The 112,275-nt window shown below is 49.8% G+C and overlaps 2 protein-coding genes and 4 long non-coding RNA genes across 12 annotated transcripts in view; 5 read left to right on the forward strand and 1 right to left on the reverse strand.

Moving 5' to 3' along the window:
• The window catches only part of Gm35920, a 12,548-nt gene extending 10,534 nt beyond the window's left edge, over positions 1-2,014 (forward strand). Inside the window, exon 3 of the long non-coding RNA XR_871849.2 lies at positions 1,987-2,014. This is a non-coding gene — a long non-coding RNA (predicted gene, 35920). The remainder of the gene's footprint in view (positions 1-1,986) is intronic.
• A 38-nt stretch (positions 2,015-2,052) lies between these two features.
• Gm35983 lies at positions 2,053-3,922 on the forward strand. Its single transcript, XR_380590.1, has 4 exons — positions 2,053-2,081; positions 2,994-3,215; positions 3,317-3,479; positions 3,659-3,922. It is a non-coding gene; the product is annotated as a predicted gene, 35983 (long non-coding RNA).
• Positions 3,923-18,112: 14,190 nt separating this feature from the next.
• On the reverse strand, positions 18,113-48,382 carry Fam207a (family with sequence similarity 207, member A). Of its 2 annotated transcripts, none has more exons than NM_133998.3 (6): positions 47,061-47,271; positions 45,764-45,872; positions 35,304-35,372; positions 28,821-28,971; positions 21,456-21,524; positions 18,113-19,931 (listed from the first exon to the last, which is right to left on the reverse strand). In NM_133998.3, exons 1-6 carry the CDS (start codon positions 47,196-47,198, stop codon positions 19,808-19,810), a joined length of 660 nt encoding a protein of 219 aa, NP_598759.1. In that variant the 5' UTR covers positions 47,199-47,271; the 3' UTR covers positions 18,113-19,807. The 2 variants fall into 2 exon arrangements, with proteins under 2 accessions (NP_598759.1, XP_030100663.1); XM_030244803.1 differs by having other exon boundaries at positions 18,119-19,931; positions 21,456-21,521; positions 47,061-48,382.
• On the forward strand, positions 47,356-48,399 carry 2810425M01Rik (RIKEN cDNA 2810425M01 gene). The gene has a single exon (NR_163865.1). It is a non-coding gene; the product is annotated as an RIKEN cDNA 2810425M01 gene (long non-coding RNA).
• A 4,447-nt stretch (positions 48,400-52,846) lies between these two features.
• Positions 52,847-53,970, forward strand: Gm36040. Its single transcript, XR_380591.3, has 3 exons — positions 52,847-53,297; positions 53,573-53,657; positions 53,858-53,970. It is a non-coding gene; the product is annotated as a predicted gene, 36040 (long non-coding RNA).
• Positions 53,971-61,786: 7,816 nt separating this feature from the next.
• Positions 61,787-97,166, forward strand: Itgb2 (integrin beta 2). Of its 6 annotated transcripts, none has more exons than XM_006513272.3 (16): positions 61,787-61,917; positions 73,424-73,484; positions 73,856-74,004; positions 77,471-77,651; positions 78,584-78,754; positions 80,004-80,245; positions 81,404-81,559; positions 82,431-82,526; positions 87,546-87,635; positions 88,848-88,988; positions 89,410-89,597; positions 90,937-91,181; positions 91,608-91,830; positions 92,471-92,673; positions 96,096-96,262; positions 96,636-97,139. In XM_006513272.3, exons 4-16 carry the CDS (start codon positions 77,558-77,560, stop codon positions 96,696-96,698), a joined length of 2,079 nt encoding a protein of 692 aa, XP_006513335.1. In that variant the 5' UTR covers positions 61,787-61,917; positions 73,424-73,484; positions 73,856-74,004; positions 77,471-77,557; the 3' UTR covers positions 96,699-97,139. The 6 variants fall into 6 exon arrangements, 4 of the variants coding, with proteins under 4 accessions (XP_006513335.1, XP_006513334.1, XP_017169303.1 ...); NM_008404.5 differs by having other exon boundaries at positions 61,828-61,917; positions 73,856-73,944; positions 96,636-97,166; XM_006513271.3 differs by lacking the exon at positions 73,856-74,004.
• Positions 97,167-112,275: the final 15,109 nt, after the last annotated feature.

A 112,275-nucleotide genomic window follows, 5' to 3' on the forward strand; every position in this document is an offset into this window, starting at 1 on the left:
ACTACAGACTCTCCATGGGGACACCCTTCCACAGAGCAAACAGGACTGGAACCTCAATTTCTGCTTCCCATCATCCCTTGCCTGCCAAGGGTTGCAAGCCTCAGCCGATATATAGATCAGGGACCAGAAACAGCTTTTTGGGTCAGCGGGTCATGGGCAAAGTGGAGGAGGGGGAAAAAAATCTAACTCACAAGCACTGTGCATGGTGGGTTCCTCAAGTCTCTCCAGTCACCTTGGAGTTCACAAGACAATCAACTTTTCTGAAGGAAATCCTGAGAACCCTTCTGTGTGTCTGAGCTATTATTACCCTTCTCTGACGTCTACCAACATACTCCCAGGAAGCTGGGCCAGGGAGGAGGCCAAGGGTCTAGGGAAAGACCCCACCCCCATCAGGGCCTGGCTTGAAAGAACAATAGAGACAGGTTTCCTGTGACTGCCTGTTTCTGGGGCAGGACCCGTGGTTCCAATGCATGGCCCAGGCCTCTACTGGGACTTATCGCCCTAATGGTATTCTTCAAGACATTGGTAAATGCTCAGGCTGAAGCAATAACTAAGGGTTAACCATTCCTGGGGTCATAACAGACCCCTGTTTGTCCTCTTCTCTGGGCCTTGGAGAGCAACCTGGCTTCCAGGCCCTACCCTATGTGAGCATAGCAAGGCCCGAGGCCTCTGTGTGCAGACAGCAGTCAGTGTGTAGGATGCTGTTCCTGAGGCCTCTGCATGCAGAGCTGGATGCCCAGCCAGTTCCCTCACGCAGCCAGGTCCCAAGTCTGACCCTGACAACATTTTGTTCTTCTCTTCTGTGAGATGGGCTGCTCACACTGGGTGTACTCCAGAAAATGCATCGTGATTTAGCTTCTAGAACTATGCTTGCCCCACCCTTGCTCCCCCAGGCCTGGTTCTGCTGTGCCAACCGGAGTCCCAGAGAGCCATGTCACTGAGCAGGAAACAGGGCTTCTCCAGCCCCACACCCAGGCGAGAATCTGGAAAATGCTCTCACAGGGCAGATCACTGCAACGCTTCAGTGGGCTTTGGCTAGCTGCGGAACCTTAGGCTTCCTGGAACCAAATAAACATGTGGCCCAGGATATCAAGTTTATAAGGAGACAGGCAAGCCAGGTATGATGGTGCACACCTGTAATCCCAGCACTTGGGAGGCTGAGGCAGGAGGGTGAGCTGGAACATCTATAGTGAAAACCTTGTCTCAAAGAACGAGCCCACTTTATACACACTCAGAGGTAAATCACACACCCACCCACTTACCAGACACCCCCACAGTGTCTCTCATGCATGCATCCAAGGGCAGGCCCCCATCTCAGCACCATAGCACATTTATAGAAACACAGAAATGTCATTTTTTTCATATAAGCCCACACAGCCTTCTTGTTGCTGATGCTCTCATGTATGACAACAGTCCACAAACATCTTTTCTCCCACTGTACTCTCCTCATGCCTCGCAGTCCAAGGCCACCAGAGAGCTGGGACTGGTGACAAACAGGCAGGGTGGGCAGGAGGCAGGGTTATTATATACAAATGAATAAGGAGGTAGGTTTAACTGGTCTCAGGAGCAGGCTCTACGGGAGAGCATTCTTTAAACTATACATATCTGGGGGGAGAAGGCGACGGGGGACATTTTCTGCACACAGACCAGAGGAAAGCTTCACCATGCCTCTGAGCGGCGTTCACTCCCTGAAGGCTTTGCTGCTCCCGTGGGTGTGAGGCATAGGGGTGTGGGGTGTGGTCCCCATAGGCTCATATTTGTGAATGTTTGGCTCCCAGTTGGTGGCCTGTTTGGGAAGGATTAGGTATAGCCTTGCTGGAGGAAGTGTGTCACTGGAGGTGGACCACAAGATTGCAAAAGCCCACACAAGGCTCAGTGTCTGTCTCTGTCTCTGTCTCTGTATGTGTCTAGCTCTCTCTGTGTCTCTCTGCTTCTCTGTCTCTGTCTGTTCATCTGTCTCTGCCTCTCTCTGCCTTTTGTTTGCAGATCAGATGCAAGCTCTCAGCTACTGTTCCAACGCCATGCCTGCCAACAGCCATGCTCCCTGCCATGACGCTCCTGAGCTCACACCCTCTGAAACTGTAAGCTAGTCCCCAGCTAAATGCTATTACATGTTGCCTTGGTCATGGTGTCTCTTCTCAGCAATGGAGTAGCAACCAATCCCTGACATGGCCTCGATCCTGTCAAAACCATACACTCATCTGGGACTCCATCCCCTCCCTCCAGCCTGGCACCAACTAGAACCATGGCACTTTATTTACCATGTACTGCCCCAATCAGATATCCATCCAAACAGTGAGTGAACTGTTCCACGACTTCTAAGGTCCATGTGTTCAGCTCAGGTGTCTTGTCAAGCTGAGAACCCAATGGGTTGGCAGGCTGCATGCAGGATGGCTCCCTCCCAAGGCTGGCAGGAGGCCTCACCCTACCACCTGTCCCCAGTGCTACCCTAGACTGCAGCCTGGAGTTTCACAACCTTGCCTTGAAAGTGGCAGTTGCTTGTGCCTGTCACACACATTTGGCAAATGAGGGCCACTTAAGTGTTAACATGGGGACAGGTGCCAACGGCGTGAAGAGCCATCCTGGAGGACAGCTGCATCCAGCTTGGCCACCTCTGGGGTCCTAAGGTCTTGTTCCAGTGAACCAAAGAATGAAGTCTCAGCCTCCTTTCTCAGCCATTCAGAGATCATGATCCCTCAGGAATGAGGCTGAGGAGGCACCTGTGTCCTCTTCACGGGTCACTCTTTTGTCCCTTAGGAAGGAGGGATGGAGAAAAATACCTGTATCCTCGCGACAAAGCTTCTCACCAAGGAAGAACTTGTGTCAGGAGCCTTGGTGGCCTCCAGCAGGGGTGGGGTGCACAACGCCCTACAGGGTCAGAGAGGAGTGAGGTGACCAGCTGCATGCCAGCTATGCCCATGTGACCCCATGGCTTTGAGCAGGTAGAAAGAGTGACCTTTTAGTGCCTCAGTTTCCCCATTTTCTCAAAGCAGGCAACATGGGCACCTGGCAGAGGTACTTGGGGAAGAGGAAGACTATGAGTTCAGCCTGGCCACCTGCAAGAGTGCTGGGCTGAGCCTGTGGTGACTTCTCAGCCCTGGTCTTGTTGGTGTGAACTGCACAGCCCACTGTGGACTTCCTGCCTTTCAGCACTGGCTCGGGACATGGAGGCGCGCTACCATCGCAAGCCAAGAATGACGTGCACATTTTTCTAGGTGTGTATAGTGGAAACAAAACCAAAATATTAGCACAAGGCTAAGTTTGTTTTACAGCAGCAGTGATCTATAGCGGTACTTGTTTGAATTTGTCTAAACAGCTTTCCCGATGCTCACAGACACTGCCAGCTTCCTGCCCACTGTCCCCTGGGGCTCCAAGGATAATCTCTTCAGCTGACACCCAGAAGACAGACACCCTTCAACAAAAGATCACCCTAACAATGTCCAGGATCCCCAAGCCCTGCTACCTCCTTGCATGGCTGGGTATGAAAAAAATCCAGGCTGGGTCTGTCCCACTTAGGGTTGCAATAGAGCCCAAGGGTACCCTGGCCTCTGAATGCTTGATAGTTACGGTCCCCTCTACTGGGTAGAGGAAGAGGCAGGGGCTCGATAGCATATCCCCATTCTTTCTGAACACTGACAACAGTGACTTTTATCCACAGGTCCCATGGCACCAACTCAGCCCCTCAGACACTTGAGTTCTGGGTTGCAAACTTCTTCTTAAACCCACGAGAAACCACCCAGCCAGGAGAAGCTGCTCTAGGGATGGCTACAGAGATGCTCTACAGCACCGTCACCCTCCCAGGAACTCAGCCTAGAAAGAGATGAGAAGCAGGCAGCCATCTGTGTGTGGGAGCTGAGCTCACGGGCTAGTGACTGACAGGTGTTGACAGAGACCCAGAGCCACAAACAACTTTAAGCCTGTTTCCCAAGCTCTCGTCATCACTGGTCCCGCCTTGAGAGAAGCACTCATCACCACAGTAGAGACAGCAAAGTGTCACATGGCTCAGAGAGAGCAAAGAACTCCTGGAGGAGGGTGGGAGAGCCAGTGGAGACTTTGGGAGAGACTTGGCCGGCGAGTGTGCAGTGCTCACTGGACAGCTAAGACTAGCATGTTATACTCGGTGAACGAATGTTATACTACACTGTCCTCCACTATGAGGACAGCTCAAACCCCTGTTACACTCACACTCGGTGGGACTCTCATAAGGCTCCCCACGCCATGTGCTCTGCTGACAGCTGCTGACAGTGACTGTCCTAGCATCTATTGCTGGCCTAAGGTTTGTTCCTCAGTGTCTTTCCCTGATATTTGAGGCTCAACAATTAAGCCAGGCCGTATGACCAGTGAACCCCAGAGATCAGCTTGCCTCTGCTTCCCCAGTGTAGAGATTACAAATGTATACCCAATTCTTAATTTTTTAACATACATTAATTAATTAACTAATTAATTAATTTTATGTGAGTCCACTGTTGCTGTTTTCAGACACACCAGAAGAAGGCATCCGATCTCATTACAGATGGTTGTGAGCCACCATGTGGTTGCTGGGATTTGAACTCAGGACCTCTGGAACCGCTGAGCCATCTCACCAGCCACAATTTTTTTAAATGTATTTTTGCCTCATATATTACATCCTGATCACAGTTTCCCCTCCCTCCTCTCCGCCCAGTCCCTGCCCCCACCTCCCCTTACCTTCATCCACTCCTCCTTCGTTTCCCTTCAGTAAAGGGCAGGCATATCAAGTTGCAGTAAGATTAGGCACCTCCCCTCACATTAAGGCTAGACAAGGCAACCCAGTAGGAGGAAAAGGGTCCCCAAACCAGGCAAAAATCAGAGACAGCTCCTGTTCCCACTGTTAGGAGTCCCACAAGAAGACTGGTCATAACATATATGCAGAGGGCCCAGGTCAGGCCCATGCAGGCTCTCTGGTTGTCTGTCCAGTGTCTGTGAGCCCCTGTGAGCACAGGTTAGTTGATTCTGTCGGTTTTCTTGTGGTATCCTTGACCCCTCTGGCTCTTACAATCCTTCCTCCCCTGCACACCTGGTTCTTTAAGTGGGTTCTGGGGATCAAACTCAGGTCCTTGTGCATGTGTGACAAGCGCTTCCGTGACTGAGCGCTGTCCAGCCCAGAGTCCCTGTTTTCTTGAATGTGGTGACCGCAGACACCACAGCAGTAAGTTAGCATAGCTAGTGTCTTAGGGTTTCTACTGCTGCGATAAAACTCAATGACCAAAGGCAACATGGGGAGGAAAGGGTTTACTTTAGCTCCAGTTCCACATCATAGTCCATCACCGAGGGAAGTCAGGGCAGGAACCTGAAGGCAGGAGCTGAGACAGAGGCCGTGGATGAGAATTGCCTACTGGCTTGCTCCTCGTGGCTTTCTCAGCCTGCTTTCTTATAGAACCCAGGACCACCAGCCTCAGGGTGGCACTGTAACTTGAATTTTTTTTCAAAACTTTTTTTTTTGTTTTGTTTTTGTTTTTTTGAGACAGGATTTCTCTGTATAGCCCTGGCTATCCTGGAACTCACTCTATAGACCAGGCTGGCCTAGGAACTCAGAAATTCACCTGCCTCTGCCTCCCAAGTGCTGGGATTAAAGGCATGCACCACCACGTCCGGCCTCAAAACCTATTTTTAATGATGGTTCTTAAACACTTTAACTTTCCTTTTAGCCAGCCATCTACAAGAGGTAGTGGAAAAGAAAGGATATGGGGGAAGTGGACCTGTTTAGAAATGATTTCTTGAAGCAACTCCTGTCTGTGTTGAATGGAAATCTGCAGTTCAGTTCATAGATCAGCAGCGGCAACTCGATCCACTTGTAAACACTTCACAGATACACCAGCTGTCCAGTTAGGTAGAGTCAGGATAGCAAACAGGAGTCAGCAGCAGTTGCACTACCTAGCAGAGACAGCCAGGCCTCAGCCTCCACACAAGTCAGCAGGAAGGACCAACAGGAGCACCAGGAGAAGTTCTTGGCTGAGCCTCTCTCAGGAAGCAAAGATGGTGGAAGATCCACAAGCATTACACAGCTAGGTCTATGCCTAGCTCAGCCTCAGTCACTGTCAGTTGAGTCCTATTTATACCTCCAAATATCCTGTGTCCTCCACATGTCTTGCCTCGGCAAGGGTTTGTCTCAGCTGACATCACTCTGCAGATCAGCTCAAGTCTGCAGAAGCGGCACACCACCAGAAGTTCTTTGGTGCGTTTCTCTCTATGGAGTCCTGACAGACGTAGCTTAAACTACGCAATGTAAGATGGCCCAATACATGCACATTGTTAGCAAAGAATCCTTCATCACCTGTCCTTTCACGTGCTTGCTTTAGCAGAACATCCTCTCTCCTGTATCTGTTTCAGCGAAACATTCCTTCACAAGTCTTGCCTGAGCCTTTCACCTGTGTCCATTTCAGCTAAACATTCCTTCATGTGTTTGCCCCAACAAAACACCATCCAACTGACTTTCCAAAGAACCCTTAAGGTTCCACTTCATGGCAATGTCTACAGTGTGCTGTGCCCCTCCCCCTCATCAATCATTAGTCAAGAGAATGTACCTCAGGCTTGCCCACAAGTCAATCTTACAGAGACATTTTCTCAACTGAGGCTCCCTTATCTCAGATGACTCTAGCATGTATCAAGGTGACATAAAACTAGCCAGCACATCTGCGTAGGTGTCTCTTGTGTGTGCTGACCATTCCTTTAAGTATATACCCAGAAGTGGCAGAGCTGGACCTTATGGCTCTACTTTTATCTAAGGATGCTTTGTTTTGTTTAAGGAATTTACAGCTGACTTCCATTGGGGCTAGACATCTCTGCCAGCATGCATATTTGTTTGCAGTGACACTCGAACCCAGGGCCTCAGGCATGCTGGGTTAGTACTATGCCGCTGACCTATGTCCCAGGCAGCATTTTCTCTCTCCTATCTGCTGTGATAGTCAGAGGGAGCCCTGCTTACTAGGGATGACAACAGGCTTTGTGTATTTATTTATCTATCACTGGCGCCACTTCTGAAGACTCTCATTGGTTTATTCCCCATTCACTGGTTACAACACTAAGTTGATACTTTCAGTTATATACCCTGGGTCTGAATCCTCTGAGGGATGGATACATTTCCTCCTTTGGGGCCGCTCTTCACTCTGGTGACTGCTTTCTCTGCAGTGCGAGCTTCTGGGTTTCATGTGTTCCCACCTGTGGGCTCTCACTGTTATTCCTGGGTTAGCACAGCCCTCCTCTGAGCTGTTTCCTGTCTGCTACCCTGAAGGGTTTGCTCTGCATTTCCTTTAGCAGTTCCACAGTTTGGGACCTTACATCACATATGGAATCACTTTGGTACAGGGCGTGAAGTGAGGATCTAGTCTCTGTCTTCTGTCTGTGGACATCAGCTTTCCTAACACTCTCTGCTGGAGAGGTTGTCTCTTCTCCAGTAAGTTTTTGGAATTTTCGTAGAGAATTAGGTGGTTGTAGCTATGGGCATTCAGTTAGTTGGTTTACATGTCTATATCTGTATCATACCATGTTATATTTGTGTTAAGACTCTGCAGTATGTATTATTCTTTTAGATTTTTAAAAAAGATTTATTTATTATTATATCTTAGTACACTGTAGCGGTTTCAGATGCACCAGAAAAGGGTGTCAGATCTCATTACAGGTGGTTGTGAGCCATCATGTGGTTGCTGGTGTTTGCTGGGATTTGAACTTAGGACCTTCGGAAGAGCAGTCAGTGCTCTTAACCGCTGAGCCATCTCTCCAGCCCCAAATTATCTGTATTTATTTAAAATGTGCTTTGGTGTTTTGCCTGCATGTGTATCTGTGTGACGATGTACACAGACCTGGAGGATAGCTGTGAGCTGTCATGTGGTGATAGGAATTGAACCCAGGTCCTCTGGAAAAACAGGCAGTGCTCTTACCTATTGAACCATCTCTCCAGCCCCTCATACTGCTCTTGTTGCTCAGGATTTCTTTCGCTGTCCGGGGCCTTTTGTGAAAAATGCCATTTTGAAAGGACTGCATTAAATCTATTGATTGATTTGAGTAATATAGCAATATTTACAATAAGAATTCTGCCAATCCAGAAGCATGGGAGATCTTTTCATCATCTAGTGGTTGTATCAGTTTTAAAGTGTCTCATGTTTAATATTTAATTAATATTTTAATTATTAATGGCTTTCACTCCTTTGTTTTCATGGATGGGTTTGGGTTTTTTTTTTTTAATTAAAAAAAAATCAATCATCCGTATGTATGTGTTAGGAGGTCTGTGTATTTATGGGTGCAGAGGTTCATGGAACCCAGTGGAAGGTATCAGGCCCCTTAGAGCTGGAGTTACAGGCAGCTGTGAGCTGCCCAGTGTGGGTGCTGGGAACTGAATCAGGTCCTCTGCAAGAGCAGTCTGTGCTTTTAACCACTGAGCCACCTCGGTGTATATATTATCATGGTGAAGAGGGCTATTTCTAGTCCTACTTCCTTCCCAGGTTTTACCATGAAAGGATGTCAGCCAACTTTCTGTTGTCTCTAAGAAACAAAAGATATCCATGGGCTGAGAGTCAAAGAATAGAAAACAATCTGCCAAGTGACCAGAAACTAAAGACAAGCTGGCTTAGCTGATAAAGTAGATTTCAGACCAAAATTAGTAAGAAGAGATAAAGAAGGCCACTGTGTTTTAATAAAGAAAACAACCTGTCGAGTATATAATGATTGTAAAAACATACGCACCAAATGCTGGGGCTCCCTATACCATAAAACAAACACTAATAAACTTAAAAGATAAAAATGGTCCAAATACAATACGCCACTGTCATCTCTAGATACGTTATCCGAACTAAAAACCAACGAAGGACCCTGGAAGTTAAACTATATCATAGATGTAGCAGAGTTAGCAGATGTCTGCAGAAGGCAATACCCAATAGAACGGTACACACTCTCGTCAGCAGCCCATGTAACCGGCTCTAAAGTAGACCACGCTCCAGGCCACGGAGTACTTTTTACCAAAAACAAAAGAATTTACACTATCGCTTGTGCTGAGTCAGCTCATAGTACAATAAAATAGAAACCAACAAAGCAAGAAACACAAAACGCAACACAAATACATCCTTGAGCAACTAATGGGTTGGGGGCAGTTAAAAGTCCCTAGAGTCGAACGAAAACAAAAGCAGATTTACCATAACTTCTGGAGTGCATTGAGGAGGTTCTGAGAGGAAGTTTCAAACTATGAGTGACTTATTCTTTTTTTTTTTTTTTAATTCAGAATGATCTCAAATAAATAACCCAATGGTGTATTTCAAGGTCCCAGAAAAACAAGAACAGTCTCAACCCAAAAACTGTCGACAGGAAGAAACAATAAATACCTACACAAAAACAAATGAAATGGGACTGGAGAGATGGCTCAGTGGTTAAGAACAATGGCTGTTCTTCCAGAGGTCCTGAGTTCAATTCCCAGCAACTATATAGTGGCTCACAACTGTCTGTAATGGGATCCAATGCCCTCTTCTGGTATATCTGGAGACAGCTACCATGCACTTACATACATAAAATAAATAAACAAACTATTTAAAAAAATTTTAAACTGGAGACAATTTTTACATAACCCACTTCAAAATCTCCATGACAACTCTCCCAGGACTAGCAAAGCAATTATACATTTCCTTTTCTATGGAAGCGAAAGAGGCTCTGCATGGGTCTAGCAAACCTTAACATACAGCAATCAAAGGTATCACAATAACTGATCTCAAACTATACAACAGCCCCATAGCAGTACACCCAGCACTGGTCTCGGTTTCTACTCCCGTTGTAGGAAAACACCCTGACAAAACCAAACTCAAGGGAGAATAGGTTTACTTTGGTTCACGTTTACAGGTTGTGGTCTATCATGGTGGTGTGTGGTCAAGGCTGCAGACACTTAAAATAGCTGGTCCCACAATCAAAAAGCAGGGTGTGGTGAATGCAGGCTGCTGTTCAGCTAGAGAGGAGAAATAGATATGAGGAAGAGAACAGGAGCGAATTAAAAAATGAATTAAAATTGAATATTAGATAGATGTAAGAAAAATAATAAAATATAAAATAGTTTTTGAAAGCATAATAAATTAAAAAAGACTAAGAGACAGTTAGTTCATCACACTTGTGTGAAATCCAGATCAGGATGGTGGCTGGGTATGGTGGTCCAGCACGAGATATGGAAGTCTGGCAGGTGCTCTTCTATTAGGCTAGTATTGCCTGTGCACGAGCTGGGCTCTGCAGAACCCAGGGGGCCTGGAATGGATGAAGTAGGTAGTTCACAGTGGGACTGGTTTTGATCCAGATGTGATCAGTTGGGACCGGGTTTGATGTTTCTGGGGTGAGAAGACAGGCCCTCAAGGCTCGTCCCAGGGCCTGGACTAAAGCAGAGTCCAACCTCAGAGAACCCCCAGCCTGGGGCTAGGCAGAGGCTGGAATATGGTATGCCTTCCCTGCTAGCAAGCCATGAGTTCATACATATCCCCTCTCCTCAGCCCTGACCGGACACAAACCCAGGAGGAGCACCTGCATCCTGGAAACGTCCCACAGGAACAAAAGGCCGCAGGTCACATCTGAGTGGGTTGGATCCTGAGGATGCTAGCGAAAGATGCGCGTGGAAGGGAATTCCCAGTGCTCGGCTGGAGACACTGGGAACTCAAGGCCCTGAAGCACAAGAAAAATTAATAACCTACTCACCCTGCCAACAGGAAAAATAATAATAGAACATATGGTTTTCTCAACAGGCCCCAGAGCAGAATTCAGTGGAAGTCCACATCTCTGCGTGATAAAAATGCTATGCAATTACGAATAACAGGTTTCATCGCTCTTCGGATGGAGGATGTGTTTGGAAGCAAATGCCTACAGGATACCTGGGAGTATGTGCGGGTTTGCCCTAAGAACATACATACTCATTTAAATGCTCATGCTGCACACACCACATGGCTCTCTGTTCCTGAGGATGTTGTAGTGTGGGCACACACACACACACACACACACACACACACCTTCATTTAGGTGGCTGCTGTTTGACAGGTATCGACCTGAGGATTCCAGGAAGCCTCAAGACTTCATGCTGGTGAGGCAGAAATGTCTGAAGGGGAAACGTAGAAAGATAATCAAGAAAGCCAGCCTGGCCATGGGTCAAGAACCCTCAGCTGGCGCACATGATCTTTGTGTGAGCAGCCAGCAGTGTCTTAGCTCAGCCTCCATGAAGAATGCTGGCTGGCTGTTTTTTCATAGCGAGCTCTAGACATAGTGATGCTGTTAGCAGTAGTCATAAATGAACAGTGACTCAAAGGAATTTGACAGACACAAGATCTCTTGGATACCCAGGTAGCATATGCCTCGAAGGTGGTCTGCCTAGACTTCATGCCCAGATAATCACAGACCAGGGACTGTGGGCCAAGTTTACTGCAAAAAGAGATATACCTACATAGAGAGCCCTTGTTCACACAGAAATGCAGGAAAAGGGGGTAGAGGCATAGGTCTTGAAAGATGTCTCTGTCCTCTGGGGTTCAGGGACACTCTTAGTTGACAGTCTTAGGGAGGGAGAATAAAATACCCACATACCCAGAAGGGGATGCAGAGATCTTCCACCAGGCAGCAGGAAAGGCTCCTTGGATAAGATGGCCTTGGAGGACTTCAGGAAGTTCAGGAAGCCAGATAGTGTCCCTGTAGTCAAAGGGATGACCTGACAGGCCCTCACAGGGACAGCAGGAAAATACAGGAAGGCCTGGAGTGGAGGAGACCTAGAGTTGGGCTGCAGACCTTTGAGGATTGCTGAGGGGGGGCCTAGGCCCAGGCTGCCTCATTGCAGACTCAGCCCTGCGAGGCTCCTCAGGAAAACAGACCTGGGCAGACACTGTCCTCTCAGAGCTGAGCTGCGTGTATCAGGGCTGAAAGCAGGGGACTCCCCACCCAAGTCACCCAACTGCTGGTCACATCACCCTATGTCCCTCCTGAATCAGTCTCTAAATCTGCATATTCGTCCCTGGTGAGAGTCTGCAGGATGGTGATCTGTGGCTCTCAGTTTGGGCAGATACAACCAATGGTCTGGCCCCTGAAGATACTATGGCTGGGTATCAGTCCTAGAGAGCTGGGAGACAGGCCTAGGATCGATGCTGGTGATTCTGGTGTCTGAGCACTCTAGAGGCAGACATTAGGGCCCTAGAGCCACACCAGGTCTCGAAGTGAGCCTAGCAGAGATCAATGGAACAGACTGGGCTTCCAGGGCCCCTCGAAGAAATGCCTTCTCCTGCAGCCCTAGGATGGCGTGTCACCCCTCCTCTAGGAGACCTGAGAGTCAGTATGTCCAGTGGTCTCTGGCTGAGCAGCAGGGCCAGCAAGCAGCTGAGTCCTTGCTAGAGGCTGGGGCATCGAAGTTGAACCAGCTAGAATTTAGCAGAGGGAGGAGACACTGGGGTCTCAAGGAGCCCATGGCATCTTCTACAGCACAGCTCATCCCAATCCAGCAATCCTAGCCACCTGTGCCCTGGCCAAGACAACCCCCCCCCAAACCAGGCCAGCCCTGGGTTCCAGGTTCAACCCTGAGTCAGAAACCCAAGATGGGAGAGAAACGGGACCTGCCCAAGACAAGGGCCAGGGCAAGGCTTCCTCTTTTCCACTTCAGGTGTATGGGAGCCTTGGAGTCACCTGACAGTCTTTGAGCACCTGAGAATGGAGACGGCACGAGAAAGGCGTCCCCTGCCTAAGAGTTCCAGAAGTCAGGCCTGGGTCAGCTCTGAGCCCCATGATGGACTACTTGTTCCTCCAAGCTGGTAGACATCTCTTTGGGGGGGGGGTGATCTGGAGCAGATCACTATGACACCCATCCCAGGGACAAGAGCCCCACAGCCCCAGGCCTCAAAGGCTCGGCAGGGTTAGATCACCTCCCCATTCACCTTCTAGTTGTGTGGCCTAGCCAAAAGCAACATGGGCCATACTCAGCTAGCATCTCTTGTTGCTAGAGCAACTTGCCTTTGGACTTCTACCCTTCAGTCTGGATCATGACGGGGACACAGTTATATTGATAGAGTGGCATTCTCCCCACAGCTTCTAAGACAACCCCGTGACAGCCACTGTTCCTGCTGGACACCTCCTGCCCACTTGCCCAGCCAGTCTGTGAGCTTCAGCAGATGTAAAACAAGTCTTGCCAGGGTCTGGCTCTCTCACTAGGGACAGTCAGACCAGGCACTGGGGCTTACAATCAGTGTAGTTTGAGACCAGCAGGTGTGGACAACTCCTGGGGAAGCCTCATACTTAGATGGGCTGTGACCACCAAGTGATATTCTTGGGGATCTGGTCTCTACAAGCTAGGGCTCTAGGGATTCCTTGAACCTCCTGACCACCAGGAGGGTTGGGAAATACAGGATGTAGGCCTGGCTAGTCAAAGCCAGGTACCCTGGGCCCCTAACTTCATGCCCTATTCAGAATCCTCTGAACTTTCCATTTCCTCCCAGCTGTGGTGTCTTCTTCCACCTGACTCTACCACACCTGAGGCATCTTTCCATCCTACCCCCTCATTTCCCATGATGTCAGCAGGCACCAGAGTGAGGTGGGAATGTCCCCCAAAGGCTGTTTAAAACCCCACAAGTCAGGAAATCAGGTTCCTATGTGTCTTAGTCAGGGTTTCTATTCCTGCACAAACATCATGACCAAGAAGCAAGTTGGGGAGGAAAGGGTTTATTCAGCTTACACTTCCACATTGTTGTTCATCGCCAAAGGAAGTCAGGACAGGAACTCGCACAGGGTAGGAATTTGGAGGCAGGAGCTGACGCAGAAGCCATGGAGGGGTGCTGCTTACTGACTTGCTCCCCCTGGCTTGCTCATCTTGCTTTCTTATAAAGTCCAGGACTAACAACCAAGGGATGGCACCACTCGAAATGGGTCCTCCCACCCTAATTGATCACTAATTGAGAAAATGCCTTACAGCTGGATCTCATGGAGGCATTTCCTCAAGGGAGGCTCCTTTCTCTGTGATAACTCCAGCTTGTGTCAAGTTGACACACAAAACCAGTCAGTACACTGTGATAGACATGGCCAGTGAGTGCCTCCTGTATCTTCTGGGCTTTGGGGTGGTGACAATTGGTGGTCTTGGCTCAAGTGAATAGTCCCTTCCTGGCATCTAGGATTGGACCTTTAGGAAGATTAGAATCCTTTGATAGGTCCAACTCCAGTCTCCTGGGTGTTTGTGGCCAAGGACAAATTATGAGAGGCTGGGTAGCTTCTCCCCAGAGTAGAGGACAGGATAGTCTCTGTGGATAGGACGTCCTTCCCCTCAGCTCTCCCAGTTACCCAACCTCCATTAATCTAGGAAGCATGTGTAACCCAGCCTTGGCTAGTGGGGAACAGGTGGACATTGTTGGTGAATCTCTGAGAAAGCCATCACAAGGGGACATCACAGCGTTTCCTGGCCCTCTGACCATTTCCCCTCTGCCCAGTTCATTCCTGCCTAGACTGCGTGAATATGAGCGTTGCGGCACTGGCAGATGCTCTAGTATGAGAAGAACAGGACAGGTATCCAGGCTGTGGGCAACAGTGGGCAGCTCTCCAGATTTCTCATTGACAGACCACGCTGCATTTTGGGCACCAGATGTATGTGTGGTGCATAAGCAGCTTGTAGATGGCCAATGGAATTGCTGGCTTCCTTGGAATTCCTGGGTGGACTGCATCTCATCACAGCCTGTTTGCCATGTGAATATCATGGACCAGTGTCCTGTCCCTAGGAGGCAGAAGAGTACAGGACCCAGGCTCTGGTCAACCACCTGCCCTCCTGACTGGAGTCTCAAGTGCAGCTGCTCAGCCTCCATATCTTACAGACTGCCCTGTGCTCTTTCTGCCCTTGGAGCTGGGCTTCGTTCACACCCAGAAAACCTGGGAAGAGCTGTCCATAGATGAAGCTGGGCAGAAAGTGGAATGCTTTGGACAGTTAGAGGTGAGTCCTCAAGGGAAGAACAGGCCCTGAGGACAGACAGAAGGACAGACAGAAAAGCTGGTGACTGAACTACAGGCCATGTGCAGAGACACTCCAAAGGGAATATGGACGCTGCTCCTTCCCACAGGCCCAGCCTATGCCCGTGTTCCTGAGAACACAGGGCAGAAGCTAAGATGGGGAACCTCAGTTTCCCCCTGTTGTGGCCTTCTCTTCCAGATGGCATGGACTGACTACACAGACATGGAGGCCACTCATACTCCAGAGGAATGACAGACACTGCCAGGCCTCTGGTTCTGGGGGCCAGTAAGAAACTCTAGAAGAGTATTCAGTGCTCTTGCCTGCTGAGCCATCTCTCCAGCCCCCTGTTGTGGCATTCTTAATCTTGAGGCAGATTAAATCCACACCTCAATGATCCTGTAACTACATTATCTTAACAGATTTGGAAGAAAAAACACATGAGCTGGGGCTCTATTTAAAATAAGGCAGGTGTTGGGGCTGGAGGGATGGCTCATTTGTGAAGTACACTGGCTGTTCTTGCAAAGGACCTGGGTTCAACTCCCAGCAACCACACTGTGGCTCAAAACCGTCAATAACCCTAGCTCCAGGGGATCTGTCACATTCTTCTGAACTCCACAGGCACCAAGCATCCACCTGATGCACAGATATGCATGCATGCAGGCAAAACACCCATCCACATAAAATAAAAATGTTTTTTAAATAAATAGAGTAGGTGGTCTCAGGGCCAGGGCTCAGCCCAGGCACCCACAAGTGACTTCAAAGAGAATTCAGAGGCCTGCCTGCTATCACCAGAGCCAGCCGGCTGCATAACATCCTGGAAGCACACGCTGATAGTGCTCTCTGGAAACGGGCCACGGGGGTGGCTGAGAACCAGAGGCTGGGGCCCCTCCCTGCCCATAGCTGCCAGGCCATGTTCGGGAGCCACATGTGGACCAGGCCTGGGCATCAGCCAGCACCTCCCAGGGTCTCATGGAGATGTTATCAATGTTCGAGGAACATTCCAGAAGAAACGCGCCTGGTGTTTATTTAACACTTGGCTTCTAAGCAGCACAGAAGCCTATGAGATGTCAGCCTGGGCTGCCGCACAGCCTGGGAGCCGTGCACATGCCTGTGTCTCACACACCCCAGCACCCGCCATCCAGGTCAAGCCTCCGGGAGGCTCGTTCTTCGCTTAGCCTGACCAAATGTCTCGGGCTGTAGTGCTTGGCCTGATGGCCCTGATGGGTACAGTTGTCTGCTGAGGGCAGCCAGTAGTTTACAATTCCAGCCTGTGGTGGGTGGGGTGGCTACTCTACAGTTTACCACAGTCAGGAACCCGAGGAATGTCAGCTGCAGCACGCGCCCATAGCCTGCTCCTTTCCTTCCCAGCTTATGTGCAGCCCCTCTTGCTGGAAAACCCCCAGTTCCCTCCAAAAGTAGGGTGCCCATGGCCCAGGCAGCAGGAAAGGGAAGTCCCTGAGCAGAGGGGGTCTGTGAGCCGTCTGAAAGGTAAAGCGCCCTCTATTAATTTATTCCATCATTCATTCATTCATGCCATCATTCATTCATCTGATGACAGGGCACTGCCCATGGCTTACAGACCGTGGGAAAATGAATAACTACTCTAGAATAAAGGGCACACTGCATAGATGTGTGTGCGACACGCAGCTGTACCCTCCAACTGCTGTGTCCTTCCCCCAGGCCCCTGGCTCTCCAGTATCACTGTCATCTCACCCAAGACCTCTCCTCTCAACCCAGTATGGTTCTAAGGACTGCCCACCTCAGAGAGAGAATTGCTAAAAACCCAGGTGCCGAGATGCTAAGACCAATTTCCCATTCTGAGAGACCTCACACTCTCAGAAGGGTCAAGAGTTTGGGCAAACTTGGAAATGGAGTCTTTGCAGATGTAGTTGAGAATACAGAGTCAGGTGGGACACTCATGCGATCCCAAGGGTTGATAAGCTGAGGCAGGAGGTTTGCCACAAGTTTGAGGCCAACCTGGGCTACATAGTAAGACCCTGTCTCAACAACAAGAAATATGTTCAGGTCAGAGGGCCCTAAGTCTAGCGTGACTGTTCTGAGCGCATGGATGCAAGCAAACACATTTTCCTCTCCCCTCCACACCCCTAAATCCTGGGATCAGAGCAGAGAGGAGCAGTGTGGGGCGGGGCTGTGAGCATCCAGTCTCCAGACCGGTTCATTATGTCACCTGGTTGGAAAGAGGCTCCCACCACCCCGCTGTTTGGTCACTCCAACGTGGTTCTAAACTCTCAGAGCAGTACCAAGCCCTGGGAGACTCCTATTCCTCCAAGTATCTAAGGCTGCTGGAGCAGAGGAAACCCGAGTGGGGAGCTCCATGCATTGATTTACTGTATTTTCATCTGAATCAAAGGCCAGCTTTAATTTATCCCAGTGAACAAGGATAAGCTGTGTGGTCTGCGCAGGCTCAGGGGGCTGTGTTTTAGCAGGCTGGCAGCTAGGAACACCAGAGTGGAGATGTAAGGGGGAGAGGAGACTGAGGTCATGTGACTGGCAGCTGAGAGGTCCCTTAAGAGTCCCAATCCCCAGGGCTCTGGATGGCCTCCCTCCCAACTACCACACACCCCAGTAAGAGTGGGGCTGACAGGCCCAGTTCTGCTTAGGACAGAAGAAACTCCATGCTCAGGTCTGGGCTCAATGGGGACAATCGCTTAGCTGAGAGTCCTATGCTCTGAGGCCACCAACTTTCCTTCCTGTCCTGAGCATGCTTTGTAGAAATACCTGGGGAGAGATCTGTCCCTGCTGGCGTGGCCCCATGGTGATGACATCACACCACAGAGCAATACTCAGTTCATGCGACTGAAAATCAGAGGACTCAAATGTCCCATACAAGGACAGGCTCCCAAAGACATAACCTCACTGGTCCCTTCCTCCCAACAGAGCCACTGTCTCCTGGGACAGGCAAGCTCCAGATCCAGTGGGTTCCCCACAGCTGCCCTTCCCCCCAGCTCAGCAAACAGCCTCAGGGCCATGGCAGAGCTGCCTCCTGTCCCTACTGTCTGCCTACCCTCATGCTTCCTTGGTGGCAGCCCAGTGCAGAGTGGGATGTGCCCTGAGAGGGTATTCAGAGAAGCCAAGATCCACCTTGTGAGGGAGGAACCAGGTACTGCTGTGCCCCGTGATCATTTCATTTGCTATCTAACTTTCAAGTCAGGAAAGCCAGGGGACTGCACGTTTCACAGAAACCATGTGACTCGTGTTTATTCTATAAAGATCAGGAGATACACAAATCCAGCAAACTCCCACCGACCAGCAGAGGACCACTTTCTTGGGATCTGCTTCCTGTGTCCGTCCACATGAGAACACACGCTTTGTCTCAGGTGAGAAGGGGCGAGCCCTGCCTGCCCAGTGTCTAGCCTCTGGCCAGCTGTGCAGCTCTGCCAAGCCTTAGACACATAACTTACGTCGGACCACATTTTGCACAGATTCTGAGGTAGTCCCAGTGATGTCTGCTTGGCTCCTCTCCTGCTCACTGCACGTTAGTGTCCTCGGTTGGTGTGACCCCCTGACCTGCTGTAACTGACCCGTACATGAAGCTGGCCTGTGGAATGCTCTCCCAAGTAGGACCCTGAAGGGTGGGCCTACGTTCCCCAGCAGAGGCATACTGAAAAGGTGCTCGCCATGGCCAGACCAGAGTTGCTTGAAGCCACATCATAGAAATCTTAATACACACAACACAAGGAAGGTGGAAACTTCCTAAGCTGTGCCAGGCACACTGGACGGCGCTTGCACCACAGGTAGGTTTAGGCTCTCTTAATGAGAGCCTGTCCTGCCCCCCAAGCAAGGTAGCTGCAGTGTCTCAGCAGTCTGCTGAAATGGCCTCTGACGAAGGGAACTTGAGTCTGTGTCCAGGCCAATTCACTATTTTAATTAATTAATTAAATTAATTAAAGACAAGGTTTCTCTGTGTAGCTCTGGCTGTCCTAGAACTCCATCTGTAGACCAGGCTGACCTTGTACTTGGAGATCTGCCTGCCTCTGTCTCACCCAGTTTAGGCCTATTCAGTCTTACCCACTTCCATTCACCAAGTGCCCTGGGTGTCCATACAGGCCTAGGGGGCTCACCTGTTCTGCCTGCTCTCCACTCACAGGGCCAAGGAGCCATGAGTATGTGGACCACCCTTGTAAAAGGCTTGGGAGCACTGTCAGAGGGTAAGGGGGTGGGAGGGTGAGTAGTGCCACAGGCACGCCCAGATATAAGGTGGAGCATGGGTCCATATGAGCTGTGGGGCCTGTGGGTGCTACTCTGAGAACTCACTAGTGTCTAACACAGGTCTTTCTTGCCACCCAACCAAGAGGCTCCTGGGCTGGGCTGTTCTGCCTCCAGGCGGGACCATCTGCTTCTCTGGTCACAGCAGGGCAGGGAAAGGCAGTGAGTAACCTGGGCTGAGAGAGGTCAGAGCCACAAGAAGCTGCGGCTTGGCTGAAGGCAAACAGTTCGAGAAACAAGGTGGCTGGCAGAGGGCCCTGCTGGGACCAGGATCCCAAACAGCTGGGAAGGAGTGCTGAGGCCAGAGGGACCGAGCGACTTAGCAGGCCTCTAGTTTCACACTGGTGCAGCCCTTGCAGATCCCCACAAGAGCAACCACCCCAACTCTGGCCCCTAGCTGGGGACCCTGGGCTTGTTCCAGGGTCAGCAGGGTGGCTGTCTTGAAGTGGGAAGTAAAGCCACAGATGGTCCTCAGGCTATGGAAGCCACAGTCCCTAAGTCATTTTATTTGTCCTCACCGGCAGCTCTAGCTCGCCTTCCCTAGGTCTCAAGGCTGGCTAGTTGGCCATGAAGGTACAGGATGGGATTCAAGAGCTGCCGGCACCTCCGGCCACGTGTGAGTCCTCTAGATCTCATGGCACACACTGTCCTTGGTCAGAGCTGTTTGCCACCTTCCAGCTGCATCTGGTGTGCCAGCTGCTGCCCGATGGCCAGCAGGGGACTGGCTCTGTAGGTTGGGCTGGCCAGCAGCTTCTGAAACCGGGTCCTTTCTTCTTCACTGAAAGTGAGGAAAGCAGAGGTCAGCATGGGGAGAACAGAAACCCCAGGATCCATCCACCTAACACTGGAGCAGACAGCAGAGGCCCAGAGCACCCACGAGTGCAGTACCAGGGCACACAGGCTGCCGAGCACACACCAACCACCCGTGGGGTCGCCCTACCAGTAGGTCTAAGAGGGATTTGCTAGGGGCTGCTGCCAAGGCACAAGCTGATGATCAGGGAGCAGTGGCAGTTGCTTTATGTAAGAGGTGCCTTTCTCCCAAATGAGCCCAAAATAGATGTGCACTAGAGCTGTGAGCAATGGGGCAGCTACGGACACAGGCAGCTTGGGGGCCTCTCAGATACATAAGAGCCTAGGCTGTCAGGTCCTCTTACCCTTTCTCTAACTCAGCATGGCTACTTCAGTAGAGCCTAAAGACACAATGAGAGTCAGCAGAGAAGGCAATGTCTCACAGGCTCCTAGATTTGAATTTTTGGTCCTCAGTTAGTGGAACTATTTGGGAAGGATTAGGAGGTGTGGCCTTGTTGGAATAGGTATGTCACTGGGGGTGGGTTTGAGGTTTCAAAACCCACACCCGGCTCATTCTCTTTTTCTCTACCTGCTGCCTGACTCAGTCAGAGAGAGTTCAAGACTAAACTGAGTAAGAACTACAAGACTAGATTTAGTAAGAACCTATCTCAAAAAAGCAAAATCAAGAGCCAGGTGGTAATGCACACCTTTAATCCCAGCACTCAGGAGGCAGAGGCAAGTGGATCTCTGTGAGTTTGAGGCCAGCCTGGTCTATAGAGCAAGTTCTAGGACAGTCATGGCTACACAAAGAAACCCTGTCTCAAAAAACAAAAATTAAAAACAAAAACCTAAAACCAAACAAACACAGGAGACAGGCTATACCTCAGCAGTAGAACCCAGAATGAATGGGGGTCTGGGTAGAATTCCCAGTACTGGGAAGACAGTTTAGGCTGTAAAATTCTATACTGATTTCCAAAATCAAAAGTAATCATTAAAAAGACCTTACTGAATCTATACACTATTGACACAGAACACAACACTAAAAACTAACAGAGGTTGTATACAAACAAAATAACCACCCTGCACAGGTGATATCCAGGCTGCCTCAGGCTCCCCCGAAGACAGCACAGCATTGAAGCTAAGTCGACAGAGGCTTAAGAGCAGAGGCAAGAATCTCATGCCCAGGCTCACATCTGAGAAGAGTGTCAGGCAGTCAACAGGGCAACACCGCTGATGGACGAGGGGCAGAGCTCCCAGCCACCACCCTGGAGACTGGGGAAAGGAAGTTCTCACACTAGATAGCATCACCTCTCCATGGAGGAACTTCAGATAGGCGCCCAAGGCCTAACTACAGGACAGCAAAGTTTTTGGTTCCCAAAAAATGTCTCCCACCTGTAGTCAGAAGCCAAGCTAAGAGAGAGGAGGTGTAGAAGTGGGAGGGGGCTGGAGGTCGGGGTGGGAGTGCAGATCAGGATATCAGGAAGAAGGCCCTGTGGGGCAGGGCTATACTCACAGAAGCTGCTGCCTCTGTACTGTGGTCATTCGGCTGAGCTCCACTGGCCGGGGCTTGCTGGTCACCCTGCTGTGGATACAGAGAGTCCAAGTGAGTCTGATACATTTCACCAGAGAATTTATTCTGTGGCCCCTAGTGTCTACAGCATCAGGAGTTCAAGAGTCCACACTGTACATTGGCTGTGGAGACTGAATCTAGATGAGCGGTGTCACCTGGCTACCAGATCTAGAGTTAATAACCACAGTATCCAGGATCTTGTCTCACTCCCTAAGGTTCCTGTGTGATATAGAAAGGTCTATCACCTCAGGAAAACACATCACTTTTGTACCCCGAGTCTGCCACCTGACCAAGCTGAGTGGAGAACAAGCCCTCTAGGCGGCAGCCTGCCCTAGACCCTCAACTCCACTGCCAGGGCAGAACCTTTTTCTAAAACCAGACAGCACTTCCTGACATCTGTCCTCTCACTTTTGACAAGAGAAGAGGAAGCTACACTACTAGCGGTATGTGGTACATACCATTCCAGTGCGACCCTAGGAGCCAGGCACCAACCCATGCTGCCTCCAGATGCCAACGTGCACCAAGGGACCTTCTAGGGCAAGAGTGTGGTGCCCGCTGACCACCAGAGGGGAGTGTCATGACAGATTCTCAGACCTTCCAAGCCACTACACTAGGTATGGCTGAGGGTGGGATGGGGGGCAGTTAGTCTGAGGGCCTAGGACTCAGTGCCAGGCAGCATCTCCTAAGGTCATTTCTGATGGCTGCAGGTCATGCCAAGAACATTCCTACAGGGCTGGTGAGATGGCTCAGTGGGTAAGAGCACCCGACTGCTCTTCCGAAGGTCCGAAGTTCAAATCCCAGCAACCACATGGTGGCTCACAACCATCCGGAATGAAATCTGACTCCCTCTTCTGGAGTGTCTGAAGACAGCTACAGTGTACTTACATGTAATAAAAATAAATAAATCTTTAAAAAAAAAAAAAAAAAAAGAACATTCCTACAACATCCTGGGGAGCCTGGACCAATATCTGAAAGGGAGAGGCAGCCCCAGCCAGCAGCACGGGACCTGGACAGAGAGGAAGAACCCAGAGCCCACCACCTGACAAGATGATTTCAGAGATGTCATGCTCAAAGAGAAGCCCAGAACGGGAGGCAGCCAGAGGAAGGGCCAAAAGCCCCCACTGTGTCCTGGGCCAACACCTAATTTAGACTCCAGATCTATTCATGTTCCTTTTCAAATATGAATGAGCCGTGCTTTTGTGTCTTCTCAGTGACTTCTCACACCCTGGCCTCAGGTCCCTGCCTAGGGAAGGACTGCCAGGTTTCGTGCCACCCTTTCCTGCCCCCAGGCTGTTAGGATAGTAATCTCAGGCCTGTTTGCTCTGCCCTTCCAGGGTTCCAGAATCCGCAGAGTAAAGAAGAAGCACCCACACGGTAGTAGCCAGGGCCTCCAGCCTGTTCCTCCTGCAGAGGCCCACTGCCTCAGGTGACCTAGCTAGTGAGCGCTCTCAGGTCCACTGGCTGTACGATGGGGAAAGTCTCTCTAAATGCAGTTCAGGGCTGCTGAGTATGGTGGCAGTAGCCCAGGTCTTATAGGACTCTACGCATGGGCACACAGAGATCCTGAACTCAGACACTGGAAGCAAGAACACAGCCTGACTCTGTGAAGTTCTTCCACAAGCAGACGGTGGGACTTCCTAGAGCACAAACCCCATGTGGTGTTTCATAACTGAAAAATTTAAAAACGGCAGATTTCCAAACATACAACAGCCAAAAATAAATCCAGAACCAAACGCAAAACCATTCAGGATGTCTTCAGAGCTCGTCTGAGCTGCATCATGTACTTTTACTGCAGTCCTGGTCCTGATTTTGCACAGCATGCCTGACACCTCAGCTCAGAGGTGAGAGAGTTACATGGAGGAATGGCAGCGTTCTCCCTGCACAAAGCTTCTGGCTCCCAGAGAAGCACAATGGTGTCACTGTGGAGACAAACGCTTGTGATGTGTTTTATCGTCCTTCATGCCAGGATCAAGGTGTCTTTGCACTGTGGGTTTTAGAATCCTTGATTTAAAAATTGCTGTTTGAGGGGCTGGAGAGATGGCTCAGCAGTTAAGTGTGGGAAGCCACATGTGCTGTTGCAGAGTGGCACTGACTACTGCTGGCCACCACGCATAAGTTTGGACAAACAACCAATGTGTACATATGCAGTAAAGTTTTTTGCAAAGACACTGCCTGGCCCAGGCATGATAATGAGGTTCTGTAAGGTACTGAGAGTATAACCAATCAGATGTGAGACATGCAAATGAGGTATGATAATGAGGTTCTGTAAGGTACTGAGAGTATAACCAATCAGATATGAGACATGCAAATGAGGTATGATAATGAGGTTCTGTAAGGTACTGAGAGAGAGTAGCCAATCAGATGAGGAACATGCAAATGAGGCTTAGTGCATAACCAATCCGGGTGTGAGACACGCCTCTCCTAGGCCTATAAAAGCAGCACCAGTTCTGGGCTCAGGGTCTTTTCGCCTCTACAATCAAGCTCTCCCAATAAACGTGTGCAGAAGGATCCTGTTGCAGCGTCGTTCTTCCTGGCCAGTCGAGCGCGCGCAAGAGTTAAGAGCACTGACTGCTCTTCCGAAGGCCCTGAGTTCAAACCCCAGCAGCCACATGATGGCTCAAAACCATTTGTAATGAGGTCAGATGCCCTGTCTGAAAACAGCTACGGTATACTTACATATAAATAAATCTTTTTTTTTAATTGCTATTTAATTTGCTGACTTCAGTTTATAAAAATGAATGAATGAATGAATGAATGAATGAAACTGTGTTTAGAATTAGAAATTAGTTTACAGCAGTTTCTGAAACAGCCCTACCCACACATTTTGCCCTCTATACTGTTTACCATGAGACCCGCCATTCTCAGCACTTACTATTGTAATATAAAAATGCAGATTAACTGAAAATAGTAAAGAAGCTTTACAGCCTTATTAACACAGCCAGGATTTACAATTTTCTTAAGACTTGTTTTTTATTTTCACTTATGTGTACATGTGTGTCTGTGACTGAATGCCATGGGTGCAGGTGCCCATACAGGCCAGAAGAGGGCATCCGATCCCTGGAGCTGGAGTTACAGGTAGGTTGTGAGCCACTCTGCTGGGAACTGAACCACGGACCTCTGCAAAAGCAGCAAGAACTCTTAATCACTGATCCATCTCTTCAGCTCAAGACTTGATTCTTTTATGTTAAACAAGCATGCTCATTTCATCAGTATGCAAATATGCTTTAATCTTTGATGAGGATAAAATTATCCCACAGGATTTTTAAAGTAAATGTATTTATGATTTATTCTGTCAGTGTTTGATTTGCTCAGCTACCTTGTAAACCTCTGTACTTGGGGTCACATAAAACCCCCTCAACAGCCAGGCACAGCATGCCTTTAATCCCAGCACTTGGGAACAGAGGCAGACATGCCTCTCTGTGAGTTTGAGACCAGCCTGGTCTACATAGTGAGTTCCAGGCTAACCAGGGCCAGTGAGACCCTGTCTTGAAAAAAACAAAACCAAAACAAACGAACAAAACAAACAAAAAAACCAAAAACCCCCTTCTCAGGTGCAAAGGGGCCATGAGTAGAAAGCACAAGCCCTGTCCTGGAGAATTTCTTTTTGGTTTTTTTTTTAAAAAGATTTATTTATTATTATACATAAGTGCTCTTCAGATGCACCAGAAGAGGGCGTCAGATCTCATTATGGATGGTTGTGAGCCACCATGTGGTTGCTGGGATTTGAACTCAGGACCTTCGGAAGAGCAGTCGGTGCTCTTAACCAATGAGCCATCTCTCCAGCCCTTGGTTTTGGTTTTGAAGACAGGGGTTCTCTGCGTAGCCCTGGATGTCCTAAAACTTGCTCTGTATACCAAGTTGGCTTCGAACTCATAGTTCTGCCTGTCTCTGCCTCCGAGTGCTGGAATCAAAGGCGTGTGTCACCACACCTGGCTTGTTGTAGAAAATTTTCTCTCTCATAAGTAAGTTAGATGGAGACAGACAACATGGTCTACCTCAGTCTATGTCAGGAATTCTGTAGAGCACGCCCCAGCCTAGCTCCTGTGAGTACTGTGAATGCCCTCGGGCCATGCGGTCATTCAGCAATGTTAGGCCACACCATGGACTTACAGCGGACCAGGTAATGAGAAAGGATCACAGGACTGTCCCATATCATGTCCCTCTAAGCTTAGGACATGAACAGGGATGGGCAAAAACTAGCTGAACCCTGTGCAGCCATCTGGATATAGCACCTTCCTTCCCACTTTGAAAAGCAGTGCCCAGGACAAGGCCAGTTTAAAACAGTAAAGAGATACCTGGGGCCTGAACCCCAAGGGCCAGAACAGCATTAGGTGGCCGAGAGGGTGGTAAAGTGAAGGTATGAAGAGACATCTGAAGGCAGTCCCCGGCATGAGGAACATCCCCACTGCAGCCCTCAGTTCTGGGTGAGCCTCCCATCCTGTCTCCAGCCTCCAAGACTCCCCATGCTCTGCTGTGGGTTTCCTTTCCTTTCCCATATAAACCATGACCATGATGTAACAGCTGTCTCTGAGACCACCGAATCCTAGGATCACCAGAGTAGAGTGAGCTGTCTCTGGTGCATGCACACAGATGGCAGAGTGTCTTCTAACTCCCAGTACGCACGCATGGGTCAGCACTTGGCCCAGAGCACCTGCTCTATTAGAAGTAAGACTCTGGAGTGCCCAACACTCCAGCCTCAGATCTTGCTGCCTGGCGTCATTCTCCAAGGCAAGGAGCCAGGTTCCTCAGAGAAACACCCGGTATCAGGACCAGGCAGAAGATGCCCAAGGTGAGCTTTCAGCATCTGCTGACATCAGAAAGTGAGAAAGTGCTCAGACACACCCACTCCACAGACGGGGCAGATCAGAGCCATCTGGAAGCTGCTAAAAGAAATGACAGTGGCCACTGCTGGAACAATTTCAGCAAAAAAGTATCACTGGATGAGAGCCCACTGCATAAAGTAGACGCTCACGGGCCACGGGAACCTAGCCCAAGGATGCTTTGTCACTGGATCACAGTGACAGAGGTGTTTCCCAGGATTCTCACTGTGAGAGGCTTCGTCCCCTTCCACTCTGTGCCTCTGGGAAGTGGTCAGTCCACGCCCAGGGTGAGGAGCTCCGCTCCCTCTCCTCAGAGGCAGGGTCTGCAGTTCTGGGGGTTCTGCTGAACAGGAGTTTTGACTCTTCCCCAGTTATTGACCTAGCCTATCTCAAACAAGACAAAAACAAAACAAAACAAAAAACCCCCACCCCACTCACCCCAAAAAATGCTTGTCTCAGTCTGAAAAGCTCACAGCCAGAAGGAGCCTGAGGAAACAGGAGAACCACACTTAAGTTTCTTCCTGTTAACTATTTCATTTTATGATGTGTGTTTATGCAGGTATGTTCTCATTCATATATATATATAAAATCAATCTATCTGTGTGTGCATGCACATAGGTGTATATGAAGGCCAGAGGTCAACCTCAGGGGTCTCCCTCAACCCATCTATCTACCTTATTTTACTTGGAGCTCATCAATTTGGCTAGGCCGGCTGGCCAATGAGCGCCAGGCATGTTGCTGCCTCCACCCACAAGGCTCTGGGTTACAGATACCATACCCAGCTTTTTACATGGGTGCTGAAGATCCAAACTCAGGTGAAGTGACACGCACAGAGGGAACTTCACAGCCTGAGATGTCTCCTCAGTCCCCTGGCCACTGCTTTAGATGCGAGACTACACACGGCTCGATCCTGGATCATTGCCAGGATCAAATGACAAACCACGATGCTAACTTAGATGTTAACTGTCTTTGCTACTCTTGTGCAAATCTAAACTGCTATTGGTATTGCTTCTTATTCTGAGTCAGGGTCTCGTGCTGTCTTGCAGGCTAGCCTCACGTCTGTAGCAATTTTCCTGCCCCAATTACTCAAGGGCTGAGATTCAAGGAACAGGCTGCCATGCTTAGCTTCAAAAGCTGTTCTGAAGCAGAGGGCAGCAAAGCACCCGGTCATGTGAGGAAGCAGCCAGGGCTGGGGCAGGATGGGAGCTTTCTCCCTTCACAGCCGAAGCAATCCTGGGAGGCTCACGGCCCTAGCACACCCCTCTCTGGGCTGGTAGAGCAGGCTGCTTGCGTGGCTCTCCCGGGTCTGGGAGCCCCAAGAGCATGTCTCAGAAGAGAAGCTGTAGGAGGAAGGGCTCCTTGGGATCCTTGACCAGGGTCACATTTTTTGCTTAAGAACAGGAATGGACTCTGCATTGCTGGCTCTGCTCAGCTGCTTAGTCTTGACCCTGTGTTGGGGCCCTGTCTGGCCTGAGCAGAATGGGTATCCCATCTTGGGAACTCAGCCCTTGGCCATCTGGTTCTATAGCAAGGCACCCACTTGCCCCATGACAAGGGCGAGGGCTCACAGACAAGTGCACGGAACCTTTGCTTTATCCTCAGATAAAAACTCACTGGGAGAAAGATTTTTTTCCTAAAGGCAAAATAAGAAGTAATAAGCCTTGGGTGGTGGCTTACACCTGCAATCCCAACACTTGGGAGGTTGAGGAGGACTGTATTAAGTTCAAGGTTAGTCTGAGGCACACAATTAATTACACGCCAGTGTGAATAGTGAGACTTTGTCAACCCTCACCACCACCACCCTCCAAAACCCAAACCCCAAACCAAAACAACAGAAAACAGAAACGACAAAGCCAAGAGTTTTGAGAGCAGAGTCCTAAAGCCCCTCCCTCCAGCTGCCCCCCACCCCACCCCCAGGGCAGCTCTGCACTGCTGAGCCTCGGGGCCTGCACCCACGCCTCATCCTTTCACTGAACAAGGACAGGTGTGTCTAGGGCTGTGTGGGCTCCAGCCCTCTCCCTGAGGTCTCCATGCAGTGGGCCCACATACAGAGGCTCACCATCAGTGGGATCAGGGGAGGGAGGAACCCAGGCAGATGTCGGTGAGGTTCCCTAAGAAAGGGATGTCAGAGCTGTCTGAAAGGGGAGCAGGAAGGTCAGGTGGATTCACAGCAAAGACCACGAGGCCTCATGCTGACCACGTGCATAGTATGGAAACAGGCCAGCCAGAGGGAGGAAGGCATGAGGGAGCACACACTGGTGGGCTAGGCAGGCTTCCCCCAGGGGCAGGCCCGGGGCTGCTTCCACAACACTACATTCAAGGGCTCAGGGCAAGGGAGAGGCTCTCTGAGCCACGTGTGGCTTGGGCATCAACTCCCTCACCTTTCGGGGATGGAAGACTTCAGAGACCACTGTCAACCCTTCTCTGAATCCAGGGCTATGGTGATCCAGGCCAGCTCTGTAAGAGACATCCGGTGCCCGACACTCACCGTCTGGCTTGCTGCCGCTGGCGGCCGGCCTCCAGTTCCTGCAGCTCAGGTAGGGCATCCCTCAGGGGGTGCAGGTCGCCTACCACCACCATGGCCTTGCGCTTTCGTTCCTCCCTGAGCTTCTGCTCTGCCAGCTTTATGGCTTCAATTTCTGAGGGGAGAGACGGAAGTATATGGCAATTCAACCCCATTCCCCGGCCCCCTCAGGGGCCACCAATGCCAAGGCACCCACTAAGCTGTGTGTACCCTGAGGTCTGCTCGCTCCCACAGAGCACACGTGTTCTTTGTTACCCTGCTGTCACCTGCTTTGTGCCCCTAAAGAGTTGGGGGGCGGGCCAGCTCTGAGTTATTTTTTCTCCTTAATCACAGAGGCACACTTTAATTACAGGGCTGACTATGAGCTTAGAGCTGCAGAAGAGAGAGGCCTGACACCTCTATAAGGGGTGCAGTATGGGGCCTGGGCACACAGACACATAGGGACAGTGGGTAGATGCAGGCCCTGGGCTTCACTGGTAACTTACTGAGAAGCCACGGTGTCCTTTATCCTGGGCAAAATAGAACCGTGCAGCACCTCCCTGAGACATCGATAGGGGGAGAGTGGTCCCATAGGGTAGAACTATCAGCCATTGGGGACGGCAGGGAGCAGGGTGGGTGGCCAGGTCGCATGCACAGCATGAATGTAAGAGAAAGTTCACTGTGGGGCACAGTCTTGGAATTTAATGTTCTTCAAAAGGTGGATTCAATTCCAAACTGCTAATGTAACAAGTACTTAACCTTGCTGTCTGCCTGAATGTGGCTGTGGGGTGTATGCAGTTCTGGGAGAAAACCCCACTCTCTCTGGGTACACAGCCACAGAAGGACCTTTATTCAGATACTTCAAACATGGGGTGACCATAGCAGAGGGGGTGAGGTAACCAGCAGCTTCCCCCTCAGCAAGACACAGCCAACTCTGCCACCCTCTACATCAGGGAAGATGCCTCACAGGACAGGTCAGAGAGGCCACCCTGACCATCCCAGGCAGGGCCAATACGTCAGGGTTCATCACTTCACACTGAGGCAGAGTCAGCCCTCCAAGGCCTCTGCCCAGTGCAGCCTAGCAGACTGTGATTTATAAGGTGACAATTTGGTGGGGGTTTTCAGTCTAGGTGAAACAGAGCAAACAATTCACTTAGCGCCTCATCAAGACCAGCCGCAGAGCGGAGAGGGGCAAACTTCCCTGGCAGAAAGAAGGGCTGAGGGGCCGCCCCCTCACACATACAGGCTGACAGACCCAAAGAAAGGACAGCGAGGCTGAGGGAGACATGCAGCCCAAACTCACACAAGCAAATCCAAATCAAAGATGCCCAAACAGGGTGATCCAGGGCGTGCAAGGATAGTTTGGGATCTGGAAGCTGTTGTAACCCACCATGACTGGGGGTAGCACTGGCTAAAAGGGGAAAACTTGGTCACTAGATGTGCCAGAAGAGATGTGGTAAAACTCACTATCTACCCATGATAAAGTTACAGTGAAACCATAAACAGATCCAAGATAATAAATAGCTCATTTCTACTGAGTTCAACAAGATAGCACTGACCGCATCCTGGCACTCCGGTCTGGCAGCTCACTGCTACCAGGGAGGCAAAGACAGCAAGCAGAAGCCAGCAGGGGAGTGGACAGGGTCAAGAGATGTGCCCAGCCCCAATCCCTAACCCACAATGCAACACAACTTTTAACCAAGCTGAGAAATCTAAATCCTTTCTTAAGCAAACAAACCAGACAAAACCAAAAACCCTCAAATATTATAGACAGGAGGATAACAATTCAAGGTCATCCAGACAGTCCAGGATCCTGAAGACCCTGCCTCAAAACCATAAAGATCTCAATGTGAACAAAACATTATTTCAACAGAATGAGCAAGAGAGCAAGTCTACTAATACTCGAACAACGGAGAGAGCCTGGGGCAGAGTACCAGACAGAGACGAGAGGTGGCCGCACTTGTGGTTGCCCCTCACTCCCTGCTCTGGAAGATGAACTACTTGAGTTAGACACTCTAAATAAGTAGAGAACCACAAAAAGCCAAAACAGTAAAGCCACACGACACCACTGGAATCCAGGAAAAGAAAACCACAGCCGTGAAATGCAACTTCTAAGTTGCCTCCATCAGTCGGGTACATCAAGCGTCAGAAAGCACTTTACGGGAGCTGAGCTATAGGTGCTGTAGAGCGAAGTCCTGGAGGACACCTGGTCCACGCAAACTCTCAAGGGCCTTCATGCTCAGAACACCATGTTCCAGGGACGGGGAGCACTTCGCTCCAGGGACGGGGAGCACTTTCCGAGGAATCTGACACTGGGGAGGCAAAGTGGAGCAAGATGGAGAGGGGTCAGGGAAAGGTATAGCTTGGGACAGTTCCTCACAGTGACAACAGGGAGAGTGTGGCAAACGATCAACAGCCACGGAAGAGACACACTGCTGATGGTACTAGAGAATCCAGTATGGCTACCAGACTTGAGATATATCCTGGGCCAGATCACAAGACATAGGCTGTTACTAAAAAAATAAGAAAATGACAATTACTGGTACTTTTAAAAACTTTTAGAAGCAAATTTGTCCAAAACACAAAATACCAACATACACACACACACACACACACACACACACACACACACATATATACACACACAGAGAGAGAGAGAGAGGGAGAGAGAGAGAGAGAGAGAGAGAGAAATTAAGATAACAGTTATTTAAAAAACCTGACCAATGATGAGAGGCCCTTGACGTGATTCAGTGTCGGCAGCCCACCCTCCTGAAGCTGGGCTACGGACTCGGTGCCGCCACAACCCTAATCCCTCTCACCCTCTCAGCTTCTGTTGTCGTCTTTAAGGAGAACGACATCAGTGAAATCGGATGATGTGCTGAGAACCAAGAAAGCCCAGAGCGAGCTGGGACGAAGGAGCAGAGGAGGCCTTCTGTGCCTGTCCCTTGCTGACACCAGAGCACAGGCATGGATGGAGGGAAGCCATGTGGCTTTCAAAAGGACACTCCAAAGAGGAAAACTATCTGCACCAGACTGTGGCAGGACCACCTCCCAACTCACAGCAGACAGGATGGACCACAGCCTAAGGACAAGCCAGGCTGTGACACTTTCAGAAGGAAACAGAAAAACATCTTCATGACTTGGGATTCTGTGTGCTCTGTCTGTCTGTCTGTCTGTCTGCCTGAGACCGCGTCTATTCGAGCCCTGGCTGTCTTGGAACTCACTATGTACATAGACCAGGCTGCCTCGGACTCAGAGATCAACCTAAGCACCATCTTCTTAAGACAAGACACACTGCAATCATATGGGGAAAATACGGGTAAGATTGTTAATCATTAAACTCCCGTCGCTTAAAAAAAGAAAGTTAAGAAAACGAATAGGCAAGACAGTCTGCAAGGAATACAGCACACACAGCTGAGCAGGGCCAGCAAGTCCCCAGCACACACACAGAGTCCCCAAGCTCAGTAATAAAAACGCAGAGCACCTGGAGAAGAATGACCCTCACTGAGGATGAGATGCAGATGCTCTTTCACAGATCACGGACCAGCAGCCCGTGAGAGACAGCAGCCCACGTCACCAGATACACGACTGAGGACGTACCATCACCGTATGCACGGCTGCGGGGCCACCACGACTCTCCTGATGCAGAAGGGGGACACGTGAACCTCGGCTTCAGAAGAATGCCTGGCAGTGCTTACAAAACTAAACATACACCTGCCCTATGACCCAGGATTCCATTCCTAAGTATTTACGTAAGAGGAATAAAAAACATGTCTGCAGAGACACTAGAGCAAATGCTGGCCAGCCTTACTGAGCACAGACAAGATGGAAGGGCAGACATCCATCAACAGGAGACAGGGCAGCAAGGATGACCGTGAACAAACATCGTGGCGCCTCTCAGCCATGGCACTGCTGCTGCTGCTGTGTGCAGGGCAGCCTGGCAGGGAGGCACTCTCAGGAGACAAAGTACCAATGCAACCACAGGCCCATCAGACATGGTACCTTCGCCATAGGCAGGTGGGTGGCACAAGCAGCTATCAGAAGTCACTGCTGATGCCAGGTAAACATCCTCTTCACAAGAGAACAGAGGGGGGGCTGGAGAGATGGCTCAGCGGTTAAGAGCACTGACTGTTCTTCCGGAGGTCCTGAGTTCAAATCCCAGCAACCACATGGTGGCTCACAAACATCTGTAATGAGATCTGATGCCCTCTTCTGGTGTGTCTGAAGACAGCGACAGTGTACTTACATATAATAAATAAATAAATCTTAAAAAGAGAGAGAGAGAGAGAGAGAGAGAACAGAGGGGATCACAGACAAGCTCAGCACTAGCCAGCCTATCTGCCAGCAGGCATACGAATGCCCGCAACTTGCCTCAAAATGCACTAAGAAAGTGCTGATGGGTGGGCAGGAATGAACCAAGGAATGGCTGTGACAGAGGAGTCAACTTAGCTCAAGACACAGCTAACGTTGTACTCAGAGGCTAACATGGACACAGTCTAACTACTTAACCAAATCTAAAAGAAAGCCAGGCCAGGTGGGAATCGGTGGAAGTTAATAATGCAGAGGAGAAGCAGGCAGAACTAGTGATTAGCATCCTGGGTTTGTGCACTAAATCAATGAAGCTTCTTAAGAAATCTAATCAGAAATGGTGGAACACAGAAATGACCACATGCTCAGCAGATAACAGTCCTTCCCAAGGACTAGGGGTCAGTTCTCAGCACCCACATGGTGGCTCATAACCGGTTATAACTCCAGTTTCAGGAGATCTGATGACTTCCTTTGACCTCTGCAGGCATGTGGGCCACTCATACACACACACAAAAGGGATAGAAATGAGAAAGCGGGGCTGGAAATGTAACTCAGTTGTAGAGCGATTGTCTAGCATACGAAAAGACCCTAGGTTCAATCCCCAGTATCAGAGGCAGGTGGGGGTGGGGGACAAAGGCAGGGAAGAGACAACACACAGCCTTTTGCTGATAAAGTCTGAGAGCTGATGAAATCAAACTATTTTAGAAGAAACCTTGAGGCATAAAAATCAACTCACATCATCCACCAGGAACAAAAACTTCCACACCAAAGCAGCACACCTCAGATGCGGCCAGGGCCACGCCAAAGCAGCACACCTCAGATGGGGCCAGGGCCACACCAAAGCCTCAGCACAGAGAGCACAATTCCTTTTGCTGGGAATTGTGGAAAGGTGACCAGAGCAGCCAGCCAACTTCTTAAAAAAAAAAAATCCAAAACGCAACAAAATGTAAAACTAGTAATTTTGAGGAAATTGACCAATTTCTAGAAATACTGCTTCCAAAACACCCCTTTATTTAAAGTTTTCAAGAAAAAAATTTCAAGAGAAATTACCTTATTTTCAAGAAAAAAAAAAAAAGGTAAACCACATTTAAACATGTAAGAACATATAGATGAAACTATTCCAAATTAACTCCCAGAGTTGGGCCTGGAGAGATGGCTTAGTGGTTAAGAGCACTGACTGCTCTTCCAAAGGTCCTGAGTTCAAATACCAGCAACCTTGTGGTGGCTCACAACCATCCATAATGATATCTGATGCCCTCTCCTGGTGTGTTTAAAGACAGCTACAGAGTACTTACATAAAAATAATAAATAAATATTTAAACAAAAAAAACAAAACTCCCAGAGTTGGCAGAAACACACTAAAAAGAAAGATAACGGCTAAGAGAAAAACTACAAAGCAATCTTTGTGATTTTCAAGTAAACACAGAAAATGCTTGGGGACGTCGCACATAATCAGCTTTGTGGAAAATGACTGCCTACTCCAGGAAGGGAGCGAGGGAGAGCTGCTCCATCTGCTCCAAACGCTCGGCTGGAGACCGAGACCAGACTCGACCCCAGCCACCCAGGGCGGGCGGGCGGGCGAGCTGCATTGCTCCTGCCATGCCACAGCTGCAGGACAGAGGCCCAAAGATCAGGAGCTCAAGGTCAGTCAGGCTTGGCTACCCACAGAGCTAGGCTGGCCTGGACCATATGAACTCTATCATCAAGTGACAGTTGCCAAGCTCACACAGACCTGGGAAGAACAGCAGACAGGCCTCACCTGTGCACGAGGCTCTGACCCCACAAATGTACAGGTTATCCCTGCAGTTAAAGCTTTCATCACGAAGCCCCAGTCAGACCACTTTTACCCCAAGGGACAGAGAACTTTCAGGATGGCTCTGTACGGAGGAGGAAGCAAGGGGGTTGCAGGAGGCTCACACTGGTCTACACCCACTCAGGGACAGATCGCCTCATGCTGCCCTGCTGCTGCCGACTCCCTCAAGCAGCCACTGATGCTGCTTCTAACACTTCCTAGTGAGCGCCTCCTGGATCCATCCCATCAGGGTCTGAGAGGACAAGCACATGAGCAATCTCCACGGGGTGCAAGTCCATCCAGGCGGCACAGGCATCGGAATGAGACGGGCAGATGCAGCTAACTCACAAGATAAGGATGTGACTTACTCTGTAACCATCGCTCACGGCGAAGCTTCAGCTTTTCCTTCTTAGGCAAAATGGCCTTTGGCTCTGCACCTGAGGAGAGAGCACAGGAGTAATGAGGTCAGTGTCTGTGCGGCCCGGGGTCTCCCCATCCCTGCAGAGGCTAAGGTCGATGACAAGCCTGTGAGTCCCCAGGTAACGAACGGCCTCAGGCTCATGCAGCAGTGGGTCCCTGTGCTGGTCCCAGTGTATTTGGGGAATGTGAGGATACCACAGCGCTACTAACACCAGGTCTTGGGCATGACAAACGGTCACCTTCCATGGCAGCATTAGAACCAAAGCATGAAAACAAAGTGCCTGTGACTCCTCCTGTCCTCAAGATAGCTCCCATCCCTGCAACGAAGCCTACAGCCCCGCATCTCCAATCTTCTGGTGGTAGCTTCCCCTGCCTGGTTCTGTCTTCTCTTCCTTGTGCTCCTTGGCCTCAAATAACCTGCTATGGTGTTCTGATTGGCACATCCCTACTGTAATGGCAGGCAGCCAGGCACGGAAGCTCACGCCTTTATAATCCTAGCACTCTGAAGCTGAGGGAGGAGAACAGCCTTAAGTTAGAGGCCAGCCTGGGCTACACAGTGAGTTTCAAAAGGAAAAGTAATATGACTATCTTTGGGGCTGGTGAGATGGCTCAGTGGGTTAGAGCACCCGACTGCTCTTCCGAAGGTCCAGAGTTCAAATCCCAGCAACCATATGGTGGCTCACAACCACCCGTAACGAGATCTGATGCCCTCTTCTGGTGTGTCTGAAGACAGCTATGGTGTACTTACATGTAATAAATAAATAAATCTTTAAAAAAAAATATGACTATCTTTGGAGACAGGGTTGAGTTCTGGTTGCTGACTTGGCATAATGGGTATGTTGGCTGATAAGGGACATTCTTAATTAGGTTGAGGTCGGAAGACCCACCCTGAATATGGGCAGCACCGTTGCAGGAGCTAAGCTCTGGACGGGAGGGATGCAGAGGGCAAGCTCAGCACTAGGATGCTGATGTTACTCCATCGCTCTCTGCTCTGACGGTGGAAATTATCTGACCAACTGCTTCAAGTTCCTGTGGCCTCTATGTCCCTGAACTGAAGGGACTGTAACCTGTGGCCTCTATGTCCCTGAACTGATGGGACTGTAACCTGGAACTGTGAGTCAAACAAACCCCTTCTCCCTTACGTTGCTTTTCTCCCTTACGTTGCTTTTCTCCCTTACGTTGCTTTTCTCCCTTACGTTGCTTGGCCAGGTTGTTTTAGCACAGACACAGGTCTTGGGGCCGAAGAGGTGGCTCAGTGGTTAAGAGCACTTGTTCTCACACAGAACCCGGGTTTAGTTCCCAGCTACTGCACAGCAGTTCACAACCATATATAACTTGTTTTAGGGGAACCGAGACCTTCCTCTGACTTCCATGGGCGCTGCACACACAGGGTGCACTTACATACTTGCAGACAAAATACTAATATAAATAGAATGAAAATGGAAAAATCAAAATTTTGAAGGCATGGGTCCCTATACAAAGGTGGTCTAAATACAGGGAGGTCCCCTTTACAGATGAAATGAGACCATCAAGGTGGCCCTGACTGACTTTTCCTTAGATGAAGACCAGGAGACAGGTGTATTCAAAGGGAAGGGGGGGGGAACCATGTGCTGGCCAAGGAGGACCAGGACATCCATTCCCTCTCTGTCACAACTGTGACACCGTTCTTCAAAACCACGGCAACAATACACACTGAAGCCACTGGGTCTGTAGTACTGCCATGTGAGTCAAGTCCACCTTCTTAGACACCGGCCAAGGAGAGGCCTTGTATAGACTGCCAGACTCTGCTGGTCACCACCGCAGGCAGAGGGCTTCTCAGCGTGCACAAGTGAGTGTGCACTTGTCTGGGGACATTGAAGAACACAAGTGGAGATATATCTGCACCAGGAGCCAGAGGACACGGTCCCACTTTTCAAAGGAGAAAACCAAGGCTGACCACTGCATACTCTGTGGTAACATCAGTTGGACCTGTCCCACTGACCAGAAGTTGACTGACTGGGGCATAGACAACTGGGCTATGTGAGCAGAAAGGATAGACAGCACTGATGGGCTGGCTCTGAGGGGCCTGGACAATGCTAGCTGGGCTTCCTCTCTCTAAGGATGGTCTCAGCCCAGTGTAAGGCAGCTGGAACCAGCTAGGGACACTGCCCAGCCAGAGCATCAGCCCTGCCCATGATGAATAAGAAGGACTAAGTGTGGAACTGAGAACTGTGAGGCAGAAGGAGGAGCTCCTACTAGTTACTGGGCCTCGGGCACCTGGGTTGTAGCATTTTGGTGGGATGGAGGGTGGGGATCGGGTCACTGGAATCTTTCCCTGCTGCTACTCTGTCCCAGAACAACACAAGGAAGGCCCATGCCCTTGGCCTTAACTGCCTTTCCCAGACCTGACATGGTTTTAGCCACAGAGAAGAGAGAACATGGTTTTAGTTCCTAAGAACATGTGTAGGAAACACAGTCTCCTGCCATCTCGTACATGTAGACGTTCCTGGATTGTATGATGGAGAACCTGCGTGTCTAAGGATAAACGTGGCAGAAGCAAGTCCTGTCAGGAGAAGCTGGAGAACCTGGTAAGCTACTTCAGCCTCTGTTGAGAGGACGGGGACAAAGCCTGGGCTGTTGGTGACTCAGTTTCTCCCCACAACTAGGGTCAAGGTGCTGGGGTCTGGTGCCCATGCTTCCAGCCTAACTCTACCTGTTCATTTTCCCTAGAAGAAAGGCCGAGGCTGTGCGCCTTGGGCTGGGCTAAGAGGGCCCAGGCTCGGTAGCTACTCCTCCAGCTGGCCTGACAGATGGAGCACCCGATGCACTTCACTGCACTCCAGTGCACCAGACCTAGGCAGGTGTCACATGACTAGAAGCAAAGTCAAACCACAAGTGAGGTGACAACAGGCCTAAATGTGGGATGCCAGGCTGGGGTGGGACTTGGGGTTTTCTGAGGTGTATGGAAACTTGTAAGGAAAATGGGCCTGGCACAGCCAAGATACCACCAACGGGGGTGGGAGCTCACACAGAAGTGCCCAGTGGGAAGACATCCCAGGGGACAGGAAGTAATTCTCTCTAGATGATTCTTTCAACTTTTGGTAATTGTGCAATTACTCCAAAGTAAAAATAACACCGAGGTCAGTGGAGACTGGCCCTAGCAATCACATGCCTAGCACCGCACACAAGGAAGGATGTTGGAGCGGGCTACTGAGAACGCTAGCTAGAATGTGACCTTTTTAGCCCTCCGTCGCTCCGGAGAAACAGAACCGAACAGGCTGTTCTTGCAGATGCAAAGGGTTTGGAATGCTGAGGTCATGCAGAAGCTGAGGCCTGACACAGCCCTAGGATCCTGCTGCACTTGGCACTGATGGTCACGCTCGCTTCACTGGACTCTGCACAGGCTGACGGTTACTCCCTGTGGGCAGAAGACAGGCCCAGAAACAGGCAGCAACCAGACAGACATGGGTAGCCTCCATGATGAGGACAGGGATGTCTGTGACGTCAGCAGGCCTGTGCTGGCTAGAAAACATACACAGAATGAGCTGTGGCTGCTGCCCAAACAGAGGGGGCTTCACAGGAGCCACTGTGACAGAACAGCAGCTCAGTCCCAGCTGAGCTGGGGACAACAGAGCTTGGAGGCCTCTTCCTGGCTACCAGCTGTCATGGCATCAGCTGCAGCCCTTATCCCGTGAAGGAAGGAGACAGAGCCCAGCAAGCATTTCTGAGACTTGACAGTACCAACTGCTGTACAGGGGCAGGGCTTCTCAGCCCCAGCTTCCTTACCAGAGACCTGGAACTTGGAACAGGTACCAGGAACTGGCCCAGGGCAGGCCAGGCCCAAATGTGTAACACTGACTCCCATCTACAGCTTACTCTTAAGGATGAGCAAAATGTTTAAAATAAAATTTGCAACAAAGTGAGACCTAAACCAACCACCATGGACCAGGCTGAAAGCAAGACTACTGGACAGACAGGAAGGGTGAGAACAGCAGTGACCTCAGTCCTGCATCAGGATTTCCCAGTGCCAGAGAGAGATGGAGATGTAACCAGCAGCCCTCCCAGGATGCTCAATAGTCACAGCGCGGAGGGAGAGGGGCAAGCATTCTGTGTTGGTCAGCTTTCTAGTACTGTGACAAAATAGCTCAGATAAGCAGCACTGGAAAAGCCGTGTGCACCCGGGTGAGAGAATGGGTTTCAGAATAAAAGGCAGTGGGCTGGAGAGCTTGGGCAGTATTAGTGCTCAAGCCTGACAGTGTTTGAACCCTGCACCAGCAGACAGCAACAGTCAACTCTCTCACACTGCTGTGTGACCTCGAAACACATGAGGCTTGCTCTTGTGCACATACACATATATGCACTACACACACAGACTAGTAATAAGACATGCAGTTAAACTGTAAAAAGGAGGAAGGGCTAGGTATCTGTGAGGGATTGTCTAATGAGGCTAAATGAGGTGGGAGGAATTACCCTAAATACAGGCAGAGCCTTCCACCCATGGCCTGGAGCCCTGGACTGCAGAAAAGGAGAGAGTGAGTTGAACACAGTATCCATTGCTCTCTGCCTCCTGACTGTGGACAGGGGCAGTGGCTCAGGAAGGCATCTGGGTACCAACGGGCCAGGAAAACCGTACAATGTCCCTGGGGTTGCCAAGACCCTCCCCCCCCCCAAAAAATGGCACCTCCTTGAAGCTACCTATCGTCAGGTGAGGTGGCCTGGGATACAGCACAGAGACAATTCTCTGAGTACCCAAAGGCTGAAGGACCAGGTGGGTCCTGAAATCAAATGGGCATGCGGCTCTGAACAATGGAGCATGCAGTAGGCCCCACGTGATGTCACACACAGGACCCACACTAGACCAGGCTTAGCAGGTCACCAAGGCAGGGTCAGGTGTCCCTGCTGATGCTTATCCCTTTTCATACAACTCCAAGTAGAGGCAGGGCCCTAATGGTCAAGCCTCTGCTACAGGGCTGGCTTTGTACTTACAGAGCTAAGGCCAGGCCTCTAGCAGGACACGGAGAAGGAGCCGTATCCAAGTATCCTCAAGACTCAGCATGCCAGGACCCCAAGAGCCCTATACACCAGGTCCAATCTCCTGGGGCCTAGAGATAATAGTCCCACAAGAGTTCTGGGCCGGACCACCAGCACAGAAGGGCAATTCCTGCTGGGTAGAGGTGGGCACTCAACATGGTCCACTCACTGCAGAGCACAGGAGGCACACAGGCAGTGTGGTTGGCTGGTGAGCCCACACACATATTCTACTACATGTTCTGCTACTGCGTGTTTAAACTGTTTATATGGCCTTAAAACAGGCAGCTTTAGCCTGATGAAAGTGTGGCCCGTTCTGCTATTTGGAACATGTCCCTGTCCCAATTACAGATGCAGCCTTGTTTCCTTACTAACTTAGGCCAGCTGTTAAGCTCAAGCTCTGGAAAGAGAATCTGATAGGTCATGGCACCTTATATACTAAAGCTGCAGGAAGGACAGAACCAGGCCCCGGCTGGCTCCCGGCTGGCACATACAATCACTTCCGCATCACACTCCACAACTAGGTAACTGAGGACCCAAGGAATGTCACTGGAAGGGACACACAGAAAGAGTTACTGGACCGTGTTTGTCAACATGGTGTTTGGCATCTCTACAAGATTTGTCCACCAGTATGTCAGCCTAGCACCCCACAGCTCAGCAGCCAGCACACACACAACACGGCAGCCAAGGTCAACTCATGCTGTGACTTGCTCCTAGAGCTTGTTCCCGTGACTCCCTGCTCTGTGCAAAGGCTAAGCCTGGGAGTGGAATAGAGACGGTGATGCACATCCTACTGGCTGCCATAGCTCTGACTTCACAGCAGTCTTCTAAACAATTCCTAAAGAAACTCCTCCTCTGAGGGTTCCACACACAGAAGGAAGTCGCTTGCTGAGGTCCCCTGCCCCAGGACCTAGGAAGGAAATGAGGTTCTGCTGCCCTCTGCTGGCCAGAGTCACAGAGGCCTGCTGCTCATAGGAGGGGGAGCCTGAAAACGCACATTCACACTCTGCTAAGCACAGGGGAGGTCAGGGTCTGAAAAGATACAACCAACCAATGGGGCAGGAGCCTGTCATGATGCCTGAGGAGACCATGGAGTGCACTCTGGGTTTCCTGGGGCCACCTCACCCTGCCTAGGGCTCTTAATGACCTCTTTCCCCCACGCCTCCCAGTGGCCTTTGCCCCATGATCGAGAGCGACTGGTGGGGTGGTTTCCGTGCTTCTCACAGCCTCCCCCACCTGGCTCTGCTCTCCTCCTCTGCAGGACTTGCCTCAGCCTGCCCACGGCTCGGAGCTAGAGTCCAGATGATAATCTGGAAAACGGATTGGTTTGTTTTCTGCGGTCTTCTAGTGTGCGGGCACAGAGAACTGGAAATAAAATCTAAATGTGTGCTTGCAGACTTTCTTCTCTGAACAGCACACGGTCACGTTCTAGCTTCGTGCCCAAGGTCAGCAAAGGCGGCCCCAGACAGCATACTGTGACCATCTGCCAGGCAGCAGCACGACCAGGCTCACTGTACCAGCTCAAGCCTTCTGCACACCAGGTAACACACCACGTGCAGGATGGGGGTGGGAGAAAGACTGCTTCATGCTGTCTGCCACAACTCCTTCCACACCGGCCAAATGAGCAGGCAGGGGAACCACAGGCCACTTCACGGGAGGATTGCACAGGCAAGACCCTCTATCCCATAGGACAAAGCTGAGTTTATTGGCCGGGGACAGGGTATCTCCAGACCAGCCTCACTCCTTTTCCCAGGGCAAGAGGTGAGGACACATAAGTCAGAAGCCCCACAGCACAGCTGCAGAGCCCAGCACCTCCCAGGCAGAGATCTTGTCTGCCACAGGAAGATAAGCTCAGGGAAGCAGGAAGGGGGCTGGTCCCCAAGGTACCAACAGAAAGATGAGAGCTGCCACCAGCAAAGCACTCACAGGGACACTGGCCATGCCACCTCCTGGGGCTACAAGCCTGTACATGGTATGGCAGCCCGTGTGTACATAAGACGGTCATGGCGATGTCTAGTCTCTTCAGGACCATTCATTGCACTTAGAGCTACCTCAGTTCCTGGGCTAAGTGTCGAGTTGTTTCTGAGACAGGGGCAAGAGGCACTGCAGTGACCCATACATAAAGCACCCACAGGCAGTGCGTGCGCCCCTGAAACCAGCAGGTCACTGAGATGACTATGGAGCTGTGTACGAAGTCCTCAGTAAATGTGTATTGTCCACATGGTGGGCATCGGGGACCCCAAGGCCTCAGACCCACAGAAACAGCAAAGGCTTCTGGTCCAAGTACAGTGCTTACCACTGATCAGTGAGTACAGAAACCACCAACTACACCTTCAGCCTTGCAGATGACTGCAGCGTGAGACTGCTGCCCTACAGAGAGCCCTTGGTCTGGCTATTTGGTGCTTGACACAAGCTAGACTCATCAGAGGAGCCTCCAATGAGAATATGCTTCCATAAGACAAGGCTGTAGGCAATGCTGTACAGGACTTTCTTAAACAGTGATCAATGTGGGAGGGCCCAGCCCACTGTGGGTGGTGCCATCCCTGGGCAGGTGGTCCTAAGATCTATAAGAAAGCAGGCTGAGCAAACCATGGGTAGGTCATGGTGTTTCGTCACATCAGTAGAAACCCTACGACACCCTGAGTTCCCAGACTGCCTACGTGTCCTCCATCAGAGAGAACACAGCCTGCCAGAGGCTTTCTTGTCCGTGTGTCTGTCCTTTCTTCTGCATTGCCCCGGTCAGGTTTGAGCACCAAGTCATGCCCGATGCAGCGAGAGACTGAATCAAGGACTCAGCTCCCTTTGTGACCACTCTGACACAAGTCAGGTGTCCCTCCACCTGCCTGGCTCAGAGACTAAGCTGACCACGAACAGAAGTAGCCAGTACCAAGAACACAGAAGGTACCAGGCAGCCAGAAGAATCATGCGGAGAGGGGTCTGAGAGAGTGGTCTGAGATGCGGACCCGGAACCCTGGGAGACGAAGGCTTTGACCGTCTCAGCCAAGTCAGAGTATGATAAAGGACTCGGGTTTTCCAACCGCAAGTCCCTCCCTACACATGGGGCTCTCCCCAAAGGATCTTGCAGGCATTGTTACGTCCAACAAGCAGCTGATCTTTTATGCTAGTGGGCAGAAGAAGAGGCAGGTCTATCCTACTTCGTCAGGACATTCTGTGAGGTCTAACAGTCACCTATGTCTAGCTTAAAGTTAACTGAGGACAGATATGTGGGACTCAAGGTTAGAATAACAACTGGAGAGACAGCCAGTCAGAGGGCCACCAAGAAGTTGAGGGCTGATTAGGGGATAGGTGATACATACACCAGGAAGAGTCCCTGGATGTCTCAAGACCACCCCTAAGGGACTAAAGTTGGCTGTAGACTGGACGAGTCCTACATCAGGATCACCTTTCTCCTGCGACACCCTGTGCCCAAACACATGAGGTATCACGGGCATGGAGAACCAGGGCTACGCTCTGGCCAGAGCTATACATGGTCCAAGCCAAGGAGCCATTCCCATGTCCCCCAAACCCATCTCTGCCACACACTAAGACTGCAGTCCCTAAGACCCTCTCAAAGACGCAGGCCGTGGGAAATACATGCCACTAAGGAGATCAAAGGCCGCTCTATAAAGGTTCCCTGAATCAGATGTGATTTGTCCCTTATTTAAGGTTTTATGCATATATATGGGTATACAAATTTTTAAAACATTTTCTGAAGGATTCAATCAGGTACAGTTTTCAAGCTCTCTCTAGATAACTGTTACATTAACCCTTTTGAGGAAGCGTTGCTATCAAGTTGGGGCAGGTCAAAGGGTGACAGGTGGCTCCAGGATCATCCAAACAACCGGGCCTGACAGAGGTTCTAACGGGAAAAGGACATGACAGAGTTGAGGGAGGCACTGCCATGGTAAGGCCAAGTCCTTCAGGTCCAGTTGGCAGTAAGAGGGCCCATAGCTGAGATGAAACCTACCAACATCTTGCTGTCCCAAAGAAGGATATGCAAACCCCTCTGCAGATGTCTGGCCTGGTCATCTTGCTGAGCCCACCTCACGAATAAGGAGCAAGGAACCAGAATTTGCTGAATGCCTGGACCTTTCTGGATAAGGTAACCTCAGTCTCTATGAGGTGAGTCTGTCACCATTTTATATACACCAAGACTGACAGTTAAGAATGCCAATGGTGGGCTGGAGAGATGGCTTAGCAGTTAAGAGCACTGACTGCTCTTCCAGAGGTGCTGAGTTCAATTCCCAGAAACCACATGGTGGCTCACAACCATCTGTAATGGGGTCTGATGCCCTCTTCTGGTGTGTCTGAAGACAATGACAATGTACTCACACATATAAAATAAATCTTAAAAAGGAAGAAGAAGAGGAGGAGGAGGAGGAGGAGGAGGAGGCGGTGGCAGCTTCGGAGGTGGCAATGGTAGTGCTGGGTGTGGTAGTACATACCTTTAATCCCAGCACTCGGGAAGCAGAAGCAGGCAGATCTCTGTGAGTTCAAGCCCAGCCTGGTCTACAAAGTGAATTCCAGAACAGTCAGGACTACATAAAGAGAACCAGTCTCAAAAAAAAAAAAAAAAAGAAAGAAAGAAAGAAAGAGAGAGAGAGAGAGAGAGGGAGAGAGAGAGAGAGAGAGAGAGGGGAAGGGAGAGAGGGAGGGAGGGAGGGAGGGAGCCACTGGTAGCCAGGTGTGACAGTGCATGCCTTTAAAACCAGCACTTGGGAGGCAGAGGCAGGATAGCCTAGTCTACAGAGCAAGTTCCAAGACAGGCAGGTCTACACAGAGAAACCCTGACTTGGGAAAAAAAAAAAAAAAAAAAAGAATGAGTCTGGTCACAATACCTTCAGCAGCAATTAGAACTGTCTTGACGGGGCAGGGCGGGAAGGGGGGAAAAAAAACTGTCTTGACTAGATGGCGGCCACAAGGCCTGCCTGCTTTTTGCCGCCTTGACAACACAGGCGCAGCATCAATGTTGCAGGTAAGTTATCTAGTGTAAGCACGCTCAGAATTTATGAATGGAATGCCGGGCAGCCTGATACCTGCTTCAAAAGGACTCCTTGTGTGGTACCAAGGGTAGGCACTGGCCTGTGGCACTCCTCAGCGCCAGTCTTTCTACTTTGGTATACTTTACGGTTTTGTTCTTTTTTTATTTTTCCTGTAAAAGTAACATCTCCTTTAGTCTTGCTTTGAGACAGGGTCTTTCCACACAGCCTTGTTTCTTCCTGGAACTAGATGTGTAGTCCAGGCTGGCCTTGAATGTAGAGACTGGCCTGCCTCAGCCTCTCAAGTGCCGGGATTTAAGCTATGCAACACATGTCATGCCTAGTGTCATCTTTTAAAGCACGGGCTAGTCCACAGGCAACAGTCAGGCTGCCCTCTCGACTCTCCAAAGGCAGGAACTCACCTCTCTTTAGGGACACCACACTCCTCTGGTCCAGCTCCAGCCTCTGCACCAACGCACTAGGGTCTATCTGTGTCCTGGCAAAGATGTCATTGTGAACGAATGTCCAGTCCTGCAATCCCAACAGGAGAAGAGAGAGGACATCAAGTTGACTTTTGGTTTGAGAGTCACACATCGAGAAGATGCTAAGGCAAAAATCCTCTACTTCTCAGCCAGGGAGGCCCCGGAAGAGTATCTACGTCCTTGTTCCCAGATCAGGCCTGTTCCTTCCTGCCCCCATCAGACTTGGGACAATCAGAGAGTCTTGGGGAGTAGAGCCACACTAGCACAGGGCCTGAGCACAGCCTCCCTGCAAACACATGCAGATCCAAGAGTAGCTGTGAGATAAGGCATGACTGCTGCTTACAACTGTATGCATGGGCCCTCCCAGGAGTGAGCAGAGGGAATCCTCTAAGTACTGGTCCTTGGGCATCTCTGAGGAACAAAAATAGGAACACCAACCACATAACCTTCCAGTGAGGCAAAGACGCGGCTGACCAAAGGGGCATAAAAACAATCTCTGTCAACACAAGGCTTAAATTTGAGCCAAGTTACCAAATTAAAAGAAAAATGGGAAAAATAAGAATCAATGGCTGCACGAATCAATGACTGCACAGCACCTCCCGTGGGTGTGGGTGTGGGAGAAAACAGAAGCTCTCAGTTTGGCTACAACAACAAATAAAAGCTGGGCACAGTGGGCTACAGCCTGGGCACGAGAGTGACAAGCTGGGGGGGGGGGCTAGGGTGAAACCTTGTCTCAAAAGAATAAAGAAAGAATGAGATGAGGTAAAATAAAAATAAATAAGATCCCAAAGGCCAAAGCAACAAGCAAGCGCCAGGGACACAAGTGCATGCCATGCCTTTAACCCCAGCATGTGGGAGGCAGGGGCAGGTCAATCTCTTATGAGTTCGAGGCCAGCCTGGTCTACAGCGTGAGTTCCAGAATAGTCAGGGCTACATAGAGAGACCCTGTCTCAAACACACACCAGAGACTGAGACACAGAGATAGACAGAGGCAGACAGACAGCGCCCTGCGACATTTCCAGAGCGTAGTGGGATATTTTCCCCCAGAGATGGAAGCGCTTCTGGAGCCTCACACCCCAACCGAGAAGGCATGACGGCTAAAGGTGGGCCGGGTCAGGACCCTAACCAGAGTGGCAGGAACACACACAGAAGAGGCGACACCCAACCATCCAGGGCTCCTGATCTTTGGAGATCCGGCTCGGCAGAGACCTGGCCCGACCGGCGCCCCACACCTCACCTTCGCCCCCGCTCCGCCCGCCGGGGATTGTGGGAGCGCCGGCTCCACGGCGCGGGGCACAGGGCCCGGTGCAGAATCCCCGTCGGGTCTCACGGCCGCCCGGTGCACACGAGCCCGCAGCGCCCTCACTTTCCCCATCTTCCCTGGAGGTTTCCGCCTGTTAGCAACGCCGCCTCACTAGTGGAAGAGCCTCCCGGAAGTGCTCCCAGACAGCCGGAAATAGAGCCGCGGCTGCGTAGATCGGCGTTCGGCCGGTCCCCGGAAGTGCCTCCCGTAGCGCGTGCGCAGTTGCGGTGCTTACGTCGCGCGCTCCCGCTAGCGCGTTAGACGTGTGGCGATGTGGCTGCAGCCAAGAGCCAGGGAAGTAAAACTATTGAAGCCTCGGGTGCACGTTACGCCATGTTTCTATCGCGCGCGTCTGGGGTAGAATAGGGAGAAAGGTTCACGTCGGTTTTACTCATGCGGGTCTCTATGTGTGCAGCTTGGCGTTTCGTCCTTAAAACAGGTCCTGGAGTTGGGGACTTTGCAATTCCACTTAAATGGGTACCAGATGGACCGAACGGCCTCCGTCTTCCTGCACAGTCGGCTCCGTGTCCAACAGCCCCTGTGCACCCAGTGCAGTATTGCTTAAGGAAAGCAAGGACGAAGGGTAATTCCAGCTCTTCACCCAAATGACACCTGTAAAATACAATACAAAACCAAAGTGGGCTATAGTTGGAGCCACAAAAGAAAGTTGGGCCCAGGCACAGCCAGGGTAGAGGCCTTCTGCCTTCTTCCCTTCTAGGGTAGAGAGCATCCTGGATGCCGGGACGTCTCTGCTAGGGATCCACAGTGAGATGGGATTTGTGGGGAGAAGGTGAGCCCAAAGCGGAGTCCGGTGCCCCACAGTGGCTGAAGTAGCAGAGCATGCCAGGGAGCAGAGCCAATAAGCATCTTTCCGATGCGGTTTCTCATCAGGGGATGCCTCCAGGTTCCTGCTCCTTCCCTGACGATGAGATCCAACCTGTAAGATGTAAAGAACACCTTCCTCCCCACGCTGCCTTTGATAAGTGTTTTTATCACAGCAACAGAAAGCAATCTAGAACAGTGAGTGAGTGGCTGCAGGCCAAGCAGTGCACTAGATGTGAAGCTGAGACAAACTAGATTGAATCAGGCGACTTGAAGAGACGTTTGAGCCAGAACAGCTGAATTGAATCAGCCAGTAAGAGTTCAGAAAGAGCTAGAAAAGGAGATCGTAGTCAGCAGTAAGCCTCCGAGACAACAAGGACATCAAGCGAATAAAAGTTACTTTCGCAAGCTTGTTTTGAGATGACCTGGGAATAAAGTCCATTGAACTCTTCACAACCTGGTTCATCTCCCCAGAAGATCTGGCAGCCAGAGCCACCCTGAAAGCTAGCCTGGCTTTTACCTAGGACAGATCCCCACCCCACCCCCCCACCCCCTAAATGTTTTCTCCTTCTCAACCCTCAGCAGTGTTCCTGTGCTCTGGGCTGTCCGATGGACCCCAGGTTCCCCCATGGAGGATGAGTTGCTTAAGGCCAGTTCCAGGGCACCCCAAGGAACTCACAAGTCGACGACAACAAAGTTAATTTTTTAGAATCCTCAACTCTTCTTCCTGCCGCCTGAGGGCGCGCGTGTCCCGTGCTTCCCTGGCTCCTGGCAAACTAGTTTTGCAGTTAGAGAGGACTGTACAGCTAGTTTTGCAGTTAGAGAGAGGACTGTACAGGTGTCTCTGGCTAATTCCCCCCCCCCCTCGGGCTCTAGACCGCGACCCTGCTCCAAGTCAACTAGAGTGTAGGTGTGACCGCAGGCTGGTCCACTGATACAGCTACTGGGAGGCGGGATGGGGGTTTGGGGTGAGGGGAGGCGGACAATGTATCATCGCGCCCAGCCCTGGAAACTCAGCTGCCAGACCCCGCAGGCATCAGCAGGGTCCAGATCACCTCTCAGTTCGTCCCCAGCCCCAGCGACTGATCCAAGACAGTTCTGCCTGGCTTTTCTCGGGGAGGAGGGCTCCCTTGATCCTCCCAGGGAGGTGGCCAAGTTTGCTGGGTCCACCTTTCTTTGGGTGACCTAGCCAAGGCCTGAGCTTTTTCAAGCCTAGTTTCCCTGTTTCTACAGTGGGGGTTAGAATGAGCTGCTTGAGGACTAAGAGAAAAGTGAGAGCCAGGAAGTGACCCCTAGCAGCTTATAGTTGGAGATCACAGATTCCTAGGGCTGGGCAGAAAAGAGGCTGGTATCACAGTGTGAATGAAGGGCGGGAGCCCCAGGCACAGGGCTGGTACAGACACACAGCATCTCAGAGGCCCAGGACCTTCTGGTGACGGAACCCGCAACACAGAGTCCTAATTTGACTCTGATCATGGGTGCTAGGCCAGCCAGCCGCTCAAGGCAGTGGGGCAGGGAATTGGCCTCCTGTCCTTCACAGCTTCTGGCTGAGCACCAAGGCCCAAGGCCTTCCAGCCACCTGGGTCAACCTGCAAAGGGCACAGAGCAACTTCCCAGGAGTTCCCTGAAGTCTGGTGATCAGGGAGATGGGGAAAGGCAGGCATGGGTGTCCATGTGCCGTTACCTCCCAGACCCTCTGGTGTGTACATTGATGAGAGGCCAGATCTTTGAAGATCAGACTCCATTTTAGAGAACCTGACCTAAGTTTGAACTAAGGTAAACTAACAGGCTGGTACCTAGCATTAGTTTCCAAGTTGCCCCCCTCCTCAACAAAACCTGAGCCTAGCTCCAGTCTCTAGGTTAATTCCCAGCAAGACCAGCATCTCCAGGTTATACCCTCAACATGACCAGTACCTCCAGGTTATTCCCCCAACAAACCTGCATCCCCAGGTTACAAGCCCACCCCTGCCTAATGACCACCAATGCAGAAGGGAGCAGAAGTTAAGTTTATGATAGGACTCCCAACACCAGTCAATTGTGTTAAAGGCCACAGTGGCTTTCCAATTAGATGCTTGCACACTTAACCCTCCCCCTGCCCCCAGTTGCTGTTTGTATAAAGCCTTCCCCGATAGGTATTTGGGCTCCCACAACTACCAAAACCGTCCCAAGAGATGGTGGTGCATTGGAAGGGCCCAAGTTAGCTCAAATAGAATAGAAGCTAGATCCTGCTGTGAGTTGCATCAGATTGGCTCCTATCTTTTTGTTTGTTTGTTTGTTGTTGTTTGTTTTTTTTTTTTTTTTTTGATTTTTCGAGACAGGGTTTCTCTGTGTAGCCCTGGCTGTCCTGGAACTCACTTTGTAGACCAGGCTGGCCTCGAACTCAGAAATTCGCCTGCCTCTGCTTCCCAAGTGCTGGGATTAAATGTGAACGCCACCACGCCTGGCTACCTATCTGTTTTTTGAGGGGGTCACAAACACTTCCCTGGCACTACATTGATGCCACTGATTCTGTGGACCTAGGCTAATTAGGAAGTTAGCCTGGCACCAAGGACAGAGAGACGACCGCTGGGTAGGTGTTACCTCTGCCCCAGTGATCTTTGACTTCTTTCTAGCTTTGTTGATGGCTAGAGTCAAAACTGTATTTGGGTATCTTAGTACCATTTGTGGTCAGGTTATCTCCATAGCTGAGATTTTCCCGCAGTTTGGGGTCTCCCATCACACTTAGCTCCTGAGACTGAGGCAGCCCCACACTCCTACACTCCAGGGGAGGAAAGGCCAGCAACCCGTCCAGGGTGTGTGCCCCTGCCTGTTCTGTGGGAAGCCACATGGTGACACCCAGGGCGGTTCAGAGGAAATGAGCAAGGGGAAGACCCATGTCACAATTTCAATAAAGTGCCAAGAACCAAGGGGACTGGAGATATGAGAGGCCCCAGTAGAGAGCCCAGATGGTGACCATGATGCCCTTGTCCTTGGGGGTCAATGATAAGATTAATCAAGCTCTATCTCTCATTTCCCATTGAGTCAGCCTGCTGAATAGGTAGGGCTGATTCCCTGGGCCTGAGTGCTTCCGTGAAGTTGACTTATAATAACCTCCTTACTTATTATAAAATCATTTAATAATTCAAAACACAGAAGAGTCAACTAAAATGTTAAAATCTCTTGGATCCTAGTGCCCAGAGTTACCTGGCTGGTTCCTCCAGGGTCCGGGGGCCCATCATGAGTTGACTGCCACCACCGCTACTCTCTTTAGATCTTGATCAGCAGTCAGCACTGCCACTGTTCTTACACTCGCTTTCTGAGCCCTAAGGTGGCCCAGCTACCTTTGTTTGTTTGGTTGGTTTGTTTGGTTTATTTATTTATTTATTTATTTAGGTTTTTCAAGACAGGGTTTCTTTGTGTAGCCCTGGCTGTCCTGGAACTCTCTCTGTAGACCAGGCTGGCCGTGAACTCAGAAATCTGCCTGCCTCTGCCTCCCAAGTACTGGGATTAAAGGTGTGCCCTACTGCCTCGGACTGGCCTCAGTCGGCCCCCCTCAATCCACGGGAGAAATCAGGGTTCCAGTTACAGGTGGGCAGGGAGTCGGCAAGAAGTGGGTGACAAACAGATACGGACACAGAGAGAGTGTGTATCTGAATGTAATTTGTCAAAGTGAGCATCAGTCATATATTACAGAAAACAGAGAAGTTAAGTGAGGCCTTCCGAGGTACAATGAAGTTATCTGATGCAAAATTACTTTTACAACAAAACAGAAGAATGCATACTAAAAGAGGGATAAAACCCAGGACCTCACACATCCCTAAGCATGCACTCTACCCCTGAGCTGCCCCAGTGCTCCGTTTCTGATGACTTAGCAATCTTCACATGTACCGGACCTCTGCTGTGAGCCAGGCCCCTGTCACGTGTCCCAGTCAGGGAAACTGAGGCTTAGAGGAAGACACGGAGTACCTTAAGGATCTGACCGTTGCTTGTCGACTGTGCTGTGCCCCATTCCTACCCCAGCCATCACGACTCCCAGACAGACAGAGAAGAGCAGAGAAAGGACCCAGAGAAGCAAGAGTTCAGAAATCAGGCTTTGCATCAAATGCCACCCAGACCTTCTACTGATGCTCTCTCTCCTCAGGATGTTAAAAGTAGCTCTGTTCCAACCCTAGTGGAAACCACACGCTGAGCAGGAAGCAGTGGTTTGAAAACTGGAAAGAGAAGCGACAAAGGCTAAGGGCAAGCAGAGGTCTAACCCAGGTGGGGCCTGGGTTGAGGCTAGGTGCCTCCCGTATGACTCACGAACCTCTGACAGTTCCACAGATCAGCGTGGCTCTTGAGGTGGAGGGGACTGGGCTAGTAGGAAGGTTTTTTGGCCTTCATGTTTTTGTAATGAAAATGTTCCTTCCTCCCTTTTCCTCTTCCCACAACAGTCCTGTACTAGTTTGATTTTTAATCAATTTTTTTAAAAAGATTGATTTGTTATGTATACAAAGTTCTGTATGCATGTATACATGCGCACCAGAAGACAGCACAAAGATCTCATTACAGATGGCTGTGAGCCACCATGTGGTTGCCGGGGAACTGAACTCAGGACCTCTGGAAAAACAGTCAATGCTCTTAACCTATGAGCCATTTCTCCAGCCCCAATTCTTCTTCTTCTTCTTCTTCTTCTTCTTCTTCTTCTTCTTCTTCTTCTTCTTCTTCTTCTTCTTCTTCTTCTCTTCCTCCTCTTCCTCCTCCTCCTCTTCCTCCTCCTCCCCCTCCTCCTCCTCCTCCTTCACTTATTTATTTATACATTTTTTTTTTTTTGGACAGGGTTTTTCTTTGTAGCCCCGGATGTCCTGGTATTCACTTTGTAGACCAGACTGGCCCCAACTCATGTAGCTCTGCCTACTTCTGCATCCTGAATGATGGGATTAAAAAGCAGGTACCACCACCACCAGGCTTTAATCAATGTTTAACCCTTTGTTGTTCCGATTACACAAATGTTGTTCAGTGCTGAGCTAAATGGCAATTATGTTTTTGTGTACAACTTTCTGCTTTTCCTCCAGAGTTGGTAATTGCTTTTTTTTTTTCTCTCTCTCTCAACCTCTTCTGACTCAGAGCCATGTTTCCTTCAACTTCCAGGCAAGTTTGTAAAATGATTCTCAGAAAAGGCCCACGTAGTCCAGCCTGTCAGTCAGTCCCTCTGAGGAGAGCTAGGAATTTGAGTTTCACCTATGAGAGTTTATTCCTACGAGGGCCAAAGTCCTGCAGCTCTTAAATACTGTTATTAGCAACAGGTGATCCCACAGGCCTTCTCCGAGGGACCTAGCAGCCACTGTGTCAGGACCTGTCACCACCAGATGCGCTGGGTGTGTGCTTCAGGTAAAAGGGCCCCCAGACACCCCAGATCCTTCTGTGTGTGTGTGTGTGTGTGTCCGTCCTCTCTGCCTTCTCTCATATGTCTCTCTCTGTGTCTGCCTGTCTGCCTCTATCCACCCCCTCCCCGCTAACCCCCCCCCCCCAGCCCGTGTCCCCTCTACTCTCCTCCTCCCTAATAAACCTCTTACACTAGATCTGTTGCATGAACCCACCAAAGGTACCCCACCCTTCGTTCGCATTTTTATCCTATTGACTGTGACATATTTTGGTGACTCAAGGAAGCAAGAAATTTGGCTTCTTCAGCTCCTTTCCACAAAGAGGAAGACAAAGGAGAAAGAGACTTGTCTTAGGGGAAGTGATTGGGTGAGGAGCCCTTGAGGTCAGGACTGGGGGAGGGAGGGACCATGGGAACAACCCAGCTTCTTTCCCTCCATCCTGCGCTCCGTCCTGTCCTGCGCTCACACCTGCCTGCCCTGCATTGGGAGGGCTAGGGTCCCCTTGCTCCTGCTTGTGTGGTTCAAAAGTACCAAGCAAGAGCCCAGCACCCTGCACATTGCCCACAGGTTTCCGGTGCCGCATCTCCCACGGCAGCTCTCGCCTACCCCTCCTCTTACCTCCTCCCGGTGCCAGAAACACCTCCCGCCCCTGGCTCACCGCAGAGGGGGCCAATGCTAAATCTATGCTGCAAAAGGAAGTCTTTCAGGGGAAGGAGTCGAAAAGGACGGGGGCAGGGCACCAAAAGACCAGTGTTGGGCCAGAGGGAAATTTGAACGGGTCGGGTGGGAGGGGCAGGGAGGCCCAGGGTTGCTGGCAGTCTGTGAGCAGTTTCTGAGCGTATTAAAAAGACAAAGTGCATCCTGCCTCAATTCTTCCTCCTGCTTCTCTCTACTGGCGCCGAGCCCCATCGTGAGCAGGCTGGCCCTTGCTGGTACCGACAAGCAGTTCCCATCCATCGCTGACCTCTCCGATTGATCCTCTGGCATCCCCTCAGTATCAAGCGCAGCACCACTTCCCAGAATCCCAATTATCCCCAAGAGCCGCTAGCTTCTTAGTGGTAACTGGGGTGGGGTGGGGTGGGGTGGAGTATGGTAGTGCTTGGATGGGAAGAGAAAAAGATTGCACATGCGCGCGCGCACTCGCGAGTGAGCATGTACTTGTGCTCAGGAACACACACACACACACACAAGTCTTCCCACCCTCTTCTTTCTGTGTTTTTTTTTTTTTTTTTAAGTCAGAATCTGACATAGCCAAGGATGGTCTTGAATTTCTGACCCCGCTGCCTTCATCTTCCAAATCCTGGGGATTGAACCCAAAGCTTCATGGATGCTAGACAAGCACTCTACCCACTGATCTATGACCCAGGACTCTTTTTCTTGTCTTACTTCCGCTAATTTTGTCCCACCAGGCCTGGGTGATGTTCTGTGTTCCCACTCACTCTGTGTCCTGACAGACTGCTGACCTGCTGGCCTCTTAACACAACTCAGTATTCTATAGGGCCAACTGCTTGGTCTCTGTACTGAACAGAGCCCTCGCCTAACCCTCAGGGTCTTAGACTCCTACCTGCGTAAGTGAAAGAAACACATAGGACCCAAAAGGGGAAGCCAGCCAGCTCCCAGAACCCAACTCCAGCTCCACCCACCCCTCCAGCCTCGGCCTGGCTCCTGCTGTCGTTCAGGAAAAGCAAAGGCACAGTGTTGTCTCTCAGCGCTTCTGTAGGAAGGAAGCACACTCCTGCTCTCTGACACCACCCCGCCCTCCCAACTTGGACCAAATACAACCAAAAGTTCAGTGGCTTGCCCACTCTCAGCGGGCCATCTCTGGCCTCTACTTGCTCACTGTGATGTGAGAGGCTGGTAGCTTCCTGCTCCTCCCATATCTCTTTCCTCTAGGCAGGGGCACGTCTGGCATTTTAGATGAATTGCTTTCTGTACTTGCCAGAATGTCACATAGAAAAATGTGACTGGGCTTTGGTTTCTAGCTTTGGGGGCAGGCTGTCTATTAGAGATACAGATGAGTGTTGTACGTGGGGGTCTACAGAAGTCAGGTGGCATAGGGTCTCCAGCACCTGTCCTAGTGTATCCCTGCACTGAAGCTCTGCAGAAAGACAGAAGGGAAGGTGGGGGAAGGAAGGAGGAGGTGAAAGCGTGCATCGATACACACATTCCATACACATACACATAATACACACCACACAATTCACATACACACACATATGCCATACACCACACACACATACATACACTACATACACACACACACCACACACACATTCACATACATACACACCACACACATACACACCAGACACACACACCACACATACAGGCCACACTACATACACACACCAATGCAACTGACCATCAAGGCAGGGGGGTGTCTCCCCTGCTGGGTCATTATAGCTGTGTTCCATGCATGTCCTGTTCCCTGTGATCCTGCCTGACCATCCATACTAGGTTCTCAAGGTCAAGTTGAGCCTTATTCCTCACCCAGCTGCTGCAAGTCCCCAGCTTTGCCTCAATGGCCCCTGCCGGCACCGGGATCTGCCAAGACAAGCTTCCCTTTTCTTTAAGGCCCCCTCCTGTTTTCTGATGGTTTTCTCCTGTTTCCCATCTTTCTTTCCTCCCTTTCCCCCTTTCCGCTGTGAATATTTGTACTGCTCCATTCTGGTTCAGGAATTGTCTCTTGACAGCTTTTGTATAGATGTGATGGTAATGTTTGCTGTCAAGTTGACCGATTTTAAAATCACCTTGGAGATAGACTTATGGGTGTATGAGTTACTTTTGTTGCTGTGATAAAACACCATAACCAAGGCAATTTGTAGGAGGAAAATTTGCGGTTTGTACTGGCTGGGTCGGTCAGTGTGTCAACTTGACAGAAGCTAGAGCCATCAGAGAGGAAGGAGCCTCAGTTTAGAAAATGCCTCCATGAGATCCAGCCATAGAGCATTTTTTTCAATTAGTGATCAAGGGTGGGAGGGCCCAAACTGTGGTGGGTGGAGCCACCCCTAGGCTGGTGATCCTGGGTTCTATAAGAAAGCAGGCTGAGCAAGCCAGTAAGCAGCACCCCTCCATGGCCTCTGCTTCAACTCCTGCCTCCAGGTTCCTGCCCTGTGAGTTCCTGACCAATGATAAACTATGATCTTGAAGTGTAAGCTGAATAAACCCTTTCCTCCCCAGCTTGCTTCTTGGTCATGGTGCTTCACTGCAGCAATAGTAACCCTAACTAAGACACAGTTCTGGAGAGAGATTTTACCCATGCTGGGGAGACATGGGAACATGGGCCTGGAGCAAGAAGCTGAGAAGTCACATCTCTGATGGGTTATTTGTCCGTCACTGATAAAACGAGCCAATTCAAATCAGATTAGATTCTATTAAATTCAGGATTATTTAGAAGCTGCTCTCAGGCAAGTTCGCTGGCCCCAGGGACCAAGACTATGGGAAAACAGAAGAGGGGAGGTGGGGGGAGGACAAAGAAAAAGGGAATGTGTATGCAGAGAAAGGGAGAGAAGAGAGATAAAGAAGAGAGAGGAGGGGGGGAACACAGAGAGAAGGAAAGGAAGAGGGAGAGGGAAGAGACAAAAAATGTCTGAATTATATAAGGAGGAGCCCCTGGGGAAAGGGCAGCCCAGCCACTAGGCTGGAAAGTTCAAGGTTGGGGGCAGGGTATGCCAGGTAGGGACTAAGGGATGCTGGGAGAACTGGAAGCGAGGTCTGCTTTGATGTGTAAAATGCGCACCTTAGCCCCTTGTCCAGGGGGTCTGCAACCAAACAGTGTCCTCTGCAAGCACAGTGCAGAGGGAGTGAACTGAAAAGAGAACAAGGCTATAAACCCTCAAACTCCACCCCCAGTGATGCACTTTTCTCCAGTAGGGCCCAACCTCCTAAAGGTTCCATAATCTCCCAAAACAGTGCAGCCACAAGGACCAACTGTTCATGTACGATGCGAAGGGGTGGGGAGCACAAAAGGAGGCAAATTTCACTCAAATCACCATAGCATGTCTGCAGGGTATGAAAAGCCTAAACTATTTCTAAATTGTGTCAAGTTTTTCTACAAAATCATATCACTAATTTGCAAATTTGATCACTGTGTGCATTGCACATGTGTATGTGTGTGTGTGTGATTTATTTCACTTAACATAATGATCTCTACCCTCATCAATGTTCCTGTAAATGTCAGGATCCTATTCTTTTTTATGGCCAAGTAATATTCCATCACACACGTGTACCCCCTCCCTTTTTTTTTTCCCCCGTTTATCCATCAGTGGATTCCAAATTCAACCATGGCTTTGTCTCTTGTAGTCAGAAGTCTCTTCAGCATACTAATTTCCCGTCATCGTGGTAGTTACCCAGTGACTAGTTCTATTTGTGGGTTTCTGAGGAAGTTCTATCTGGTCCTCCACAATGGATGGACATGCTAATTGGCATCCCTACCAAAAGTTCATAGTGGGGGCTGGTGAGATGGCTCAGTGGGTAAGAGCACCCGACTGCTCTTCCAAAGGTCTGAAGTTCAAATCCCAGCAACCACATGGTGGCTCACAACCATCTATAACAAGATCTGACGCCCTCTTCTGGAGTGTCTGAAGACAGCTACAGTGTACTTACATATAATAAATAAATAAATCTTAAAAAAAAAAAAAACTGAGTGCATTTACATTCACTTTAAAAAAATAAAAAAAAAAAAATAAATAAATAAAAAGAACATCATCAGGCCAGTCACCCATGCTTTGTATCCTGTGAGGCTGAGACAGGAGGCCTGAGAGTTTGAAACCTGAATTTGTAAAAAAAAAAAAAAAAAAAAAAAAAAAAAAAAAAAAAAAAAAAAAGTTCATAGTGTTAGCAATCAGGCATTACTACTGCCTGCCCTGGGGACCTAGGGACAGCAGGATATGTCATCGCTAGGTGCCAAGATGTGACACATTCCCACTGTCACCAATAGTCTCCCACATCCCTCCTCCTCCCCATCCACACCTCCCCCACTCTCCACTCATGTGCCAGTCCCTCCTCATTCTCTTCCTCCCACCACCCTGGTCCAGACGCAGTGGCCTCTGCACATCCCTCCCCAAAAAGCCTCCCACATGAGAGCTGTTGCATGGTATGACTCTATGGCATCCATTGCTTAGCTCAGGACACATAGGCATCCCCCCGCCCCACACCCTCACTGCGTCTGCCTTTCTTTGTCCAGTAATGGCCATGCTGGGGTGAGAGATCATCTCTCGTGGCTTTGATTTGCATTTCCCCTAAGAACTAAAGATGTTTAGTATTTTTTATATTTGTTGGCTACTCATACACATATTTCCGAGAAACACATGATCAGATCATTTGCATAGAGTTAAAATGGGTTTATTTCTCCTTTTGGCTGCCTGAGAAGAATCTCACCATTGTGCTTTTTAAAAAGGTTTGTTTTTCTAAATCATGTGTGCATATGTTTGAGGAGGCCATTAAGGGGCTTTAGCTCCCCTGAAGCTGGAGTTACAGATGGTTGTGAGCCGCCTGGTGTGGGTACTGAGAACCAAACTGCAGTCCAGACACACTAGGATTCTTTTTCTCCTCCTCCTCCTCCTCCTCTTCCTCTTCCTCCTCCTCCTCCTCTTGTTTGTTTTTTGTTTTTGTTTTTTTGAGACAAGGTTTCCCTGTATAGCCCTGGCTGTCCTAGAACAGCTTTGTAAACCATGTTGGCCTCAGACTCACCGAGATCCACCTGCCCCTGCCTCCTAAGTGCTGGGATTAACAATGTGCACCACCTTAGTGCTCTCAGTCTTGAGATGCACCTTGTGGCTAACGTTCTCATCCAGTCCTTCCTACAGGCACGGGATGCTTCTCACTCTGTCGGGTGGGTCTCCAGCTTGGCAGGGCTCTGGGCGTCTCCTTTCGTGGTCTCCTTAGTAGTTAATTTTGACTTCCTTGAGATTTCTGTAGCTTGGACTGAATTGAGACTTGCTTTGTACCCTCAGTGAGTGATCCCAACGTGTTTTGACATCACGGCACGGTGTGGAAAGTTAGAATATTCGTTCAAGCATTTCACAGCATTCTATTTGGCCTGTCTGCTTCTGTGTTACACTTGCAGTGGTTAATTTTGATTAAGAGATGACCCTTAGAGAATTAGTGAAACACTCCTTTGGGTATTTCTGTGAGGAGTTTCTAGAGAGGATTAACAGAAAACCCATCTTGAAGGTGATCAGAACCATCCCATAGGCTGAGGCGGGGATGGGGGAGAGGATCCAACACCTTCTTCTGACCTCCGGGGGGCACCCACACAGACATACACACAAACACATTAAAAAAAAAGTGCGCCGGGCGTGGCAGCACTCGCCTTTAATCCCAGCACTCAGGAGGCAGAGGCAGAAAGATCTCTGTGAGTTTGAAGCTAGCCTGGTCTTTCAGGGCAGCCAGAGGTCCTGTCTCAAAACAAAAATTAATTAATTAGCTAATTAATTAATTAATTAAAATTTAAAAGATAAAATTTAAAATTAAACTTTTTTTTTAAGAAAGGAAAACTTGAACCCCTACTGAGCTCCAAGACACACCACAGACTTCCCCACCAAGATGGCCTGTATCCCAGGTGATGAATCCTCCCTCCCTTAAAGTTCTTCTTGTCAGGTTTGGTTTCTGTGATAAGAACTCCCACTGATACCACACTACACGTGTTTGAAGGTCTGTGGCTCCATCGGTTTGCTCCAGTCTCAGTTTTCCTTTTGAGTGTATTGAAAAGTGATCAAGATTGTGGTGTCTTTGTGAGTGCTGTGGCGTATGCCCACGTTTGTCTGTTTGTGAGGGAGCTGGCTTGTGCATGCATGCTCTCGTGGAAGCCAGGGGTCTTCCTCAATTGCCCTCTGCCTCATTTTTTGAGACAGGATCTCTTTGCTGAGCTCAGAGCTTACCGATGAGCTAGACTGGCTGACCAGTGAGCATCAAAGATCCAAGAGGACAATAGTCCATATCTCCAGCTCTGGAGTACCAGGCACACACAGCCACACCCAGCTTTGCGCATGCCCAATGGGGTGCTGAGCTCACGTCATCAAGTTTGTGTTGCAAGCACTTTACCCTCTGAGCTATCTCCCTGGCCTCTGAACTATGCCTTTCTGATATTTGGTGGTGTTTGTTAGTATTTTCTACAAGTATGTGCAGGTCTTTCATTCTTGACTTTTGTCCCCCGTTCCCCGTCCTTTATGAGCTAGGATCTTACAGTTCTGCCTGGCTGGTCTTGAATTCACAGCGGTCCTCCTTTTTTTTTTTTTTTTTTAAAAAAAAGATGTATTTGTTTTTTTTATGTACATGAGTACACTGTAGCTATCTTCAGACACACCAGAAGAGGTCATCGGATCCAATTACAGATGGTTGTGAGCCACCATGTGGTTGCTGGGATTTGAACTCAGGATCTCTGGAAGAGCAGTCAGTGCTCTTAACCACTGAGCCAGTGGTCCTCCCGCATCAGCATCCTACATTCTGGTATTACAAGTGTGAACTGATACACCTGCTTTCCAACAATGTTCTTTCAACAGTTGGCATCTTTTGCACATTTTTTTTCAACTGTGAGAAGATATAGAAAATATGCATAAAGGTTCAGGGCTATTAACTTCTTGTAACCCTCTCAACCATTATCACCAGGATGTCCTGCATAGCTGATGTCCCCACTCCACAGCTTTATCTTCATGTAACTATGTCTTTAAAAATTCTACCAAGCATACTACACGAAGAAAGAGTAACACATGAACACCCAGGTCTTCAGCCAACACCCCCCCCCCCAACCCTCCGCTGTGGTCACCTCCTGGCCTCTGTCTTGTATCCACACCCACCTCCAACCCCCATCCTGATTACAAGGAAGAAAATCTGCCATGTTTTTCTACCATTTGCGAGCATTTCAGCATGTAACTCTAAAGATGCAGGTAGTGGGATGTAACCATGAAACATTGTTGCGGAAAGAATTAACTGTTTCTCAACAAGGCTGACATCTCAAATCTTATGCTAAAGGTTCCCAACTCCCTTTGGTGTCTCTCTTTCTGCCCTCTCTCCTCTTGCAACTAGTCAGGTGGGGTTTTGTTCACCACTAACTTTGTGATTGAGCTCCTACAGTGTTACTTAACACATCCCTCCATGCCCCACTCTGCCCCATTTCTCTGCCCAGGACCTTCCCCTGCCTCCTTCTTCCCATTCGCCTGCTTCCTCGAGTGGGCTACCACCTCAGCCCATCCACTTGTAGCTGGGTCCTTCTCCCAGACTGAGAACCCACACAATCAGCCTCTGCTTCCGCCTGCTGGTCCATGAATCCCTACCTCTTCTTGACATGTGAGAGAGCCCCTCGATGCTATCAATGGCTGCTGCTTCCAACAGTAGCCCCTCCACTCTTGCCGTAAAAGCTTGTCATCGCCTACAAGCCCCTCCCTCTCTCAGTGTCTCTTCTCTAACGTCCCACGTGTAAAGGGGCTGAGGTGATACCCACATGTGGGCCAATCAGCCAAATGTCACTCAACTTCCTCCTGGGCGCTGACTTAGAACAGGAAGTGTCAGGCGGGGGGGCCTCAGCGGCTGTGTTCTTTAGACACAACCACACAGCCAGCTGGCAAGAAGTAGGCAAAGACATCTCCAGTCAGATTCTCGGAGTGGAGGCTTCCTGGGACTGAGAGGGGGTGAGTGCAGGGCTCCTGTGTTCAGGTAGCTCTTATGGGAAACACCTCAGAAGTGGGCTCTTCCGGTGGAATTTCTCTTTATGACTCCAGCCCGACAGGCACTGGTGGCCTTTCCCCATCTCTCACCTTGCCTATCTGTCAAAAAAATGGTCTTGTACATGTGGCTTCTGGCTATTCAGACTCTCCTGACTGACGTCCAGGGATGGGAGGCCTGGTACCACAGCTGAGCAGAGTTTCAGGAGCGCTGGGAACATCTGTAACTGTGGGTCAGCAGGCAGCCGACTGTGTTGATTCTCTCTCTGTGATAGTCGTGGATGCCCGGGACTGAGGAAGGTCAGCTATGATAAGGGGTAGGGGTGGTGGTGGAGGTGGCTGGGACAGATTGTGGGAGGGAAGGGGTCACATACTGACACCCACCTACTATGAATGGAAGTAGATACTTATGGTCATGAAGGTGAGTGTCAGATTGGAGGTAATGAGCAAGAGAAGGAGCTGCTGAGATGTCCATTGTCCCCATCTGCTTTAAAATGGCGTGTGGGGAGTGTGTATGTGTGTGTGGGGGGGGGGGTGATTCTCAGTCTACCCTGCAAGTCTCTGGAACCTGGGCTCCAAAATGCCCAGCCCAGCTTACAGCATAGCAGATAATAAGGAAGTCCTCTACCCAAGAATCCCACCCACATACCATAGTGGCCAGGCCTGGGGCCAGCAACCACAGGGTCATATCCCAGATAGGGGGAAGGTGTCAGGTGACAGACACCCTTTCTACATCCACCAGTGAGTGAGCAGATGAGAGATTGTTGACTGCTGCCATAAGCAGGAGTAAAATGAGCAAGTCCTGAGGGTTAGTTAGGGCTGGAGAGGCCCAAGTTTCCTATCTCCTCCTTTCTCCAACATTTCTCTGTTGACATATGTGGACACAGTCTTGCCGCAGGCATGCATTAGGCTGGGGTGAATTGTGTTCACTGCGATTGTGGAGGAACCATGCAATCATCCTTTGCAGGAAGTGCTGCAGGGGGCCGGGGGCTATCTTTGATACACAGCTTGGGAGGAAGCCTTCTGCTCTCTATGGAGAAAGGGTGTGAACTGGGGAGGCCACTGAACTCTGGGGAAATGAGAGGGTGGGCTGACTGGCTCTGCAAACTCCAAATGTCTGCAGTCAATAATGACTCAAAATTCCCTTCAAAACTCACTCCCATGAGGAGTGAGCCGTGGAGACTACTGAGGCTCCCGCTAGCTACAATCTATCATCACTCAGGTGCAGGTGGTTCTCTGCAGGTGGTAGGGCTGGGGATAGGGGTGTGGGGTGTTGAATGTGTGTGTGGAGCTACATGGAGCCCTGGTGGGGTGACTCTGTAGGGAGGTGCAGGTTCTGACTCAGCTACTTTATTCACATCTCTCCCCCTTTGGACATGAGTCAGACCTGCCTGAGGTTCCCAAATGCTTCCAAGTGCACTCGGTCACTCAGAGGTTACATACAGTTCAAGCCTTGGGGGGGAAAAAACAGCTCAGGGCATCCTCTGCCTGGCTGTTGGACAACCTTAGGGGATGTTCAAGAAATAACCCCAGGCAGCCAACCCAGTACTGGCTGGCTCCATTCTCTATCTCTGTTGCATAAATGGGACCTCAAAGGGAAGTGTTGGTTTCCTCCCTCACCCCACATGCCTGAGGCCCTGTGGATCGCTCTCCATGACACTTCTATAGTGGGAGGTGGTAGCCAGGCTGAGACAGGTGGCCCAGGTAAGCCAAGTGATTAGAGCCCTATGGTTGCTGAGTGCTGCTATCTCCCTAAAGCATATATCTCTGCTGCCAGAGGTCCAGGCTGTTATAGGCTATCTGATCACACTGTGAACTCTGCATTATTTACCAAAGGGAAAAAAGGGGTTTCTATTTGTGGTGTGGCCCATTAGCACATGCTGTTAATCCCTCTGAGTGGAATACAGACATACCCTTAGTACACACCTTTGCTCCCAAACAATGAAGGTAAAGTTAATTTGTAGAAGGAAGTAGCCATGTTTGAAAGTGGTGTCTAATTGAGTGGCAGACAAAGTGACGAAGCAGAGAAAGATTTGACTGAATAGGATATGCCCAACTCTCACTAGAAGAGAGAGGAAAGAGAAGCTACTTAGAGAAAGAGGGGAGGGGGAAGAAGGAAGAGGAGGAGGGGGAAGAGGCAGTTTTTAGTGGGAGAGTTGTACAGACACAGGTGAAGACAGAATGAACCAGAGAATGAGAAGGAGCCAGAAGATCAAAACAGATTGCTAGAGTTAGTTTGAGGCCAAACAGAGCAATTCAGAAGAAAATGAGAGAGGTCAGATTAAATCAGTCAACCCAGAGAGGAGTTTGAGCCAGAACAGCTGAGTTGAATCAGCCAGAATTGAGAAAGAACTAGGAAGGGGTAAGCTTATTCAACAGCAAGTCTCAGAGGCTGAAAACATTCTAGACCTAGATTAGATTATATGAAGGCTAGAAGCATCCAGGACTAGGCCTAGGTTAGCCGACTGAAGCAGTAAGCCTCTTAGACAACAATTACATCAGGCAAATAAAAGTTACGTTTATACCAGGCCTTGCCTCTGCATGTGGATTTTGCAAATAGTCTGATAGGATTTGCTTAAAACTTTAAGAGGAGTCTTATAGTCCTTTATTTAGGAGCTTTTCCCATAGCAGAGCAAGCCTGTGGCACAGCCAGAGTCCTTATAAAGCAGAGGTCAGGTCACCCCTGTCATCACCCAGCAAGTGGTTCCTTGGTAAAGAGTTGGAGGATCTGCAGAGGTCAGGTCAGGTCAGGTCCTGGACTATTGAGGACGTGTGCCCTGACAGCTTCTCCCTCCTTGGAAAACACAGCATCTGGGCTAGTCACTGCCCCCGCTTCCCCACCGCCAGCATCAACGCAGCCAACACTGTAGTAAGAAGCCGAGAGGCTGCCTTCTGCTCCGTCTCCCTGGATCCCACAAACACCCACATCCCCATGCCATCAGTCCTGAGATGGTCTGTGTAGGGACTTAGAAGGTTGGGGTCCAACACCCCTTGAAGCTGACAGAGAAGAGACTGGCACTTTGGCTACCTCAGAAACAACCTAAGCAGGAAGCCATCCGTCAGCCTCACAATGCTATTTTGCAGCACCACCCCAACAACTTTCTGAAAGCTGGGCATTAGTTTAGGGTCAAGAGGTCTCAGGGTTCTCCACAGAAATGAGCCAACGTGAGGCAGGCCCTTCAACGGATAGGATGAGGCCCAGTGAACTATGGGAGGAAAATCTACTTTGTTGAGTCTATTGACGCAGAGGTTAATCTTGGAAAATGCCTGCCTAGTAATGTCCAGCCCCATGTTAGAACCAGTGTTTGGGCTCTGTAGCTCAGCCACATAGACACGGAGGGCCACCTGTGCAGAATCCTTTGCCTCCGTTGAGAGGAAACAGAGTGGCCTGTCTGTGAAACCCATGCAGCTGGGCCTAGGTCTAGAAGTATCAGCTCTAGGGCGGAGCCAATGTGTACATAACTTGCTGCTGTGTCTGGTTCTGGGGCTTAGGTGACAGGCTGGTCCTCTTGGAGCAAACCCACAGACTGAGGCCAGGCATAGGTTAATAGAGACACAGGCTAGCCCACATGCTGGTGTGATCTCCATTACTGTTTCTGGAGAACCACTGTCCACTTCCAGAAGCTAGCCCTGACACCCGTGGGCCTTCCATAACAGGGTCCCTACCAGTGATTCATTGCAACCAGTTATGGCCTATGTGCAAGAGATATGGACATGGGCGTGCCAGGCCTCTATGATGCTCAGATCCGGCCTGTGAGAGATGTAGGGACTTCAAGGCCTCGATGCTGCTGCTTTCAAGGCAGAAGTCTCAAATGGGCAAGGATCTCCCTGAGCTCCAGGGTCTAAGGATGCTCATGGTCAGTTCCCAAGGGAAGCCATCAACGGTGCCCTGGGGTGCTGTTTGGAATGGTGGGAGCTTTGGAACATTCAGAAACTCAGCCAGGGCGGGGGCAAGACACAGGAAAATTAAGCCTATGAATCTCTGAGAGCAGCCTGGATATCCCAGTCCACGGCCCTGAAGAGACCAGCAAGCGCTTACAGCTAGCAAAGGTCTGATGAGCAGGTTCCCATAGCAGTGTGAGGTCACCATTCTTCCTCTTCCCGAGGTCACGATGGAACTCTCCTCTCCTCAGGAATGTTGGCAGTGGGGACAGAAACATCAATCGCTTGGGGGACTGTAAGAGGCAATTTCCCATAGTGTGTTCACCAGAGCTTTTAAGTCGGCTCTGTGCACAGTTATGATACAAAGCTGGAAACTATAGACCGACTATGAAGGAGCCTGAAGGCACGGGGATGATGCTACCCACAAGACCTGGCATGTTTTGATCCATGGCTTTTTCTTTTTCCCTTCCATTTGCTCTCACTGTGAGAATGAGTTGCTCCAGCGGCTGTCCGTGCTATGCCGCTGCTGCGCCAGATCCCACAGGAAGGGCATCATGAATGTTAAAATGGTGACGCTGCCACCTTCCATTTGTAAGCTACTCCAGAAATGTCCCAGTTTTGATGGGCATCCCACGTCCCTCGGCCTCTGTGTTCTGCCTGTTGAATGCTTCTCTGAGTTCACAGTCCACGCTTCTCTGAAGGCTCACCTTCTGTCACTAGCTTCTCGAATTCTTTTAGAGAGGAAACTTAGCATTCGCTGTTTACACTAGAATTAGCGGTTATCTCCGTAGAGTGTATTATGCATGGAATGGTTTCTTCTAACAGTGTCTTCTTGGTTGTTTTCCTTTAGATTTTGTACACACATTTCTTTACCATAAGGCACACAGCCTTGTCTTATCTTTTTTCCATTGTATCTTTAGTGGGTTCTGTTGAAGACAGGCTTTTAATGTAGCCCAGGTTGGCTTCAAACTCACTCAAGAGTGACCTTGAACTTCTGATCCCCTGGCCTCAATCTCTGCTTGATTTTTCTAAAACTGAGTTATACAGATTCCTCTTCATTCTGTGTGTGTGTGTGTGTTTGTATGTTTTGAGTATATTTGTTTGTGTGTGTATTTGTGTGTGTGTGCTATGTGTGTTTGTATATTTATGTGTATGTTTTATGTGTGTGTAATTGTTTGTATGTGTGTATTTGTGTGTGTATGCTATGTGTGTATGTGTTTTTGTGTATTTATGTGAGTGTATAATTGTTTGTGTGTATTTGTGTGTGTGTGTATTTGTGTGTGTGTGTATTTTGTGGTTTTTGTGTATATATGTATATTTGTGTGTGTGTGTGTATGCGTTTGTGTGTGTGTGTTTCTTTGGGTGTTTGGGTGGAAGCCCGAAGACCTCAGCTGTCATCCTCAAGAACCACTACCTCCTTTGAAACAGTCTCTCCCTGGAGCTAACAGCTAGCCCATACTGGCTGGCCAACAAGTTCCAAGGATCTGTCTGTTTCTATCACCTGTTTTGAAATTACAAGTCTCTCTCCCCCCCCCCCCCCCCCCGCTCCTTTCTTCTTTTCCTTTTTTTTTTTTTTTTTTAAACAACATGTGTTCTGGGATTGAAATCTGGGTCCTTATACAAGTGTTTTACCAACATTTACTCTCCCAACTACTCTCATTCTAATGTGACCACAGCAACAGCACCAGAGCCCTGGCTGGGCCACACTAGATCACCATAGACAGCAGGACGCCTCTTGTATACTGACATGTCTGTAAGGATGCTTGGAGTTTCCCTTAAGACTTGGGACTTTTCATTGCGTTGTTTTTCTATTCATTTTAATGAATTAATTAACATGTGTACTCATTTATTATTTGAAAGGGTCTCACTTTCTAGTTATGGCTGTCCTGGAACTCACTATGTAGACCAGGCTGGCCTTGAGCTCACAGAGATCCACTTGCTTCCGCCTCCCAAATGCTGGCATTAAAAGGCTTGTCCCACTACGCCCAGCTTATTGCCGTGTTTTAAATTGCTTTAGAAAGGAGTCTCATTTAACTCCATTTGGCCAGTAGCCTCAGCCCCCAGTATCCCTGGACTCCACCAATCATAAGTACCACTGCCACCATGTTTCTTCATCACTTGTGAAGTTTTCTTCGCAGGCAGGCTCTGAGGGTTTTCTGAGTTCCTCGATCAGTATCCTCCCTAATCAGTGCTCCCTCTCACCCCTCTTCCCTAATCAGTGCTCTCTCTGACCCCTTTGGCTTTTTGTTCCCTGTCTGCCTGGACCCCTAGGAACCCAGCTACCCCATCCGTTCCCATAGGCCCCTAGTCCTGATTAGCTTAGTCAATTTTACACAGCAGTTAGTCAATTGAGGAACTTTCTGGATCAGACCATCCCGTGGGTATGTCTGTGGGGTAATGTCCTGATGATTAATGGATGCAGGCGGGCCCAGCCCACAGGGTGGAGCACCAGTCTCTGGGCAGGTGGTCACAGGCTATGCAGAAAGCTAGCCGAGTGTAAGCCCGTGGGAGGGTGAGCCATTAAGCTGCGCTCCTCCATTCTTTTTACTTCAAGTTTCTAGTTGACATCCTGCCCTGACTTCCCTCCGTGATGACTGTGAGCTGTAAGCTGAAATAACCTTTCTTCCCCTAACTTGCTTGTGGTCAAAGTGTTTTATCATAGCAACAAAAAGGGAACCGGAACAAACCTTGTCCCTGTGCCTGCCCAGAGCTCAGAGTCCTAGAGCCGGCTGCTCCCTCTATTCCTGTGGTCCCTTGTCCTCTGTCCGGAGCTACTTGATCCCCGAATAGAGTTCCACCACCCTTGAGCCCATCTGCCCCTTGTGGATGTGCCAAAGGCAGAAGTGACTCCATCTTGACACTGGGCCTTGGTGAAAAAGTTCAAGACTAGGCTGTGATTCCCTGTGATTTATTTTTTGTTTTCCTGAGACAAGGGTGGCCCTAGGACTCCATCTAGTCTCCCATAAACTACACTTAGGCTCAGCCAGTCTTCACCTAGGCCACCCCGTGTTGTTCTTAGCCAGGAGCCTCTGACGGGACAGGAAGCCACCCACCACCAGCCTTCTGTTACATTCACTCCACCTCTGCTGACTTTCTTACATCACCATCTGCTCTGTGTGTGTGTCTGTCTGTCTGTCTGTCTCTCTGTGTGTGTGTGTGTGTGTGTGTGTGTGTGTGAGAGAGAGAGAGAGAGAGAGACAGACAGACAGACAGATACACACAAACACACACACACAAAGAGAGAGAGAGAGAGAGAGAGAGAGAGAGGTTTCATGCCCCTTCAGCTGGCTTTGAACTCACTATGTACGTGAGAGGGTGACTGACTTTAAACTCCTGGTCCCAAGTGCTAGGATTACAGTTGTAGGTCACCACACCCTGCCCAAATTACCTTTTGTCTCTTGTTTCCTCTTTTGCCATGTGTATTTCCTTCTTCTCGGGGACGTGTTAGGATGTGGATACTTTCCCATCACAGAACCCGGGTGCTTTATCCGTCATGAAGTGGGGTCTTTATTCACTCCTCTGTTGAATGCCATAGTCCCCAAGGGAATCCTCAGGGAAGAACAACCCAGACCTTACAAGGTTAGGGGCCTGCTGATCTTCACCACTTCCTGGGTTGCACCAGCACTTGCCAAGCAGATGGTAGAGATCGGGGTGTCTCTGGTGCATAGTTCTGACAGCTACTCGGGCTGGGTTTCTCAGGAGGCTTCTGTATAAAGTTGCATCTCATGACTTGTTGAGGATACGTGCCTGAAGATCCAAAAAGCCCCAGTGATGTCCAAAAGCTAGAGGAGACACGGCAGAGCTGCAAGGTAGCCAGGAGGACAGCATCCACCACTGGGCATTTTTACTTACCTTTGACCTCGTGCCTGTTCTGGTGGTACAGTGAGTTCCAGGGAGCTGGGAGCTACTGTCACCAGACGGCCATTTGCTGGCTGTCAGGTTAAGTGGAGGGGGCAGCAGTTAAAGTATCAGACACTGAAATTCAAACCTGTCCTTCAGAGCACAGGTCCCACGTGCCCTAGGCCAACAGGTCCTGTTTCAGTGATAGGGCCCTAAGAGGGAGGGTTCAGAGATGAGAAGATAAAGAAGATAGGAAATCTGAGGTCAAGAGGTCATGCACAAGCTCATGATTGATGCCAAGCAAGTTTATTAAGAAGTACATCCAGCTGGGTGATGGTGGTGCACACCTTTGATTCCAGCACTCGGGAGGCAGAGGCAGGCAGATCTCTGAGTTTCAGGCCAGCCTGGTCTACAAAAAGAAGAAGAAGAACATCTTACATACAGTTTATTTTAAAGAGTTATTTATTTATTTACTTATTTATTTATTTATTTATTTATTTATTTAATGTATATGAGTACACTGTATCTGTACAGATGGTTGTAAGCCATCATGTGATTGTTGGGAATTGAACTCAGGACCTCTGCTCACTCCAGCCCCGCTCACTCTGGCCCAAAACTTTATTTTATTATTGTATGTAGGTACACTGTAGCTGTCTTCAGACATACCAGAAGAGGGTGTCAGATCTCATTACGGATGGTTGTGAGCCACCATGTGGTTGCTGGGATTTGAACTCAGGACCTTTGGAAGAGCAGTCAGTACTTTTAACTGCTGAGCCATCTCTCCAGCCCTTATATACAGTTTTTAAGGGAGAAGTAGGACAGTGTCTGAAAACAACAACAACAACAACAACAACAACAAACCTATCATATAGTGGGACTAAGCCGTGAAAAGCTAATCAAGCAATGTTGTACCAGGGGAAAATGGGATATCTCAAGGACATCAGACTGAGCACACAGCAGACCTTGCTACTGATACTAATACCCATAGCTTTAGAGTGACAAGAGTTGACTTCTTGGGATGAAGCCAGAAATTCCCAAGGCCCCCAGACTGTTGCCAGCCCTGATAAGCATATTCCAGGCTCTAGACAAGAGACTATGTGTTTTTTCTCCAAACATCAGGGCTTCAGGGAAAGCCGTGGATGGTCCTAGCTCGAACACCCACGATCTGCTCCAGTTACACAAAGGAAACGGAGGCAGAAAGAATTAGAACGGCTTTGTTCTCTTGGGGTTCTATGATGCTGGTTTCGCTCAAAGCCCCAGAACTGGCCAGGCAGACCTTTCCTTGTGCTGACTCCCACAGAGACAGGAGCTGGCTGCCAAGGAGCTCAGGACCAGACTCCTTTTAGTTCCTGGACCTTGATCTTCATCCATCCACCTGCCAAGCTCAGGCCACTATCATTGTCTGGGGTCTTCTGTGGGACACAGTGGGCCCAGGTGGAGCTAGACCCACTCTCTACACCCTGGACAAGGAGCAGGAGGTGGCTACCTTGGCCACCACCCATTTCTGATGATGTTTCAAGGTCAGGGAAGTGTGGTCTGTGGGTTGATCTTGTAACTAAGTTGAACTCGTGTGTGTGTGTGTGTGTGTGTGTGTGTGTGTGTGTGTGTGTGTGCTTGCATGCTCATGCACATAGGTATATATAATATGACACTCAGCCCTCTATCCTGATGCTGCTTGGAGCTTCTGTTTCCCCATTTGGAGAACTGAGTTTGAATACTGACTTTCATGGCTGTTTGGCGGGGGGGGGGGGGGGGGGATCCCAGAAGCACCGTGCCTGTGACCTGGAAGGGCTCTCTCTGCCCCCCTCCCCACAGCAGCCTCAGAAAGGGGGCTGTTCCTGATTGGATTTGCAATGCCAGCATGCAGATCTCAGGGACCTGGGTCAGGCCCCCAGGTCAGCCAAGCAAGTTGTTGGACACGCATGTGTCACCCTACTGGTGTGGCAAAGAGCTCTGGGATGAAGATACAGAAGTGGGACCAAGAACAGCAGCTTCAGCTTGAGCTGGATGCCCTGGGACAGGGAGATATGGAGACAGTCAGAGCTAAGATGGGTTCCAGTGGCCCAAATCCTCCACCCTGCCTTGCTATATAGTCTGTTAATTCAGAAAGCTGGGGAGGACATCCTGTCTTCCCTTAAGTGGGGAGGAGAAGTGGGCTTCATTTAAAACCTCTGGGTCTTTGATGGGCATGGTGCACGTGACTTTAATCCCAGTACTCCAGAGGCAGAGGCAATGGAGCTCTGTAAATTTGAGGTCAGCCTGGCCTACAGAGCGATTTCCATGACAGTGAGAGCTATACAGGGAAATTTTGTCTCAGAAAAACTAAAATGTAAAATAAAATAGACAAAATCTCTGGGCTCTAGAGGTTATCTTTCTGAGGTCACAGGCCACTTTTAGAAGGGTCAGAAATGAGGCTACATGGAGCCCGTACCCACAGGTTGGGGTAGCCCTAGAATGGTGTCATATCTACCACAGAGCCTCAGTGTGGACGTTGGGCTTCAGGAAGCAAAGATGGTGTCAGGGGCCACCAGTATTCTGAGGCCACAACACAGCACTAAGAGTCATCCTGAAAGCAGTGGCCTGACACCCCAGTCCCCATCTCCACTCAGCCTATGTAGTAGCTCAGCCCTGCCCTGCAGAGGAGCTGGTCACGGCTTGGGGAAGTTGATTTTGTTTCTGTTAACACAGCCTCTGGTGCTGGCATCTCTTTCTGCCTGCCTGCCACAGTTTCTCATGTCATAGGAAGTCAGACCCAGGAGGCACCCCACTCAGAATATTCTAGGCCTCTGTGGGCTGAGTGCTGGCCACTCTGGCTACTTCCGGGGAAGGAGGGTGGCAGCAAGGATCTGGGAGAATCTGTATTTACCAGTGCCCAGCTGTAAGGAAGAAGGTCACAACCCAGGCCTCTCAGCACGCCCAGACCCACCTAGCCCCTACCCCCAACTTCCCATTATTTCAAGGCTGGCAATGCCATTGATTGTAAGCAAGACATGGTGCAGTAGCTACGGAAACAGGGCATCAGGTGGCCAGCAGTAGGGTTGTCCAGACTTTGAGTGAGCTCCAGGAAGCCTATTGTCCCCTGTCTGGGACAGGAACTCCAATGTCCCCAGCTGTAGCCCCTCTAGAGCAAGAATAAAATTGGTGCTTCAAAGAGTGCCTGAGACAACCAGAGACTTGCAGTCTCTGTGAGCCAGCTCAGTCCTGCCCCGACAAGAACTCCAAGTTCATGGCTCTGCCTGGGCCCGGTTCTGCTGTCTGGGTCAACCAGGTCTGGGGATCTAAGCTTACTGTGGTCTTTGAATGTACAGGTGCCATAGCCCTGAGCAGCGCGGGCCAATGCACTTGTGGGATGGAAATGGGCCTGCCTGTGTGGCATGTCTGTCTGTCTGTCTGTCTGTCTGTCTGTCTATTTGTCTGTCTGTCTGCCTGTCTATCTATCTATCTATCTATCTATCTATCTATCTCTATCACATCTATCTATCTATCTATCTATCTATCTATCCCTTCCCCCAACTCCCTATATATGTGTGTGCATACCTGTGGAATCCCCACAGAGGCTGGCTGCCTGTTCTTCCAGGTACTTGACCACCTGAGCCAGTCAGTATTCAGGCCCCCATATCCCTCCCTGAGGTAGCTGGGTGACATCTGTGCTGGCCCTGGCTGATTCTCATACCCTATGGCAGCAGGCCAGCAAGGAGGACCTCACTCCTCAGGTGATCAGCCTGGAGTCACCTGCTCCTTCTCTCCACAGGACATGCTGGGCCCACACTCACTGCTGCTTGCCCTAGCTGGACTGTTCTTCCTGGGATCTGGTGAGTTCTGCGGAGCTGCCCCTACACGTGACATTCCTTGACAGTGGGCCCACCTCACGTCTCCTTGGGCATATGTCCCCTTGGGCATACGTCCCCAGGTGGTTGAGGAAGGACCAGCCTTTGAGAGTAGAGTCTCAGGCATGGATGATGGCTTTGGTTGCCTTGTAACAGGAGGCGGGGGGTCTGACCTCTAGAGCTTTGCTTTGAATTCCATTGGGGTGACTCAGAGCCCTTCCCAGACCCCAGTAAGGCCACAGGCACTAGCCTGTACCCTCCCCAGTGCCCCGTCCATCTCTGCACCCCATTCATTCATGAAGACAGTCAGTCGGGGTGGATGTGGGGCCCTCAGTCAGCCCTGTCTGTCTCCCCAGCTGTGTCCCAGGAATGCACCAAGTACAAAGTCAGCAGTTGCCGGGACTGTATCCAGTCGGGGCCTGGCTGTTCCTGGTGCCAGAAGCTGGTAAGAGCTGCGTGGGTCACCTGACAGAGTCTAAGCTGCCCTTCCTTCCCACTGGCCTAGGTAGGAACCTTTGCTTCTCTGAAGCCAGGGTCACTAGGAGGATCTCCTTAGTACATAGCAGAAATGGCTCAGTAAAGAAGTTTCCAAATGGGATATAAATATACCATGGTAACCCAAGTTGACCCCAGGTACATAGGGAGGGACAGTCACATTTCACGATATAAGTCAAGAGCAGAGGGAGGCAAAGGCCCCCGGTCAGGCATGGCAGAGACTCTTCATCTTTGAATCACAGTCCTCGGGACAGCTTGCCCCTCCTCCTATAGAAGGCTCCTCCCCTGGGACTAAATCTCATTATGGATAGGATTGGTCATGAGCCACCACGTGGTTGTGGGATTTGAACTCAGGACTTTCGGGAGAGCAGTCAGTTCTCTTAACAGCTGAGCCATCTCTCTCCAGCCCGGGACTAAATCTTATCACAGCCTTCTCCTGGGGTCCCCAAGCTGCTGACCACGCAAGGAAGTGCACCCATTACTCTTTCTTCTCAGTTACCTAATCCTTCCTGGCGGAAGCTACAGCCAGCCAGCCCCTGTGCATCTTTCTCCATAGGTCTTTTAGGAATAGGTTATTAGCTTACAAAACCCAGTAAATGTGTTTTGATAAAAAATTGTACTGTCTTAGTTACTTTTCTGTTGCTATCATAAAAATACCCTGAGGAGAGCAACTTAAGGAAGGCAGGGTTCACTACAGTCTGTCATGGTGGGGGAAGTCAAGGCGGCGGGGGTGTGGGCAGCTGGTCACTTCTTATCCACAGTCACGAAGCAAAGTGCTGAATGTTCATGTTCGACTGCTTTGCTTAACACCATTCAGTCCAGGACCTAAACCCACCTAATCCACAGAGGAGCTCTTCCTGATTCAGTGAACCTAATCAATTACTCACCAGTGTGCCCACACGGGGGCGCTCTTCCTGATTCAGTGAGCCTAATCAGTAAGATTCCTCACCAGTGTGCCCAGAGGCGGGGTGATTTCTGATCCTGTCAGGTTGATAGTCAACCCTGACCATCATTTTGTGTGTGTGTGTGTGTGTGTGTGTGTGTGTGTGTGTGTGTGTGTTTTCACAGGTGCTGAGTTTGATCCTGTTATCGAGCTTGGGAGATTGGACATATCAACCCAACAGGCCCAACCCAATGTGCCAGATTTTCACATTTTTCCTCACTGGTGTAGTCTCAGATCACACAGGAGGCCGCTTTACACACCTTACTTCCAGAAACTTCCCAGCCTTCTTCCTCTTCCTGTCCTTGTCATTTTAGGGTGAGAGGAGCCACCAGTGTAGAATATCCCTTGGTGTCTCCATCCCAATGTGTCCTCTGATTCAGCTCTAGTGTACACTGGGGACACCAGGCAGTGACGACATCCTCTGTGCCCCGCATGAGACACATGTGGTCCCTATGTCCCTCTGCTAGTGGTGTTTCCGGAGGTGCCACCTTCCAGATTTCTCCTCACTTCCTATGTCACCTTATAGTGAGTGACAGGCCATCAGTGAGGCTCTATCAAGCTGGCTGTCTCCACTAAACTATATCTGTGCCCTTGCAGTCTGTCTACTGAAGACTCAGGCAGGATCCATTACCAATGTAGTGGTTATTAAATGGCTCTCTGTCTCTCTCTCTCTCTCTGTCTCTCTCTGTCTTTCTGTCTCTCTGTCTCTCGTGTGTGTGTGTGTGTGTGTGTGTGTGTGTGTGTGTGTGTGTGTCTCCAGACTTCTACCTCCATTGGTAAATCTGGAGATCTTAATTCTGGTCAGTAGTTTATAACCATTATTTTTCCAATCTGATGTTCAAGCTGTCCACATCTGGCCGCTGGACCCCTCTAAGCTGTTCTGGTGTTCTGGGTGCTGTTCATATGAGCTTTCTTGTCATTTTATTTTGTCCTCAAATTTTTCTTACTCTAGACTGACTAGCTGTGCTGACTGTACTCTGGCCTCCCCTCCCCTCGCCCAAGAGTTAGAGTTAAAGACCACTCCTAGTATTGTGTTTTATAAAACGATAGGGAGAAAAGAAGTGTGTTTGCTGGATGTACAGTCAGGTGTGGGAAGGGGGTGCCTCTGCAGGCCCAGGCTGAGGCATCCCTTCCCCCTGAGGGACCAGCCACACGATGGTATAGTATAGAATAAAGTTTGTTCAGGGCATGGGGAGGGGGTTTAAGGGAGCAGAGGTGGATAAGGGCAGAGAGAGAGAGAGAGAGAGAGAGAGAGAGGGAGAGAGAGAGAGAGAGAGAGAGAGAGAGAGAGAGAGAGAGAGAGAGAGAATATGAATAGTAGTAGAGGTCAGCTATGAGCACATGGAGCATGGGTTAAGGAGCAGGAGCAAGGGCAAGAGAGAGGAAGGAGTAAGCAGCCTCCTTCATAGTGAGTCAGGCACACCTGGCTATTGCCAGGTAACTGTGGGGTGGAGCCTAGACTAAATGCCAACTTCTAGGCCTTCGCATTCTGTGCTACTTTTCTCATCTTCTCCATCCCACAAGGCTTCTGGCTTCCATCTCCAGCAAACACCCCCACCGTAGGCAGAGCTCCAGAGCAGAAAGGCCTGATGTTGTAACCTCTATCCTGTGACTGAGGGCTGTGGTCCAAGCCTTGGACGAGCCATTCTCAGATGAGCTGGCGTTTCTCTCTTCCTCTTGAGTCATTTGGCTCATCTGAAATGAACAGCCAGATGGCTAGTTCTGCATGGATTACCAGTTAGCTTCTCTTCTCTCTGTTCTCTCTGGTTGCTTGTGTTTCTTGAGGACTTAACACGGGGCTCTGAAGGCCAATGCAGAACAGAGGGACTCTGGAGGTGATGTCTACTGCATTTCTGGGTTGGTGTTCTTCTGGGTTTACTTTCTGTGAGCAAGCAGGCAATCCCTGGTGCTTTCCAGTACCTTGCAGTTGAGCCAGACCTGCTTTGGATGCAATGGGTTCCAGTTCAGGACCAAGAACAACCAAATACTTCCATGTCAGATCCATGGGACCTTTGAAGGGAGATGGTGGTCAAGATGGAGGTGCCCTGAGCTCTCCAGTCTCCTCACCAACTCCATTCCCTATGAACCGAGAGAGACTTGACCCCTAGATCTTCCCTGCATCTCAGCAAGAGCTGTCACATAAGCCTAAAGAGATCGATCACCTTTGGGAGATGGCATCTCCCCGACATCTCAACAGACAAAGGCTCTGTTGAGAAATGGTTAAAGAGTTCTTCTGGTCAACACTGAAACTCAAGGATGCTGATTAGCCTTTTGATTGGAGGTAGAGGACCCCATGTCTTTGCTGATGAAGTCAGTGCCCAAATGATAGAGAAAGGTCTATATAGTCTATGCTTTTGGTAACACAGAGCTCTCGGGGAGACCTAGACTCTCTGGGAGTCCGGTCTTCCTTAGATGACTACCGCATCCCACAGAGATGTCTAACTGAACTTTCAAGGGCAGGTAAGAAGGAAACAGGGCTGGATCCCACTATTCTAGCCTATGCCCTCTGCCTGACCTCAGATCCCTCCTCTAGAACTTCACTGGACCAGGAGAACCTGACTCCTTGCGCTGTGACACACGGGCACAGCTGCTGCTGAAGGGTTGTCCAGCCGATGATATCATGGACCCCAGGAGCATCGCTAATCCTGAGTTCGACCAACGGGGGCAACGGAAACAGCTATCTCCACAAAAAGTGACACTTTACTTGCGACCAGGTAGGTATGGAACCTGGTTGGAATGTGTGTGTGTGTGTGGCGGGGGGGGGGGGGGGGGTGGAACATCCCAGAGGGTAGGGAGAAGAACCATGGCCATTGACATGAACCCGCATGGCAATTACCAGCCACAAGTTGCTATGATTTCATAAGGTTAGAAATATTGGGTTAAAGCTTTATCATTATCAACTGGCTCTGAAATTCTTTATTGGCATCTTGTAAATTGTTATTTTATTGATACATAAATCTAATTGGTTAACTTTAAGATTAAGAGTCTAATTTTGCTTGGCAGTGGTGGCACATGCCTTTAATCCCAGCACTTAGGAGGCAGAGGCAGATGGATTTCTGAGTTCAAGGCCAGCCTGGTCTACAGAGTGAGTTCCAGGACAGCCTGGGCTATACAGAGAAACCCTATTTCAAAAAGCCAAAAAAAAAAAAAGTCTGATTTTACCAGAGTATTGGGTGTTGTGAGATGCAACTGCGAGGTTGGTGGTTCTATTTGGCCACTGGAGTGTGGGATCTCTGGTTACAGGGGATTATAGCAGAAAGGGAACTAGTGGTTCCCTGGACAAGCAAGCCAGATGCTGCAGGTGGGGGGGGGGCAGGTAGCTGCAGAGAGTTGACAGGTTCATTTTTTAATATTTCCACAATAGATGGCACCCAATGTGGGGCACCTGACTATTTCTAGCACCATAATCTGGGTGTCTAGGCTTCCAACTCATGAATCTGCACCTTACAGAAACCCTCCACCATCCAGGCATTCTTGTACCTGGGGTGAGCCTACTTATCTGAGTTCAAACCTACCTGTCCTGTGTTCTGGTCACAACCCCTTCCAGGTCATAGGAAATGGGGGAGACAATAGGAATCTGGGGACTGGGTGAGAGCCAAGACTCCAGCCAGGCTCAGAGTGTCCCTTGCTTTTCTCTGACACGCAGGACAGGCTGCCGCATTCAATGTGACTTTCCGGCGGGCCAAGGGATACCCCATTGATCTGTACTACCTCATGGATCTCTCCTACTCCATGCTTGATGACCTCAACAACGTCAAGAAGCTGGGCGGGGACTTGCTGCAGGCCCTCAACGAGATCACCGAGTCTGGCCGCATCGGTGAGACCTGCAGTGCACACACTCCTTTCAACCTTGGGAACTCCCTGCCGCCCCACACCTCCATGTACGGTGGATCCGCAGAGGCAGAAGCTGGGAGCTGCATAGGCAATGTTCGTGGGGCCAGAGTTCATCCTGAATCCTTACCAGGGGCTGTCCTTGGTCACAGGCTGCTAAGACCTCTCTCTCTCTCTCTCTAGTTTATATTTTAATGTTTAAAAGGCAAAAGTCCTACAATGCTAATTACTAAAAAGTATATCTACCTTAACACAGCAACCATGCATTAACAGAATAGTGGAAGTAAACTACAGGGCAGGGGTCACAGGGCTAGGGCCACTGGGCAAGGGTCACAGGGCAGGAGTCATAGGGTGAGAATTACAACACTGACCAATACCACCAAGCATGTGGGACAAGGGAACAGGGTACACCTACTCACTCCAGAACATCCCTCTGCCTCATCGTCTATGTTTAAGGATGCCCACATGAACACGAACACTGGATGCAAGCTCATATATTCTTCTTTTTTTTTTTTAAGACTTTTTAATTTCATTTATATGAGTACACTGTAGCTGTCTTCAGACACACCCGAAGAGGGCATCAAATCCCATGACAGATGGTTGTGAGCCACCATGTGGTTGCTGGGAATTGAACTCAGAACCTCTGAAAGAGCAGTCAGTGCTCTTACCCGCTGAGCCATCTCTCCAGCCCCCATATATTCTTGTGTGTTCATACATTCACATGTGTACATTCGTGTTCACACATGTCCAAGATCCCATACACAAGCACATTTGCACATGTGCAAGCAAGCACATGTACAAATGCCTAGTCATACCTGTGTGCCTGTATGCCTGCATACACAAGACCACATGTATATATACAGGTACTCGCATGCCCACCCACACTCATGGTCACACCTGTCCATGACCCCATACATATACATGCTCTGTCACATGCACACACATGTTTGTACATGGCCTCACATATACTCAGCCGCACATGGCTACACACATGCTTGCACCACACGCTCAGCTATCATGTTCACACAACCATCATCTTGCTTTCTCCCTTGTTTGAGAAACTGAGGCTTGGTCCTTAGTCCACTGGAAGGTTCACTGTCATGCCTGGAGCCCTGCCTGCTGCCTTGTCCCTGTGCCCTCCAGCCTCTGTTGTATATCCCTTGGACTCCAGGTCTTCCCAGTCCTGGTGTCTGCTTCTGTCTGCTGTCCCCCTGCCTCATACCATGTACCCTTAGGCTTTGGGTCGTTTGTGGACAAGACGGTGCTGCCTTTTGTTAACACCCATCCTGAGAAGCTGAGGAACCCATGTCCCAACAAGGAGAAGGCCTGCCAGCCCCCATTTGCCTTTCGGCACGTGCTCAAGTTAACCGACAACTCCAACCAGTTTCAGACAGAGGTCGGCAAGCAACTGATTTCCGGAAACCTGGACGCCCCTGAGGGTGGGCTGGATGCCATAATGCAAGTTGCTGCATGTCCGGTGAGGCCATTGTCCCTGTTCAGATTTCCCAACTTCCTCAAACTCAGGGCCTTCACCAGTGCCGTGGTGGTGGGTCTGTTCAGACACTCACCCCATCTGGTCCCATGCTGTCACCCCGGGTCTCAGAAGGGCAGCCTCCGTGGGCCACATCACTCCCAGGCATAGAGAAGGAAGAGCCCTGAAAACACCCACCCATGCCCGTGCTAACTGACAGCCTTCATAGCTCTCCTGTGAGCCAGGCTACCCAGCAGCAGGTCTTCTGGTTCCTAAAGCCTTTTCCCTCTCAGATCAAGAGTGTGAGAACTGTTGTGGGACAAAGGAACAGGGGCCCATGTCACCTCAATCACATCCTGCCTGTCGGCTCCAGATTGTGTTTATCAAGTGGTCACTGCAGCAAGCCAATCCCACCCCAGCCTGGCTCTCAGCTCTCTCACTTTGCTGGGTTCACGCAGTGGGCACACACACTCTACATGTGTGTTGGACTAGGGTAGGATACATGGGTGCAGCAAGTGTATGCTACTTCAATGGTTCCAGGCCCTCGGCTCTCCTGTGGATGTCCCTTGGTCCCTTCTTTTGTGGCTGGGAGGTGTTTGCATTTTAACATACAAGGCCATACTCTTTTCCTTTCATGACTGTGTTGCTGGAATCTAGTTTCAGGTCTGAAGAGGGTTGCAAAGACATTTCTCTTTAGATTCAGATGTGTTTCTGTTCTTACCTCATACTGCTGCAGGGCATGCTGGGAGTTGACGGCTTTGGCACTTCCTTGGCACTGGATTGGGGCTCTATCTTCCTCTGTCTGTCTGTCTGTCTGTCTGTCTGTCTGTCTGTCTGTCTGTCGTATCTGGGGGGTGTCTGTTTGTTTCCATGTTTCTGTCTCTCTTTATATATATATATCTGTCTCTCTCTTTATCTCTATCTGTTTTTATGTCTTGTTGTCTCTGTCTCTATGTCTCTGTGTCTCTATCACTCTGTGTGTGTGTGTCTCTTTGTATGTATGTCTCTGTCTGTTTGTCTGTCTCTTTCTCTGTCTTTCTATCTCTCTGTGTCTCTCTTTCTGTCTCTGTCTCTCTCACTCTCCCTCACACACACACAACTCTTCTCCCCTGAGGGCCCCATGGGGAAACCAAGGCAGGTAACCCCTGGATGCCTTCTTCCCAGGAGGAAATTGGCTGGCGCAATGTCACGAGGCTGCTGGTGTTTGCCACAGACGATGGCTTCCACTTTGCTGGTGATGGCAAACTGGGTGCCATCCTGACCCCCAATGATGGCCGCTGCCACCTGGAGGATAACATGTACAAGAGGAGCAATGAGTTCGTGAGTGCTCTGCCTGCCTTGGCACGCCCCGGTACCAAGGCTGGTTACATAAACATAAAGGTTACAGGAGTGACAACGGGACAGGCTGAGAGCAGAGTCACATTGCCCAATCACACAAACAGAACCCAGACTCCTCCTAACACGAATAACAAATCACAGATGCAGTCCCAGAGACCCTGGTGATAACATGAGACTCCCAGCACCCACATCAGCCTGCAGGGCAGTCCTCACCCTGATCCTCATGGCAGAGGGCCTCACACAGCCTTCTCCATCCACCACACAGTCTCTTTGAGTGCCTGCTCTGCCTGCAATGACCTTGTCATAGCCCCAGGCCATCCCTGCACACTCATTGCCTTCCCAAAAGTACCATAAAGGATTTTTTTTTTTTGAGCTCAGACTGCAGGGACTATCTGGAACCCACTGATTTGGAGTTGGTAGCAGATAGAATAAGGGGGTCCTGACTCTGGTATCTTGTGTCCAATAGCCCCCCCCCAAAGTTGAATATCGTGTCCTTCTGCTATACATCATGGAGGTGAATGGCAGAGCCTAAAATCTAGCACTAGTGGAAGCATAGGTCCTTCCTAGGTGCCCATACACCAGTTCCTCGGGGTTCTGCTTGTGCTCCGGCTGGCTTAGCAGCTAGAGTGGTGACTGATGGTAGCTTCTTTACCTGGGATTAACCATCACAATTGTCAGTATTCTCTTCTTGTATTTCAAAGGCTTTGGCTGGTTCCCTGCTAAGCCTGTCACAAGCTCATAGATCTAACACCAAGCGAAGCCCAGCCTGAGCCAGGACTGATGCTCTGTCAGCCCAGACGTGTCCTGAACGTGTCCTGGAAGGCTTGTCTGACAAGCTGTCCCCTCTCTCCAGGACTACCCATCCGTGGGTCAGCTGGCACACAAACTTTCCGAGAGCAACATCCAGCCCATCTTTGCGGTGACAAAGAAGATGGTGAAAACGTATGAGGTAAGCGGAACCTTGTGCAATGTGGGGACAGGCCATCTCAGCTGGGAGTGACAAGCCGGCCGGGCCCTGCCCAATAATGCCTTAGTTCTGCTTTTCATGCTGGCCTGTGGGTGGGTGGCCTGCCCAGTAGCCACAGTTCTCTGTGTGTGAGCATCCTGGATTCTGGTGAGGGAAGTTGACGCTGCTGTTAGGCCACACAGTGTCCATGTCTTGTCTTGAAATTTCACAGAGCTGCTTGCTTTCTTTTTTTTGGTTTCTTTTTGAACCAAGCAGTCTGATACTGCCTGCCCCACCCCCAAAACAACCTTCGAGCAACCAGCACTCAGATGGAACCAAACTCATATGTCGCTACCACCTTAGGAGACCTCAGTTCTGCCCACAGGGGGACATGGCCTTCCTATATGTGTTGATTCAGGACAAACCTCCCCGAAGTACCTCAACAAACAGAAGCCAAACCAAAGCAAGCAGGATCTTGGATTATTTGCCATTGGCTTTGAAACAGTTGTGCATCCTCCTGGGGAGGAAGCAGCTGGCTTTGCTCTTTGTAAAGCAGCCAATCTTGGCGATCCCAAGGTTCTGCATCCGGAGAACTCACCCCTATGGTGGCCCCTAGAGGAAGGTGAAGTCCCACACTTGTAGTCGGGGGACTCTTGACCCTTCCGTTCATACAGCAGGGATCCCATTTGCATCCATTCATCTCTAAAGATTTATTTTATGTATATGAGTACACTGTAGCTGTACAGATGGTTGTGAACCTTCATGTGGTTGTTGGGTATTGAATTTAAGATCTCTGCTCACTCCTGTCCTCCCTGCTCGCTCCAGCCCAAAGATTTATTTGTTATTATAAATAAGTACACTGTAGCTATCTTCAGACACACCAGAAGAGGGTGTCAGATCTCATTATGGGTGGTTGTGAACCACCATGTGGTTTCTGGGATTTGAACTCAGGACCTTTGGAAAAGCAGTCAGTGTTTTTACCCACTGAGTCATCTCGACAGCCCCATCTATTTACCTCTTACGATGGCAGTAATTGGGTCCCATGGTGTCCCCAAGCAAGAAGCAGCTACAGAGTTAGAAAAGTATTAACTAATGGCTGGGGCAGCTCCCTGTGGCCCCTCAAAATGCTACTTGAGGCTCATCCTGTGTTTCTGACGCTGATCCATATCCTCGGAGGACAAGTTCACACAAGCAAGAGTCTCAGGTGTGGCCAGTCTCCCAAGCCTTCTCGCTGGCTTAGCTACTTGCTGGACTGGCCTAAAGAGTAAAGCAAAGCCCAAAAGACTCCCGGTCAACTTGCCACAGTGGTAAAGTCAGTGGGGTAAAGAAAGTCCAAGGGCAAAGTCTAAGAGAGAGCTGGGGTTTGAGCTTCCATGGCCCCTCCCCTTTCAGGATCTCCAGCCCCATCTAAGAATAAGTGGATCCTTCATGGCCTGAGGGACAGTCACACACACCTGCCCGGAGCCACTGCCCAGGGCTTCCTTTGGAATGTGTAGGGCATATGCAGCCCAGCCTGTGGACTGATCTTAATGGACAGTGGGGGCATGAGGGATTCTCTCTGCTCCCAGGGGCTGCTCAGCATAAGACCCTGAGCCAGAATGAGATGTGTACATTTGTCATGTGACATGAAGCATGGAACACGCTGGCTGTAATAAGTTTGTAAAGTCTGATGGCTCATTCTTCAGAGTCAGAGAACCACAGATCTCAGCCACCCCAGACACTGTAGTGCCAGGGAAATGTTAGTGGTCCCCCCAAAAACAGAGAGAAGCCAATCTGATGCAATTCACAGCAAGGTCTCTATTCTATCTAAGCTAGCTCGGGCCCCTTAGCTCACCACTGACATGCAGGACGGTTTTTGGTGGAGATGGGAGCCCCAAATGTCTATCTGGGCAAGGCTTTATAGTAAGCAGCAAGCAGGGGTAAGTATGCAAGCGTCTAATTGAAAAGCCACTGTGGCCTTTCACACAATTGGCTGGTGTTGGAAGTCCTAGCATAAACTTCTGCTCCCCTCTGCATTGGTGGTCGTTAGGCAGGGGTGGGCTTATAACCTGGGGTGCAGGTTTGTAAGGGGAATAACTTGGAGACACTGGTCTTGTGGGAGATTAGCCTAGAGACTGGAGCTAGGCTCAGGTTTTGTTGGGGGTCAACTTGGAAGCTAATGCTAGACACCAGCCTGTTAGTCTTCCTGAGTTCAAACTTAAGTTGGGTTTTCTAAAATGGAGTCTGAACTTAAAACATTTGGGCTCTCAACACATTTAAAGAAGAAGCCCAGCTTTCTCCTCCATGAGAGGCAGCGATGCCCACCCAGGAAAGCCACTGTGGTAACTCTGAGCTCAGTTACCCAGTGACGTCAGAGAGCACCTGCCCTCTCATCTGAGAGTGACCATGGCTCCTCAGCCGACAATGCTGTTACTGTCCTCACAGACAGCTGCAAGTGGCAACCCAAGCTGACCTTCCTTATATGACAGCTCTGGGCAACCATGTTACTCCCAAATGCGCAGGGCACAGGGTTTGGATGTGAGCAGGAGTGTGGTGACTAGGGGAAGGGTGGGGAACACATGACAGCTGGGAAGATGACTTTTGTAGGCTATGCATTGCTGAATGAGAAATGGGGAGAAGGCCGGGCGTTAGTGGCGCACGCCTTTAATCCCAGCACTTGGAAGGCAGAGGCAGGGGGATTTCTGGGTTCAAGGTCAGCCTGGTCTACAGAGTGAGTTCCAGGACAGCCAGGGCTACACAGAGAAACCCTGTCAAAAGAGAGAGAGAGAGAGAGAGAGAGAGAGAGAGAGATGGGGAGTAGGCCACATGGCAGATCTGAGGCAAGCCATGATTATTGAGGTAACCACCATGCTAACACTTCTACTGTCAGGTTCCCAAGCTCCAGAAAGTATGCAGTACCTTGGAGAAGAAGGAGGGACAGACAGGCTTGGGGATCCTCTGAGTGGGCAATGGGAACAGCCATGGAAGGCAGGGACTTAGCCCAGCACAGGATAGCCAGGGTGATCAGTGGAAGCAAGAGACCACTCCATAGTCAGAAAATGCACGCACACACACACACACACACACACACACACGCACACATGCACACATGCACGCATACACGCACACCCTGCCAAACGCACCATGTTGTCTGCAATTGGGCTGCAAATTGTCCTCTCCTCACAGAATTGTAGCAGGTCCCAACTGTTCGCTGTTGGTGACATGAGGTGTATCTCAGAGGACAGCATGGTAATGAGGGAGAAATCTGCAGATGGGAGACGGGAGTCCCAAACCCACCCACTCGCTGTGCTTTGATAGTTGAATCAGGTAGGGCTCCCTAGTGGAACTGAACTGGCAGAATTGCATCTATGTTGTACAAGGCGATCCACTAAAATGCCTGGCAACCAGTAACAGCTGGAGAGTCCTATAATAGCTGCTGGCTGTTTTGAGAGCTCAGTAGTTGTCCAGTAAACCAAACTGGACTTGCCCAGAGACATGTCTTAGCTGGCTCCAGATTTAATCAAGTTGACAATCAAGACTGATGGCAGCAGGGGTCACAGGCCTTCCTGATCCTCTGTCCCTTGGGAGATGCCCGAGAATCCAGAGAGCACATGGAGACTGTACACACCAGATCCTCCTCATGCACAAACTGTGAATAGAAGAGCCGGGCTCTCCTAGCTGGAACTGGTCCTTTGCCGGGGCCAATGAAGTACATTGTAGAACCCAGGGTGGTTGCTAGCTAAGCTTTGATGGACTCACCAAAGGGACAGACTTTATTCCAGAGACTCAGGAAGGGTGCTGGGCCTGAGTGGCCTGGTCATCAGTTATGTGGAGGTGTGCAAGAGAGGGATGATCATTTTCTGTCCGTGACAGAAAATGTCTGCTGACAGACAGCAGGATGTCTGTTATTCAGGGGCCCTGTCCAGTCCACCTTCTCTGAGGAGCAGCCCTGTCCTGCAATAGTTGCTTGTCCCAGGGTTATGTAACCGTCATTGTTAAGTTAGAAATCTGAAACTCATTGATATGGTCAAAACTCAACCACTTCCTGCGATTTTACCACATTTTACTGTTATCTGTGTATCGTGCTGATGGGGTAAGAATACCATCATGTGTTCCTAACTCAGAGATGCCATTGGATTGAAGTGTCCGCTGGGGATGTTCAGGCCCAGGAGTGTGACCTCCATTCAGGGCTTTGGAGCTGGGCTTCCTTCTGAGACAGGGTTTCTCTGTGTAACCTTGTAACACACTCTCTCTCTCTCTCTCTCTCTCTCTCTCTCTCTCTCTCTCTCTCTCTCTTGACCAGGCTGGCCTCAAACTCATAAGATATCCACCTGCCTCTGCCTCCCAAGTGCTGGAATTGAAGGCATTCACTCCCACCATCCAGCCCTCTCTCTTTCTTCTTCTTCTTCTTCTTCTTCTTCTTCTTCTTCTTCTTCTTCTTCTTCTTCTTCTTCTTCTTCTTCTTCTTCTTCTTCTTCTTTTTTTTTTTTTCGAGACAGGGTTTCTCTGTATAGCCCTGACTGTCCTGGAACTCACTTTGTAGATCAGGCTGGCCTCAAACTCAGAAATCTGCCTGCCTCTGCCTCCTGAGTACTGGGATTAAAGGCGTGCGCCAGCACGCCCAGCTCCTCTCCCTTTCTTAATCAGAAGAGGGGATAGAATCTATGCTCTGTCACCGGCCCATACCCTTAGCCCTCTACTCAGTTTTTTTCTAAGGCAGTCTGGCTGGGTAACCCAGTCAGGCCCTGAACTTGTGAAGAGAGGCCTGGAGCTTCTCTGAAAAGACCCAGCTTTTCAGGGCCTGCTGCTTTCCAGGCCCAGCACCTAAGAGCTTGACGTTCTTCAGCTAGGGTGAGAGGCTGCTCCACCAGGCCTGGCTGCCTGGGTTTTGCTCCAAGAATCTGTTGCCTGCATGCAGCGGTATTAGCGCTGACTCGTTGAACGTCCTGTGAGCCAGCTCACAAGAAATGGAGGCCCTGAGCAGCCATCTCCAGCCTCGTGGCTGTGGAGGGGCCTGCGCTAGCTTGATCTTCTCCTCGACAGAAACTCACGGAGATCATCCCCAAGTCAGCAGTGGGGGAACTGTCTGACGACTCCAGCAACGTGGTGCAGCTCATCAAGAATGCCTACTATGTGAGTCTCCAGCAAAGCTGGGCGGGGCGGGCTGGCAAGCATCCAGTGGGTCAGCGGATAAGTGGATGGGGGGGGGATGAGGAAGATACATTGTCTTTGGGGGCTCTTGCTGAGATCCTCATAGCTTCTGGACAGGCAGGGCAGGGAGAAAGAAGGGAGGGTAAGGAGATATAGACCGGTCACTTGCCACAGCTTGTGTCCTTCCATGGCCACCCTTTCTCAGACCCTACCTGGGCATTTCCCAAAACACCAATGGCAGGCCCTTCTTCCTGGCTCTTCCCCGCAGCCACCATGGAATAGCGGGGAAGTAGAGGGCTGGAGAAGGCAGAATGGTACCTCTCAGAGTGGGGAGACCCCAGAAATCAGCACAGTGGCCTTGGACCTTGTGAAGACTCCCTTGTGCCTCTTGTATGCCAGTCCCTAACGTTATTCTGGGTGAGCCCTCCTTGGCCCCTCTTCCATCCTTCTACTCCTCGGGGGTGCGCAATTTGTCCAAATGCACGCAGATTTGCTTGCCACAGAGGCCCAGTGTCCTGGTGAATACCGGTGTGCATCCAACACGGCTCATGACTCAGAGCTCAGACACATCCAGTCCCAAGAAATAACAGAAATCTCCTCTCAGTGACAGGTGTCCCCGAAAGTCTGGCCCACATCCTGTTGCTGAGCATCTTGAAGACTGGCAGTACATATTGTGTGGGAAGCCTCTCAATATGACTGTTCCTTATTAGAAAACAATCCCGGGGCTTGGGTGGGGAATCCTGTTTTCTTCTCTGGCCCTGTGAACCCTGGGTGCTGCAGGCAGACTGCTGTACCTGGCCACTGCCCAGTCATGACTAGCTCTATCTTCACAGGGATGACTTAGGTGATGCCATCTTTGCCTACTTGATGGATGCCACCTGTAGTCTTTCTCTTTCCAGCTGTGCCTCAGTTCTCACATCACTTCAACAATCTATCATTCCTTTGCTGCTAACCCTGAGGTTCAACAGTGAAGGGATAGTCCTCACAGGGTCCATGGCCTGTGTCTGTGCTGGTCACCTGCTGGTAGCCTGTCTCAGAGCAACCCCATGACATCCGCTGCCCCATGCTGTCGCAACAACTGAGCGCCCATTAGGTGTCTGTGTCATCCGCTGATGTGCAGGAGGGACTTGATGAGTGAGATAGCAGGTACAGCCACTCCTGTCTCTCCTGAGCACAGCTGCTCTCTTCCCCTAGAAACTCTCCTCTAGAGTCTTCCTGGACCACAGCACCCTCCCGGACACCCTGAAAGTCACCTATGACTCCTTCTGCAGTAATGGAGCATCGAGTATAGGCAAATCCCGTGGGGACTGTGATGGCGTACAGATCAACAACCCGGTGAGCCTGGCCTGCCTATGCACCTGTGGTTCCTATAGCAGGGTGCTGGAGGATCCTGTGGCCATCTTGGTGACCCACTCCCGGACAGCTAGAAAGGAAAGGAGGATCACAGGAATAAGCAAGGGAGGAAACCATTAGTGACCAGGGCCCAACCTCCTCTTCTTCTAAACACCCATGAGGAGGCCAGATAGAAAATTAGGGGAGGGTACCAGACCTGATGTCAGCTGTAACTTCATGCCTATCAACACAGTGAATACCTGCACATTTCTATTTACAATGGCCCTGGGTAGAAAGATGAGCGTGGGATGACAGCACCCTCTAGGGGCACCTGCTGAACATGTATCTGAGAGGGTGGGCAAAGGACAAAAAGCAAGGCCTGGTCACCCACAGTTGGGAACTGAAGGCCACCATTCCCCTCTAGGTCACCTTCCAGGTAAAGGTCATGGCTTCCGAGTGTATCCAGGAGCAGTCCTTTGTCATCCGGGCACTGGGTTTCACGGATACAGTGACCGTGCAGGTCCGTCCCCAGTGTGAGTGTCAGTGCCGGGACCAGAGTCGGGAGCAGAGTCTCTGTGGAGGCAAGGGAGTCATGGAGTGTGGTATCTGCAGGTGAGGAGGGTACGTGTGGCCTGTGGGGCATCAGTTCATGGAAAAGGTGTCTGCAGATGAGGCCAGCCCATAGCATGGCATGCCTGCTTGTGAGCCACATGTCTTCAAGTAAAGTAGGTGTGGCCAGCTCACCCAGGAAACAGATGCTCTACAGGAACTCCCATATCCTAGCTCTCTGACCTCAGAGACTCTGACCAATCAGATTTGCAGCATGTTGCTAGAGCTCCTTTGGGATAGCTGACCATTCCTGGCAGCCTGGGCCCTAAAACCATCCTGTGGGCATGTATATACAGGCCTCAGTTCAGTTGAGGAGGAGGAAGAGAGAGAGGAGGAGGAGGAGAAAGAGGAAGAGGAAGAAGAGGAGGAAGAGGAAGAAGAGGAGGAGGAGGGGGAGGAGGAAGGATGCAGTGTACAAAGCATAGAGGCTGTAGTTGCCGGTCTGGATACTAGCCATTTCCTTCCAATTGCTGTCCCAGTTTCTGATCTTTGAGATGCTCTATCCTGAGCTCGAGAGATGGCTCCGTGGTTAAGAGCACTGACCGCTCTGAATTCAAATCCTAGCAACCACATGGTGGCTCATAACCATCTGTAATGAGATCTGATACCTTCTTCTGGTATGTCTGAAGACAGCTACAATATACTTAGATATAATTATTATTAATAAATACGTCTTTAAAAAGAGAGAGAGAGAGATGCTCTATCCTACACCTCAGACCTGCACTGGCTGTATACCTCCTCCCAGAAACTCTAAGAGTGGTGGTTTCTGCGGCTGCCCCATCCCCACCCCCGGCCAGTAGCACCTTGCCCTGATCCTAAGTGTACAGCCCTAGGTGGCCTCTCTACAAAGCTGAGCTAACTTGCCTGGAGGATTGGGCCATTGGTCAGTGAATTCTGTGGCTTCCTCCTGCAGGAGGACACTGCAAGATGTGTTAAGATTAGCTACTGCCATTCTTCTCTTACTAAGCTATGTATGGTGTACATACATTCTTCTGTCTACCTAGTTCAGTGATAAGGCAGTGATCTCGGATCTCTACCAGACCTCCTTCCAAGTCTAGGTCAGGAGGGACAGATACTGGCTTCTTGGGACAATCCACTAATACAAGTCTCAGGCAGCTCCCAGGTGAGCCTGCAAGAGGTACCATGCTCATAGACCAGTCACTGTGTGACTGTGACCCCGGAGACATCTTTGCCTAGTACATAGCACATGCTCAGGAGACATTTGGAGAGCAAATGTGCTATGACATACTTTACAGGTGTTTGAGTGACTGTTGGGCCGGGAAGGACAGGTACCCCCTTCCCAAGGGCACACCTAAGTACAACCCCTCCCACATCATACCAGGTGTGAGTCTGGCTACATTGGGAAAAACTGTGAGTGCCAGACTCAGGGTCGGAGCAGCCAGGAGCTGGAGAGAAACTGTCGGAAGGACAATAGTTCCATCGTGTGCTCAGGGCTTGGGGACTGCATCTGTGGGCAGTGTGTATGCCATACCAGTGACGTCCCCAACAAAGAGATCTTTGGGCAATACTGCGAGTGTGACAATGTCAACTGTGAGAGATATAACAGCCAAGTCTGCGGTGGCTCAGGTTAGTGTTGGGGGCTTCCTTGTCCATTTGTACCAGGAGATCTTAAGTGGGACATGGGGGGGGGAGCAGACAGACAAGGCTAGCAATGACCTGTATCTGTGTCTGTGTCAGTCAGCGTTGTCCTGGGAAGGTTGTGGAGGGGAATAGTCATGTCCTGACCCAAGAGCTTTTCAGATACAATAAAGAGGTCCCATCTGGCTGGATGGTGGCCATGTTGCTGAGGATGCAGGTCAGGAAGGTATGCCTGGCCTCTGTGGTTTTGCTAAGCTATCCTTCCATGGTGCTCTGGGGTCATGTGAATTGGTAGAGGAGGCTTAAGTACAAGTCCTCCTTGATTGGTCTGGGGAGCACGGAGGAGGGAAGATGAGCCTCTGTTCCTAGCAGCCTGCAGGGAAGTGAGTCATGTTATCCTCTGTTGTTTTCCAGATCGGGGTTCCTGCAACTGTGGCAAATGTAGTTGCAAGCCCGGTTACGAGGGCTCGGCCTGCCAGTGTCAGAGGTCCACCACGGGCTGTCTGAATGCACGGCTGGTAGAGTGCAGTGGCCGTGGCCACTGCCAATGCAACAGGTGCATATGTGACGAAGGCTACCAGCCACCGATGTGTGAGGATTGTCCCAGCTGTGGCTCGCACTGCAGGGACAACCACACGTGAGTGTTCCCACTGCCCACATTGGCCTCACTGCTGGACTACCTGGGAGCCCTTGGGGACACCACTGCTCCAGAGTTCTTAGCAGGATTCAGCAGGTCCAGTGTCCCTGCCACCACCTGCCTTCTTGCATGGCTGCAGGAGCCCTGGCTTCACAGGGAGGATGCTAGGCCTAGGCCCCTTCAGCCCTTGAATGAAGTTTCCATTAACACTGGCTCTGCCTTCCATACCCTGGTAGGACCACAATTTGTGTCTCTCTCATCCCTCACTTGGTTACCCTGAGACTGAAAGCTCCCAGACCCTCCACCTAGGACCGCCTAGTTTGCAAATGACTACACTCTCCTCAGACCATACATCAGACACAACCATGTTTTTTCCTGAGTCATACACATGACCTTGCATAGCTCTGCAGTCCATGCACCCTCAAATACCAGTCAGTGTACCCACATACACCTGGACATCCTGGCACACACACTTTGACACACTAGCGCACCCTTCCACAACCACACACCTCCACGCACCTGCGTGCCCTGACATCACTGATGTGCCCTCGAAAGAACCAACATGCGCCAATTCACACCTCATGCCCTTACATGCTCTCAACACCCACCCCACCTGACTCCTCCTCCTCCTCCTCTGCAGCTCTTGTGCCGAGTGCCTGAAGTTTGATAAGGGCCCTTTTGAGAAGAACTGTAGTGTTCAGTGTGCTGGTATGACGCTGCAGACTATCCCTTTGAAGAAAAAGCCCTGCAAGGAGAGGGACTCGGAAGGCTGTTGGATAACTTACACTTTGCAGCAGAAGGACGGAAGGAACATTTACAACATCCATGTGGAGGACAGTCTAGGTGAGGCTGGGTGGTACCTGGGGGTGTGATCTCATGATCTGGTCTCAGTGGAGCATAGTTCTCAGTGGAGTACTCTGACCGTGAGGCCTTTGCAGACAGTGAGGGGGCTGTAGAGGAAAACATCTCTCTTCAGTGGGGCAAAGCAGGAGGTGGAGCCATCCGGGACACTTGGGCAGGGCAGCTAGCAGCCATCCACAGGCTCTGCCCTGTGGCCCTCTCATTCCCACTCCTTACCCGGCCCTGTATGAGGAGATGAACATTAGATGGGGTCTCCTGGTGGTAGCTCTAATACATACTGGGTATTGTCTTAGCTTGCTGTGAAGAGACACCATGACCAAGGCTACCAAGGCAAACATTTCATTGGGGCTGGCTTACTGTTTCAGAAACGTAGTCCATTATCAGCTCAGCAGGAAGTGTGGCAGTGTGCAGGCAGACATGGTGCTGGATGAGACAAGAGTTCTACATCTGCAGAGAGCAGAAGGAGAATGGTTCCACCCACAGTGAGCAGTATAAGAGATCACCAAGCCCGCCCCTATAATGATATCCTTCCTTCAACAAAGGTACACCTACTCAAACAAGGCCACACCCACTCCAATGAGGCCACACCTCCTAATAGTGCCACTCCCCCATGGGCCAAACAGTCAAATACATGGGTCTATGGGGTCCATTCCCATTTCAAGCCACCACAAGTAGGATGCCATTGCAGTAGCACCTTGTCTAGCCAGAGCATCTCTCATGTCATGGGAGGATCCTGAGGGATGGTGGCTGTTGCTTCTTCAGAATGCCCCATGGAGGGCTTCAGGGAAGTGGAGGTGATTCCATCCCTAAACATTGTTTGCTGGCCCTCCACTTGGTTGTGGTCTTTGCCAGACCCAGTAAGACCAGTGAACTTAGAGATCATGACCTGGTCTCTAGCGTCACATCCTAAAGGCAGAAGGGTTCCTGGGGCCTGTTCTCCTAGATAGACAGGGGAAGCAGAGGGTGTGTGTGGTTGGTGCACTCAATGCCCCATGATGCCCCCACAAGTCTTGGAAGAGGCCAGACCTGTTCCTGTATATTCCGGGAAACCACTAGAAATTTCCAGAAAGTGGCCATACTTCTGCTGTGTTTCCTTGAAGTCTTTATTTTGTCTGTATTTTCTAGTTCTTTATCATGATTAGTGTGTACATACATGTGTGCACATCAGTCACCCTTTTTTAGCAGGGGCTCAGACTGGGGTCACCATGTGTGCACAACACACGCCTTTACTGGCTGATCCATTTCACCGGCTCCTAAGTGGTGTTTTTAAAGGTCCACCTATCAGCTTCTTTGCCAGGATATAAGTTGGGTCTTACACTGCTGGAGAATAGCGTGGACACAACCCTGTCAGGGAATGAGGTGCATGGTTTTGTGAGGGGCCAGGTAAACACAGTCCCTTTAGGAAGTAGTGAAGGTGATCTTGTCAGGAGCTGGGTAAGCATAGCTTTCTTATAGGTCAGGGCAGATATAGTCTTGTTATTGTGTAACTGCTGTCCTGTCATTAGCCAAGTTGACGAATTATACCCCCATAGACCTATGTATTTGAGTGCTTGGCCCACGAGGAGTAGCACTTCTAGGAGGCGTGGCCTTGTTGGAGTGGGTGTAGCCTTGTTGGAGAAAGTATGGCCCTGTGGAGGCAGGCTTTGTAATCTCCTATACTTGAGCTCTGCCCACTGTGGAACCAGTCCCCTTCTGCTGTAGACACAGGTAAAATTGCTGTTTGGTCTAGGACTTAACAGAGAGGAGATAAGCAGGCAAGGTGGTCTGGAGGGTGGCCTGGAGGGTGGTACAGAGCCTCCCTTTGAATGGAACCCAGAGAAGTGGCACTGAGAGAAACAGGTGACGGATCCTGGGGTCACCAACAGATAAAGTAAGAAGTCAGATGCTGAACAGTTTGGAAGTATATTGAAGAGCAATGACCCAAGAGGATGGGCATGATGGATTTGGGCAAAAGACAGATCAGAATGTCTTGTAGACTTAGGCAAGCAGCCTTGGGATGTCAGCTACCCACTGCATTCAGACTCAGAAAGCTGAGGGGAACTGCTGAGGAGGCCACTCAGGTGACCACCGGAAGCTTGTGTCAGCAGCATACCAGGCTCCTATAGGACCCAGACCTGCAGCCCCCTGAGCCTGTCTTCAAGTCAGGAACTCCTTTTTTTTTTTAATTATTTATTTATTTATTTATTTATTTATTTATTTATTTATTTAATGTAAGTACACTGTAGCTGTCTTCAGACACTCCAGAAGAGGGCATCAGATTTCATTACAGATGGCTGTGAGCCACCATGTGGTTGCTGGGATTTGAACTCTGGAAGAGCAGTTGGCACTCTTAATCGCTGAGCCATCTCACCAGCCCCCAAGTCAAGAACCCCTAAAAGGCAGATAGGATGCAGACTCTGCCCTTGGTGTTTGAGAATGCTGGCTGTAGCCATGTTGGAGATTACGTCTGGTTTCATGCCACTTTGGCCAAATTATTTAACCTCTGTGAAGGCAAACGGGCCTCCCTGAAAAGGCCATGATAATATGAGAGATTCTATGATAATGTTGTTGGGGACTCACCCCGCAGGGAGAGGTTCACACTGACTGTTAGTAGCCCTGTCCCACTGTCAGGGTCTGCTGTGTAGCCTACTGCATTCCAGGACCCACACCCAGGAGAGGCCACTGGACCTTGGGAACGTATCCTGCTCAACACAAGGCCACCTCAGTTGCCTGACCACAGTCCTCTGGTTCCTGGCATCGGTTATCATGGAATCCCTTTGCCTGAATGTGCCAGCTCAGACATTACTGCCAATTCTCATAATGCACAATGAGGTAGTCAGGGGTGCCTCGGGCACAGCTCTAGTTTGGGAACACGAGTAGGTGGTGACCAGAGACACTGTCATTTCTTATTCAGTTGTTTATTTATTTACTTAATGTATATAGGTACATTGTAACTGTACTGATGGTTGTGAACAACATTGTGTGGTTGTTGGGAATGAAGGTTGCTCATTCTGGTCTGCTCGCTCCAGCCCTGCTTGCTCTGGCCTAAAGATTTATCTATTAAAATATCTAAATACACTGTAGCTGTCTTCAGACACACCAGAAGAGGGTGTCAGATCTCATTACAGATGGTTGTGAGCCACCATGTGGTTGCTGGGATTTGAACTCAGGATCTCTGGAAGAGCAGTCAGTGTTCTTAACCGCTGAGCCATCTCTTCCGGATGCTGTCATTTCAACCAAGGTTTCCTTTATGTTTCATTTGGAAGCACAGGGCCTGATCTTATTTCTGATAGGAGTGTGGCTAGATTCTCTCATCTTCTTGTGAGATGTGGCAAAGGGTGATTTCCCCCTGTGGCAGGAATAGTATGGTACACTGGCTACTGTAGGGTGGGGCTGACATTTTTGGTTGTGTGCTTTTTCCCTAGAGTGTGTGAAGGGCCCCAATGTGGCTGCCATCGTAGGGGGCACCGTGGTAGGTGTCGTACTGATTGGTGTCCTCCTCCTGGTCATCTGGAAGGCCCTGACCCACCTGACTGACCTCAGGGAGTACAGGCGCTTTGAGAAGGAGAAACTCAAGTCCCAATGGAACAATGTGAGTGGCCTTGCTTTGGGAACCCTTGTGGTGCATGGGTGCTTCCTCTTCTCTTTGACCTCTCACAGGCAGCAATGGGCATACTCTCTATCCCAGCAGTGCTTGGGAGACCCACATAGAATGTCTTTCCTAGCTCTGTTACTTCTCACAGTGGGACTCGAGGCCATCTTGGAGAGATGGCGCACGCCTCACCCCAGCTTAGCCTCCGGTCTCCCAGAGTGTGCTGTGGTATACAGGCTTAGCCCTGAGGCTCAGGCCCTGGGGAGGCTTCCTGTCCGGGTTGGCTCTTCAGAGAGACTTCTACTGCTCTGGTGGCATCTTGGAGTCCTCACACCTCCCTGCACTGACAAGAGCATATCTGGTTCCTCTTTAGGACAACCCCCTCTTCAAGAGTGCTACGACAACGGTCATGAACCCCAAGTTTGCTGAAAGCTAGAGCATGAGTTATCATAATCAAGCAGATGTGACCCCCTCAGACCACGCCTCCTCCCCTCTGCAAACACAACGTGGCTTACAGCTCACCCCAGTGCTGCCAAGGATCCAAAAGCCTGCTCGGTTTCTTTCCGCCATTATATCAAGTCTGCCAGGGTTTCCAGGGACTTGTCTTCCGACCTGCACAATCTTGCCGCAGAGCCCTAAGAATTGTCCCGAGTCCCAAGAGGTTCCACCCACATTTTCTTGCATAAAGGAAGACAGCAGTCTCAGTAAAGGTGGCCCCAACTTATTTATATTTAAACTTGTCAGAGTATAAAACTCCTATTATATTGTTAACATCCCATCTGTTGTATTATATGTGAGTATAAAAACTATATCCAACGTATTATTTCATAATCATGTATGAAAAATAATAAAGCTTCCATCCATGCTGTCCATGGAAGGTAAGCTTTGTGGAGTCTTTTGGGGCAAGGCAGCTGAGGTTACGTGCTTTGTCCTGCCTGCTGTTTGTCCATCTGCATCCTGAGGGTTCAGTTGGGATCTGGGCCATAGAATGGGAGACTTAGTTCTCTTCTTCGCTGCCCATGGGCCTGTATATATGGAGCCCTCTGAGACCCAGTGCTAAATCCTGTGTGGCTGCCTAACAAGGGTGTCAGATGACAGAAATGGCACCCTCCTCTCTCTTGCTCCCAATATCAGTCAGGTTCAGCGCGGAAGATGGAAACCAAAACACAAAGCAGAAGTTGGGTAGGAAGTTCCTTTCTCATAGGTTGTCTTGGGGGGTGACCCAGAAATCACTGCTGACTCTAGTTCTGCGTGAGTGAATGAACCCCAAATTGTGTCCAGTGATTATGATGTCCCTGGGTCTCTAAGAATTATGACTGAGCATACTAGGTAGCTCTTTTTTTCTGGCAATATTTGTTTGGCCTCATGGTGTCAGGTTGCTTGGCCCCACATCCTCAGAGCATTCTGTCAGTGGGAGCATACTCTCCAAACTGCATACCTCATGGCTGTCAAAAAGCAGAGACAAGACGGGATGTGGCCAGCAAGAAGCTAGCCCAAGGACAGACCCCCAAGGACCTATTTCTTCCAGCTAAGTTCTACCTCTTGAAGTTCAACCTCCCTAAATAGTACCACTAGCTAAGCACCAAGGCTCCAGTATTGGAGCTTCTGTAGAGGGACACTCCATTTCCAAACCATAGCACCCAGCCTCATGCCCGAGCCTGAGAGTAGGAAGGGCTAGGTGTGGCCAGAGAACTCCTCAAGTGTTCTCACTTTTAGACAGAGGCACGCTCACTCATGTTCAAAAATGCACATGTACACGAGTGAAGTGTGCCCGACAAAGTGCTAGGTGTGTGTCAGAGCACTTCCCTGTGTAAAATGATACTTTGCCCTTTTCTTACGACTATAATTGTTCAAAGTCCAGAGAAAACTGTTGATGAAAAACATTCCATTCACTCAAAAAAGCAAATGATGCATTTCAGGCAGAATGAATGACACAGTCGATCTCCTCTGACTTCAAGGAGATCCCCAGAACTCAGAGAACTCAGTCCGCTGGGGAGGCCTGCTTGGTAGTTATTTTAGAGTCAGGACCAAGGCACAGCTGCAGGGCCCCTTGTCTAGCGCCACCTGCTGGCAGAGCTTGCTGCTGTCTACCGTCTGGTAGAAGCTTTTCCTGCCATGGCAGAAGGAAAGCCCTGGCCAGTCCCACCCGAGCGGTCAGCCTGTACTCCCAGACGCTTTGGAACATTTCCTGGACAATACTCACTCCTTATGGGGGAGATCTACCTCAGCCAAGGCAACGATCCCCCTCTGACGGGCTTAACAACTCCCTTGCCATCATTGCGAGTGTAGTTGGCTGGGTGGCCGGCCAGTCTTTGGTTCCCCGATTCTACCGGGAGGTCCTCCCTGCTCTGGCTACCCTTGAGTACCACACTATCACCTCTTGCCAGAGAACTCACCCTGTGGTGCTGTTTGAATACTGATGTCTCTCTCTGCTTCACGTGGTGGAACTCATAACAAAGTGCAATAGTGGAAGGGAGTGGGGCCTTTGAGAAGTAGAAGGACCAAAATCTCACGGTAGAATTAGACCTGAGGAAGCTTGTGAGAGCTGTCTTGCAAGATGAGCCAATCCTCAGCAGTTACCGAATCTCCTAGTATCTTGATTCTAGACCCGTGGGTAATGGGTTTGTGTCACACATAAGTGGTCCAGCCTCAGGTATTTTGTTAGAGCAGAAAGAACAAATTGAGACATGCTTTACTTCCAAATAAGTGTATTTGAAGTAGTCACCAAAGATTAATTTTTATCCTTCTTAATGAAGCCATGCCCTTCTATATTCAGGAAAAGAATCTGACTTTGTCTTATTAATCCAAAAAATTAGAAGAAAATTAAGTAGGGGCCAGAGAGATGGTTCAGCAGTTAAGAATGCTTGATGCGCAGGCATGGTGGTGCACGCCTTTAATCCCAGCACTTGGGAGGCAGAGGCAGGCGGATTTCTGAGTTCAAGGCCAGCCTGGTTACAGAGTGAGTTCCATGACAGCCAAGGCTACACAGAGAAACTCTGTCTCAAAAAAAAAAAAAAAAAAAAAAAAAGAATGCTTGATGCTCCTGCAGAAGACCTGGGCTTGGTCCCTAGCATCTACATGGCACAGTGGCAGTAGGCTGAGCCACGGGGAGGAAGTTGTCAGCAAGAGCTCAGTGAAAGCACTTACCATGCCATGGGGAGAAATAAAGGTTTAGTGGGGATGGAATTTTTGCAAAGGGTATCTGGGGTAGAGGTGGGGCTGACAGAGAGAAACCCATTGGCAGAAAAGCAAACATATTTCATTTGTTAACAGGGTGGGGGATCTATGAGCTGTTACAGGCTGTGGGAATGACCCGGAACTAGATGACCTTGCCCAAGGGTTGGTTTAAGGAAGGTTCCTGGTAAACAGAAACCTACATCTAGGCTTCAGTTTACCCAGCCAAAGTCCTTCTGTTTAGGAGATTGTCATCAACACTGACTTTTGTTTTGTGTTTTATACAAAGATAAGGAGAAGAAGGGGGAGTTTGGTGGAGGAGCTATGGTATGGTGTGGGGGAAGGGGTGCTTCCCTGGGCCCATGCGGAGGCATCTCTTCCCCCTGAGAAGCCAGCTATAGTATAGTCAGAATAGAGTTTATTCAGGGCATGGGGAGGGGAGTTGAGAGGGTAGTAGAGACTGAATGGGAGGGTGGAGGGAGGGAGAGAAAGAGAGAGGAGAGAGAGAGAGGGAGAGAGAGAGAGAGGAGAGGAGAGGAGAGGAGAGGAGAGGAGAGGAGAGGAGAGGAGAGGAGAGAGAGGAGAGGAGTGGAGTAGAGGCTGGCCATGAACACGTGAAGAGAGAGGAGGAGGGGAGTGGGAAGAGGATAAGGGTACAGGAGCAAAGGAAGAGAGCAAGAAGAGCAAAAGAGCAAGAGAGAGAGGAGGAGGCAAGCAGCCCCTTTTATAGTGAGTCAGGCACACCTGGCTGTTGCCAGGTAACTATGGGGCGGAGCCTGGGGGCCACTTTGGACTTAACTGAAGTGAAACTCTAAGCCTGGGTCCATATCCAGCACCTTGAACAAGTGACATCTTCCATCTTGTTGAAAGTATAGGTACAGAGATGTTTCAGTGACTGAGAGTATCTTTTACCCTACCAGAGGACCAGCACATTAGGAGGCTCACAACTCCAGCTGAAGGGGGAGATGGGACGGGGGAGGAATCTGTCTCCCTCTTCTGATTCCTGGCATGACCTCCACACTGATGCATACTCTCACAAAGCATGCACACCTGTGGGACCGTGGGTGGAGGGGAAGAGGGGAGTAGGAAAGTGTCCGCGTCCCGCAGAGTTCCGGTGCTCTGGGCAGGCAGACGTGGGAGGACTACGCACGCTTTCCACACGGCCCCAAGTGGGCATCTGAATGTATCAAGCCACTGACCCCCACAGGGCAGGTGGTGGACAAGGGGCAGCCCCCGGTACCAGGTTCTCAGCCTCCAGCTGAGATATGGCAGAGGAGCTGAGAACAGAATAGGGGCCCTGGGGCAGCACTTAGCCCAGGATTTAAGGGAGGGAGAGAGGGGGGCACTGGGTGATTCCCATGCAGGCGAGAGTCCTTAGTCTGGTCTGTGGCTGCAGCATAAGAAGGCCTTCTGTGGAGAGGTTAGACAAGGCTTGTCAGGAGAAAGCTTAACCCATCGTTTAAGCACGGCAGGCCTTGACGGTCAGAGATAGTCTATGGTTTTAGAGCTTTATTGTAGAAAGGCAGGGAGACAGGAGAGAAGGTAGAAAGAGAAAGGGAGAGACTGGCCATGCCCACGTGGAGAGAAGGGGGAAGAGAGGAAGAGAGCTAGAGAGTAAGAAAGGTGAAAGCTTAAGAGAGTGAGGAGGGGCCAAGCAGACCCTCTTATAGTGGGCTTGGCTATCTTGCTGTTGCTAGGTAACTGTGGGGCGGAGTCTAGCCAGAATGCCAGAAACTTGGGACTTTGTCTATGTGCTAGAAGCCACATGCCTCTCCTGTGGGGGCTGTGGGGGCGGTAACTTCGACAGGAGTCAGGGGTCCAGGAGACATGATCGAACATCTTCCGTCCCATGTGGGTGGGAATTACCACCCCTCGGGTACCACCAGGGTTCAAGACCTAGGCTCAGCTGGAAACCAGGCTGTCTGTGTGTAGCCCATTGCCCTACACACACCTATAAATAATAAAGTAAAAATAAATAGTTCTAAATACATAGGTTCAGGAATCGTTGGATGCCTGGCTCCCAGAAGGATTGTGATGAGAACCAAGTTTTCTGAATTCCTGAGCCCTAAAGGACCCAAGTGTAAACCAGGTCCCAAACCAGTGAAGCAAACAACCCCTCACAGCCCCATCAAGGCCATCCCGAATACCAGAGAAACAGGTTCTTCATTCTTGCTTAATCCAGCCAGCCGATTGGGTTTTGTCCCAGGGCACAGCCCCTCCCTTGCCCCAGAGCTCTGCTGACCTGGATCTCCCTTGGACCCCAGCCCCACCCCTTGTAACCTCCCCTCCGGGAGTTCAAAGTCCCTACCCAGCTTGCTTGCCGGGTAGAGAAGCACCTGGTGACAAAATGTGCCAGGAGACAGGTCCCAATTTCCACTTTTCAAGCTGTAGTAGGAATGGAATTCTGTGGCTAACCAAGGAATGTCCTCACATTGATGAAAGACCAGTCACACAGATACTACCAAATAGAACTGAAAATCCCCAGCAGATGACTCAGGTATCAGAAATTCTGACATGTGGGCCTAGAATTCCCTTACCTGCTGAGCTGTAGCAGCCATACCATGTGGCTGGGCTGGGCTGTGAGAGACTTTACTGTGGCTTTTGGGTGCAACTACCACACTGCCCGAGCTGACACCATTCTGTGTCTGGCCTCAAGCTCAGAGATCCATCTGCCTCTGCTTCCCAAGTGCTGGAATTAAAGGTGTGCGCCACCACCCCACCACCGGTGTCTCTTGAGTTCTTTAACCATCTCCTTGGGAAAGCAAGCATCCTCTGACTTCCAGGTCATTGTTTCTCTCATCTTTATTGCCTGTGCTTTCTGGACCACAGGCTATGTTGTGAGTCATTCCTGGGATGGAAGCTCTTGAACACCCAAAGAGGTACCTGTGGATGTCATATGTGTGGTCACATCAGGTGCCCTTCTCCTTCTTCACTGCCATGTGTCTAAAGCAGGAATGTGGGCTCTGTGTGTGTATGTTCATATGTGCATGTGTATGTGTGTATGTGTGTGCACATGTGCGTATGGGATATATGTTTGGTGCTTCTTCTCACCAACGTACTGCCGCCTTGCACAGCTGGCTTGATATGCATGGGTCTGGGGATTTGAACTCAATTCTTCATGATTGCGCAGCAAACAGTCTCACCCATTCCATTCAGCCATCTCCCTCAGGACAGGCCTTCCTTTCTCTCTCTCTCTCTCTCTCTCTCTCTCTCTCTCTCTCTCTCTCTCTCGTGCACGTTTTTAATCCCAACAGTCAGGAGGCAGAGGCAAGCAGATCTCTGAGTTTGAGACTAGCCTGATCTTCAGAGTGAGTTTTAGATAGTACTATACAGAGTATATACACTATACTATACTATATAGTGCTATACAGAGGAGCCCCGTCTTGAAACACACACACACTGTTGTAGTAAAAAAAATAATGGGGGTTTCTACCCCACCTTTGATCATTCAATTCCCAAATAAAAGACACAAAACCTTTATATTTATGATAAGTCATTTGGGGGGGGGGAGGATGTCAAGACAGGGTTTCTCTGTATAGCCCTGGGGCTGTGCGGGAACTCACTTTGTAGACCATGCTGGCCTCGAACTCAGAAATCTGCCTGCCTCTACCTCCCGAGTGCTGGGATTAAAGGCATGTGCCACCACACCCGGCTTTATGATAAGTCTTAACAGCACTACAGCTGAGCGGATATCTACCCTCTAAGAAGCTATTTGTCTACTTCCCTGTCAATAACCCCGAGATATCACTTGCCACGTTCTGCCAGGCCAGCCCTCATACCCCAGGGCATCTTCTCTGCTCTCCCTCCAGGGTCTCTACCTCAGACCTCACACCCAGCAACGGAAGCTCCACCTACTTCTCTTCTGCCCCGCTGAAGGCTGTCAGCATCTTTAATTAACCAACCATTTTAAATTAAGAAGCAAGGTTACATAGCATCACTTGTGTACCTGAGGATCTCCTCATTCCTGAGGCATCCAGGGCCAGAATTTAGCACTACAGTACATAACAACATACTAAATCTCAACACACACACACACACACATACACAGAGAGAGCGAGAGAGAGAGAGAGAGAGAGAGAGAGAGAGAGAGAGAGAATATGGATGTTTTGCCTGCACGTATATGCATCATGAGTCTGCCTGTGGAAGCCAGAAAAGGGCATCAGATCTCTTGGAAAGTTACAGAAGGTTGTGAGCTGCCATGTAGGTATTGGGAGCCAAACCTTGGTCCTCTGGAAGAACAAACATCATTCTTAACTATCAGAGTGGCACAGAGAAACTAACAACCTAGATCACTCTGTGGACAGAGAGGAAGGTTTTTCTTCCTTCCTTTGTGGGGCTTAAACTGACATCTTGGGGACCTTGGCAGAGAGAAGAGAACAAGATGGTGGGAAAGCAAGCAGATTTTCTATACCACCAGGGGGAGGGTCTGAGCTGCTGTGGCTGTCCAGAATGATCGGGAACTAGGTCCTCTTGCTAGAGGGTAGCCGACCTTTGCAGGAAGGTTACTGGAGGATTGAGGGTGGTTTCTGATCACTGAAACTGCCTTGAGAGATCTGCTTTTCTTGTAAACCGAAACCTTTAGGCTCCTTTCACTTGATAATGATCCTTCTTGTTTACCTAGCCAGAGCCCTGCCTTTTTGGACAATGTCACCTGCACTGCCACGGTTTGGGGACATAGAGCAATCTCTCCGGCTTCTGCCTAGGTGAAGCGTCCAGAGATTGGGTTGTATTTTGTAAGGCTGATACCGGTAGCATTTCTTGCATATGAGCTAATGCAGATCAGCGCCCTCCCACCCCTGTTACCCTCATTAAGTTAGTACCCCGTGGGGCCAGTGGGACTGCCCAGAGAGTAAAAGCACTCGCCATCAAGCTTGATGACTTGGGTTTGATCTCACAGTGGAAGGAGCAAACCAACTTCTGAAAGTTGTCCTCAGACCGCCACACATGCTGGGGCGCGTGCACACAGGTGATTTAAATGAAAACAGAATGCCGACTTTGATGCTAGGACAAAAACATGCAAGCTTCCCTAGACATTCTACACCAGGCTCAGGACGACTGTTGTTTTGCTTTGTTTTGTTTTATCCTGCAAGTGGGTTTTCAAGTCTCTCTTTGTACAATATTAGATTGCATGAGGGCTGCTTGCCCGGGAGCATGGCAAGCTTTTAGTCCCCACTCAGCACTTGCACACAGAGGGGAACTTTATGCTGCACCAGAAGGAAATGAGACCCTCTTGTTAAAAGGTTCCCTAGCACACCAACACACCAGTGACTCTTTTGTCCTTGTGCAAGGGGGTGAAGCATAGGCTTCCTGTGAGTGCTGTACCAGGCACTGATTTAGCCCAGGTTTGGGACACTGGCCCTGGACTCTAATCTGTGTCCCAGCACCTTATCCTGTGCTGGTGTTTGTTTGCTCTGGCCACTGAGGCTCACTGGAGCATTGAAACTATGGTAGAGGTCATGGAGGTGGGAAAGGGAGGAACTTGGGCTTGAACTCATGGCTTCACGTTGACTCAAAATGCAGACCTCAGAGGAAATGAGACAGTTTATTCCTAAGCCCAAGAGGAATGACCACAGCTTAGGAACTTGGACTCAGGTTGTCCTGAGTAACATGCTCCAAACGAGCAAGCAGTTTAATAAAGTTCTCGCAGTTACAGAGCAAAACAAAGTCATATTTCAAAGCACTTTTCAAATATATTAAACATCGCCCTGGCACAGTACAACCAAGCAGGCAAATCTCTGCTGTTGGTCTCAGATGTTATCTGATGGCAGTCTTAGCTTTGGGTTTGTCCGATAATGGTCTGCTAAGAATGTCTTCTTCCAGAGGTTGTACCTGATAGTAAAAAAGATATTAGGTCAGAGGCGGGTAATGATTGGCTACTAGGGAAACTAAAGGTGATTTGGCTCTGGACCTGCAACCTACAACATTTCAATTCTCCAAGATGATGAGTTCTAATCAACTATGTGGCCTTGTAGAATCTTCAGCATAAAATATGTTTCTTTCCTAGGAACTTTAGTTCATACCAGTCCCCTGTGAGCCCTTCTGGACTTATGACCACGAACAACCCACAACCCTTGAGTCTGATTTTTCCATTACTGCTCTGCTAGAGCTGTAATTGGACCCAAGGGTGCATCCAGTAGGTTCTTGGTCCAATGAAGAAAGAATTCACTAACAGATGCAGATGAACCACAGAAAGTCAGATTTATTCAATGGAATAGATAAATAGTAAGTATACTTCAAAGATGGCAGGAGCTGGCCAACCTAAGAAATCGCAGCAGTAGACGACCTTGGGTTGTTTTGTATAAGGTTAGTGTATATTCATAAGGTGGATGAGGCAGTTTTCTCTGTCAAATCAAGACAGATAAGATCTTCCTTTTAGGGTATTTTCCCCAATGACCCTTCTGTTAAAAATCCCACAAAATGGGGAAAGGTAGTGAAAAGTACAAATCCAATGCCATTGTAACCAAGCCAGGGTCTCCTGAGGATTCACTGCCACATGACACACGATTAGGACAACCCCACTGGAGCCTGAGCCTCCAATACAGTAGAAAGAACAGTGCTTAACTATAGTGAGGTAAAGACAGCTGTGGCTTCCTCGGTGGATGAGTTAGCATCTCTGTTGTTATGATAAAGTCAACTGACCAAACCAAAAGGGCAAGGAAAGAATTTACTTGGCTTAACTTACACTTTCACACCATCCTTGAGGGCTCAAGGCAGGAACTGAGGCAGAACCTCAGAGGAGCACTGCTTCCATGCTTGCTCCCCATCGATAGCTCAGCTCCTGTTTGTCTATAACCAGGCTCCACCTGCCCAGGGATGACTCTCTCCCATGGATCATTACTCAGTAAAATGCCCCACCCATAGACAGGTGTGGTGTGAAATGTATTCCATGTGCCTGGTCCATTAAATGACCCTCCTGCTCTTCGGTGATAGTTGGCTCCTGGACTTTTGGGAGCAGAAAAGGGAGGAGGGAGAGGAGGAAAAGGGGGAAGAGGAGGAGGATTAGGGAGTAGGCAGAAGAAAGTTCTAGAAGACAGAAGAGTAGGGACAGAGAAGAGAGTTGATTCAGGAAGAAAGGAAATTGAGAAGTGCTAGAGAAGAGATTTTGAAGAGAGTCAGTTGGAAGTGAAGTAGCCAGGCAGAGGTGGTGCACGCCTTTAATCCCAGCACTTAGGAGGCAGAGGCAGGCGGATTTCTGAGTTCAAGGCCAGCCTGGTCTACAGAGTGAGTTCCAGGACAGCTAGGGCTACACAGAGAAATGCTGTCTCAAAAAAAAACAAACCAAAAAAAAAAAAAAAAAAAAAAAAAAAAAAAGAAAAGAAAAGAAGAAAGAAAGAAAGTGAAGTGAGCTAGCCAGCTGAGAAGACATTCAGTGACCATTGAGACAGAAGAAGCTGAGGTGAGCCACAGAAGATAAAGGAGGAATCCACAAAAAAAGTAGTGATAAGAATATAAAGAAAAGGAGTTGGAGAGATGGCTCAGTGGTTAAGAGCACTGACTGCTCTTCCAGAGGTCCTGAGTTCAATTCCCAGAAACCACATGGCAGCTCACAACCATCTGTAATGGGATCCAATGCCCTCTTCTGGTGTGTCTGAAGACAGCTAGAGTGGACTTATTATATACATAAAATAAATAAATCTTAAAAAAAAAAGAATATAAAGAAAAAAAAAAGAACAAAAAGAAATGTTTCCAAAAGGTACAGTCAGGCTCACAGAGCAGTTCAATGGTAGAAATTCTTTACTTGACTTTCCTCCTATATGACTCTAGCTCTTGGCAGGGATCCTGGAGGTTTGGAGAACTGGGAGGAGCAGCTGGTACTTCAAGGCTCCAAGGTGAGATGGCCGCTCACCAAGTCCAAAGTTGATCAAATCAGGCAGAGAGAAAGATGGGATACGGCCCCCCTTGTAGCTGGGGACTCAACTCTCTTGGGTTCCAGTACCAGATGATAAGTTATTCTCTGCTGACAAATTGAGCCAATTCAAGCCAAATTAAAGTATATAAAGGCAGGTTTATCAGGGAACTGGGTTCCCTGTCCCAAGGAACAAGGCCAGGGAAGTCACTATGGGGAGGAAGACAGAAAGGGGGGGGGGAGAGAAAGAGCAAAACATACATATGCAAAGAGAAAGAGAGAGAGAGAACAAGAATGTCTGCATTATATAGGGTAGAGATTCTGGGTGAAGAGGAAGCCCAGTCCTTGGGCTGAGAAAGTTCAGGCCAGAGGTCAGGGTATGCCAGCCATGCCCTGTAATAGGTAGGGACTGAGGGATGTTGGGAGAACCTGGAGGCCAGGTCCACTTTGGTATGTTAAATATACTTGTCCCAGGTCTGAAAGCCAACGCTAACCAGTACACTTAGTTACTCATGTCTAACTCCTTGCCTAAACAATCTCAGTGCAGGTGAAAATGGAGCATATAACGACGTACATTCCTGTTATGTGTGGTGGTTTGAATCTGCTTGGCACAGAGAGTGACACTATTAGGAAATGTAGCTTTGTTGGAAGAATAGTGTCACTATGGGGATGGGCTTTGAGACCCTCTTCCTAGCTGCTGGGAAAACAGTAGTCTGCTCCTGGTTTCCTTTGGATGAAGATGTAGAACTCTCAGCTCCTCCAGCACCATGCCTGCCTGGGTGCTGCCATGCTCTCACCTTGATGACAATGGACTGAACCTCTGAACCTATAAGCCTGCCCCAATTAAATGTCCTTTATAAGAGTTGCCTTGGTCATGGTGTCTGTTCACAGCAGTAAAACCCTAACTAAGACAGAAGATGGTACCAAGGACTGAGGTATTGCTATGATAGGCCTGACCATACTTTTGTTTAGAGGAATGTGGATTTTGGAACTTTGGAAAGCAGTGGAATGTTTTAAGTGAGGCTTAATGGACGATCCTAGTAGTAATATGGAAGATGTTGGTGCTGAGGCTGATTTTAACTATGCAGACCTGGCCTAAGAGGTTTCAGTGAAGAAGAATTTCAGTATGTGGCCCAGAGACTGTTCTTGTGATATTTTGGTGAAGAATGTGGCTGCTTTTTGCCCATTTCTGAAAAGTCTACCTGAGGCGCAGGTAAGGTTAGGTAAGAAATTTTTGTTAACTGCATTGACAAAGGAAGTCTCAAAAAAAGCCCAGCAGAGACTTTCTGCTTTAGTCTCATGAAGAGCATTTTGATCAAGCATAGCAAACTTCAAAAGGAAAAGTACAAAATGTATGGTTCAAAGAATAAAGAGGCATCAAGAAGTAAAATGGAGGAAAATCCTGGGTTCAAGGAGATAAGAAGACAAAGGGAGTGGTGACCTCGGGGCAAGATCCCACCTAGCCAAGCTTATTGTTTATGTGTTTGCAGTTGGGCTTTATTCCCTGGTTATCATTTTTATTTGGACTTTTAATCTGGAATGACCTACAATGAAGGGCACACTTGTGATCCACATCTTTGAGAAATAGTGGCCATGAAATAGCCCAGGCATGGTGGTACACATCTTTAATTCCAGAAGATAAAGGCAAATAGATCTCTGAATTCAAGCCCAACTTAGGTCAGAGCAAGTTCTAGGTGAAGAAAAGTTTAAGTCCAGGCATGGTGGTACACATCTTTAATCCCAGGAGACAGGCATGCAGATCTCTGAGTTCAAGGTCAATATACAGAGCAAGATTCATGACAGCCAAGTTTAGGCAATAAGGAGTTGGAAAACTGAAAGCTAGTGATAATAACAAGAGGGCCATGTTCCAGTCCCAGCAAGGAACAGAACCTGGCAGATTCAGCCATGTGGCTCTGGCTTTAGAGTCAAGAATAGCAGGGACAACTGAGACAACTGATGCTGGTGAGCTGGAGCTGTGAAAGTTTGCAGTGATTAAGACCAGCATCACTGCAGTGAAATCTTTTGGGAAGTGTTTACTGAAAGCACAAAGAAGATATGTTTGAGAGATAACCAATTTTGTACCTGGTGTTGCAGCTGAACTTGGTAATGTGTAAGAATCACCTAGGTGGTACTGGTTTTGAAGGTATGGGGTTATGAAGAGCAGCTGAGGCTTGATACTGTAAGAGGCCAGAGAAGGGCAATAGTGAAGGTGCAGCCTCAGTTGCAGTTGATGGCCCAGGACTGAAGAGGTCATTCAAAGATGTGGGGGATTGGCACCAAGAAAAGAGCTTATGAGAAGTTATTGGTGAAGGCTAGTTGCAGTAGAAGATTCCAGCATACTGTAGATACCAGTACCATGGGATGATTACTAAGAACAGCAGCAGCAGTGGAGTAGAGTCAACCAGAGCCTAGAGTGCTACAGAGGGCAGAGCTGGAGAAGGGATGCCTGCCCTTTGGAGGAGCCCAGATGATCATGTGTTGATCCCAGATGCTGGAACAAGAAGCTGGAACACTGAAGTTGCCTTGGATACCCCAAGATGTTAGTGATGCCAGAGCCATGGGATACCTGCCGAGGAAAGCTGCTAATGGAGTGGAACCAGCTCAGGAGAAAGAATTATGCTATAGTCAGCAAAGAGGAAAGGAATGGGACATCAGACATGGGGATGCAGAATTTGGGGTTTGCCCAGTTGGTTTTTGATCTTGCTTTGGTCCAGTATTTCTTCATTATGAAGTTTTGGAATGGTAATTATAACCTGTGATGTTTTTGTTTTTGTTTTTTTGAGACAGGGTTTCTCTGTATAGCCCTGGCTGTCCTGGAACTCACTTTGTAGACCAGGCTGGCCTTGAACTCAGAAATCCGCCTGCCGCTGCCTCCCGAGTGCTGTGATTAAAGGCGTGCGCCACCACGCACGGTTTATCTTGATTTTTATGGGGGATTATAGTTAAGTCATTGGTTGAATCTCAGAAGAGACTTTGGACTTTAAACATTGTTGAGACTGCTATAGATTATGGGGACTTTTGAAGTTGGACTAAATGTATTTTTGCATTATACTATGGCTAGGTATGGTCCTCATAGATTCATGTGTTTGAACAAACCTATAGGGGCCAGGGAATGGAATGTGGTGGTTCAAATATGCTTGGCTCAGGGAGTGGCACTATTAGGAGTGTCACAGCTTTGTTGAAGTGTGTCACTGTGGGGATGGGCTTTGAGACCCCCTTTAGCTACCTGGAAAACAATAATCTGCTCCTGGCTTCCTTTGGATAATGATGTAGAACTCTCAGCTCCTCCAGCACCATGTCTGCCTGGATGCTGCCATGTTTCTGCCTTGGTGATAATGGACTAAACTACTGAGCCTGTAAACCAACCCCAATTAAATGTTGTCCTTTATAAAAGTTGTCTTGGTCATGGTGTCTCTTCACAGCAATGGAAGCCCTAAGACAATATGCAATATTATAATATGGCTTAATAGCCTACTTCCTTTCTGTCCAGAGGAACTTCAGATTATGGCCATAATGTATGCTGTGCAAGGCTGCAGAGATGGCTCAGTGGATAAGAACATTCATCCTGTTACTCCAATTGATGAGACTAGTGCTGCCAATCAAAAGGTCTCAAGAATAAAGAAGTTCACAGTTCCCAATTCCATCTTTGGGTTAGCTTAGGTTTCCTGGAGGAGGAATTTGAGCAGAGTGAGGGGATGCATAATTAAACAATCATGGCCACACTGTGCTCTGGTTGCTCACTGTCTCAGTTCTGGTCACTCACAATTCCATCTAACAGTTTGTCCTTGAAAGCAGTCAGGACAGGAACTTATGCAGGGCAGAGATCTGGCATAGGAGCTAATACAGAGGCCATGGAGGAGTGCCACTTACTGGCTTGGTCCTAGGTAGCTTGACTGCTTTTTATTACAGAATCCAGGACCACCACCCAGGAGTGGTACCATAACCAGCTGAGCTCTTCATCAATCACTAATTAAGAAAATGTCCTACAATCCTGCCTCCTACATCCCACTCTTAGAAAATCCATTAATCCCTGAATCTGAAACTATAATGGCTTAGGGTTTCGGAGGAAGGGTCAAGAGATCTTCAACCTCAGATACCTCAAACACAAGGATGGCAGGCATTGGCTACCTCCCCACTCCCAACCTGGCACCAGAAAGCTGGCTCCCTCACCATATTACCCTTACAGTTATCAGGCTTCACTCCTTGTTTGACCTTATAAGGTTTCCCTCACCCCCACAACCATGAATATGCAGAATATGCAGATAAAGCATCTTCCAGAACCCCTGCCCTGGCCAATCCAATGATACATGGCCACAAAACCTTGCCTTAGAGACTCTGACCACTAACTGGAGGGGGGCGTGTCCTTTGTCCCACTCATTTCCCACCCAGATCCCGCACTGCACTAACCAGGGCCCTGCTAAACTTCCCTTGCTCTGGACCAGCTCAGTGATACAAAGACCCTGAGTCCTCCCAAGCTCAGGAATTGAAATCCCACCAATCCTCATCCTGGAAATCTCCACGGGAAGCCCCACCCCCAAGAAATCCTATATAAGCTCTGCCTTTGGCTTCGTTCTCTGCTGCTTTTCACCCTAGCAGAATTAGCTGCCCTCCTGTTTTTGTTGTTGTTGTTGCTGTTGTTTGTTTGCTTTTTTTCCCTCTCCATAAATCTCTTGTGTGCCTCATGTGTCGTGTGACTTTGTGGTATTCCTTGGCTCCCAATTGCCAGGAAGCCTCTCTAGCAGAGCTGTAACATTTTCCCCGGAACAGAACTTGGCTGGGGAAAACCTGCCTGGCCGAAGTAAAGCTGTAACGCTTTCACTGGGGAAAGCCTCCCTCTGGCAAAGCAGAATTGTTACACTTTGGCTGGAGAAGTCTTCCTCTGCAGAGCAGACCTGTGACACTTTCCATGGGAACCCCCTCCTGCAGCAGAACTGTTATACTTCCTTTGGGAAAACCTTCTGCCGCAGCACCAGGAGTGGAGCTGGAACGCTTC

Source organism: Mus musculus, chromosome 10 (assembly GCF_000001635.26).
Source record: "Mus musculus strain C57BL/6J chromosome 10, GRCm38.p6 C57BL/6J".
In the NCBI taxonomy this organism is placed as follows: Eukaryota; Metazoa; Chordata; class Mammalia; order Rodentia; family Muridae; genus Mus; species Mus musculus.

Coding starts and splice junctions, on each gene's coding strand:
- Fam207a (NM_133998.3), bottom strand. CDS start 47,198: ATGGGGAAAGTGAGGGCGCTGCGGGCTCGTGTGCACCGGGCGGCCGTG. Junction 21,525..28,820: donor CAGCGGCAGCAAGCCAGACG/GTGAGTGTCGGG, acceptor CTGTATCCACAG/CAGGGTGACCAGCAAGCCCC. Junction 19,932..21,455: donor GTACAGAGGCAGCAGCTTCT/GTGAGTATAGCC, acceptor CCTCACTTTCAG/TGAAGAAGAAAGGACCCGGT.
- Itgb2 (NM_008404.5), top strand. CDS start 73,427: ATGCTGGGCCCACACTCACTGCTGCTTGCCCTAGCTGGACTGTTCTTC. Junction 73,945..77,470: donor GTTCCTGGTGCCAGAAGCTG/GTAAGAGCTGCG, acceptor TCCCTCCTCTAG/AACTTCACTGGACCAGGAGA. Junction 80,246..81,403: donor TGCAAGTTGCTGCATGTCCG/GTGAGGCCATTG, acceptor CCTTCTTCCCAG/GAGGAAATTGGCTGGCGCAA.